Source organism: Lissotriton vulgaris, chromosome 7 (assembly GCF_964263255.1).
Source record: "Lissotriton vulgaris chromosome 7, aLisVul1.2, whole genome shotgun sequence".
NCBI classification, from domain to species: domain Eukaryota; kingdom Metazoa; phylum Chordata; class Amphibia; order Caudata; family Salamandridae; genus Lissotriton; species Lissotriton vulgaris.
The window spans coordinates 1,478,304,927-1,478,449,105 of NC_141695.1; the positions used below are offsets into that span (position 1 = coordinate 1,478,304,927).

At 45.9% G+C, this 144,179-nt stretch overlaps 1 protein-coding gene across 3 annotated transcripts; it reads right to left on the minus strand.

Moving 5' to 3' along the window:
• Positions 1–21,903: 21,903 nt before the first annotated feature.
• Positions 21,904–111,661, minus strand: TP53INP2 (tumor protein p53 inducible nuclear protein 2). 3 transcript variants are annotated; one of them, XM_086932285.1, is made up of 4 exons: positions 111,451–111,661; positions 73,026–73,373; positions 57,700–57,844; positions 21,904–33,723 (listed from the first exon to the last, which is right to left on the minus strand). In XM_086932285.1, the coding sequence occupies exons 2-4, from the start codon at positions 73,144–73,146 to the stop codon at positions 33,474–33,476; spliced, it is 516 nt and encodes a 171-aa protein (XP_086788411.1). In that variant the 5' UTR covers positions 73,147–73,373; positions 111,451–111,661; the 3' UTR covers positions 21,904–33,473. The 3 variants fall into 3 exon arrangements, with proteins under 3 accessions (XP_086788411.1, XP_086788410.1, XP_086788409.1); XM_086932284.1 differs by having other exon boundaries at positions 57,700–57,847; XM_086932283.1 differs by having other exon boundaries at positions 57,700–58,057.
• Between the last annotated feature and the right edge of the window lie 32,518 nt (positions 111,662–144,179).

Consider the following 144,179-nt stretch of genomic DNA (forward strand, 5'->3'; position numbering starts at 1 on the left):
CCACTTTTTTAGGAATAGGAGCTGTACCTAAGTCTAGAGGTCACCACTCTGCAGACCAGAGTGTTTGGGCATTGCCAAAAAGCAAAATCTCCGTCTTACCAGAATTCGGCCTTGAACCCAGGACCACCAGAGGGGCTAGTTGTCTGGCCTCTTGGTTCGAGTTACAGGGACACTACAGACTCCTCTGCGCCAACGCATCTCGATGCAGGACCACACATCGATTCTTCTGTTTGACGTCTCCGCAAGAACAGTCCCAACGTGATGCATCTTGAAACCAACAACCGGCCCAGCTCGAAGCATCTCGATTCAGCTTGATGCATTTCAATGCAAGTCGTTGCAGCACCATTGGTTTCATAGGCCTCGACGCAGCACGATGCACCTCGATGTCCGCATTGCAGCTCCTCATTGGTGGGTTCACGGTCACAGCGAAACGCATCTCAATGCAGGGCCTGGCACCGCAAGCTCCCATCAAAGGCTCCTCAACGGCAGGCTAATCAAGGACTTCGCATCTCGATGGCCAGGACCCATGGTACTGCAGACTGAACTAATCATCTATCTGGGCTGCTCCCCATCTTGGCTGGCCTGGCTTTGACCCATTCAGCTGGAATCAAATAACCAATATTTGTGCTTTTAAGCCCTTCTTTTCTTAAAACCTTTAAAATGGCATATCCCTGGTTCTAATATTCAGATTGTTGTTGTTTTGGTCTTAAATCATTTTTTAAAGTTGAATCTATTTTTCTAAATTGGTGTAGAATTGTTCTTGTGTCGTGTTTTCACTTTATTATTGTTTGAAGGGCTTCATAACTAAGAATTGTGTTTGTTGCTTGAGTAGGATTTCACACCCCTCAATTAATAACCCAATTTCTAACACTTGTCTTAAGAGATGGGATTCAGTACTTGTGTATGTGCAGTGCCATACAGTGATTTTGTGTAGCACTAAAATCCAAGATAAATAATTTGATACCAATTCGAATTTGTGTAACTCTCCTGGATTAGCTCTTTTGCTTTTTTCCAAATTCACTCTTATTCTGCCTGTGCCCATACATGCAAATATGGAATTTGAGGTCATAGTGTGGAGAGCTATAGTTTGACTGAGCTCAAGGAGTTCTTTATGGAAAGGGGGCTTTTCCACAAAGAGAAGGGGAACAGGAAGCTACCTAAATCTGAGGTTTACAGGGGATTCTGGGTAGGAAAACACTGGGGATCCATGCAAGCCACACCTCCCTGGATTCCGTCAGGTGTCTAGTTTTCAGAAATGTCTGGGTTTGGTAGGATTCACTAGATGGCCGTCAAGCCCAAGACCAAAAACGCAGGTTACTCCCTTGCAAAACCAGGTTGTTTTGTAATACATAATTTGATTTTTCCACAATAAGTTTTAGCCCATTTCCTGTTCCAGGCACTAGGCCTACCCACACAAGTGAGACACCATTTTTATTGGCAGACTTTGGGGAATGCTGGGTGTGTGTAAGTTTGTGGCTCCCCGCAGATTCCACAACTTTCCATCACAGAAATTTGAGGAATGTAATTTTTTTTTTACTAAGTTTGAAGTTTGCAAGGGATTCTGAGTAACAGAACCTGGTGAGAGCCACACACATCATCCCATCCTGGATTTCCCTGGGTGTCTAGTTTTCAAAGATGTACAGGTTTGCTAGGTTTCCCTAGGGGCCGGCAGAGCTAGGGCCCAAACTCCACAACTTGGCACATTGCAAAAAAAGGGTCAGTTTTCAGTGGAAAAATTTGATATGTCCATGTTCCGTATTGAGCCGTTTCCTGTCATGGGCACTAAGTCTGCCCACGCAAGTGAGATACCATTTTTATTCGGAGACTTAGGGTAACTCAGAATAGTAGAACAAGCGTTATTACCATTTGTCTGTGTATGCATTTCTGCCTTCCAAATGTAAGACAGTGTGTAAAAAAGAAGTCCATTTGAAAAATACTTTCTAATTCATATGCTAATATGGGTAGCCAAATATCAGGAGACTTGGGGGAATGCTGGGTGGAAGGAAGTGTGTGACTTCCCACAGATTCCAGAACTTTCAATCACAGAAGTGTGAGGAAAGTGTGTGTGTTTGTTTTTTAACAACGTTTGAGGTTTGCAAGGGATTCTGGGTAACCAAACCTAGTGAGAGCGACACACGTGTCACCTCATCCTGGATTCCCCTGGGTATCTAGTTTCCACTAATGTACAGGTTTGCTAGGTTTCCCTATGTGCCGGCTGTGCTAGGGCCCAAATTCCACATCTAGGCACATTGCAAAAAAGGGTACATTTTCACTGGAACAATTTGATGTGTTCATGTTGCGTTTTGGGCTGTTTCCTGTTGCAGGCACTAGGCCTGCCCACACAAGTGAGGTACCATTTGTATCGAGAGACGTGGATCACCACAGATTCCAGAACTTTTCATCACAGAAATGGGAGGAAAATGTGTTTATTTTGACAAAGTTTGAGGGCCCAAAATCCACAGCTAGACACATTGCAAAAAACATGGTCCGTTTTCAGTGGAAAAATGTGAGGCGTCGTTTCCTGTCGCGGTCACTAGGCAAACCCACACAAGTGAGATACCATTTTAATTCAGAGACTTAGGGTAGCACAGAATGGTAGAACAAGTGTTATTACCATTTGTCTTTGTATGCATTTCTGCCTTCCAAATGTAAGGCAGTGTGTAAAAAAGAAGTCCTTTTGAAAAATACTCTCTTAATTCATATGCTAATATAGGTGCCCATAAATTCAAAGATGCACAAATAACTCCTGCTTCTAAACTCCATATCTTGTTCCTATTTCAGAAATACATAGGTTTTCTTGATAACTATATTTCACTCTTTATATGTTACCAAATTAATTGCTGTATACCCGGTATACAATGAAAAACCATGGCAAGGTGCAACTCAGTTATTGGCTCTGGGTACTTCGGGTTCTTGGTGAACCTACAAGCCCAAATATACCCACAACCAGAAGGATCGTGCAGATGTAATGGTATATTGCTTTTAAAACTCTACCTTGGTTAGAAGAAGTTACAGGTGAAAATGTAGGCACAAATGGCTGTTTTTTTCAACTCAATTTCAATATTGTTTTATTTAAACTGTTACTTTCTGTAGGTAAGCCTTGAAGGATCTACATAAATGACCCCTTGCTGAATTCAGCATTTTGTCTACGTTTTAGAAATGTATAGCTTTCCGGGATCTATTATTGGTTTCACACCCCTTTTCTACCACTAACTGGAAGGAGAAGCACAACAAAATAGGAAAAATAGGCAATGCACGATAAAATGCCAATACTGACAAATGTCTGCCTGCTCCTGAAAGCTTGGAATATGGTAATTTTAGCACCACAAATCCTTTGTTGATACCGTTTGCAGGGAAAAAAACAGACGCTTACTTCTGCAGCACCTTTTTCTGCAAAAAAAACAAAATTCTGCTGGATGTTGGCTAACTTCTTGATCCCCTCCAGGGGAATCCACAAACCCAGGGTACCTTTTGAATCCTCAGGATGTTGGAAAAGGAGGACACAAATTTGGTGCGGATACTTTATGTGGCCAAAAAGTTATGAAGGCCTAAGTGTAAGCTACCCCAAATAGTCACAAAAGGTCTTGGCATTTGGGGGGGGGGGTATGGAGGCCTGGAAGCGTAAGGGTTAAGATTATTTCACTACCAGGACATGTAAAACTTAAAAGTATATCCCCTACTTTTTAAATGCATTGCACCCTGCCCTCTGGGCTGTCCAAGGCCTACCCTAGGGGTGACTTTTATGCATTCTAAAGGAAGGTTTGGGCCTGGCAAAAGGTTTACTTTGCCAGGTCAAAATGGCAGTTTAAGATGCACACGCTGGCTCTGCAATGGCATACCTGACAGATGTTTAAGGTGCTACGCTAGTGGGTGGCACAACAAGTGCTGCAGGCCCACTAGCTGCACTGAATGTACTGGCCCTGTAAACAGGTAGTGAAACTTTACTAGGGACTTAAAGGGAAATTAAATATGCCAATTGGGTATGAGCCAATGTAACTATGTTTTTGCGTAAGAGCACAAGCACTTCAACACTGGCTAGCGGTGGTATAGAGTGCAAAGTCCTAAGGCCAGCAAAAACGAAGTCAGCAAAAAAAGGAGGGCTGAAGTCAAAAAGCTAGGGGAAAACCATGCCAATGATGCCACTCCTAACATTAATGAGGTATTAAAATATAACCCTGGTTTTTACCAAAAACAACACACTTCAAAGAGCTCCATGTTCGACAATAGAGCTAATGACCCCTTTTGTCTTTGCCATTTGCTGTGTAGGCCTACTTCTAATTTGTGGTAGCTGTCCCTTCCACTTTTGGCACATAGCCAACATGTTATCATGTTTAGTTTATTCTTATTTGCATTATTTGATATTAAGTTCTTGCATGGTTTTATTTACTTGTCCAAGTTTCACATTCCCCTATCATATGGTACAGAAGAGACAGCGTGGTTATCCAGAGATCTACTTACATCTGGAACAGAAATACGCAACCTTGCCTCTTATGGATTATAGCTCCATAGGTATGAACAACTACAAACTCACAAAGTGTGCTAACTGTATAATGGCCTAGGAATAATCTTATGACTTAATGTGCAAGGCCTTAAGTCCTCATTGAAATGCAAGACCCTTCTAAAATGGCTAGATGCACACAAAAAAATATTGGGCTTCTACAAGAAACCCATTTGTTGAAATGCAACATCTGTAGTTTGTGGTCACCCTTAAATCCTCTTCAACTTTATTTCTCTGCTCCACTAAGAGGAGTGTTCATGATATATAGGAAGGGCACTCTATTTAGTCTTAATGGAATCTACCGCATGGCAGCTATCTTTTCATACAGAACAAATTCGAAACAAAGAAATAACCTTTATATGTATATAAGCCCTAATGAGAAGGGGTCTTATTCCTGGAACTGTTCTCACATATGAAACTTTTGCTCAAGGATTATTGATAGTGGGGGTGAGTTCAATGTGTGCACCAGTCTTTATTTTGGATGGAGAACTGCTTGGGGGGTTTAATGTCAGTGACTGGGGATTTTGTGTGGGCAAGAAAGTATATCATTTGGTAGGGAGGCAGAAATTAATATTTTCGGGTGAGGGTTACTTCTGGGTGGCAAGAAAAAGAACACAAAATAGATAGCACTACAAGGAAAGAAGATTATGTCATGATATTTTTTTAGCAAATGAGAGCAGTACAGTACCAAGGCATAGGCAGGCTGGTGAACTAAAATGGGAGCACTTGGGAGTCAGGATAATGCTGAACATACTATTGGATGGATGAGATGAGGATTAGATCGACCTTACCCAAAATAGATTTCAATTGTTAACTTAAATTGATTTAGGCAAATGTTGCAAGATAAATGTTACCCACTTTGAGTAAAAGCGACCTTTACACACTACTAATACCGTCCAAAATCACAATCACAGTCCTACCTAATGAGCAGCCAGCGCTCCTAGGGACATGGCGCACGTTTTGAGAGTGCTGTAGTGTATTGGCACCAAAGGTTTTTTCCTTCCTGTTCAACAACTTTTGCGAAGACACAAGGAAGCAGAATGTCCCTTAATGACCTGGTGCAGAAGACCTGGTAGGAACAAGAGAGCTTGTCCCGCAGCTTGAAGGCTGTGGATGCCATCCTGTCAGGATGATAAATCAGTCGCGGCAGGCATTAATCGCGGGTAAGGGGGCGGGGGGTCGCACCGGGAGAAGGGGGGTGTAAATTTAATAATAAAGAAAAACCGTACCTGTCTGCCGGCCGGGGCCCGCGTTTTCTCAGCGCTTGCTCCTGCTCTCCTGCCTCCAGCAGGAACAGGAAGCAGGCAGCTTCCCTCCCCTAAGCCAATCAAAACACTGCAATGGCAGCGTTGTGATTGATGAGGACACTGCCCAGCCAGGGGCTTACAAGGAGCCCATTTTCTCCATGTAGGCAGCAATGCGCACTACTGGTTTGGGCAGCCCCAGAGCGGCGACCAAAAAGTAATTGCGCCCTCAGGAGTGGGCACACCACTCCTCCCCTGCTTGCAGAGCAGCCCCGCCCCCGCAACTAAACATAAAATTGTAATAACGGAAAGTTCTTACCATTTTATGTTTCTGCTTCTTGCACTGTGAGAAAGCAGTGGGCAACGCTTCTCCGCCCTAGTGGAGGAGCCACCCCTGAAGAGTATGTATGCCTTGGGGTGCTCTCATGTTACATATTCCCAGCTGTGCAGAACACTGCCTGAACTTCTGAATGATGCTGCCAAATGAACAAAGGACTGAGTGTAAGACGTCGGACTTTACTGCTCCCAGGTCCGGCGCTTCTGTAGGTGACTCCATCTCAGCTCATGTTACTGAGGAACGGTCTTAAGAGGCTCTGTCAGGTGGAAAATCTTTACTGATGGTGACTACAAAGGAACTTCGAAATACCTCAAAATAGCGAAGAAAATGTGGAAATTATACATGGAAGGCTGGAGGCTACCACGGATTGTGTGGCTGAATTTGTTTTTTTGCATGAGTTAGTATGCATTTGTATACTGACATGGTTTTTCACCATGGTTTTGATACTACCCAGACGTTTTTGACCAGTGTGATATACGTTCGGTCTCACATTACTCAACTGGTTACAAGGATTATCTGCTTGTATATACTATCCGAGTGTTTAGTTTATGTGACACTTTTCAGCATGATCATGACAAGAGGTATTGTTACAATATAGAGAGTTTGGCATGATTTAGTCACTATTTTCATCACCGTTTTGACTTGGAGCGATCAGTACATTGGCAGTATGGAGTAGGCCCTTATGCTTATTCAAGGTCTGCAATCACAAACTGCGTTAGCCCAGAATCATCGTTCACCACACCAGTGTATGCGGGATGACCACGGATTGTTTTCTCTTTTTTTTTAACATATGTATTCCTCTAGAACTATCCTCTGACGAAGGGCCTGTTGCCGAAATGCAACAGGAGGGATGGAGAAAAAGAAAATTGTGTCTAACAATGTTATGGATGTACAATATTGCGGATACTAAGCAATGAATGAAAATTTAATCCAATAAGAAATAAACGGTTGGTTGATAGCTTTATTTCGATATGCAAATATCATAAAAGCATTACAAAGAAATATATAAAATAGCACATCGAGGAAAGAAACTGTACAAGTTAAAAACCAAGTCGAATAAAAATTCTGTAAACTGTACAACAATAAATTATTTAAAAAAGAATTAAATTGATATAGACAGTCTTTTTGAGCGAATCAACCATGCCCATTTTAAGAATTTAGATACGCCACAAACTATGGGGGAGGATGTATCGGTTAGTAAAATCCGTAAGGCCACCATATACTGGCGAGTTCCCAATTGTCTACAGAGAGGTTTAAGCCAGTGTCTTCTTGGGCGGGTGTAATCAGGGCATTCAAAAAAGAAATGAGCCACAGTTTCAGGCCTAGTTGTGCATAATGCGCAGTGCGGTGACATCTGCGCGGGCATATTCCATCGTGAGAGCAGGTCTCCTAGAGGTAAGGTGCCTACTCTAAATTTAATGTAAAGTGCCCGGTCAGCAGAAATTGTAATTAGATCCAGATATGGCTCATAAGCAACGACGTCTTTTATTTTCAAGTAGGCTGCGGTGGTATTGCAGTGATGTGGGTTGCTGATGAGCTGGGCAGAGACCCACTCCCAATATATTTTTTCAGAGTCGCTTTCGACGGGGCAGATTGTGTAGTCCAACAAGACCCCAGACCTAGGTCTCCCAGGAGGTTTTTAACGTCCCTGAGCCACTTGATCTTATGCCAGCCACCCATTCCCATCACCTCTGACAGCCCGTCCGCATATGATTTCAGTTCGGGGACCCTCCACAGACGAGCCCATAGGAGGGGCCGGAGGCGAGCTTGGTCCTTAATTGATTTGCAGCCCGCATCCAGGAGCACCGGAACTGTTGGAGTGCTCAGCGGAATGGCCAGAAGGTCCTTCAGAAATTTGTTCTCAGCCTTGGATAGGGCTTCCAATTTACCAAGGCCCCATAACTCAGCCCCGTAGAGAGATGCCGTGACAGCTCTAGCTTTGTAGATGTCGATTACTGGAGCCACGCATTGCTTCGAAGAGTTACGGTACTCACTCAACAAAGCACCCCCCACCCTTTTGTGGCTAAGGGTCATTTTGTCAATGTGGGGTGACCAGCTCATGACATCACTCACGCGGATCCCTAGATAGTCAAATTCTGAAACTCTCTCCAGGGGAACAGAGTTCAGTACTGGAGGACGACCAAGCCTGCGTGGAGGGTGCATGATCAAGTATTTAGTTTTGTCCACATTGATGACAAGCCCTCTTTTTGAGCAAAAGTCCTGAAAACGGTTCAAAAAATTCTGGAGGCCCTAGGGAGTCTTTGAAATGAGGAGGGTGTCGTCCGCAAACAGTAGGGTTGGGATCCTCACTCCCCCCATGGAGGGGGTGTCTGCTGGTTCTTCAAGCAGGTGCTCCACCACACCATTCACGTACAGAGAAAATAGTGTGGGAGCTAGTACGCAGCCCTGTCGGACGCCCCTTTTTACTGGGATCCTATCGGTCTTTTCCCCATTCTGTCCCCATCGCACCTGGGCATAGTTGTCTTTATGTAGTTCGATGAGAAGCAGTAGAATATAAGGGGGCAGCCCGAGACCCTGCAAAACCCTCCAGAGTTTCTCCCTAGGAACCAGGTCAAAGGCAGTCTTTAGATCTATAAAGGCCAGGTATAGACTACCTTTGCCCAGTTCCACCACCTTCCAGTGTAGAAGCAATAGTCTGAACACTTGCTCAATAGTTCCTGTACCGGAACGAAAGCCTGCCTGCAAATCGGACAAAATGTGGTTTTTATCCACCCAATGGAGAATCCTCCCCAAAATCGCTTTTCCCGCCACCTTCTGGGTTGAGTCGATGAGGCTTATTGGCCTGTAGTTCCCCGGTTGGTCCCGACAGCCCTTTTTGAAAATTGGAACTACCTCTGCCCCTTTCCACGACTCAGGGACAGGACATCCCTCTTGGATGGAATTCAAGAGGGCAGAAATCAAAATGCCCCATTCGCCCGGATAGGCTCGGAGAAGATCCCCTGGCAACCCATCAGGACCAGCTGCTTTCAGGGGTATCAGGGATTTAATCAAGTTCGAAACCTCCCGTGCAGTGAAGGGGTCAGTGGCTCTGTCCAGTACAAATGGTGATGGATGAAGCCCTGATCTTTGGACTGGGTAAGAGTGGTCTGCTTAATTCAGACACTCTGTTCATCACCACCCCCTTTTCTGAATCGATTTTGGCCACTATAGGTGTGGCAGGGTATACTCAGACATGAGTCCCTTTCTCACTGCTCCATCAGGATTCAAGCAAGCCGGGCCGAAGACGGCTGAAATGCCAGAAACCGGCCCCCGGTAGCTTGTCTCCTTTCTGGTGAAGAATTGGCTTGGTAGTTTAGTCTGCCCTGTTCCCATGATGCACTGGGCCAGGGACAGACTGATTTGCATATAGCCAGGTTCTGAGCTGGGATAGGGCAGTGAGATAAATAACGGTGATGGATGAAGCCCTGATCTTTGGACTGGGTAAGAGTGGTCTGCTTAATTCAGACACTCTGTTCATCACCACCCCCTTTTCTGAATCGATTTTGGCCACTATAGGTGTGGCAGGGTATACTCAGACATGAGTCCCTTTCTCACTGCTCCATCAGGATTCAAGCAAGCCGGGCCGAAGACGGCTGAAATGCCAGAAACCGGTCCCCGGTAGCTTGTCTCCTTTCTGGTGAAGAATTGGCTTGGTAGTTTAGTCTGCCCTGTTCCCATGATGCACTGGGCCAGGGACAGACTGATTTGCATATAGCCAGGTTCTGAGCTGGGATGGGGCAGTGAGATAAATAACGGTGATGGATGAAGCCCTGATCTTTGGACTGGGTAAGAGTGGTCTGCTTAATTCAGACACTCTGTTCATCACCACCCCCTTTTCTGAATCGATTTTGGCCACTATAGGTGTGGCAGGGTATACTCAGACATGAGTCCCTTTCTCACTGCTCCATCAGGATTCAAGCAAGCCGGGCCGAAGACGGCTGAAATGCCAGAAACCGGTCCCCGGTAGCTTGTCTCCTTTCTGGTGAAGAATTGGCTTGGTAGTTTAGTCTGCCCTGTTCCCATGATGCACTGGGCCAGGGACAGACTGATTTGCATATAGCCAGGTTCTGAGCTGGGATGGGGCAGGGAGATAAATAACGGTGATGGATGAAGCCCTGATCTTTGGACTGGGTAAGAGTGGTCTGCTTAATTCAGACACTCTGTTCATCACCACCCCCTTTTCTGAATCGATTTTGGCCACTATAGGTGTGGCAGGGTATACTCAGACATGAGTCCCTTTCTCACTGCTCCATCAGGATTCAAGCAAGCCGGGCCGAAGACGGCTGAAATGCCAGAAACCGGTCCCCGGTAGCTTGTCTCCTTTCTGGTGAAGAATTGGCTTGGTAGTTTAGTCTGCCCTGTTCCCATGATGCACTGGGCCAGGGACAGACTGATTTGCATATAGCCAGGTTCTGAGCTGGGATGGGGCAGTGAGATAAATAACGGTGATGGATGAAGCCCTGATCTTTGGACTGGGTAAGAGTGGTCTGCTTAATTCAGACACTCTGTTCATCACCACCCCCTTTTCTGAATCGATTTTGGCCACTATAGGTGTGGCAGGGTATACTCAGACATGAGTCCCTTTCTCACTGCTCCATCAGGATTCAAGCAAGCCGGGCCGAAGACGGCTGAAATGCCAGAAACCGGTCCCCGGTAGCTTGTCTCCTTTCTGGTGAAGAATTGGCTTGGTAGTTTAGTCTGCCCTGTTCCCATGATGCACTGGGCCAGGGACAGACTGATTTGCATATAGCCAGGTTCTGAGCTGGGATGGGGCAGTGAGATAAATAACGGTGATGGATGAAGCCCTGATCTTTGGACTGGGTAAGAGTGGTCTGCTTAATTCAGACACTCTGTTCATCACCACCCCCTTTTCTGAATCGATTTTGGCCACTATAGGTGTGGCAGGGTATACTCAGACATGAGTCCCTTTCTCACTGCTCCATCAGGATTCAAGCAAGCCGGGCCGAAGACGGCTGAAATGCCAGAAACCGGTCCCCGGTAGTTTGTCTCCTTTCTGGTGAAGAATTGGCTTGGTAGTTTAGTCTGCCCTGTTCCCATGATGCACTGGGCCAGGGACAGACTGATTTGCATATAGCCAGGTTCTGAGCTGGGATGGGGCAGTGAGATAAATAACGGTGATGGATGAAGCCCTGATCTTTGGACTGGGTAAGAGTGGTCTGCTTAATTCAGACACTCTGTTCATCACCACCCCCTTTTCTGAATCGATTTTGGCCACTATAGGTGTGGCAGGGTATACTCAGACATGAGTCCCTTTCTCACTGCTCCATCAGGATTCAAGCAAGCCGGGCCGAAGACGGCTGAAATGCCAGAAACCGGTCCCCGGTAGCTTGTCTCCTTTCTGGTGAAGAATTGGCTTGGTAGTTTAGTCTGCCCTGTTCCCATGATGCACTGGGCCAGGGACAGACTGATTTGCATATAGCCAGGTTCTGAGCTGGGATGGGGCAGTGAGATAAATAACGGTGATGGATGAAGCCCTGATCTTTGGACTGGGTAAGAGTGGTCTGCTTAATTCAGACACTCTGTTCATCACCACCCCCTTTTCTGAATCGACCTTCTGGGTTGAGTCGATGAGGCTTATTGGCCTGTAGTTCCCCGGTTGGTCCCGACAGCCCTTTTTGAAAATTGGAACTACCTCTGCCCCTTTCCACGACTCAGGGACAGGACATCCCTCTTGGATGGAATTCAAGAGGGCAGAAATCAAAATGCCCCATTCGCCCGGATAGGCTCGGAGAAGATCCCCTGGCAACCCATCAGGACCAGCTGCTTTCAGGGGTATCAGGGATTTAATCAAGTTCGAAACCTCCCGTGCAGTGAAGGGGTCAGTGGCTCTGTCCAGTACAAATGGAGGAAGGGAGAATGGGTCATCAAGTGGGCCTTCTACAGCTGTATATAGGGCCTTAAAGTGGTTAAACCACGACTGTGCCGGAATCGTACAAGTCCTCAAGGTGTCATCAGGGCGATTCCTACTGCCCACCATGTTCCAAAAGCCTTTGGCGTCTCTCCCTCGACTAGCAGTCAGGAGATCCTGCCAAAAGTTATCCTCCCATTCCTTTTTGGCAAGTTTCAAACATTGTGAATATAACCTTCTGGCCTCCCTTGTCCTAGTTTGGGACTTTGATTTCACTGCTTCAACAAGCAGTGTCTTAGTTACCCTACACTCGTGGTTAAACCAACCCTGTCTTTTCCGGGGACCTATCTTCCTCCCATTACGACTGGATGGGACAATAGACAAGTTGTTTATGGCCTGAGTTAGATTACAGAACCGGTCGAACAATTCCACCGGCCCTCCCTTAAGGGAATCCAAGTTGTCTGAGGCTGTGGCTAGGAGCTGCGATATGGTGGACATCTTCTCAGCCGAGAGCGTGAGCTTAGCCCACTTCAGCCGCCTGCCACAGTTCGAGACAACTGATTCTCCGGAAACAGTAGCATAAACGGGCAAGCCCCCTATGCCCTAAAACCACCCAGGAGACAAGGCGAGAGAGAGCAAGTTGTGATCGCTCTCAACGGAGGATATAATCTCCATATCTTCCACCGAGCTCCATAGGTGGACGTCAAGCAGAATGTAGTCAATTCTTGACGTATGGTTAGGCCTGTTATACGTATGGGCTCCCGCTTTGTCCGATCTAGTCCTTCCATTAAGGGCCCTCAGATCGACATCCATGGTAAGGGAGTTAATCTGGAGTGCCACTTACGTCCATCTCTTTATAGGGCTAAGCTCTAGAACCGGTATCCCCCTCCTGTAATCATCCTCCTCCTGGTCTTGAGTGACTTCTGATCCGAGAGGCTCAAATGTTCAGTTAAAGTCACCCGCGACCAGGGTACATGACTTGTAGGGGGAGGATCTAAGCAAACCTTCTAAAAGAGCTATGGTGGGTGATTGTTTGCCTCCCTTTGTGCCCCGTGCATAGATATTGAAGATGTTAAGGATGACTCGGCCCCTGGAATTTTTTTAAGTAATATTTAGAAGGTCCGGACTGTTTGTTTGGTGCTCCTCCACCCTGCAATTAAGGGAGGAAGATACCCAGATAAGGAGTCCTCCCGAAGGACGTCCCCTGCCTGATTCCGGGTAGACAGCAGGTATATAATGAGAAGAGTAGCCCGCCTTATGTAGGGGCTCCCTACTCCATGTCTCCTGGAACACACAAATGGAGTAGTCCTCCACCAGAGCGTTCCAGCCAGGCAAGGTCAACTTTCTGTCCAGTCCAGCTACGTTCCAGCTGAAAACCCTGAAAAGTGGGTCTGTCACAGCTGCAGCGCTACTGGACGCGACAGCACCACCCAAACCCACCTCTGTTAAAGTAGTGTGGTCACTGGCAGCTTCATTTGGGTCCCGCCCCTCACCTGATTCTCGACTAGCCATTATGGCTACCTGCGTCCCAATTACGGTACGTAAACCCGTCAGCTTTGGGGATGGGTAGAGAACTTCAGCAGTTTTTGAGACCCCCCAAGCCTCCCCAAGGGAGTCAGCAAGTCAGTACCCCCTAGGACCCCAGTTCGGCCTCGGCCACACCGCATGCGGCTGGAACAGAGGTATGGCAGGATGCCATTGACTTCCAAAGTTGTTATGGTAGGTAGCCACAGGGGGTTGGCCAGGGCATTTCATAGGCGGTCGTGGGTAAAAGTATGTTAAATCAACCGCATCGATACCTGGTCCGCCCGTGACCTGCTCGGAATTGCATATTGCGTGAGCAACTCTCACATCTTGGAAGTTGACTACCACACAATCGCCCTCAAACGGTTTCTTTCCCTGTCCAATCCATCCGACCCTGCGCACTCCAAGAATCAACCCATCCACGCACCTGGGAAGGGGTCTATTGGCTTTTAGCCAGTGTATGGTTTTATTCTTCAGTGCCTGGTGGTTTTCTGGCTGAGCATCCTTCAGGACGGGGACATTAATAAGGACTGCAAAATATGGATGGCACTGTGGGGGGAGATTTACTGGAGGACATTTTCGAACCCGCTTCTGCGGTACGGCTGCAGGAGGAGGGGCTTCTAAATGGCTCGTTGCTGCGTTAGCCTTTAAGACCGGGGCAGCTACCCTGGCATCAACAGTTTGGTGAGCCAACTTTTATAGTAGGGGCCCCTCCCACTTGCGACTTCTTTTGGTCAGGCTTATGTTTTGCATTCCTTGCTATCGGGGTGGTACTGGCATGGACCTGGGCAGTGTGAATTATAGTTCCCGGTTTAATAGTAGCAGGGGTCTCGGGAACAATTGCCGAGTCCTTCCCGGCTGCTATGCCCGATAGTGACGTTGAAGGTGGTATTGCCTGGATTGGACCCCCTAGATCCCCCTTCCCGACATTCCCACCCGCATTGTCCTCCCTAGATTTAAATTGTAATTTTATAAGAGATTTCAGGGAAAAGAAGTTGTCCCGGGTGGACTGTTCAAAGCTATCAAGCCTATCCCCAGGCTCTTGACTTGGTCGATGAGCGGGACCAATAGCGACTTGACCAGATCCTCAATGAGCTTGGGGGAAGTTGTTGGTGGTGCAGGAGCGGTGGACTTAGCCTGTACGGTTTCAGCTACAGTTGCCATGGGAATATTTCCTCTAATTGGATCAGTGGTCGGTGTGGCGGGCCCACGGGTGTTGGGTAGGGCAGGGCCTCTTGGGGCATATTTCCTCAGACACTTATGAAGTGAAATAAAGCTACCCTTCTGTGTACTGGTAACCCTTTTCCTCTTAGCACGAACCAGGGAGGCACGTGCTGAACACAACGGGTTAGGAGCCAGGGAAGGGTCCTGAGGGGGCGGTTAACGCTCCTGGCTGATGGAGGTGCTTGGGAGTGTAGTAGGTCGGGATCCTATAACCACTGGACTAGAGCTAATGGGCAAGGATTGTGCAACCATGCTTTCCAGCCTGTCAATACTTGCCCCTATTGCAGCAATCCGTGGCTGTTCGGACAGAATCTCAGGAAGAGGGGAGGCAGGATGGGAAGTAGTTGGAGACAGGTCATGAGCCACTGCTCCTAATGAGGAGCGTCTGGCCGGAAAAGAATCTTGTGAGAGGCGACGTTCCGTCATCACAATCTCCTTTTCAATGACCGCAGCTACTCTTGTAATAAATTTATCCATCGTGCCTATCATGGAGCTCCCTGCAGCGCCCTCTCCCCCACCCCGAGAGGGCGCTGAACGAGTAGACATGTTAGCCTCTGAATCCCCAAAGGAACTGCTAGTTCTTGCCCAAGGAATGGTAGATGAAAGGGAGGTGGCCCAGCCCAGCCTCTGTCAGCCCCTGACTGCCACAGACTGCCCGCCCTTTGCTCGGGCTTCGCTCGGCGTCCCGCTGAGCGTCTGGTGTGTTGTTAAGTGAGGGGCGTTGCAGGCGCGGTGGGCGTGTCTCGCTGGGGGCGCGGCCGTGCACACCTGTGCAGCGCAGGGACTCCTGGTCTTTCGAGTCCCTGCAGCGCGCTCCCTCAGCAGCCTCCGATGATTTTCCCCTTCTTCTGTCGGCCCAGGCGTCCGGTCAGCTTCTCCTGCCCCTCGCGGAGCGGGTGCGGCGAGCTGCTGCGGGAAGCGGGAACCCTCACGGGCAAGGGCAGGCTGGTTCAAGCGAGGTGTAGCGATTAAACATGGTCTACCTGTTGAAAAACATTTTATGTTTCACTTCATGTTCAACATTGAATAACTAATCAACCCCGGACTGCGGGGATCCAGTAGTGCCAAGGGGGATGGACCCTATCAGGGCACGCTATTTCTACAACTTTGGCAAGGAACCACATCTGGAGGAGAAGGCTAATTCAGAGGGAGTGGGGCGGGTTTCAATGCGCATATCTTTAAAAACAAGGTTAAAAGGTGAGAAGTATAGGAAAGTTTTGCTAAGTCATGGGTGGGAACTGTCAGCGGCTACTAGGTTATGTTAATTTACTGGAATTGCATTTTTATGGATAATGAAGTGGGGCCAGTAGTACTGGAACAATTTCCTGACTGGTTGTTGGCCAGGGTCATCAGCTCACTAAAATTATCAAAATCCTGATCATGCGAGTGCAGCAAATGAACGAAAACTTTAAGTGGGTAGTGAAGAAGGTATATAAGATGGTATTCTGAGGCATTATTTTGCGAAAATGTGGTTCAATGGTACATTATGATGTAAAATTCTCAAATAGATAGATATATTGTGTCAATTTCCATTTCAAAAATAGTTTTTTTAAGAAGAGACAAATAATAATCAAGACTGGTGTTCGCAATGTGTGCACACATTTACTGATTATTTTTCGCACTCTACTTTAAAACTTGTCTGGCACTAAATTCCAGAATTAAAGCGCCCAGATGACTTTCATTTGTGCTGGCGGGGGAGGGGGTGGGGCAGCAGGAAAGGACTATACATTGCAGAACTCATTGCTGCAATAGAAGGGGTTTGAGGAGGAACAATAGCGGCTTGTGCTGTGGAAGGACAAAATAAAGAACCGGGAGCGTTGCGTTGTTCTGCTCCTCTTTTTGCGGTCACAGGCTCCTAGACTTCACTGTGGCCAATCCTGATGCTGCTCTCATGTCATGAGAGCAGCGTCAGTATTGGCCTAAGCGCCGAGGATTTGCGCTCCCAGGGAGACTGTGCCTGTTGTCTCCAACCCAGCAATACAGCTGGTTTGGAGAAAGCGTCAGTGCACATGACGGTTTGGCAAACCTTCATGCGCACTGATCACAGTGCACTACCACTCTTCCTGCAACTGTCGTCCGCCATGGCCCGCACCAAACACTTGGCAAGAAAGGAAAAATAAAAAACGTGTTTATTATCATTTTATTTTTCCTTTCCTGACGTTTTGAGGCAACTGGCGGGCCGACAGTCCTCCACCAAAGCGGAGGAGCCAGGGCTGAAGGAATGCCCTCAGTGCTATGTAACACATTCACTACTCCCACAGAGTGGGTCATCAGACGGTTCTGTGTGCTTGGAAGGGGGGGGTCATACATCTCCCAGATTTCACTGCTTCCAGACAAGCAGCTGAGGAGGAGTGCCCTTGGTGCTGTATAGCACATTCACCACACCCGAACCGCGGGACCCCTGACTGTTCTCTTTTAACTGGGGACAAACTACAGCTCGCAGGGTTTATTGCTGACCGAGAAAAGAGCTGAGGCCATGGAGCACAATTACAACAATCGCAGCACTGGACACATGTGGGCTGCCCTGGGTGAAAAGTTGCCATTTATGCACCTTTCATGCTGCTAGACTTGCAAACATGGCTGCCGCTCCTTGAATGTATTAGGCCCTAAGCAGTAAAAATCCCTGGCCCCCAAATCGGAGCTGAACCAAACAACCTCAGATACCATAAACTTGTTAAGACTGAGTTCCTCAAGAAATCATTTATCCGAGTCACGTTTGGGTTTGAACGTGGGTTGAGTCATGATCTTATCCCACTGGACCCCAACATCCCACTGTAACGTTGGCCTGCTTATAATACATCGGAATCTGTACAATAGCGCTTCAAATGTTATTGCAAGGTTGTAAAAAAAAAAGGTGCTACATTACTACAGAAAGCTTGTGTGGTATCCTGCTCTTATTGCTATGTATTTCCTTCTTTGTATTCTTTGCGCTGCTGCTCAACCAGTGTGTGTGATGTCATAGAATGTTTGTGTGTGCCTGGTTGAGTGAATGTCAGTTAGAGTGTGTGAGCTGAGCAGCTGGGATGCTGCTTCCGGTGGGGCTGCTACGTTATAACTTACAATTCCTGTAAACTATGGCTCCTACTTGAAACTGAGGAATACATCTTCATTTTGTTTCATCATCTACTCTGGCTACCCTCATTCTTAGAATTCGACACTGGCGACGAAGATGGGATACATATGTATGCATTCCGAACAAATCTTTATTTGTACTGGTGATGGAGCAAGTACCCTATTACCCAAACCTTATTTGCTGGGTGTACATATGTTGTTGGGACATGTTTTTGAGCTCAAACCATTTTGAGGGGGTATGTTGCTGCCCCAAACTTTACTTGCATTTCCTATTGATGGGCATGTTGTTTCGCTCAAACCATTTTACATTTTTATTACAGGTGAGGGTGCATATCTGTTAGAATCGGGGGTCTCTGGTTGGCACAGGTATGCACTTGTGACAAACAGGGACCCTCTCCTCTAGTCAGGGTAAGAGAACTACGGCCTGATTCATCAAAGACCCGTTTTGCGAGTCTATAATAGCGATTCATAAGGAATCGCTATTACAGACTCGCAAAACTGGATTCATGTAGGAATCGCAAAAAGAATTGCGATTCCTACACATTCCTTATTTGCGATTAGCAAATTGCTAATCGCAAATAAGGAATGACTCCCCATTCATTCCTATGGGCCTTTTGGGGAGAATTCCTTATTTGCGATTAGCAATTAGCTAATTGCAAATAAGATAGCGATTTTAAGGGTGCCAGGGGTGTCCAAAGGACACCCTGTAGCACCCCTTAAATGCAAATTGAAACAGGTGTTGCGCACACACATGTCCAAAAGACATGTGTGTGTGCAACATGCAACTTAGAAAAATGCTTTTAAAAGCATTTTTCTAAGTTTTCGCTATTTACCACGAGGTTTGACCTCGCGGTAAATAGCGGGCCGAAATTGCGAATTCGCAATTTGTAAATGGATGATGAATTGCATTTAAGGAATCTCAAATAGAGATTCCTTAAATGTAATTCCTCGCAAAATAGCGAAATCGCTATTACCGATTTTTGCTTTTGGGATGATGAATCCCAAATGTAAAAATAGCGCTCGCAAAGGGCCAGATTCTCAGAATCTGGCCTTTTGCGAGCCGATTTCGGCTTGATGAATCAGGCTGCTACTCCTTTAGAAATAACCCTTGCTCACCCTCTAGGTAGTGTGGCGCGAGCAGACAAGGCTAATCTTCAGGGCGATAGTTAGTTAAGCATTTATGATCACATACAGGAAACCCACTGACCCATCACAAACGGACACCAGTCGTAGGATTGTATCAAAAATATGTAGACTTTATGTAAAAATATATGCAGAATTATCACAAGACCATATAACGTTTAGCGAACGAAGGCCACCAGATTTAAATAGGCAATTGTTCTTAAGTGTTCTTGGTTAGCAAGGTACGATGACAGGGAAAACAAACGTTGCGGACCCTGGATCCGATGCGAACTCGGGATAGAGTTCCAATGTACCTTGCGATGAGGGTCCGAGGCGTTTCAGACGCGGCTACTGGTGAGGGCGGACCCTGGACGAGGCCAACGGTTCTTCAAAGGATCTATCCGGCTCGGAGCCCCCTCGAGGTGCGAGGTGGGACGGTGTGGAGGGTTGTGGCAATCCAGGATCTAATGCAGCTCACGGGGCGAGGCGCCGTTCAGGCCTGAGGGGCGTGCTACTTCTTAGCACACCAGTTTGTACCTGTGGATCTGTGTGGGGCGTCGCGTTCTCGGGCAGACGGGTGCAGCACCGGGCCTCCGGTACCACAGTACGGAAGGCCTTCTTGAGGTGCGGCACGGCCTTGGTATGCAGGAGGGCAAAGCGAGATAGTCGGGTACGTTATGACGTACGGACCGTCCGAGGCTACCAGATGCGCTCCGTGCAGATTCCGGCGAGAGAAGATGAGAGGCGCACAGCGTGCTCCGTAGCAGGCGAGGTGACAGGACAGCAGGCGGCCCGGCACTGAAGCGGAGAGCGACTCAAGCTTGAGCGGGGCTCTCTGCGGCGGGGCGACCAGGCTCCGAGCTGTCACGACCTTGGAGGGCGAAGGCACCAGAGTCACAACTCTGGCGAGGAAATAAGAACTAAAGGCCCAACAGCAAACGGGCACAGGCAGAATAGAACCCAATGGTCCTGGGTTCCGTTCAGGGGGCAAGCTCGTGATCAAGCCCTTGGAGATAGTTTCAGGCACAAGTCTTCAAAGCCCTATCTGGTTTTTTCTTCTCCGTCCTCAGCAAGGCACCACTGCAGGATTCCTTCTCCTCAGCTTCTCTTGGTCCTTCTAGTAGGGCAGAGGTTCGTCGTGGTCAAAACTGGATCGAATTTCTTAGGAGCAGGGCTCCTACCTTTATACTCGGTTTTCTTTTGTCTTGGCAGGCCAGGGGGCCTGAGCCGGGTTCAACCCGGTTTTGGAGTACTCTGTTGACAGGACGCTGCCGTCTTCTTTCAGGGTGCAGGGCAGGGACATCAGACACTCCGCAGGAGGTGGAGCCAGCTTTGTGGTGGTGGAGCACAACCCTACTCAAAGTCAAGGACTACTCCGCCCACCCATCCTGGTGTAAGCATTCTATTCACCACCTGGTAACCCTGACTGTCCCCGGGAATTCCCCAGCCCTGTCACTCACACACACCCAGACAGCAGATACACATCCTGGCAGAGGCGGGCTGAAATAGTCAGGCGAGCAAATGCTAACTTTCTAAAAGTAGCAGTTGCAAACACAGGATATTAAAATAAACCTTGATAAAGGAAGTATTTTATTATTCTGAGTTTAGGCATACCAAACTCGACATGCCACCGTGTTCCCTGAGCCGGCCGGGACTATAGCGTGTAATAGTTCCAGCCGCTCACCTTGGCCTAAGAGAACAGGCAGCCCTTCAATAGTGAAGAACGAAAAAGGGCGGTAATTCACTACTAGGACGTGCCACACACATCAGGTCTTGTCCTACCTTACGCTTACAATGCACCCGGCCCTTGGGCCTACCATAGGGGTGACTGATATGAAGGTTAGGGAAGGTTTAGGGACTGGCAAGTGTGGGCACTTGCACAGTCAGTGTGACAGTACCAGCTTGTACGCAGGGTCTGCAATGGCGGACCCGAGACATCTTTTACGAGGCCGCTTTGGTGGGTAGCACTGCAGGCCCACTAGCGGCATTTGTATCTACAAGCCCCGGCACTCCTGGTGCACATTACTGGGGACTGACAGTAAACCAAATAAGCCAATCATGGAAATCAATTACGGATACACTTTATATAGGGAGCACTTGCACTGCGGCATGGGTTGGCTGTGGCACAGTGCCCTGAGCATCGAAAACCAGCAAAAACATCTGAGGCACATCAGCAAAAAAGTGGAAGGGAGACTCACGCCAAGGTGCCAGGTCTAACAATATCAGTTGTGACTTTTACTGGTGATGGGCATTTGTCTTATGCTTAAACATTTATATTACATGTGATGGGACATATTAGTTTGACTCCACACAGTGCTTGCGTTTTACTGGTGTTGGGCATCTGCATTAATCTCAAACCTTTCTAGCATTTACAGTTTACTTCAGCATTCTTCAGCATCACATGTGTTGGGGTATATTGGATATAACCTCAAGTACTGCTTACGTTTACTGGTCTTGGGCCTTAGATCCCAAACCATAATACAGTTAAATTGTATGGGGTGCATGTCTTGCACCCTGGTTCGCCCACTACGATCCCAGGTGCTGGGGCATTTACATTGCTCCACCTATTCATAGGGCATATGTGTTGCACCCGTTGGGGTACATGTAACCCGCCCACTTGCTGAAGGATAGAGTGTGTGAGATTTCTCTCTGCATTTCTTTTCTTTATATGGCTGCTCTCATGATGATGAGTGTCTCCATCTTATTTGAAGTGTTTGTTATTGTCTCCTTAACGGAGGGAGGTGTGTGGTATCCTGCTCTCATTGCTATGTATTTCCTCCTTTGTATTCTTTGTCCTACAGCTCAGCCGGTGTGTGTGTGTGTGTGATGTCATGGAATGCTGCTAACGGTGGGGCTACTACCTTATAACTTACATTTCCTGTAACCTATGACTTCTACTTGAAACTGAGTAATAAACCTTCATTTTGTTTCATCATCTACGCTGGCTATCTTACATCTACAGCTTGCTTGTGAAAAGAAGGTAGGAGTTCCTGAAAATCAATATACAACACAATTTTATGCTTTAAATATATTTTTTTATTTCATGTGTTTTTCCATTATATTATATACTTTTTTTTCAGTCAAGGACAACATTACAGTCTAACAATCGAAAAAAATCTCATGTTACATACACACAGGCACACTACATAACATTTTTTCGAGGCATATTGTGTCTGTCACACCAATCTATCCATTGCAAGTTTAACCGTGTCTCACAAGTAGTGTTCCTCCCATTCCAGCAGACATTGCTTTAACACTCTACAACACTCAAGAACATTTTAGACATCTCTTTGTTTTAAGTCAAGGTAAAAAAAACATATCACCACTGAGCAGATTTTCAGTTCTACAGTGTGTAGGTGAAGTCAGAAAGATTTCTGTAGGCTTCCGAACCCTTAGCATTGCTATTATAAGATGTATGGCCACCGAAGGCTTAGTTTCAAAGGCCCCAAAGTCACCACTCAGTGAAGATAATAAATAAATACTGAACTTGGTTTTGCTTTATTGTTCTGAATATTTTACACCATACTTCAAATAGTGATATCGTACACGCTCACACACACTTACAAGTAGCACATTTTCTTTCCCTCCTAGGCAGGTGGTAGCAGTCACTCAAATAGGATAGGGACATTTGATGACATTGTAAGCAAAAGGGATCTAGTGAAGGGTAGGTGCTAGCCTCAGAGGTGGCCTCGATAGAGAACAGTAGAGTACCTCTGAAAGACCTGTAGCACTAGGGCACAAACTGATTTTGCCCCACTCTTATCGGCCTGTCAGGGTAAAATAGCCCGATTCTCCAGCTGAGCTCATTGTGAGGTATGAAGCTGCAGTTCCAAACAAAAAAGTCTGCCTGTCCAAAGTGTGCCATTTGCACTGTCTGGGCAGAGGCTTTTTTCTTGCATTAGTTAAGGTTTGGAATTAATCTCCCCTGCGTTTATAAAACCTTTTCTCCTTGTATCAAGGTGAGGGTATTTAATAAGGAAAAGGGCCAATTAGAGTAATTATTGACCAGTCACACTTGAATGCTATCTCAATTAGCACCCTTCTATGCCAATGTCTCATCCTACAAGAGAACAATCAAACTGACTTTCCAAGTCTACTTCAGACTTGCACTGGTTCTTGCCTAGTGTCTGATTGGAAACTCCTCAGCCCTGAAAACCATTGACAAGAGGGTGTACTACAATATGGAAACCATGATCCCTACATGTGCAGAAATGGTTTTCACCTCCGATTGAAACTAGAAATCAAATGGACACTGCCCTATGTTTGTTTCCTCCCTAAGCACACTACTTTCACGTCTCTCGCACTAACAGGACGACTAAGTCTAGCAAATATGCTTATTCATCAAGGTACCAATTTTCTTTTCTATGGGTATGGGCAACACAACGGAACACATGCCAAATAAACCTGTTTTATTTCTATACCATCATGTTGAAAAGAAGTCATATGGTTGGTTAGTCTTGTGTGACCATACATAAAAATGCCTTGTGATTTGTTTCCCTTTCTGTTGTTAAAAGTATATTTCTTCAGAAGGCTGTGCTGTACAGTATTTTGCTGACCGACTCAGTTACTTCAGGTCATGGAGCTCATTTCAGATCCTTTAACATGCTCCACGGCATACACCCGCCTGCGAGAGATGAATTGCCTCATCCCAACACCTGATTTCTACCTTAGTCAACTGAATGAAAATTGTGGTGGAAACCCAAAGTAGACATAGCAAATGCGGGCAAGAGAGAAGTTGCTAAGTGTAAAAGCACCATACCAGAGTCCTTTCGCACTTGACTAATCTGACAAATAAGTCCTCCCTTCTTCACACTATCTGGAAACACACAAAGTGACTAATAACACGATACTTGATACTGCTTAATTTTTAACTGGGGTAACCTCCAAATAAAAAATGTGTATTTAAATTCCTAATGAACAGCAGAAAGCCACTAAGAAATGGAATCCACCCTTTAGGGAACTGCAGCTTCAGAGTAAAACTCACAAGTGGGGGCAAAGGTTTGTGCCCCATTACCATGCATTCCTTGCACACTTGCACAGACAGATGTCTTAACACAGGTTTTGGCAAAGTGCTGGTGTCATTCGTACAACCAGTGGTCGTCTTTCATAAACTGGCAGTAGTTAATGTTGCAGCTTTTCAAATGGAACAGAAATTTACCCCATTCCATCCCTTCCCCCAAACGCTCATTCAGATTTTGCATAGGACTTCCCCAAGTGTTTCTTAACATATTCAAGTTCCTCAGATGTTACAAGATTCACAAAGCAAGCAGTGAAAGGCACATACACAGTGAATACAGTATGAAAAGGTATTTTGTACGTAGCTGGGACTAGCTAAAACAGGTTTAGATTAGGGTTGGGACAGTCGACCCACTGAATAGGAATAGTAGCCTGTTTTCCAGATATCTGCAATGAAAATGTATAATATTTTGTTACTGGCATCCCTATAGGGCACTTCTGCCATTTCTGCAGTACGTTAGGAGACTGTGTCTTTTATGGAATCCGGGATTACCTCCTCATATCGATTCCTCATTGTAACCCATACCAAATGAGGCCCTGCCTCCGCCCACTTTTAAGCGTTATACTGTAAATTTAATTGATAGCCCCATGAGTCGATTCTACTTCAGATGAAGCCAAGCATAGCACCGACCGTCTTCTTTGCTGTGCAGGTCCTGCAAGACACCAGCTCTATCTCGGGGGCAAACTTGCAAAATGATCTGTTGTTGATGAGTTTGGATAGCATGGGATATGTTTGTTTGTAATACATTTTACTGGTCATTCTTAAAACAGACTCTGTTTTTCTATGCTGTGGGTCGACGTGCCCAGCCATAGCCTTGATTTCAAACCTTCTTAGTTTCAAAAGAAATATATTGCTTTCATGCTACAACCTTCAGCTGAGGCATCAGTTAGAGTTTGGTTGTGATGGTGCGAGGCATTAGAAATTTGAACCCAAAGGAAGCAAAACCTCGAATTGAATGAAATAATTGCATTTCTGTGTTTTGATTATTCAGGAATGGGTAAAGGCAGCACTGCAGTGCTCCACTTGGCAAGCAGGTCAGCAAGTACAGCTCTGTGGCACCCTAAGGTATCAATCTAAAACAGGATTTATCTTTGCACTTCAAGAATACTAACTGTTGATAATGCAGGGCAGGCCTAAGAAAATTGAGCTCTTAAAGTAGAGTACTGTTCAAGGTAGGGGGACAGTAGTAGACACTCTCTGCAGGGTACAATGCTACGTCAACTGTGTGTACATCTGATCATTGCCCCTTTTCAGCTCGTTTCAGCTATTATTTTCAGCTCAAAAATGTTTTCTTTACATTTGGTCACACAGTTCCCTTTTGCCAATGCAGATATCTGTCATACACTGTCAGATCTCATACCTAGGGATTGTCCAACATTGACTACTAAGTGTTGAGGCCAGCATGGTAAGCATCAGCTGATTTGTCTTGACTGTGTTCTGCATGAGTCACTAGCTGGAGATGAATCTCATACACTGAAGTGATTACAAGAGTAGTTGCTAGGTAGGAGTGGGATTCCCCGCCCTCCCCGTCCTCAGTAAACATGCCACAGGGAAACACGGAGATGGGGAAGTCATCAGCCATCCCTCTTGGCAGACAGCAAACTTCTGGCAAGTGGATTGTAGGTCTATCACAGAGTCCTAGAAGCTCTGTGAAAGAACTGCATCCTTGATCTGGTATTTGATGGATCCAGGTCTGGTACAATATTCAGTAGGACGAAGGGGTAACCGAAAGACTCTACAGTCAAGGTCAAGAATTTGGCCAAATCTAAGCGAAGCTTGAAAGACTGGGTACTAAGGGATATGGGTAAGTGCAGGAAGAACCCCTTTTGAGATGTGTTGGTTGTCTTTTACACAGACCTAAATATGATTGAATATATTTTTAATTATCATGCTCTGCACATGCAGAAACTGGTCACAGAGAAGGAATTTAACGAAAATGTCAGAAGTATACTAATATGTTACATGAATAGTCATGTCATTTCCCAGACAGGACAGAGAGCCTCCCCCAGTTGACCCCGCCATGTCCTTCCCATCCAGAGTACGTCATAGAACCAAACCAAGCTCAAACTGGGTGGCGTACTAATACCCAGTGCTGACCACACTGGTGTTGCGGGACAACCAAGATATCTTACATTTTAGACATACAATCTGTTTTTCACTGTTTTTGAAGATTCAATGTACTGAGGAACCCTGAATAATTACTATTTGAAATGTAACATTCTTTTCGTAAGAGCCAACTGCTCACTCGTGTCAGTGTACTCAGAGGACTGGGTCTAGTGAACACAAGATGAGACAATCCTAGCGTTATTAACGATGTCTCAGGAAAACTAAGACTTCTCTGGAAACAGGAGGGGACTGGAATTATAAATATTATCATTCAAGCTGCACAACTTCATCACCCATGTTTCATCACATCCCACATCACATGCTAAGAACATTATGACATGACTTCCTGTGTTTCCCATTTTCTCTTGTGGAGCAAGGAAGTCTCACAGTTGTGTTTCCTTGAAAGGCAGTAGTAACATGTAAACAGTGGCAAGCTATTTCTGGTCATGCTATAAAAAATATCGAGCACACAAAATGTTTACAAGGTCACACTTGTAATTTAGGATATGCACTCTAGTATCCTAAGCGTCATACAGAGTCTCAGAATACCAGGCAATCCTGATATGTGCACCCTATCCTACAATACAGAAACACTTTACGTCCCTGAGTCCATGCGGTTGTTTCTCCTATCAGGTGGGGTCGTGAGATAATCCCAAACTAATAACTATAGCGAAAGATGCCATCAAAATATTCCTAAAGACTTTGTCTTTCAGTTTTTTGACACTGTTCGTCACAAACACATCACACACCAAATTACGTCGTTAAAACAGAATGCAAACTCACATCCACTCTTAAAATATTTACACATTTTTGTTGTTTGAGCACCTTTGCTTGGGTGTGATTTTAGAGTTTTAGGGTCGGGTGCAACCTGGGTTGTGGTTGTACTGTTCTGGCAAAAATTGTGCTAGGACGTCTGCTGCTGTTATCTGCTCATTTTATGTCAGACAGGTTGCACTGTCCCTCCTTACGGGTATACTGTTTGATTAAATTTTTTCTTGAACTTAGGGTTGTAAAGATTAATCAGAGCCTAGGACAATATAGAGTACTCGGAGATCAGTAGAACATTAGTCAATTCCCCATGTTTTGAGCACTAATGGGGAGTGCTCAAAACATGGGGAATAGACTAATGTTCTACTGATCTCCGAGTCCCTTTTGTAAGGAGCTTAGGTGTGTAAAGGAATTGTTTGAGTGAAAATCACAAGTAAGTATTCAATAAACCCTTTGGGGTTACCAGGGTGTCTAAATTCGAAGTGTATCTCTCCTTGGAGTCTGTGGTTTGGAGGCTTCCGTCAACCAATTCAAAAGCACACATTCAGGTTTAGCAGTACAAACACCAACACTGAAGTCCTGAAATAAGCGTGAAACAGAACCTATATTTTCCTGATTGGCGACATGAGTCTAACCATAGGACTGCTTAGGCAATAGCAGAGGTCAGGTTCCTGCAATGCAAGAAAAATCCACAAAACGGGTGTTCTTTGGCATGATCTAACTGGCCATGGGGTAGATACTGCTCCACAAATAAATATGTCTACAAAAGAATCTGCATAGACATCACAATCTATCCGACACAGAAAAATACAGCGTGAATTAATCAATTCAACTATTCAATAATAACTTTTTACTAGAAGGGCCAGGTTATGCTCTTTCTATTCCAATCGGTTTCTGGGTCGGATACAGAGAAATCTATTCTTATCCGATTTCCTGTTAAGAGCAACTCTGACCGACCAGTCCATCGCCTCCACTGCCCTTCCAAAATGATTGCAGAGAGATGCTTCCAAAGCTTGCTGTCTCCGTCAGTACTGCAAACAATCTTGCTTCTGCATGCCTCATCGTTGGAGACCGGTGCAACCTAAAGCGCCTTTAGATTGCACCACAGGGGGCAGAAAAATGCTTCAGATCTTCTGGTAACTTTCACGTGCAAAACGGGTTTAGTTAAGGGAGTCGAGCAACCATACTCCACAGGTTTTCACCAGGAGTACTGCGAGATTGAATTTCAATTTAATGAAAACTATAATCAAGGCTGAGACAATGTGATGGTAACTCATGCTAAAGTCTCTGAAACCCATTAGTCGCCTTGTCCTGCGTGGACCTAATGGCAAGGAAAGGACTCTTCATCTGGTAACCCCCAGTGAAACCACATTTTTGTATTTTTGAATCGTGCCCAAGGTTCATAATGGCAAACATTTATTTTGCTGCAATTGGTTGGGCCCTACAATTCTTAGGACGTTTAAGAGCCCCCCTTTGTCAAATATTTTGGGCACCTGGTCATTACTTGACCAGAAAATGCCCTAACCCGCTAGGCATTATTGCAAAAAAAGTTATGCATCTCAGGACAAATAACAACCACACATGAAGAGGGCAGGCTGGAACGATGAGATTTCCGAAGAATATCCTACCTCCTCATTCATGTGTGCAGTGTTACAAAGGCCTGTGTCACCAGGACACCTCTAGCCTCAAGAAACCATGTTGTTAGTTTAAGGTTTGTCAAACGGAACGGTAATCTGATCAGCTTCGCGTTCAAGGTCTGAATTCAAAATTAAAACGAGGTCACTCTGACAAGGGCTGCATCTTCAGGTCTTTGGTGGAGCCCCACCTCAGTTTGAAGGGAGGAAACGGTCCTTTTGTGGGAGACAGTGAAATGGATGATTACCCACATAACAACCACTTTTAAAATACACACCCATTTCTAGATTCACTTCTTGTAGTGACGGCAGTGCTTAGTGCCAGCCTCCAAGATCGTTATCTCTACCTCGACAGGACAGACAGAGGTGGTGCTATGCTTGGTATCTACTGAACTATTACCACGAACAGGCCTGGCAATCTTTTAAACTTACAGAAATGTGTGATAACAGTTAATGGCCTACTAAACCTCACTAGCAAATCCCTGCCACCAAGGGTGACGCAATCAGAATACCAGAAGAGGATGGACATATTTTGCCCGGTAACATGGGCGGGCAGGTGTTAATGAAAGTCAATGACAATCAGGGCTGATCCACCCATAGTACTACAAAATGATTAACCAATTTTATACAGCAATATTTAGAACTCAATAATAATGGGTACTCATAAGCATGGCTGTGTTTGGGGAACATTCCGCTCCACACATTTATTCAAATCCAGTAGGATCTGGTTGTCGTTTGATGAATCCATGCTACCCAGTAACCAGTAGACAACCTTTAAAGATGGCAGAACTGTCTCACCTATCACATTTACGTACACTAAACAACAACCAGATCATCTGGAAGTTTGTTGAGTTTGCAATGTTGTGCCTTGAGAAAAAGACTTATAGGAAGTTTGTCTCAGAGGGACTATCGGCTGAGGGAGCCACAAATGTGTGTTGGGTTCGTAATATCATGGTTCTTGATGGTCGCTTGGCTCATCTCACCTGTCACCCCTCCTTTCTGTAACACCTCAAACTCTGTAAGGCCTCTGCTTACTTCTCAAATGGTATTGCTTGCATGCCTCTGCTTTTCAGGTTTGTTCTGAATTACATGTGATGCTCCGGGGCCATACGTTTGAGTGCTGCAAGACCAACAAGAGCATTGTCCACTCCGAAAATATCAAAGACCGTTTAGTAATCTACAAGACACACAAAATGTGGGACCTATCATGGATTATTAGCAGTAGAAGAAAGATCCCTATGTTTTTGAATGTTTTGTTTCAAGAATGTTGAAGGGGATGTCTTTGGAGATGGGCAATAGGCTACAGAGAGTGTGAACATTTACTGCTAACTTCTAATGCAGGCCAGAGCTTTCCAGGGTAAGTGCAAGTGCCGCGCAATTTCCTGTCTGTAACACCTCCTTGTGCACATTGTGTTTTGAATTCTCTTCCTTTTCAGCCATCTCTGGTTCCCACCTTTCCTCCAACATCGTTCCACCTTCTACACGTTCGTCTCCCACCATCTCCCACATACATATGCCTTCTGCTGTATCAGCACTCCTCCTTCAAAGCACGTTGGGACGTTTTAATGGTCCCCTATCACTGCACTTAAGTCAAAAGCTGAGGAAAATAACTTCCTGGGACAATTAAAGCTCAGCAATATCAAACTAAAAATACTGCCCAATTAAACAACACAGATGGATTGGGTTGCAAGAGTGAAAACTGTGGAGTTGATGAGGAGACGGATTTCAGTCTTCAAGTGGGATGGATGCAGCAGAAGAAATGAAGGAAAGAAACAAAGATTGCCATGAAGAGTCAGAAGAGAGACTATCCTCAGCCTGAAGGACCCTGTGAGAACCGAGTGTGAAAAACGACCCCAGAGCAGCTATAGCTACCTATTCCCAATTATTGTAATTGAATGGTGTCAGTCTGGGGCCGTAGGTCAAGATAATTATATCATATCTGGCAAAGGGCCAACACGTAACTCGATCCTACGGGCCACCTGTACTTGTGGGATAGGACAGGTCATTTATTTTAGACCAACTAGGCTCCGTGTGCTCTTTCAGTCACTTCCAGCAACACCTGTATGATGATACACACTCCCATCATGCACTCTTCCTTGCAGGTAGTCACCCTCGCTACTGAATGAGGGCATCGGTCAGTATTACTGAATATTCATTTTGGGTAGCTTTGAAATGCTAGGCAAGTGCTTGTTACTTCTTGGTCAGCCAGCCTCCACTCACAACCCTTTCCCTCACATTACTGCTTTCCGACATTTAACCCGTACGTCACGTAAATTATTTTTGGCAATAAATATACTTTATTACATATAAATAAATAAAAACAGCTGAGGTTGATTAATCTCTAGAAAATAAATTAAATGAACCAAGCTGATAATGTTGGTGTGGGAGGTCACAACAGAGGCAAGAGCGCGTACGTGTGCCTGTGGCGGTGGTAGGGTACTCGGGCCGGGTTTTGGCTTGACTGCCAAGTGACAGGCGCTCTTTGTTACTTGTCAGCGACGTCTCCACGGGATTTCTTCAACTCGGAAATTAACGTGGTACTCTCACTGTACGAGTGGGTAGTGAGTGTGGGGTGTATGCCCTCTATGGGACTTCTGAAAAGAATTACGCCATTAGCCTGTTCTTGCTGCAGCAGTACTACCCACTTCAGAAAGGAGCCCCCCTCCCAACCAAATGTGAAACAGGCACCCCATTGATTTTTCTACAGTTACCTCTTGAACTCCAGATGTGAAGCAAGTGTGCATCTAGAAGGCCCTACTTATCCTGCCTACTGACTGCTGGATACTACGCAGGGCTTAGCTTTCTCCTTCGGTAGGGAGGGTGACCGCTATTTGTAGACTACTAAGGGCTGGCCTCGGAGGAGGGCATAACAACTAATCAGGAGTTTGACTGAAGACTGCTTGTAGTTATTCCTTGAACCACATCAAACAAGCATTTGCAATGCAATAGGTCTCGCATTTATGAGAGTTTGAGCTATTGGCATTGTAAATGACAATGCCTTTTATTAATATGTTGTGTTTAAAACAAATAAATTAGCGGCATTGTCATTTACAATGCCAATAGCTTAAACTTTCGCAAATGCGAGACCTATTGCATTGCAAATGCGTGCTATAAAAATAAAAAAAGGGTTAGGAGAGAGCGTGTCCTCCCTACCACAACAGGCAGGACAAAGCTACTTGAGAAAATAGTGCTTGGAGACTGTAATTAAAGCCTACTGAGCAACAACACACGCAACAGGGGGTGTCATTATGAGAGGTTACAAAATTAGACAAGGCGGTACTAAGGAGGGACTACTAAGCCTATTGATCAATGAACAGCCACAGTTTAAAGTGGGCAATGACACAAACCAATGAAAAATGTGGCGGAGCTTAAAGTCCCTACCTCAATACAGAATGCCTCACAGAGCAGCGCATGAGCTGCCCCAGCTCGACCTAAAAAGGAACAACTAGTTCAGGCCCTGAAGCCAAGAAAGCCAGGGGGGATACCAGACACTAAAAATAGGGAAAGTCGGTCAGAGGTATCCCAGGGTGCTACATCTGGTGTGAACAGTCCTGGATTCTGGTAATCGTATTCAGCATTTATAGTGTGGGTAAGAAATATTCTAACTATAAAAATACAAAATAACATCTGGGTGGACAGCTCATACTGGGAATCACTGTGCCCTTTCAACAGTTCCAGTGAGTACTGCTGCTTCCCTGGAAGCCTCCCTATCTGCAGCCAGATGTTTCCACCCTCCAACTATGTATGGATGGATATCTACTGCTCATATAATACACCAAGATAAACCTCCCACCACTACATAACTGAAGATTTATATAAAGCAAGTGATCTGCCTATGCTAGAAGACACTCTCAAATTTTGTCAAGACACCAGTTTAGGGCATAAAATGGGCAGCATGAACTAGCCACCTCATTCTACAAGTCTTTCAACAGGACAGGTGTTGGCTATCCATATGCCTGAAAGAAACTGGGTAAAAGCAAAGACCCACACCTTGTTTGTCTGACTGTAGAATGACCAGATGGAATATCCTATTTTGAGTTCAGGGTTGGACAGGACTTATGGTCCTACCTGTTGGATAGCTTAATTTGTTAATGGACCTGTTGGAAACTCTGTGTGTGACCTGTTGACCAAAGGTCAGAATCTCATTAGGCCTGACTCAACATTTCATCCTTCTGAGGTTGATAAAATGAGAACTGGTAGTGAATAATAATTCGGTTATAAACTTCGTATATAAATCAGACATCTTGGAAGGGATTATTCATTAAAAGATTCACCACTATTATTAGTATTTAAAGAGTCACTCTGGGGGGATCTCTGATCTAAATAAGTGTTTCTTCACCAGAGACCGAACCTCTCTGTAGTGTTACCGTGGCATCACAGATGTACTTCCCATGATGTTCCATAACGCAGTTCCGAGTAGCAAACTGCTCTCACTTTCGATGCTAGTTTATATGGAAGATAACCAATGAGGTGTTGTTTTGTGAGCAGATCTTGCCACAAAGTCGGCCATCTCGCCATACTGCTCAGCATGCCACACTACAAGCCACCTCTGGTGATCAAATCCACCCGAATGGATCATGGGGCTTGAAATTAGAACAACAGTTAACAGAATGGACGGGAAGGTGGATTTTAAGAACCAGTAGTAGACTGAGATGGTGAACACACTACATTCCGCACTGCAGCTGGGGCGTAACCTGTTTTGGAGTTCCGAACAAAGCACATCATACAGCAGGTTGCGAGTTCAGTTTCTACATTTACCAATGAACTCCGACTGCAAACCTGAGCCAGGGTGTTACAAACAAAAGTGAAAAGTTAGAAAGAGTTAAAACAGGGAGGCATAGTGTTGATGGGCCGCCATCTGAGACCAGAAAAGCACCATTTTCTGCGGCCCAGCACAGCTGTTTTTTACAAATACATCAAAACAAAAAAGGGGTGTTCTCAGAGAGGGAAATGACTAGTGGGAGGGGAAAAGACTAAAGAACCACTACCCCAAAGAGGGGCGGGTAGTGGTGCTCCAAATGCGGTTAATGCCCCTTTTGTAAACTCCCTAAAGCAGGGCTAGTAGTTGTAGACGCGCTGGCTGGGCTGGTAGACAAAGTTGCTGAAGTGCTTAGCCCGCCGCGGATGCACTTCCCTGGTGAGATTCTGTCGCTGCATGGCCTTGCGTGACAGCTTGTGTCGTTCCACTCGTTCCTTCGCCCTCTGGATCCGACAGACCTGGCTCACCTTCTCAAGGATGGCAGCTTTGGTGGCTATAGATGTGGGGTGGTGGGTAGCACGGCGCTCCACCCTGCTCCTGGAGGCAGGCCTGGAAAAATCACAAAGCAAAACAAGACAACTAGTTAGTTAAGGCTATAATATAAGGAGGCTAAGAGAATAAGACTTGGACCGTGACTTCGGGGGTGAATATGTACTATGCATGCAGCGTCGTCAGACTGTGCTTCGGTTAGCAGATGAGGAGGGCAATACTTAAATTGTACAGGTGGGAAACACTGGCACTTATTTAAGGGGATATGATCTAGATTATTGTGGTCCCTCAAACTGCAGGCAGCCTTATTTAAAATTCTGAAGACTGCCTGTCTCTCTGAGCCCAGGCATTCATGAAACTCATCACGCCTTCATGCTGCTCCAACTAGATTCATAGGCCAGCCTACTGTGCTGTCTGCTGCACTCATAGCCATGTCAAACTATTTGTTTTGAGATTAACTATCTACCAACGAGGCACCAGGGAGTCTTCATGCAAACAAGCATTGGCAAAGCCAATAGGTCTCGCCTGTGTGATCTATTGGGGTTGCCAAAAGTTTTTTTAGCCACGATGCCCAGTATCCGCAATGCTGTGCAGCCATTAAAGTTTAAAAGAAAAACACACACAAAAGCCTTTGCCGCTGCACCTGTGTCATTTTGTAGGCGTGCACACCACACATGCCTGTGCCTGCATAATGACACGTGTGCGTCCACCCCACCCCTTTTAGTTGCAGATCTGATTTGGATTGGTATCTAAAAAGAAAATAAACAGTGGAAACGTTTTTTTTAAGTCAGCGTGGAGAGGGGAAACAACACAGGGGTGGTGGAGTACTCAGCAAAGCAACATGGAGGAGGGTGAGAGTGAACAGCAAAGCAACGCAGGGAGGTAGGGAGAGTGGAATAAACACAGAAAGGGTGGGGGCCCAACAGCAAAACAACTGGTGGGGGGGGCGGGCTAGAAGGGACAAGAAAGCAACAAGGGAATTTGGGGAAATAAACACTGAAGGCATGAATGGCAGGTAGCAATGGGGAGAAGCACACGGGTGAGTGCAAGATGGAAGACCGCAGGGAGAACTAGTCAGGCAAATGAGAGCAACATGGAATGCAGGGAGAGAGATGTACACAAGGGAGATGGCACAAATAAATGCGCTCTAGTAGAGTGCTTCACATACACAAAATAGTGCTTGCTAAAGTAAGCAGTGGAAGCAGCGATGAAAGTCAATCAAAGAGACTGTAAAGAGGCGATGTACCATGGTAGGGACAAACACAAGATTGACAAGCTGGCACAAGAATAAGAAGCAGGCAAGTGAGAGTGACAAGGCAATCCAACCAATGGTAAGCAATGGGTGGACTCCAAGCCCCGCTGTGTTCTTGGTAAGACACAATAAGCCTTGCAACAGACAGTGCATGCGCTGTCTAGCAGGCTCGACCTAAAAAGGAGGTGTCTTCACCACCTTCCTTTGAATACCTGCTTGACGTGGACTATGGCTGCCTGCCCCCAAATGCTGCACAGCTCTGTATTATACCAGTTTCTTTAAAACACAAAAGCAGCACAAAAACATCCAGTCACCCTCAGATCAGTGGTAGCCAGGAAGACAAGCGCCACAGAAGCTGAAGTGATCTCTACCGTTGTAGGGGGAGACTGTGACAATGCATGTTGTGTACAGTGTACAGACAACCCCGAACAGGCACATGCTTTATTTCACTGAGCCGCCTTTTTATTCATTATCACACTGCAAGCATCTTCAAATAATGGAGTTGACGATGTGCAATGTACAAAATTCCACGTGTTGGGTTTAAAAAAACAGAATGCTACTCCATGTATAATTAGTCTAGTCCACATATGCAGTACAGAGACAGCTGACTTACCTCCTAGTTCACTAATGGCATTAAGCCTCTGCATGTTAAACAAATATGTTTTTTTCATTTTAAAGAGATTTTTTTTTCAAATGTGTTAGTTGCATGATTTCTATGGCAACTGTTTCCAGGGTGTGGCTTGTGCGCTGGCTCTTCGAGTCAATCTAAACCCTTGGCTCGCCTCTGGCTCTCCCAGTGCATTTGTTGGGGTGCCCACTCCGAGGCTCCGCAGTCTGCTCAGTAGTCACTGCACATTGCTCACCACCCAGTACACACTGCTTATAAGTCATTGTGCAACACATTCTGCTTGCTGAGCCTCATGCATCACTCATTGATCAGTGTACATTACTTTGAAAGCACCCACTGGAGCAGCATGCTCAATGTACATTATAAGTTGCGTAGTGTAAACTCACACCACCACATGCTCAGTGATCACTGTGCACTGTTTACGGCATATTACTAACTTCTCACTTTGCACCCTAACTACTTTCTGTGCATTGTTCATTGGGCACTTTAAGATGCTTATTGTACACCACTAATTACTGCACACCAATACAGAAGAATAGAACCAATTGCCACACCCCACAGCAGGCGGAATGGGGTACTCTGCCAAGTCCCTTATGTGAAGTGCTACTTATAAGGTCTGAGGGGGCACAACCCTCAGAAATCTGCATTAGATCTTGTGTCCCCTCTGTAGGTCTCTAGGTACTGCATTCTATCGTCTGCAGGAATAACCAGTTGCGCCATCCCAGCAGCTGCCTACAAATCCCAGTACTCTTTGGCACTCCGGCAATCCTGCTCCACCGGTGGCACTAAGCCTGCCTGGCAGGCCATGCTGCATCTGCCATTCCTGCTGTGTAGTATGCCCCCTAGTGCCTGCACCAGTTGCTTTCCTGCACCTGAACCTTCAACCTAGCCATGGAAGCGTCAATGTTGCAAGCAAAGAGTGTCTAGCCCAGGAGTGGCCAAATCACACAGTGTAGCTCTGCTCTACCCATACGATGCATCTCTGTTCTGCCCACCTGAGGTGTCTCTGCTCTGTCCCCAACCGATCTCTGTCCTATCTGTATTCTACGTCTCAGACCACACTGGTGTGACCCCCACCTTCTGCATGAACTGTCTTGTCCCCGCATCTGCCAATGTCAGTCATTTGTCTGAAGGCGAGAAAACCATCTATTCTACAGCTAGACTACCACTGCCGGTCCCATAGGAGGAACATCACGAGGCGACAGGGAAATCCTGGATATAACTGGGCTGGCTTGTACATGGTCAATCAATGTGTTCCCTTCCAGCACTCACTGTGACAGAAGAGCGCAGTGAGTGCTCTCACAGCAGAGTAGAGTGAGTGACACCACAGCAAAGCGACTGCTGACACACCCTAGTTGTCAGAGTAAAAACGGTGGCAGCATATGATGATACACCACTTTTTTTTGTTAGTTTAAAATAAAACAAATTAAGTGCTGGCTACCACAACGTTTAAAGTAATCCTCACCAGTGGTGATAGCAGATGTCCGCCTCCTAAAAAAAAGTTTTGGGCACTGGCATTCTTTATTTATTTGCTTGCACTTATTAAGCACTGGTACAGAAACATTAGCGCTGTCGTGAATGAGCTGCTTTCCTTTAACAGGAGTTCTGCTGCTTGGGAGCATTCATAGCTTCATATGCTTGCATATCCCGCCACCAAGTGGCCAGAAACTGAATTGTTACTATAAAGAAAATTGATAATATCCTGTGGATCTTTTACTGGGTACCATTCGCCCCTAATTGATAGACACAAATCCCGAAAATCCCTTCAAGTATCGCCGGTTATTTACTACGATTCAGGAAATATTGTGGTACTTACGTAAGAAAATGAAGGCTAGCTACACTGAAAATGCCTGTCCTTTGCTTTCATAATGCAATCACCTAACTGCACTTTGTCAGAGAAAATGAAGGCTAGCTACACTGAAAATGCCTGTCCTTTGCTTTCATAATGCAATCTCCTAACTGCACTTTGTCAGAGAAGTATGCATTTTTAGGTGTATGCAGGTACTATAATATGTTTTTGATATTTCCGAGTCTATTTTTCTTACGGTTTGTATGGGTGTAAATTAACCTTCATAACATCGACCCATTTATTTAGATTACCACTATATTTTACAGGTACGTTATTCTACCATTATATTATTATCCTTCATATCATTCCTTTCTCTTACATTAAGGGGCCGATTCCGATTTGGTAAAATCGAGTCCGAATCGCTGTACGGGGTGTTTTTTCCATACAATTCGTACGCAGAACAGTACCCGTACGTACAATGTAGTACGAAGTGTACTCAATGCAGTTCTCTGTACGAATCGTACAAAAGACCGTACGATTCAAGAAACCGTACGGATCGCACTCGGAACACGCAGTACGCGATGTTCGTATGGATCGAGGCAGCTTTTTACAAACCAGCAAGTACGATTCGTCAGTACGACACTCCATACGACTCTTTCTCTACGGGACTTTAAAACATCCGTAAAAGCACATTTCCACTCTAACACGTGTGGAACGGACTCCCCGGGGTACGCAAGTGCACCCCATGATCACAGGGTACTGTGCAAACTGGTACGGTGCGTCGAGGTACGGTACAATCGGGGTACGGTACATCGGGGTACGTCACATCGGGGTACGGTACATGGGTGTACGTAGTGTAGGTGTACGGTGTGTAGGTGTACGGTGCGTAGGGGTGCAGAGCATAGGGGTACGGTGTGTACCCCCATGATCGCAGGGGTACGGTGCATATGTGTATGTGTGGTTCTCCGTACGAATTGCTCATTTGCCGCTTTCTGCACGAATCGCGTACTCGATGCCCGGTCCGGATCGTATTTGGCGGGCTGTACGGCATGTTTACAAATCGTACGGTTCACACCCCGAGTCCGTATCGTACGGAGCTTCGCTTGTTTTTTCGTACGGTTCGTAAACATTCAGACGTATTGTTTGGAAACGGATCGTACTACGCAATTCGGACGGCTTTGTATGATTCGTACGGAAACGGCTACAAATACGAATCGTAGGACGGTTTTCTTACCAGAATCGAAATTGACCCCTAAGGTAGCTTTTACTTCATAATCTTTCATCTTATTTATAATACTTTTAATATCGCACCCTTATCATTATTTTCTTAAGTAACCTATTATTATATATTTATAAAACATATCCCTGTAAGTTTATATGCCCTCTACTTTAAATTATAGGAAATTTGTTATTACATATTTTACTTTACAATTTGTTAAATACCCTTGCTCTCCTATTTCTGTATGAATATATTTATTGGCCCAGTTCTAGTATCATAACTACATATTAACCTACATTTAACTGACCCTCTCCTGCTATGGTGATATTGGGGTATCCTATGTAGTGGCAAAGTTGATATAGTACTGGCAATATTACTGCATATCGTACTAGTTATGCAATATAAGTCTGAAATACCCCTATGACTTCCAGAGTGCAACGTCCGTTATGGGCAGGGCGAGTAAGCAGCAAATAGCATGTGCTAAATACAATAGAGCCACCGAATAATCCCCTCGGGACTGGGTATAATCAATCACAAAATCATATTGTCCCTAGAGGAAACATTTCACAACAATTGTTATTTAAATTGACGTCACAATAGTGATCATTAATATGTTCATACAGGGAGTTCCTTCAAAAATACCAAAGTTTATATAAAGGGTTATTTTATTCAACACAGCTTTTCGGTGTAAATTATAGCCTGGCAACGGACATACTACTGGAATTCTCTAGTCAATTATCCGTAGTATACAAAACACCTTTTGCTCAGAATACATATGGAAAATCAAAACACCATATTAGTAGAAATTAAACAAAACATTTCATACAATTTGCGTACTGTACAATCAACATATAAGCAAAACGGTGTTAAGCGTCGACGTTTCGGTCCCCCGTTGGTCTAAAAGATCCTCGGGACCATCGTCAGGACGGTATTGTTGCACATCTAAATCTAATACAATAAAAATATGTACTTATCATTCCTGTATTTACAAGAGGAATCGTCTGCTCAACACATAAAGCAACAATAGTGATCCACACCCATAGTGTCAGCCCAAACACTAAAAGACTAAAAAACATGCCACCACACACATATGTGCAACGTCTGTGTGATACTAAAACCTAAATCACCAACACTGAACTGATAAGCCAGAAGGTGCAAGACAAACTCACTTCTCAAAGTACTTCCAAAGAAAGTCACAAGGGAGACTTCTCCTCTATGGATAAACACAAAATAGAGAAGTCTCCCTTGTGACTTTTTTTGGAAGTACTTTGAGAAGTGAGTTTGTCTTGCACCTTCTGGCTTCTTAGTTCAGTGTTGGTGATTTAGGGCTGGACTGTTCCCATGAGGCACAGGGTCAAGACTGATTTGCATATGGCCATGTCTGAACTGGGGTGGTGTGGTGAGCAAAATAACGATGTATTAAACCCAGATCTGTGACTGGGGTGAATGTTTTGCCATTGTGCAACATTCCGTCCATCAATTGTTGTTTTTGCATTTGTCACCCCAAATGGGACGGGTATGCTCAGACGTGAGTCCCGTGCTCTCCATGCCACTGGAATCAAGCTACCCTGGCTGATGACGGCTGATAGCTAGAAACCAGTCCTAGGATGCTTGATTCTGGTCCAAGGAAGACATGGCTTGGCAGTTCGGGCTGGACTGTTCCCATGAGGCACAGGGTCAAGACTGATATGCATATGGCCATGTCTGAACTGGGGTGGTGTGGTGAACAAAATAACGATGGATTAAACCCAGATCTGTGACTGGGGGTGAATGTTTTGCCATTGTGCAACATTCCGTCCATCAGTTGTTGTTTTTGCACCAATACAAGAATGACACAAGTTGAAAAGCCCTCCTTGAAAATGATCTATGAATCTATCAAGCAACTGCAAGAGAAGACTCAAATGGATGGGAAGAAGAATCGAATGGCAACAAAGAAACTTCAGGGTGCCACTAGAAAAATGGCTAAAGCCTGTACGGATATAAACTCGAGACTGACACTGTTGGAAGAGCGAACCAGTACTCTAGAGGATGGCTTGACTAGAACTCAGGCACAGACTGAATCACAGGCAGCCCAGTTTTCAGACCTTCAATGGAAGAGAAGATTTCGAGAACAAGCAAAGGCGGAATAACATGGTTACTTGGCATAGAAGAAGGAATAGATGGAAACAATATATGGGCCTATGTACTGAAGCTAATGAAGGGCGCCTTCCTGGAACTCCAGCACTGGAACTGGGAGGTAGTGTTACAGCAGGTTAATCGCTTCCCTTTGATTTAATAGAGACCAATGTAGCCTAGTAGAGAAGGTAATGCAACGCCGAGGGTAATATTAATCTACTTCTGGAATTTGCTGCTTCGGGAGGAAGTGTATGCAAAGGCCCGCCAGAATGCCAGATGGACTTTAAAAAATCAGTCCTTCTTTGCAAAACCACATTTTTGCCATGTTACATTAGAATGGCGATGGAAGTTAAGACAATTGATTCAGCCTTGTCAAGCCTTAGGGGCACAAGCTTTTTTGACCCCCAGCTCGATTTAAGATTATACACAAGAACACTACAAGAGTCTTCACTTCAGAAATCCAAGCTCAAGAGTATATTGAAAAACTAAAATCTTAATGGCAAGGACCGATTTTCATTGCTTTGTCCAGATAGGTTGAAGTAACTAAGAAGACGTTTTTTTACTCATCTTTTTCTTTGTTCTTCTTTTTGGGGGCTTTCTTTTTTTCTCTGTTTCAAATGGTGGCTGATGTGGAAGGAACTTTGTGATGCATTATATTGTTGGTAGAGTCTAACCAGGGATAGCACTTTTAGGGGTTAAAATAGCATCTAAGCGGGGGGAAAACAAAGGCGGAAGTTTGCGGGCTGGCAGGAAGGGGGTGATTCTCAGACTCCATTACAGAGACCATTGGTCTGCTTGTCTCACCATGTAGGTGGAGGGTGGGGGGAAGGGGTGGGCCTCGAGGGCAGGGAGGGGCAGGAGGTGGCAGGGGGAAATTCACCAGGGGGGTCAGGCTGGGGTAAAAAAATTAAGAGCACCATTGGGTAATGAAATCAGGGAGAGGTGTCAAAAAAAATAAAAAGTAGTAATGTGGGAACAGGATGGCAATATATACTTTATATGTGGGTAGCAAAGATAAATATTTGTGGGTTGAATAATGCTGTAAAACAATAGATAGTTAAGGAACAACTTAAGATGTTGCATGCAGATATAATTTGTTTGCAGGAAACACACATAGAGGGGACACGGAAATACATCCTAGAGCAGCTGGGATTTCAACTGATTGCATATACTAAGGACCAGAACGCGAGGGATGGCGATATTGGCACAGAAGGGGAGGATTGTGTTTAAAGCTTGTTCAACTGATAAACTAGGTCGATGGGCAATTGTTGAAGGCCAAGTGCAGGGATTTAATTTTACATTATGCTCAATATATGGGTCGACAGGGGATGATCCCGAAGTATATGAGTACCTTAATTCTGAATTGACCAAGTGGCCTCTACCAATCATTGTTTGTGGCGATCTTAATATAAATGGCATGGGTGGCTATGGAAGGGGAACCCCCGTAATTATAATGGTCAGATAAAAAAGTACATACGGCCCCCATTCAAATGATCGAACATAATGGGCTTATTGATGCCTGGGAGCAACTTAAACCACAGGATGGGGGTAGTACATATTATTCGGAACCGTACAGGGCTGTAGCACGAGTAGATTACTTCCTGGTCTCATCCTGTATGATTCAGAAATCTCCCCGGGCCATGTCTGTCCACAGTCCCTTGGTTCTGGAGGTTCAAAACATTGTGTGTGTGTGTGGGGGGGGGGGAATCTGAGTGCATTTGGGCGGGCCTTGCTGCAAGATCCGAATTATGTTCAACATATGAATAAGTGGCTTGGGGTTTCCTAGAGGACAACAGGGGTAGTGCTAGTTATGGGATAGTATGGGATTCCCTTAAGGCCGGGATCAGAGGGGAAACCCTGAGTTACTCTCTGAACCGGAATAAAAAAATCAAGCAAGATCTAAAGAAGTTGTATAGTACAATGTCAGATATAGAAGAAGAATTGGTTAGAGCCGTTGCCAATGGCTTGAACACAGAAGAGATGCTCCAGAAATTGGCAAAAGCAAAGGCGGCATAAGGAGAAATCATGGCAGCAAGAGCAGTGGAAATATTTCTGGCCTGGAGACAATCTTGTTATGAATATAGTGAACAAGTGGGGCACATGCTTGCAACTAGAACAAGACAGAACACTACTGGGGAGATATTTTGGAGATTTAAAATCAAATGGGGGAAGTAGTTGCAGCACCTAGGGAAATACGCTTGGCATTTCAAAGGGACTACGAGAATCTATACGGGGAAGAATAGGCATACGGAGATGAAGAACATAAAGGAATATTTAGCATCAATCGCTGCTGAGGCATTCTCACATGAATATTCATAAGTTCTGGAGGGCATATTATCAGATGAGGAAATTCAAAAAGCCATCAGTGAACTCCCATCTGGCAAAGCTGTAGGCCCTGACCAAATCCCGTTAGAATTTTATAAAGTGTTTTTTCCAATTTTGGGGGATGATTTAAGATTTGTAATGCGTCAAGCACAGAGAGGTGAAGCACCTCCAGAGTCATGGGCAGAAGCTAATATGGTTATCTTTCTAAAGAAGGCAAAGCCCCCTAATGAGCCCGGATCTTATAGACCAATTAGTCTAATGAATAGTGATGTAAAACATTTTTCAAAAATCCTAGCCAATCGCTTTAGCACCATGATAGGGAAGGTGATTTCACCCCGTTAGCACGGATTCATCCCAGGTAGAGGTGCAACCGAACATATTCGCAGAGTTATCACTATGTTTGATGGCACCTCTGCCTCACAGAGAAGGTGTTCGATAGGGTTTCGTGGGGGTATCTCTGGCTGTACTGGAGAATGTGGGGGTTGGAAAAGGGTGTATTAAAACCATACAGACGTTATATAGAACCCCTAAAATTCGACTCTGGCTAATGGGTGGGCAGAGCGATCCGATTTCATTCACAGTGGGATGAGACGGGGTGCTCATGCACTCCCCTCCTATTTGCATTCTATATTGATCCTTTAATTGGGAAAATTGAAGCAAATAAGGGAATCCTTCCCATATGATTAAATGGATTTGAAACTAAAATTTTAGGATACGCAGACGATTTAGCAGTAACTGCTGCAAATCCAAGGGTGGCCTTAATGGAACTGGAGCATGAGGTTGAACGCTTTGAGGGGATCTCAGGGTATTGGATTACCCGAGAAAAAACACAAATAGTAGTTAATAGTAGGTTGTCTCTGTCGGATCCACTGGTGACGGAGTCCGCCACATACTTTGGGATCATCATAACCTCAGATCTAGGTAAAGTAGTAGAAAAAAATCTTGTCCCTGTGATCCAAAAGTCCAAAAGAGATTTTGACAGATTTGAAAATCTGCATCTTTCAATCGTGGGACGATGTAATATCAGTAAAATTATATTTCTTCCAAAAATACTGAATTTATTCAGGACAATACCCTTAAAATTTTAGAACCATTGGTATAAGGAATGGGAGAGGTTGATTAATCGATTTGTATGGGCACAGGGTAAGACCAGAAGAGCTTTTAGATATATGTCCCTGCCTAGGGAAAGGGGAGGTTGGGCGGTCCCGGATTTAAAAATGTATTATTGGGCCATGGCAATTCAATACTTCCGAGGGTTACTGGGCAGGAAGGTTATGGATCAGTGGAGGAATTATGCTCCTCCAGATGTATATGAACTATTGCTAGAGATAGAGGCTCCCAAATGGCTTCTGAGATTTATCGAAGCTAGCTACTACAAAAAAATGAAATTTAAAACCCTTGGTGCAGCAGCAGCAGCTGTTTGGACTGGTGTTAGAAATAAATTGGGGCTAGGGAGAATGAATTTCTACACTGCTTTATTCGGAAATCCGTCGCTCCCCGAGGTATTTCATGATGGGGTTATGCTGGGCTGGGACGCTCTGGAGATAAAGAAGATGGTATTATCTCATTTGAGAAAGCTCAAATCCTCTTCAAGCTAGATCGCAGGGAATTTTTCAAATACCTCCAGATTCGCTCCTCCATCACAGAGAAGAAAGGGGGAGGGAAAGCTTTTCTAAAGATCCAGTTATGGAAGCTGTTAGGAACCCTGATGGGTGTACTATCACCCAGATTTATGCCGGACTGAGCCAACTATTGGCTAACCACCTAGACAAGCATTGTGAGAAATGGCAGCGGAAACTGAATATTGAAGGGGATGAATTTATACTGTCACTCAAGCTCGGTTACACTGTTATGAGGGTGGCTAACCTTCAAGCACAACACTTTAAAACAATCTTCTCACTCTATTATTCACCAGCTTAGATTGCTCAATGGGGAGGGACGGATGGTATTCGTTGCCCCGCCGTAAGGGTGATGATGCAGATATAGTTCATGTTTGCCTTCTGTCCGATGTTGGACCCACTAAAGGGAACTGTAGAAGAATTTCTGGGGCAAACTTTGATGATCCAAGTAAAGCTTACAGCTAAGTTGATGGTATTAGGTATGGCTCGGAATGGAACACCGTTTTGGTTTAGCCTGAATTTGTATTTCTACCCATGGCTGTGGTTATAATTTTATAGCAACCGCTTGGGTGGATCCTAAACCCCCCACATTTCAACAATGGCCTACACGACTCTTAGCTATGTACAATCTGGAAAAGGGTCTATATGAGAGGAAAGGGTGGAAGGCTTGGAAACTAGGAAATCTTATTTGGGCTCATAATCGATTGGAAAACTAGAATCAAACTCACTCAGGCACAACTTAATGATCTAAGGCCTTTGAGGTAAAAAAAAATGTTTTCTTCTTTTTTCATTATGTCCTGTTATACTATATAAGCTATCCATACGGTTCTGTACTTATCTGTCAATTATTGTTTCTGTTTAAGAACGCTTCCTTTTTTGTATTTATCTATTTATGGATACTTTTGTATAAATGTACCCTACGATGGTGAAATAAAAAATAAAACAAGCACTGGCGTTGCCAATAGGTCTCGCAGTAGGAAAGTTGGAGCTATTACAATTGCAAATAACAATGCCTTTTATTTTTGTTTTCATTTTAAAAACATAAAGGGCTTTGTCATTTACAAAACCAATAGCTCCAACTTTCCTACTGCGAGACCTATTGTGCACTGCACAGTGTGGGTGAAAGTGGCACTGCGTGTGTGTGAGTGGCTTTGAGTGAGTTGCGTTGCGTGGGTGAGTGGCGTTGCATGTGTGAGTGTTGTTGCGTGGGTGAGTGGCGTTGCGTGGGTGAGTGGCATTGCGTGTGTGAGTTGCGTTGCGCGGGTGAGTGGCATTGCATGGGTGAGAGTGGCGTTGCGTGTGTGAGAGTGGCGTTGCGTGTGTGAGAGTGGGCTTGCGTGGGTGTGAGTGGCGTTGTGTGTCTGAAAGTGGTGCTGTGTGGGTAAAAGTGGCACTGCGTGGGTGTGAGTGGATTTGCGTGTGTGAGTGGCGTTGCGTGTGTGAGTGGCGTTGCGTGTGTGAGTGGCGTTGCATGTGTGAGTGGCGTTGCATGTGTGAGTGGCGTTGCATGTGTGAGTGGCGTTGCATGTGTGAGTGGCGTTGCATGTGTGAGTGGCGTTGCATGTGTGAGTGGCGTTGCATGTGTGAGTGGCGTTGCATGTGTGAGTGGCATTGCATGGGTGAGTGGCATTGCATGGGTGAGAGTGGCGTTGCGTGTGTGAGAGTGGGCTTGCGTGGGTGTGAGTGGCGTTGTGTGTCTGAAAGTGGTGCTGTGTGGGTAAAAGTGGCACTGCGTGGGTGTGAGTGGATTTGCGTGTGTGAGTGGCGTTGCGTGTGTGAGCGGCGTTGCGTGGGTGAGTGGCGTTGCGTGGGTGAGTGGCGTTGCGTGGGTGAGTGGCGTTGCGTGGGTGAGTGGTGTTGCGTGGGTGAGTGGCGTTGCGTGGGTGAGTGGCGTTGCGTGTGTGAGTGGCGTTGCGTGTGTGAGTGGCGTTGCGTGTGTGAGTGGCGTTGCGTGGGTGAGTGGCGTTGCGTGGGTGAGTGGCGTTGCGTGGGTGAGTGGCGTAGCGTGGGTGAGTGGCGTTGCGTGGGTGAGTGGCGTTGTGTGGGTGAGTGGCGTTGCGTGGATGAGTGGCGTTGCGTGGATGAGTGGCGTTGCGTGGGTGAGTTGTGTTGCGTGTGTGAGTGGTGTTGCTTGGGTGAGTGGCGTTGCTTGGGTGAGTGTGGCATTGCGTGGGTGATAGTGGGCTTGCGTGGGTGTGAGTGGCGTTGCGTGTCTGAAAGTGGTGCTGTGTGGGTGAAAGTGGCACTGCGTGGGTGTGAGTGGCTTTGCGTGAGTGAGTGAGTGGCGTTGCGTGGGTGAGTGTGGTGTTGCGTGGATGATAGTGGGCTTGCGTGGGTGTGAGTGGCGTTGCGTGTCTGTAAGTGTTGCTGTGTGGGTGAAAGTGGCACAGAGCCTTTGATGTGGCCTGGCGCAGGAGAAATGCTGCTGCTGCTAATTAAATATAAAAAGTGTTTAGGGACTCACGGCTGCCGAGAGTAACAAGGCAGTGCTGGGAGGGGGGCTGCACACCAACTGAAGTGCTCTGGTTGCACGGCCTGCGGCCGGCCGTGTGAAGTGATAAGCCTTTGAAGTACACAGGCATGCTGTGACGGAGGTGTGAGAGGTCTGGCAGGGAACAGATGGCCTGGCTGTGAAGCAGGGGGCGGGGCAGCGCTGGGGAAGCCTGTGGGAGGGTGATTGATGCATTTGATGTGGGGAGGGAGGAGAGCCTTTTGCGAGCCTGCAGGAGAAATGCTGCCGATGCGCGTGCATGTTTAATCACGTGATTCACGTGAACTTAAAGAAAACCGCGGCTGAAAGCCCGTGGTTTGAAGAGGATTTTGCCGACTTGAATTCTCCCCATTTCCCATTCCTGCGGAATGGTAAAGGCGAGACCTAAAAAAGAACATTTCCTTCGTGATTTTTCTCAATAATAGCAGGAAGGAGTCGTTTCTTATCTGTAACTCCAGTTCTGTAGTAGGGGAATCTCTGTTATAGTCATAATCCAGTGAATAGTCCCGCCTATGTGCGTGGACCCCGGAGCAATCAAAAATAATCTCTTAAGCTGTCTTCTTTGCAGTCCTGCATAGACACTTAAGAGAAAATCAAGACAAATAATGCAGCCTAACACTTACAAGGCTACAATGGCCACCACTTCATCTAAACAGTGATTAGGATAGCCAACAATGTCAAATTTTACACAATTTACCAAGTTTCCCTCATAGAGAAAAACTCCCCTTCACCAAAATCCTTGAAATGATAGAGAGGAAGGGTTGGACAGACAAGCCCTCATAGGCTGCCATTATGTGTCTGGAAAAGGGATACCGTGCCTTTAAGGAACTCTCCAGAGACCCTTGGTATCCCAGGATGCACAGCCAAAGTCCTTTTACTTTCAGTTCTTTTTGAAGGTGTATAAAGCAAGGCCTGTAGCATACATTACAGTACCATTTTCTTCACAGGAGAGGAGGGCGGGCGCTTATGACTATAACAGAGAAACCCCTACTTTAGAACTGGAGTTACAGGTAAGAAACTACTCCTTCTGTAGTAGGGGATCTCTGTGTATAGTCAAAATCCAGCGAATAGAATGGCAAGCCCATCCCAACAAACCAACCCGGTGGTGGAGAAAAAACAGACAACACCTCTACTGTGCAAACAGATTTCTCAACGAAGCCTGCCCAACCTGAGCATCTGCCCTGGCATCAGAGTCCAGACTGTAATGCTTAGCAAAGGTATGGACCGACTTCCAAGAGGCAGCCCTGCAGATCTCTGCAATGGGAACATTACGAAGCAAAGCTGTTGTCGCTGCTTTGCCTCTGGTAGAATGAGCCTTAGGCTTACCCCCTAAGGTTTTGTTAGCTTTCTGATAACACAACTGGATACAGGACACAATTCATCTAGAAATGGACTGTTTCGATGTGGCAAGACCAGTCCTGACCGACCCATAATTGACAAACAATTGGTCTGACCTACGAATGTCCTTGGTCTTATCCAAGCAAAATTTCAACACTCTTCTGACATCCAGGGAATGAAGAGACCTCTCCGCTGGAGTGGAAGGGTTTTGAAAAAATGTAGGCAAAGTTATAGTCTGATTAACATGAAAATCAGAAATCACCCTAGGAAGGAACTTAGGGTGAGTACGCATCAAAACCTTAGCAGCATGAAATACAGTATAAGGTTCCTGGCAACACAATGCCTGAATTTCACTCACCCTGCGGGCAAATGTAATGGCCACAAGGAAGGCCGCCTTCCATGACAAGTGCTGCAGAGAAGCCTTATGGATAGGTTCAAAAGGCTCCTTCATCAACCTGGACAGCACCACATTCAGCTCCCATGAAGGAGAAGGACGCCGAACTTGAGGAAACACTTTCTTCAATCCTTCCAAAAAATCTTCAATCACAGGAATCTGGAAGAACGATGTTTGTGCTGCGAGGTGAACCTTAATAGGATTAAAATTAAGGCCAGATTGATCCAAATGCAAGAGGTATGGAAGTATGACATCTTCCTTGCAGGTCGTCGGATCATAGTTCTTGGATGTGCACCAGATGCAGAGCCTCTTCCACTTGTAGGCATAGGAAGTCCTATTGGAAGGACGCTTAGCCTCCCTTAGTATGTCCATGCAATCGTCAGGCAGATTCAGGTGTCCATACTGTACTATCTCAGGAGCCATGCCGCCAAACTCAACGAGGAGAGGTTGGGATGCACCATCTGCCCCCGAACTTCGTGAGAAGGTCCGGCCGGCACGGCAGCCGCAGGTGGGGTAGGAGAGACCTGTGAAGCAGGTCCGTGAACCACCACTGTCGGGGCCATTCCGGAGCAACGAGGATCATCCGTGCTTTGGACTGAGACAGCTTGATGAGCACCACCGGAATCAGGGGAATGGGTGGAAAAGCGTACAGAAAGCTGTTCGACCAGCTGATCCATAGTGTGTTCACCAGAGTCCCCAGTTAGTAATACCTGGAGGCGAAGTCTCTGCATTTTCTGTTTTCGGCGGTGGCGAACAGATCTACGTCTGGAGTGCCCCACCTGTCAAAGATGTCTCTTAGCACCTCGTCGTTTAGAACCCACTTGTGGTTTTCTTGCACCAACCTGCTGAGTGCGTCCGCCTGAGCATTCTGCACACCTGGCAGATGGGTAGCCGTTATCATCAGTCCTCTGGCTAGCAGCCAGTGCCAGATCGCCTGCGCTTCCTGTAACAGTGTGCGCTATCTCGAGTCCCCCTGCTTGTTGAGGTAATACATTTGTCGTATTGTCCGTCCGCGCAAGCAAGGAGCTGGTCTGGAAGAACGGATGAAAGGCCTTCAGTGCCAAGTGAACAGCTTTAAGTTCCAGAAAATTGATGTGATACGTTGATTCCGCCGGGGACCACGTTCCCTGGATCTGTAGATGTTCTGAATGCGCTCCCCAGCCATGGAGAGAGGCATCTGTGACAATAGTCTGAATGGGAATGTCCTTGTGAAATGGGACCCCTTTGAGGAGATTCTCTGCTGAGCGCCACCATCTCAGGGACTGTTGAGCGTGAAGGGACAGCCGGATCCTGTCGTCCCAGCTCCCCCACTTCTGGTCCCACTGATCCTCCAGACATTCCTGCAGCGGCCTCATATGAAGGCGTGCGTGTGGCGTAAGGAAGATGCAAGAGGCCATCGACCCCCGTAGAGAAGACACCGTCCTCACTGTCGTAGATGGAACAGCTATGAGAGCCTGAGCCTTCCGAAGGATCGATAAGCGTTGCTCCTCCGAAGGAGGCACGCTTGCTGAAAGAGTATTGATGGAGACTCCCAAGTACTGTAGGCACTGGACAGGAGTCGGGACAGACTTGGACATATTGATATGCAACCCCAGCTGGGTCAACAGAACGGCCGTCCTGTTGAAGTGCATTTGCGCTTCCTGGAAGGTGGAGGCTTTGATCAACCAGTCGTCCAGGTACGGGTAGACAACACCTTGTTCTTTCTCAGGTGCGTGCCACCACTGCCATGCACTTTGAAAAGTGTACTGATAGTGATTTGTGCCGACCAAAAATCGCAGGAACTTCCGATGTTTCCGTGCAATGGGCACATGGAAGTACGCATCTTGCAGATCTATTGCGCAAAGCCAGTCTCCTCTCTGCATCTGAGGGTAAATCTGGTGCAGAGACAGCATGCAAAACTTCTCCCTGCGAATCCATTTGTTTGCTTGTCGCAAATCCAGAATGGGCATGAACTTGTTCTTGTCCTTCTTGCGCACCAGGAAGAACTGTGAGTAAAGACCCTTTCCCCTTTGAGACAAAGGGACGTCTTCTGTCGCCCCTTTTCTTAACAGGGTATCGGCCTCCGCTTGGAGCTCGAGCAGCTGGAACTGCGAGCAAACCGGTGGAATCGCGGGAGGAGGTCTGACGAAACGAAGACTGGATCCATTGCAAACAATATTCAGAACCCACTTGTCCTGAGTAATTGTTCTTCACTCTGTCAAGTAATTCTGTATGCTTCCCCCCGCCGGAACGGGTAACGGAAGAGGGGGGAAGTAGCACCTCAGGGCTTCTACCTGGCCGGGCCCTTGTTCGCCGAGGAGGACTGCTGTCCACCTCTGCCCCACTGACGCTTCTGGAATGGCTGCCGCTGGTACTGCTGCTGTTGTTGCTGTTGACCAGCTTGATGACCCTGCCCTCGTCTTCGAGAACCATACCACCTCTGGAATGGACGGAAGGACTTCCTCTGCTCTTTTGGTTTCTCCAAACCAACGGCTTTCAGTGTCTCTACCTCTGCCTTCATGCGGGCCATCTCCTTGTCCGCATGTGACCCAAAGAGAGTCAATCCAGAAAATGGTAAATTAGCAACTCTCTGTTGCACCTCCGGTTTGAGAGATGTAAGGCGCAACCAGGAGTGGCGTCGTAGATTGATGCCATGGCAGTAACCATGAGCCGCCAGGAGAGAGGCATCCACCGCAGAGCTGATGACCTGATTAGAGACCATCATGCCCTCATTCAAAATCTCCTGAAAATCTTCCCTCCTATCCCTCGGAAGCAGTTCCAGGAATTGCTTCAGGGACTCCCACAAGGAGCGGTCGTAGCGACCCAAGAGCGCCGAGACACTCGCCGCTTTCATTGAGGTGGCCGCCGTCCCGCAGACTTTCCGGCCAGCTGAGTCCATCTGACGGCTTTCTTTATCCGGAGGCATCATGGAAGACGGGGCAGTAGCATGCTGCTTCTTGGCCGCAGTTACGATAACCGAATCCGGTACCGGATCTGATCTCAGGAACGCCGGATCGGAATCCGGGTGCCTGTACTTCTTCTGCAGCCGGGACGGAGCTGACTTCACTGAGGCCGGAGTCAGAAAAAGCTCCATAGCCGGGTTCTCCAGTCCTGCCACTACAAGGGGCGAGACAAATGCCGCTTGTGCAAGGTTTCAAATATCACCGATGTAGAAGGTGTGGGTACCGTTAAAGTGATCCCCAACTTCGCTGCCCCTCTCAATAGCACCTCCTGAAATGTTACGATGTCATCCACCGGTGACACCCTCGTATGGGGGGAATCCGACAAGGTGGGAGAGTATATCCGGCCACTTGACGAGTCCGTATGACGGGACCGTGACCTATCCCTCCGGTGATGATGACGGGACCGTGTCGAAGACCGACAGTCACTCCTTGATCGATGTCCTCTGGACTGCGATCTAGACCTCCTAGGCCTCGGGTGATCCAATCCACTGGCCGTTCAGGAGGTGGGAGCTGCGGAGGCAGAACCGGAGTCCTAAGCTGTGGAGGCCTCGTAGGCGGTGACGGAAGGTCCGGCAGAGACGGAGGAGGTAGTTGCGGAGGTGGAGGAGGAGGCGGAGGCGGAGAAGTCGCAGAAGGAGGCAGGGGAGGTAGCGGAGGAGGCTTCTTTAGAGGCAATGGCGGAGGAGTAGGCGTCCTGGGCCTAGAAGGCGAATAGGTTCGAGAATATTCGGATTCTGAAGACCTAACCACTCTCCTCTTCTTTTTTGCCGGTCTTGACGAGGATGCTCTGGAGGCAGACCTCTTTTCAGCCGAGTGCCGGCGCCGCTGCGACCGGGAGCTCGTAGATGCAGAAGAAAGGCTGACTACTGAGGCAGAGGACACCATCCTGGCCCTTGAACGCCTACTCAAAGTTGACTTTTCCTTCCTCGACATCAACCTTTTCGCCTTTCTGCTTCTCAACGTCAATCGTCTAGACGTCGACGAACTCCTCGACGTCGACACTCTTCTCTTTGACTGGTCTTTCCTTGACGTCGAACGTCGAGTTGACCTCGACGGCGAACGGCGGTGTCGCCTCGACAGCGAGTGCCGATGCCTCCTGGACTCATCTCAACGTCGATGATATGTTGACGCCGGTGAAGTCCTCGACGTCGACCTCGTCCGAGGTCTCGACGTCCTCCCTCTCGATGTCGCTTCGACCCAGAGTCCTGGGTCGACGGGGAGCAGAAAGTGGTCATGCCTCTCGACGCTGACATCGAAGCTATCGACGTCGACCGGGACCGGTGCCTTTTCTGGGCCTTTTCTTGACTGGGGAGCCCCCCAGAGGCCGAAGCACGGGCAGAGGGCGATGACTGAGTCCCTCCATGCCCAGACCCACCTGGTTCTTGATGTCTCCTCTGCTTCAGGCCTTGGAGACAAATCTTCTCCCTGGCACGCAGGGTCCTCCTGGAGAAAGATTGACAAATCCCACAGGCTTCAGGGACGTGGGAGGAAGGGAGACAGAGTATGCATACTCTGTGGCGGTCAGATTTAGCCTTTTTCCTGGCACACTCAGGGCACTGGTCGAATAAAGCTGGCATATTCGACAGAAAGAGTGGGCAAAACTTGCTAAAAAAACACAGCAAAAGGAAGAGGAAGACCCCAGACGTTGAGTGAAACACTCAAAAATTGAAGAAATACTTAAAAAGGGAGAGCTCAATGCTCCAGGTTCCTGCTAGCAGGAGCCGGAAAAAAGAACTGAAAGTAAAAGGACTTTGGCTGTGCATCCTGGGATACCGAGGGACTCTGGAGAGTTCCTTAAAGGCACGGTATCCCTTTTCCAGACACATAATGGCAGCCTATGAGGGCTTGTCTGTCCAACCCTTCCTCTCTATCATATGAAGGATTTTGGTGAAGGGGAGTTTTTCTCTATGAGGGAAACTTGGTAAATTGTGTAAAATTTGACATTGTTGGCTATCCTAATCACTGTTTAGATGAAGTGGTGGCCATTGTAGCCTTGTAAGTGTTAGGCTGCATTATTTGTCTTGATTTTCTCTTGAATGTCTATGCAGGACTGCAAAGAAGACAGCTTAGGAGATTATTTTTGATTACTCTGGGGTCCACGCACATGGGCGGGACTATTCACTGGATTATGACTATACACATAGGTCCCCTACTACAGAATGTAGTCTCATCTGTACAAAATTAGTTCTTTTTTTAAAACAAAACACAAAAGATGCAATTTTCATGAGAGATGGTGCCTTTGTCAAACAAAATCATATTTCAGGATACTGGCACTCAAAGCTGCAAACGCCCCATCCTCAAGGAACCTTTGAGGAGAGGGAGTGAACATTGTTAAGTGTACGATACACAAGCTCCCGCCAAATCACACTTGAAAGTCTTGGTAAAAGAGGCTGCTTGAAATCCACTGTGTGCACATGTCAATCGCATGAAGAGAAGAGGGCTGACACACTTCAAAAACTAACAAAGGTGAGACAAATCATCAATAGTGATAAACATAGCTCAAAACCGATGGGAGGAAAGAAGTATTTAATCCACGGGAAGGCGAGAACACGGAGCAGCAGGCTGTATTATGAGTGTCGTGAATTGTATATTTTATTGTAGCATTTACATACTTCCTCATTTCATGCTTATTTCCTTGAGCTATGTATGCTACCAAAACCTCTCCTGTCGATAAAGCATGCGCCTCTCTTCTATGCCCAAAAAATATAACTTGGTATGATTGCTTTTGTCTCGAAACAAAGTGAAACACCAATAGGAGACGCCTGCTGGACAAAGCAACTGTGTAATAACGCCTATGGTATTTAATGCAAATGTGCTGGCTAGGTTTACAAAGAATGGACTCTATTCACTTCGCCACCGAGAAGGGAGCCGTAATACCACATATTGATCAACTACATATGATGGGAACCCCCACATTAAAGACACTAAGAGTCATATCTATTATTATTGCATGCAATGCAATGCAGCAAAACACCTTGCTGTGCTGCAGAAAAGGGAGAGAGCAGGAATGCGCCATATTGTCCTCGGACTCTTTTTGCTACTGTAAAGAAACTCGCAGGAGCAAATACTACTCCCCCCTTGCCGGCTCTGAATGGCACACAATGTAATGCCATTGCGGACTACTTTATATCTAAGGTTGAAGGCATCTATCAATCTTTGGCCTCCCTTCCACCGCCAACTGATTCCCTCCAACCTAGTTTTTCTTGTAATGTTTCTTTTACTCCCACTGTGTTTATCCACAACTGGCTACCATTTGATGACTCTTCCTTCCTGTCTTGTCTAAATAGTATCAGGTCAGGTTCCCCTCGGGACCCAGTCCCCATGAAGATACTAAAACAACTAGACCTTGAACCACGGAGATTCCTAATGAGGCTATTAAACATCTCTCTTACCGAATCTCGGGTGGCACAGGAATGGAAACATGCCATGGTTGTTCCTTTGCTCAAAAAATCTGGTGCTGACATCACAAATCTTGCCAACTTTAGGCCTATATCCCTGCTGCCAGCCTGCTCCAAAATATTGGAACGCCACGTTAACACCCAGCTCAATGAGTTTGTTGAAAACGTAGGATATCTTCATCCATCCCAATCAGGCTTTCGCGCTAATTACTCCACCGAATCCGCACTCCTTGGGGTGACTGAGCGACTCCGACACGGTATCGATAGCGGTGAGACCTTTGCGCTTATTCTTCTTAATTTAAGCGCTGCTTTCGATACCGTGTCTCATTCCACTCTTTTGGAGTCCCTCCGCTCCCTTGGTGTTGATGGATCAGCGCTTGCCTGGGTGGCCTCATTTCTCAATGAGCGCACCTTTCAGGTTTTCTCAAACAAAGCTGAATCTGCGATTCATTCTTCAGCCTACGGTGTCCCTCAAGGGTCTATATTAAGCCCATTGTTGTTTAATATTTACATCAGACCTCTTGCTTCCATCGTAGAGGACGCCGGTCTGTCTATATATTCTTATGCAGACGACACGCAGATTGTGTTTTCTCTCTCTAGCAGCAGGGTTTCAGGAAGTCTCTGCCCTTAAAGTTGGCCTATCTCGCGTTGCAGCTTGGATGCAAGACCATCTGCTGAAGCTCAACGGAGATAAGACCGAGGTTATTATACTAGGCAAGCACAAAGATCTGTGGGGCTCTAGACACTGGCCCTGTGATATGGGACCTCTGCCCACCCCTGTGCCTGTTGCTCGTAACCTCGGTTTCCTGATTGACGATAAACTTTCAATGAGGCAGCAGGTAACCAAGGTCGCTGCAGTCTGTTTTAACACCTTACGTTGGCTGCAGAAGATCTTATGGATGCTGCCTGAGTCCACTCGAAGAACTGTCGTCCAGGCCCTTGTGATGTCTCGCATCGACTATGGCAATGTGCTTTATCTTGGAGCGGATAAAGCTACAATTAAAAAACTCCAAGTGGTACAGAACTCAGCTGCCCGCCTCTTGTGCAATGTTCCACGGAGAGCGTCCGCAACGCAAGCTTTGCGTGACCTGCACTGGCTGAGAATTCCAGATCGTGTGACTTTTAAAACTCTGTGTTTTCTGTTCAAGATCCGTCAGGGTTCTGCCCCTACTTACCTTCATAATCTTGCCCAGCCTTATCTACCTGGCCGTTCTTTAAGGTCATCTAACAATGGCAATCTTTTGATTCCAAGAATCCGACTGGCAAAAATGGGAGGCCGCTCATTTGCATATCTTGGACCAAAGATGTGGAATGCTCTCCCACTGGCTTTAAAAACAGAAACTAATCTTCTGGCTTTTCGTAAAAAGCTGAAGACTTTTCTGTTCTGATTTCCTTGTTCATGATCTTTTCTTCTGCACCTGCTTGTTTTTCTTTCTTCAGTCTGTCCCTGGCGCCGGGAAACCCATTGCGGGTAGCTGAGCGCAATATAAATTCAATAAAATAAAAAAATAAAATAAAAATATTAATCAAGACATGTAGCATTCCTGCTCTCTGCCTGCGCTGACGCACAAACTTCTGTCTAGCGCAAATGCAGACACCCTTGCACCATGGTGCAAGAAGGCCTGCGTTGCAGACAGGATTGTCTTTGTGCAGGAAGGGACATTTTCCTTCACAAAAACAAATCTCTGAGGCTTTTTGCTTTTTCCTTGTGTGCTGCAGAAACAAGCATACGTGCGGAAAGTACACATACAAAGAAAAAAAAAACGAGGGGAAATAAAGATACGTCTCCTCGTTACGTCTCCCTAGGGAAGGTGCAGCATTTTGATGCGTTCCCAGGTTTACCAGTCTCGGTAAATCAGGGAATGCACAAACATTCATGGACGGATGCGCCGGAAAACCAATACTTCACCCATGGAACACCTCCTTGGGGCAAAGTAATACAAGCCAGTGACTTGTGCTGCTTTGCGTTACTCCAAATTTACCAAGCCACGCAGGGCCATGCAAAGTGGCCTAGCGCGGCTTGGAAAATATAATTCTAGGTTTTGCGTCGCCTTTGCGCTACCTTGCGCGGGGCCAAGGAGGCAAAACTTTGATAAAAGTGCCCCTAAATATATGAAGTTTACATTTTATAGGATAATTACAGGTGTTCTTCATAACAGAAATATGGGTACTTGCTCAACCTGAAATGGATCACGATACTAAGAAACACAGAACATAGTATCTGGTGGAAGACACAGACTGTCCCCAATTTGCCCAGTCTCCGTCAACTGTGCCGCTAGTACTGATCCAAGATTTCTGTCCATGCTTTTTTTTATTTTATTTTTTTATCTCCATCAATTACGTGGGGGTGGAGTGTGGCCAGAGGCTCATTGCTAGTAGCATTCTTGGGCTGACACCATAGGCTGCTAAGCTTCACCCCTTCTGGTGTGTTACATTTGTATATAGAAAGGCTAAGCTCTCTTCTTTTATAATACATGCCAACACTGTGTTGAGAATTGCAAGCATGCGTACTGGAGTGCATCTTACCTCTCACTGTCGTGCTCCTCCGGGTTCTCGGTCTCCACTGCGCTTTCCACCACGAGGCTGTTGCTGGTGACGTAGACGGACATACTTGGGTGCTCGATCAGAAGGTCCTCCAGTGGGCTGCTCTCCACGTTCACTGGGCCGGGTCCTTCTGCAGTAAAACAGGGGGGAGGGGTAACAAACCAACTCTCGTCCATCGAGCAGGGGTCGGGCTGAGAGGGCATGGATCTAGCACCACAGTCATAGGGCGAGTGGGGCAAAGAAGTGGGAGGTGGAGGGGAATCGTGTGGAGGAAGAGACGTGCATGCGGACGCCCTCCCTCCCACCCTCTGTTCTTCGACTAATGTTGAAGCATAACTAACTGGAAAGGTATGTCATCATTCACATGGTAAGAGAATCTCCACGAAAAACAACAGGTTTAAGCCATGCGGGGAGTGGAGAACAAACATTATGCAGAGGAAATCACACACCCGCATACATACAGTATACAATGTGGCAGGTACAGGAGAGAGGGAGGGGGTAGATGGGGCAGGAAAAATAGGAAGAGGGAGGGGAAAAGGGGCATTATTAGTATAAGGACACCCCAAGTGGTATATTTTTAGCTTACTGAAGTCAAACAACAATAGCATGCAGAACTTCAGCAAGGTAACATTAAATAAATACCAGCAGGAACAATAGTACACCCAAGTATGACTAAAACCCTGGCCAAGCTTAACTAGGGTACCTGGAGCAAGCTTCATTAAGATACTCTGGTATAACTGAAAAACCTGAGTAATGTTTGGTAAGATCGGAAAGTAACGCAGAAACACCAAGTAATGCTGGTTAGCTCACACAAATACTACTGAAACCCTCACCTATCCTTCAAAGTAAAACAGAACTCTTTAAAGGATTATTAGGCTACTGAGAACCACAGGACCCTGAACAAAGTTTAAAGGGCCAGCTAAGCACCATACAAATCTTAAGTAACATATATATGGTTTAACAATTCACAAAGGAAGTAACACAGCACTTACAACGTTATTCTAGTCCATTGGGGTTGCTGCTACGATTTGACCCAGTCTGCCTAGTGGTGTCTTTACACAGTCATTTCTTTCCCTCCTCCTGTACGGCTTATGAGGTCATCGGGTTGTATTCTTGGGAGTCTACATGCAACAGTTGGGATCCGCTGAATGCTACCTCGGGACAGAGTATGTTCATCTAGCTCCTGGTGGGGCCAAGTCTTATGTACTTTAATCTATGTGTTTTCTTACTTAATATGTCATTTAGTGAACCCACCTGCCTCCTGCCACTTACTCACATGACAACTACAGGGCTTATTAACGAAAAACTCGCAAATAGGGACTCACTCATACAGGAAGAAATGGAAACTGGAGCATGGAGACCCAAACGCAAGGGAAAATAGACACTTTAGACAATCGGACTGACAGACACTGTCATGGTGACCTCAGGCATTTAAGACAAACAAGTCCACATTGAGGCACAAGGAGAAACAGGCACTGTTACAAAGGGCACTGGGTCAGAGTGACACAGGAATAGGGTGCTCCATCCCAGGGATTTAAGTGGACTGGGTCTCGCCGGTGCTCAGCACCAGCAGTTCTACAAAGCAGGTGCGGAGACAGGTCTCTATCAGGCTCTCAATTTTTGCCCTCAGCTCATGGTGAAAAAAAACAATTTTATCTCTGCAGCAGTACCACCCTTCACTGCCTTTGAGGTAACTGCATAGAGACTCTGTATAGTTCTTTCACAGTCTCGTTATTTCATAACTGAAGCATTTTCAATATTCTATACAACAAAGCCATAGTTGATGCTTATTTATCTTACGCCACTAACAACCATTGGGAAAGCCAGCAGCCCAGACTTGCTGTTGGTGTAATGTTACTTGTATTAAATATATGTATGCAATGACAGAAGCAGCAAAATTCCACTTAAAGCCCTGCTACCTCCTCATAAGTGGGCAGTAGTTTACTGAAAAATATCCACTGTCTCTAACTTCCCAAATGCTCCCCAACGAGTTCTTTGCAGGGAGAAAACAACAGTAGTGGGCTACCAGACATCAGGCCAGGAAGATCCAGCCACTGGAATGGGCGATGAGAGGCATACATGGACAACACAAGAGGGAAACGCAGATATGGAAACTAGGGTAAGGAGAGACCTTTTTTGGTACTGGGATAAAGAGACATAGGCAGAAAGAGATGAAGGCACACGGATGTGTTGATTTATTAATTCTATCAAATAATTTTATTCGCTTTAGGCCCTGGGCTGCGTCATAAATGCAAGGGCTTGATCTGCTACAGCATTGTACATGCCTTCAGGACAAACATTTGTCACTGCGCCAAGCAACAGAGCTGTTTATAGCACTCCTGCGTCATGCACGGAGTGAACTTGACATATCCATCAAGGATATTCCGTTGAATGCCAGGACCAGTGTGTACTATCCAACATACTTTGAACTGGATAGAAGTCTTTCAACAAGTGGCAACAATTAGTGATGTGACACTGGCTACTCGTCAGTGCTCCAGCTTGGACTCAAACACAAAGCAAATTTTCACAACCCAACGTCGTGCCTTTATTAGAGAGATAACCTTCTCTATCTGGATTGGCTCTTAAGCTTAGCTAGTGAAATGTGCCTACAGCTGGCAACAAGTGGAATGTCTGCCCCTAGAGGATGGGGTTTCAATGATGCAAGCTCTAGGTAGCATAAAGCAAGGAAACACTTTATTTCATATATCAGTATAATTACGTACATCTATACTGGCTGCTGGTAGAGCTGACATGTATGTCGCCGCAGAGTATTGACGCAAAGGCCTTGAAGTGGCCCAAGCAAGCACTGGGAGGGGTACAACTCATCGGATGCCCCCAAACTTTTTTGTTACAGTAGATCATCTTACATTACGCTCCTGAGAACCACTTGTTGAAGTGAAAGTCCTCATTTCTCCAGGACTTTGCAGATTTTGCTGCTTCTAAGCAGCTCTAAATGCAGGGTGGCACTTCTGAAATAAATGTTAAAAATATAAAAGACATTTATTGTATGAAAATGCCTCACAATACATTTTGTGTATTTTAGAAAGCCATCTTAAAATACTGGCATGCAGGGGCGGTTCTCTATTAGGGCACTGACCCACTTACATTTTGGCTCCGTTCGCCCCCGGTTCATATATTTATTTTGGAGGATTGATCTCACCCGTAGTCGTCCCGGTTGATGTATTGAGAGCTGAGGAGGGGCCTGAGGAGGGGGTGTGGCTTCACAGACAGACTGACACTGTCATCAGAGTTAGCCAGCAACGCACCTGGTGCCCAAGTGCGCTTGTCGGGGCGGACGGCTTCAGCGCTGTAGGGCCAACCCGACATGTGCACTTGAGACCGCTCAGAGCCCCTCCAGTAGCTGATACTGGAACCATGGCTGACTATAAGCCGCAGCCCCCGGGCTCAGTAAGGAGCAGTGAAGTCGCCTGCCCCAGCCAATCCAGGCACTCCTGTAACAGCAGCAGCAGTGTCTGGATTGGCTGAGAGACGCAGGGGCCTCTAGCAGCATGTCACATGTCAACACAGCGCAGGGTTGGGAGAAGGCTGTGTGTACCGAGGAGCAGAATTTCAATTTGAAGCCTGGAGGTAAGGACACTATGCTGTGCTTTTTACTCAGATCTGATTTTATATTGTTGCTTTCATAGTGGTGGTTGGGGCGAAAGGTCGCGTACGGGCCTAACTGCAGTGATATGGTGTTTCCCATTGCAGAGGAAGCTCTGGCTCTGGCGCGAGTAGAGGGGTGGAGACTGAGAGCCCATTATATGTGAAGCAGCTCGGAGCATGGTGCAGCTCGAGTGATAGGAGTCACGCCAGCACATGCCTGAGCCCCTCTCTCATGCAAGGAGGTTACCATAACCTGGAGAGCAAAAACAACGTGCTCATCAACAGCCCACAGGATCCTCGAGTTTCAGCGTCCTCCGTGCTGCTGCATTTAATGGTACATTAACTCATGGCTTGAACAGTGGGGGTGTTAATTTTCCGTATTTCATCAACAAATGTACACTTTCTACAGCTATTCGTCACTGCCAGTTTAAACCAGGCCCTTCCCAGGATACTAATAACTTGTGCGTATTATTTCACACTGCATAACTTGTGTCCTGAGGTTACTGAATATGGAAATACGCCTGCAGTGTTCACTGCTGGCTTCTTAATTGCTGCTGATTACTGGTGCGTTTGCACCAGTAAAACAAATATTGTTTGGACTTGCCAGCGCAAACCACGTATGGTTAAATGTGTCATTTATTGCTGGGTCATGCTCTGTAACACTACAAAGTGCAAACACAAGGCAGCAAAGGGTCAGTCTGATATGTGAGCTTATTTCTCCCTCAAATGTGTCCTATTGCCTCAAAAATGCAAAATAGGCTATCATTTGTCTACATAATGCCACACCTGATTAACAGAGTTCTCGACTTTTCTACTGGCACAAAGTGGTATGGGTGAAACAGACTGCCTTTCGGGCAGAAATGAGGACGGGTAGGTGCTAATGAGCGGGCACCTGAGCTAAACTTCCGGTAAGGTGCTGGCACCCCACATTTCTAGCCCTTGGAATACTTCTCCGTTGTTTATTAGGCGACGATCAGGAAGCAGTCTCAACTATTCAGTTGAAGCCCATCTGTAGGAGTCACACTTTTTGGGCCTGCCCTGATCCCCCAGAGGGTGACTGACCCGCTTTGTTTGCTATTTATTTTCTACCATGTTCACTAGACACCACACCACGTTCACTTGGTCCTGATGAACCGCCAGGGATCCCACAGGACCTTACAGGCGCGAAACATGTCGACCTTTTGGGTTACCCGGGTACATTACGCTTTGTGGGATAACACTCAACCCATGGGTTTTTTTACTTTGACAAGGGTACCGTCATATTAAAACACATTCTGCTGGTAACTCTTAGTCAGTTTTAAATGTTTTCCAGTGTGTGCCCCTTTCTCATCCTCCTCTCGCTCGCTGTTACTTCCTCTTTAAACTTCTTCTGGACTCTAAGGCATTTTAGGCTCAGATTCTGGGTCGAGTATGGCAAGCACAAAGCAGAGGAATGGAAGCATTGGAGAGGGGTAAAAAGGATCACCCTCCCTTATGCCATTCTTTAGTCGACACAAATTAAGGGGGTATCAATGACTCACCCCCCCCCGTTTGACCTCAAGATGGTCGCCTCAGTCATTAACTCTGTGAACTCTCAATCAACAGCTGAGACCCAGCCATTTTGACTGTTGCTCGGTGGAGCTATCTCGTGAGTTAAAGGGGAGATGGGCTATGGATTCCCTCCTTGGCCATCACGTATCCAGCCGGTCCTTGGGCAAACTCTCCTGCGTCTCTCCTGACCTTATCTCCCTCCTCCCCTTTACACCCTACCCCCTACTACTCTACTTTCCAGCTATTGACCCCTGCTCTCACCCGTCCTTGCTCATAGTTCCCACCCTGTTTATCCACTGGACTTTCTTATGTGAACTTTCCCTCGTCAGTTGAGACCTAGCTATTTGACTGATGCCTGATGGATCTACCCTGGGCAGCTAAACAGGAGACGGGCTGTGGATTCCCTCCTCGGACGTCACCCACCCAGTCGGTCTTTGGGCAAACTTCCCTTTGTCTCTCCTGCCATCTTTTCCCTCATCCTCCCCGTCACACTCCCCCCCTCCTCCCTACTTCTCTCACCTTTATTTCCTCTTTTAATGTGTTCTTTATTTTTGACGTAATGTGCAATTGTTATCATTTTCTGTAACATTGCATAACCGAATGTAAATACCTACAGATCTAGCCAGCGCTATATAAAACTCATTAAATAAATGAATAACTGCAATAAGAGACAATTATTCCCCACCAAGTCAGAAGGCACACATTACTTCTTAGAATGCTCTGTGCCTCTCCCAGACCCTATTTTTCAAGATCCATATTTTTACATCTGATCTCTGCCTGTATATTTCTCTCGGCGGTCTATCGAATACCTTCATTGGCACTGGGTGAGGGGGGGGGGGGGGGGGGCTGACGGGCGGGTAGAAGTGAAATGTCAGAGTCTCCGTCTCCTTCACCTCTTTCCTTATACGTCACTCTGTTCCTTAAAGGCAAACCCTACCTGCTACCTTGTTTTGGTAGGAAAGAAAATTGTAAACCACCAACGCCAGTTTAATTCATTACATCAACAGTCACTTCCCTTCGGCCTGCTGTTCTAGCTAATAATATTTAGATACCTACCGACCCCCACACCAACAGCAATACCGCTCTGAGGCTGCTATGTTTAGCACACAGTCTGAAACTGTTTGTGCCCTTGGAAATGTCGAGGGCGCCTGCATGTAGCCCAACATATGATTATCATCTTTCATGAAGCAGAGTCCCTCGCCACAAGCAATAACAAAAATAAATAAATTCGGCAGCACCACAAAAAGGTGCTGTTGTTAAAAAGCCATGACTGGCTGAGGGGGTGTTACAAAGGAAGTCTCTTTACAGTGATCTCCCCCACACTCCCCGGAACTCTACCTCTTCAACCAATAGGTAAGTTGTGGTCTAGTAGCAAAACTGCCAAATGTTATGTTGCTTGGTATTAGGTGAAGCCAAACAGCCGTTATTAGCGCCGTGTCGAGCTAACCGCTGACTGGAGAGTACGTTTATGTCTCGAGTGTGGGGCGAGGAGGCCCAAGTCCTTTTCAGGGCCTCGCTGTCAAATCACTCCTATGCCCCGCCCCGTCTGTCTCCTTATCTGCCCAAATTGTGAGCACTCAAAATGCACGAAACGCCAGCACTACGCATTATTAAAAATGTAGCTGCACTGATTAGAACGCAGCTTACCCCGGTGGAAGGAGGTCGGCGTTTTTATCGCAGCACCTGTCAGTTCATGAAGCCCAATGGTATGAAGGGACGGAGGGGTCCATGGCGTCACTGGGTATCTCCTCCCCCACGCTCCCCCCGACTGCTGCAGCCCGCCACCCCCTCCCCCCAATTGTACCCCGAGACACTTGCTTTGTGACACACGGGCCTGCTCTGCCGGAAAACATCTTCGTGGCCCGCAGCTGCAAACGCAGGTAATGAGAAAGGTTTCCCTCATTTACGGATCTAATTAGGAGATGCTTTCCTGGTCCCTGGGGAGGCTGCCAGAGCCATGTGTTTGTGGGACGATCAGTTCCCATTCCCAGCACAGGCCTCCCTCGCCTTTGTGTTTTGGTGCTGATTTATCCCTCTCTCTCCCTTCCCCCAACCCTCGGCGGTTTCCAGATGGCCTCTGCTCCTGCCTGTCCAAGGCTTTCACTTCCCTGCTAGAGACGGGCTTTGGTCCCACTGGGAGCCGCGCTGCCTTATGGGTAAGTCTCTGTCTGCTCCACACTCCTCCTCTGTGCATCTTCAGGAAGGATGTACTTGGTCAACCAGGAAAATAATGGTTGAAAACTAGGGCCACACATACACAGGCAATGCTAAAAAGGATAATACAAATATAAACAATGACGTCAATAATAACACGTATTCTACAGTCTGAGCGCTAGCACAACCGTGGGCTTTTTTGGTCCGGTTATCGAAATTCGGACTGAGGGCAGTAACTTCTCCCATCCTGACAGAAATAGGACTGAAGGTACAGCATCGGCAACCTATGTGCAAGGTATCATTTCTTCGAGCAGCTCTGAGGATTGGACTTTATTTAGATCGTTTTTTCCATGGTTATAAAAAGCTCCCGCTTTAACGGCTGTCTGGAAACTGAGTGCACATCGGCCAGGATCATTAGCCCGGATTAAGGAGCTCCGATATTTAGCTTCACTCCCCGGATAAACGAGCAAGACACATGGAATTGCCACACTGTAAACAGCACGCTTGGAGCAGGTCTCTTGTCTTATCCCATGATCTGGCGCCAAGTATGTGGTTTGGGGTCCAAGTTTGGGACAAATCTATTTTTCTCATATCCAACAAAAATTTTCTGCACAACATCATGCAGCCGCGGAATCCGTAGGACAGGCTGGCAAAGATGGTTCAGCACCTTAACATTCACGTCTTCTGTGACTTGCAGGCCATGAGTTGCACTCGGCCTTGCGAGATCGGTAAATTGGGCTCCATTAAATTGACTAAGAGTATCTACTGACCTGTTATTTAAAGCACTTAGAAACTGCAGAAGCGCTCAAATTATTATTATTATGGTTCAAGCCTTGGCACTTGGCTGGGGAAGCGATAGTTTCAAGGCACTGTTGAAAAAAATAAAGACTGGAGCGGAAGAAGGAAAAGGAAGTTCTATTGAAATGCTTTGGAGAATTCACCTTGCAACACATCAGAGCACCTGTCTACCAGTCCACCTTCTTCTTCAGAGAAGATGCATCTGCTCCTACTACGCCTTTGATGAATAAGGAGGTAGGGCCAGATGAATTAATGTGACCCACCATAACAAAATAGAAGACATTGTTAGAGGCGGCAGACCCGAGAGCAGAGGACGGCCCGGGACCAGGGTTCGATTCCCGGCGCGGCAGGTTTCTGGACCAGGGTCAGCGGACTCGATAATTCTCTCGCCTCGGTGCCCACTCCGATCAGCGATCACACTCGGCAACTCTGGGCATTAGCTTGCCTCATCTTCACTAACGGCCCCACCAGACCGCCGGGGATGCCTGGTCTCACCCTGGAGATACCCATTAAGGGACCATCTCTCAGGGAAGCCAGGAAGGGTTTCGCAGCGGTCGAAGCGCCTTGGGACCCTACGGGTAAGTAGTGCCCTATATAAATGCCTATACATACATACATACATACATACACTTTGGATCATGGGCCTAACCATTGTGAATTTGTGTACGTTTCTGGGCGTGAGGTCCACGAATCTTCGCCTGCTATAGAGAAGGAACATATCAACAGTGGCTCTGCCTCCGCATGTTTAGTAGAGGGCTCTACAATCCCTCAGATGATCTCCAGGCTCACAAAAGGGGGGTGGTGGGTGAGGGCAATACATCACCTGCCTCTTAAGATTTTTGTTTAGAGCTATATAGGTCACGCTGATGCCCATTAGCCATGTCATTCTGTGCTCCCATGGGCCGTAGTAGCATTTATGATGCCTAGGATTTGTTCATTGTAGGATATTTATTCGGGAAAAAAAACCATAAGCTGGAGACTGGGGAAACGCAAAAATATTTTCTGTGAGTGAGTCGAGCAGGAGAGGCCCAATCAGCTCTAATCCTTTTTTAGTATGCTCGCTGCTACTAAGAGACAATAAGGCGCTTTTTCTTTTTGCTACGGAGACTGCCGCTGGCAGGATTGCGCCTATACAAATCTACCACTGTCGGCAGGATTGCGCCTGAACACTGGGATGAAAAAATTGGAGGGTCTCTCAAAGGAATGCGGCTGATGTAATGAGGGCGTGGTTTAAAATACGTAAGCTAAAAATCTGTGTTTATCATAGTGTGCCGCCTGACTGGTAATTTGCTGCTTCTGCAATTGCATCAAGATATATCATATAACAAGCGATATATCATACAACAGGTAACATTACACCTGCAACAAGCCAATCCTATTGGATTTGCTAATGGTTGTTTGTTGCATAAGCTAAATAAGCAACAATTATGGCTTCATTGTATAGAATATTGAAAATGCTTCAGTTCTGAATTATGAAACTGTGAAAGAACTATTATGAGTCTCTTTGAAAATATATCAAATGCAGTGAAGGATGGTACTGCTAGAGTTTAGTTTTTTTGGTTTCATCCGAAGGGCAAAAATGGAGAGTTCAATAGCGACTAGTCTCTGCAACTGCTTTTTAGAACTGCAACTAGATACCCATGCACACAACAATAGAGTTTAAAAAGGTGTGTCGGTGTAGACACATATACACATTTTAAAACAAAGCCTAAGGAAAAAACAAGGGGTTTCTTGTGTATTGGTCGGTTGGCTTTTTTTAAAAAATGTTTTTTCAAGCAATCCAGCCGACAACACGGTGAATCATCGGGATCGGAACGCGTACTCGACTGACAATGAAAATCGTGCCAACAGCAGGAGTGATCCGCTTCCCAGTTGTTTCTTTTACCTTTTCCGGTGGAACTACACATTTCCTAGGATTTTTTATACTGCATTGTTTATGAACCACCACTTGAGCATCGATTGCGACACCATTTCTGGCTACACGAGCCCTATAGAAAGTGGGACTTACACTTATGAACCCTATTATCTGATATTCTTCTTACCTGATTGTTACACTATTACTAGAGTCTTGGGCCCTGCCGGAATTATCACCGGCGGAGGGACTACAAGATACGTCTATCCCCTTTTAGCCCTGAGGAGTCGCGGGATTACTTTCCCACATGTGACGAAACACGTGTCGGCTGGATTGCTTGAAAAAAACATTAAAAAAACCAAGTCAACCGACCAATACACAAGAAACTCCTTGGTTTTTCTTTAGGCTTTGTTTTGAAATGTGTATATGTGTCCACACCTACACACCCTTTTAAACTCTATTGTTGTGTGCATGGGTATCTAGTTGCAATTTTGTAGTGTGTTGGTTGCTTCCATCACACAATTAGGGGTTATAGGGCTTATCCCCTCACCCATTTGCACTACACCCTAACTTTTTAACCATTTGTGTCCACATTCAGCAGAGCGCCCTTTCTCTTCCCTGACTAAAAACCCTTTGCGAAGACAGTGCTTTTTAGTACTGCTGCTGTTGAGCACCGGCAGGCACCGGCCCACTTAAAGCCCTGCCTGTACAAATCTATCATGCAGTGAGATTTCCTGTCAAAGATTTTGTCCCAGGAAGAAGCAAGAGCTTCTGCTGTAGCGCAGTTAAGACTTCCTCTTGCTCCTTTTACACTTTCTAGCCTTATTTAATATTAAGGTCATCGCCTATGCCCATTAACTGAGTGGACAACTGATCGTTCTCAGGATGCAAAGTCGCTCCCACTTAATATTGAATGTTAAGCCTGTTACTACAAATTCAGAATTTTGGCAGGTAAAGAAAGTAAGGCACATAAGATAGAATGATTTACCAAGTATCATACATCCTAAGCTACACTACGAGAAGGGGATCTCAAAGGAGTTCTCTGTCTTCCTTGAGGGAGTACTTTCTCTCCATCATGCTGTGAGAGGTTGTATGGTTGGAGGAGGTGCTTTGTGGTTTCTTGGGCTAGTCCTTGTGGTTTCTTGAGCTAGTCCTTATGCCCCTCGTGGGATTACTCTATTGACCCCCGCACATAAAATCCAGAACACACCACTTAAATGGAATCTCTTTCCTTAACCTTAAGTGTACAGGTAGTTGGGGACATAACTGTGCCCTTTAGAATAGGGAAATGCCGGTTATAACTTTAGCCCCACTTCCTACAACATCCTGTCTTTTGGGCTGCTCATGTTTGGATGGGGTATGGAAAGCCTCTTAGCTTCTTGCCCAGCCATCCTGGTCACAAATGTGTAGAAAAAGACACAAAAAACTTTCCTCCCTTTCTGTGCACATATTTCTCAGGATACCTACGCTTTCTGCAACATACAAAAAGCTAATATAGAAAACAACCCTAGAGAAAGTTTCCATACCAATATTTACCAATGTTCTCACTAGGTGTATAACATTTTTAACTTAACACCCATAATCGGGCTAAGGCACAAATTTTGCCCTTGGAGTTAGTGTTTGATTTGCCCAAGGTATCTTGTTAGCTGGTGCTGGAAGTTTCTCTGAACACCAGCCATCAGTGTGGAACCCAGTGACAGCTGTCCATTCGGCTTTGTGCTTCTCCTCTGCTGCTCGATATCCCACTTTGGGACTTCTGGCATCATGGAACAGGACGAACTCGCCAGGAATAGGTTAAGCTCCTGGCTACACAGTGGCACATTTATGGTTGAGGGGCAGTGGAATATTTACATGACCCTTATCAAGTAACTGCTTTTGTGGTTATAGTTTGCCATGTTTACATTTCACAAAAGCAATGATAACTGAAATAAATATTTGAAGTTATTAAGTGCAACACCCCGGTTTTGGCAAAAACGTCATTAAATAACAGGTAATCATAGGCTTCTTAGTTCATCGGTTGGTAATCAGTGGCCTTTGGAGCTCGTTTTTTCTGTATCGCGCTGATCCACCAATGGAAAACAAAGAGGTGTTTACCAGAGGTGGGAGGATAACTGCATTTGTCTCATTCGTGAAAAATGCAAATGTAGTTTGGTGTTGTCTGCACCGTCTCTGGATCCCACAGTCAACAGGGAGGCAATGGCACGCCTGGAGAGGTTCTTGTGGATCACTTGGGGTTGGAAGGTTGGCAGTTAAACCCGATACCTTGTGATGCCTGACAATAATTTGCATTTGAGATTGGATGTAGCTCCTCCAGACTCAAATGATGACAGTAAATAGGAGATAGGTAATTCAGGACGGGAGGGGGTAAAATCGAGGCATGGTCAGAGGGGATCGGTGGTGGTGTGGCAGTATGTAAGTTTTGTGGCGAATGAAGGTATTGTATTGTTGTGTATAGTTTTCTCTTCTTACTCCAGTACTGCCTGCAATACTTTAATGGACAAGTCATTGAGGGCCGGTGAGGGTGACCTGGCACAGGAGGACCCAAACACCCCCCAACCTTACGCCAGTTTGGGACTTCTGGCCTTCTCCACGCCAAGTCTGGTTCTCCGCAGGACCTTTACCGGCCCAAGACAATTTCTAGCCTAGTGGTATGCCTGACTCCCCTGGTTACAGATTTACTCAATCTTTCCCTGACTACTGCTAAAGTGCCCGGGTACTGGAAGGGTGCTTCTGTGTCTCCGCTGCTGAAAAAGTCAACTGCTGATCCAACTAAGGACCCATTTCATTATGACCTGTACTTGCGAAAACGTTAGAAAGGTTTATTAATAATCAACGTTATGCCTTTCTTGCAGCTAACTGCATCCTGGATATCGCACAATCGGATTTTAGGCAGCTTCACAGCATTGAGAAAGTGCTATTGGCTGTGTCAGATAATATCAGGCCATTCCTCGACATGGGAACTCCAGTCAGGTTGGTACTGTTGGATTATCAGTAGCATTTGGCATGGCCTCCCACTCCAGTCTTACTCGAAGGCTCCACGAGGCAGGGCTATATGGCACGGCGCTACATGGCTCATGGACTTCCTTGCTGATTAAACACAAGTCCGCTTGGATTCTTTCAAGTCGCGACAGATGCACATGGACAAGGGGGTTCCCCATCGATCGTGCCTGAGCCTCACTTTGTTTAACATCTATATGGCGCCACTGACTCGAATCGTTAGAGCCTGTGGTGTAGAGATCGTGTCAAAGGCAGATGACACGCAACTGTTTTCCTTTGGTCCTGATTCTGACAAGGTGAAGAGTAAATTCACAAACTGCATGATGGAAGTCGCTGTATAGATGAGTAACAACTGTCTCCATTTAAACAGCGACAAGCGAGAGATCATGCTTTTTAGTAAGGCCACTGAGATATGGTCAGCCTACGCATACACCTAAGCAGGTAGTAAAAAATCTTGGCACGAGGTTGGATCAATCACTCTCCCTGAAAGATTAAGTCAGCTTCACCTGCCGCACATGTTTTGCTACCTTTGAAGCTGTTAAAAAAAGCTCTGCCCTGGCTCCCTGATAACGCTAGCAAAACTCTTGTCCAGGCTCTTGTCACCTGGGCTATGGGAACGAACGCCTTGCTGACCTCGGTAAAGGATACCCTGCTGTCAAAACTGCAGGTGGTCCAGAATACTGTAGCGCAACTAATCTGAAACCTTCTATCGCGCTCGCCTTCTTCTCTGATCCTTAGAAAGCTTCATTGGTTGCCTATTAGGAAGCGTGTCATCTTTAAACTTTGCTGTTTGAAACACAAAGCTCTCTTTAAATCCCAGCCAGCTTATCTGTCATCTCTGCTAAATCCTTATCTTCCTTTTAGATGCCTGAGATTGTCAGCAAGGTGTTTTTGGGGATTCCTCACACCTGCACCTCAAGATATGGGGAATATCGTTTTTTTTACATGGCCCCCTACCATTACAACAAACTTCCTTTTGGCCTTCGATCCTGCCTGGACTGCCCTTCTTTCAAGAAGGGGCTTAAGACTTGGCTATTTTAGATTTTCTCCTTCTCTCATTCAACGCAGCGCCGAAATGCTTCTTTGGGAGTGATTTGCATGAGATACCATGTGACTAAATAAATAAATAAAATCTTATGGATAGGTAGAGCCTTCAAAGCTCTGGATACACGCCTCCGAGTTCTTCCCATACATATAGAAATCCATGAGTCTCTCATTCTATATGCACACTCAGAGCCACTCAATGCATTATAGCTTCATTAAAAAAGTGTAGCTTGTTCCAATGCTATGCTGTTTCTAAATGTGGGAGTACAAGTACATTTTCATGATCTCCTGAGAGGTCATTGCCACATCTGTGTGTCTGCTCCCGCCCCAGAAGAGCTGGAAAAAAGTATCTCCATGCTAGCTAGGGTTAACACATGGTTTGGGTCTTGAAGCCCTCTTCATGGCCACAGAGAATGGTTTTTCCAGTTTAAAAAGGAGGTAGCAGTTCCTGCTAGTTGGATGGCTAACCAAGAGCCCTTTATGTGAAAGTTAATTGAGTCTATCTGGGTTTTATTGCCCATGTATGAGAAATTTGTAATTTTGTGCCATTTTTCTGTATCCACCAAATGATACAAGGACTTTTCGGGTTTGCATTGTTGCACTTGTCTCCGCTTATCAAATCCCTCATTTGATTGATCCAGGTTTTCTTAATAAGCTGTCCCGCATTCTCTTTATCTTTTCCATATGTGAACATTTCTAACATGACTCATTAAGGTTGTCCACCCCTCTTCAGTTTGACAGATTAGGATATAGGTGTAGGAGAACCCTTCCTCTGAAAAATAAACTCTCTCAAAGGGTATGTTTCCATCATAAATTACACAAAACTTAAATCAGTCACAATTTCAGACTGCAGCTTCTGGGCTCTCTCTAACCTGGCTTTGTCATTCTAAAGATGAATAATAGAGAACTCTACGCAATATTCCAACAACTAGAGACAGTAAAAACTATTTTTCAGGACTACAGATATTGTGGCTTCGAGAACTTGACAGTACCACTGATGTGGCTTTGAGAATATGAGATCATATTCCAGACCTCGACTTCAGAAGTAAAGGCAATGTTCCAGAGGATGCCTCATCAGTAATACATTTCAGTGGGAAATCTAACCCACCCCAGTTTACTAATGATTCTAACTCTCCCTGAGCAGTAGGACATTTCACTCTTCTCCATCACCCACCTGCCTTCAAGCATTTAGCATTTAGAATCCAAACATGGCTCTTCGACCCAGGACGAGAGAACTCAGTGCCTGGAAACCACCGGGGTGATTTGTTGCGCTCTACAAGAATCTCATGATTGACTGATTGAATTACACTGGAACATGTCAGCTCACCTGGAAGGTCGATGATCAGCCAGCCGTCATCCTCCTCCTCTAGGACGAAGGCCTTGGGCTCCTCCTCCAGTCCATCGGAGGAGCTCTCGCTGAAGAAGAGGCTAGTTATTGCCTGAAACATGGCAGGAGTGGTCTCAAGCGAACCTGGTACAAAAACACAGGAAATGGACTGAGGCCGGCCTCAGGATTGGACAGACGTGGTTAGTTTGAGTAGGACTTTATCCACCCTGTCCAATGCAGTACAGAATCACCCTTCGTTCAGAATGGTCTCAGCAAAGACCGTGTCCGTTTAGTGCAAACATGAAGGTGGTTCTCCCGGGTTTCTCTTGCTGGCTTCAGTGCAAAGGCCTGCAAATGAAAAATAAACCCAGTCAGCACTGTAAAGGATTATATTTATTTGGATGTTTCTGCATAATGTGACAAACTATTGTGCTTTAATGGTATCTATATAAAATTAAAATACATTTCAATTTGAAAAAGTAGTTTAAAAATTAAAAAATACTGTTGGAAATAAAAAAGCTAGAAATATATCGAATATAATTCAATTCCCATAATTTTGGATTAAACACACTCAAAAAAATCTTCAAGATAAAAACGTAATCAGACTCATTTCAAATAATAGAAGGCTAGCTTATCAATTCCAGTAGCAAATGGCAAATATTTTGCCAAAATACTTTAAAGAGCTCTTTTCTGGTTATAAATCAAGCAAATCAGTATGGGCACATTGTCCACCAATGATGGAGTGATGCACTGACATCTTTCGGCATGCAGAGCAACCTCAAGCCTACATGTTCAATAGTCTGACAGTGGTTTATACACTGTCGACACCGCGTTGTTATGCAGGGAGCTGATACACATGAAACAGCAAATACCAATGTATCAATTTAAGACCCCTTGCTTATTTGCAATATGAAAGTAATGAGACATCTTCATCTCATGGTATATACCCTTTGTCAGAGCTTATTTAGATGGCTCTCAATCCCTGACGAGGGGTCTCAATCCCTGATGAGTTAATTGTTGGCTAATCTTTGCCAAACGTGGAAAGGAGACGGCTTGTGTTGTGTATATACAGATTCCAGGTATAGATGAATCACTGCCTGCAGAACTCGTGCCTTTGCTGGGATTAGTGCAAACTATAATCTAAACTCTTGTATCCGATTGGCTATTCTCAGACCAATGAACTCGTTTTAAATCTATGACCTTCTGTTGCATCTATCCACTTGAATATGTTCTGAGCCCAGACTGCTGCCCTCTGAGGTACAAAATGGACTACTTAGCATTATATTCCAGAAAAATAGATTGTAAAGCTCGATTTCCAATCATGGCATTTCAGATCTCACCGTGGAGATCTGGCCAGTCGGAATAGGTTTCTACCAGGCAAGTCTTCCTGACAGCCCAGAATCGGATCCAGACAGCAGGGGGCAGTCTCAATCACAAAGGCTGCGGTCTCTGAAAAGTGGTCAGGATGTGCGGTTGAAGAGGTACCCTGTCCAGCCCTACTGCCAATTCAGACACCCCACCCTACCAAGAAGCCTCTGTATTTCTGCACACATTTCCCACCTGCCTGTAGCAGTCCGGCTGCTCGGGCTTGTACATGGGAAATCAGTGACTGTGGTTCTATTTTCTTCATTTGGTCAGAATGAGAAAATGCACCTGCAAATAGCATTTTGATGCCTGGATACATGAAATGAAAGGCTTAAGAACTTCATGAGGGTAGTTCAAATAATCCTGCGAAACTGATCTCCTGTGTTGTTAGGCTTTCTGACAAACAAACACGTTGCCCAGGGTGCTCCAGACATCTGCCTACACATGATGTAACGCTCACGAAACATACAGCATTGGGCCAAGGACACACACGCAATCTTGCTGCAAAAGAGAACGTGCCAAAATCAAACCCACAAAATGAGTATTAAGTGCAAATAAACAAACAATCCGATCCCAACTGTTCAGCCATGCAGCAACAGCACATGGATACAAAAGACGCCCCCCCCCACCCAATACCATCAGATGTCAGACATTTTTTGCCACACATTATCAGGTGATGTCACAGACATATCCCTGGTCACACACCATTAAGCAACGAAATCGAGTACCCCAGGGATTTACCGTGGAGTGATGCTACAGAGACATCCCATCCCTGGCACACACTGGGACATGATATAAGAGATCCTTGTGGTACATGCCAGGGCCGGATATCACAGGAACACTCCTGGCACAAACTGTGGAGCGATACCACAGAGCCCCCTCTGGCACACATCACAACGCAAGGTCAGAGATCACTGTATTACATACCAGGAACGGTTATCAAAAAGATTATCACACTTTATCAAGTGAAGTTACAGAGCACCCCTGACTTCCCTCGCACACATCAGAACACTATGTCAGAGATTTACTATGGAACACCATGTCCTAATGCCACAGTCCCAGAGTAGCTACAGGGTCTCAAGGGATTTGTGCAGCGCAGACCATTAAATAAAGCAATGGTTTGTCACAGGATAAGAGACCTGGCATACAGACAACTGCTCACGAAGGCCTACACCAACAAGCACCATGTTAAACAAATGTCTTGGCATTAGCACTGTTCCAATCTGCCTCGACCATACAACTATGTTTTTTGGCTCCCACTGGGTCATAAACTGCATAATGTCTTACAAGGTCCAGATACCATGAAATCAAAAAAGGTTCCCCTTTTCTGAAACTTTTGCATTTACTCCCTAATCTTCATTCAAATCACATGGTGTCAGGAACGCCCCACGCACTGTGCAGGGAATGTACCACTCGCTCAAGCTTCAAGGTCAAATGCACATACAAGGTCGCGCCTCACCAATAAATATGATCCCATCATACCTCAATTCCTTAGCAACTACTGACCAGCTAAGACTAGGTTTATTTTGATTGTGTCACACAAAAGGGCAAACAAGCATATGCAATGCAATAAGTCTCGAATTTGTAAGAGTTTAAGCTATTGGCATTGTAAATGACAATGCCTTTTATTTACCTGTTTTAATAATTAACACATAAATAAAAGGCATTGTCATTTACAATGCCAATAGCTCAAACTCTTGTAAATGGGAGACCTATTACATTTCAAAGAAGCGGACGACATTTTCCTGTGCTGCTTGGAAAGTGAAACCGCGCATGGCGTGCTGAATGTATCAGGAAAGCATGTCGTGCCTGCAGTAGGAGAAACTCATTAAAGAAAATAGTGCTTAAGACTACATAACAGGTACCCGTGTAACAACTAAAGTAAAAGGGCCAGTACTCATGGGAGGTTACAAATGAAGACAAGGCGGTACTAAGGAGGGACTAACAAGCCTATTAACAAATCAGAAGCTAGCGTTTACAAAGGACAATGACTCAAGCCATTGACAAATATGGGCGGAGAGTAAGCGGGGCTTCAAGTCCATACTCGAATACAGCTTCCTGCGCATAGCAGCGCCTGCACTGCCCAGGCTGGACCTAAAAATATGGAGTACCCAACTGCTGGAAGAAAAGAGGGGTGGGGTCATTTGCACAGAATCAATGGATGTGATGCAACGGCCCAGACAGCCATCTCTCTGCATGAGCTATTTACTGAAATCCTTAAATTATAACATAAGATTGACCGGAAGTTGAAGTCCTTCCCAGATATACACAAGAGTTTACTTGCATGTCTCAATCCTCCATGGACAGATGATACGGAAGTGCGGGTTTCAGGCTAATTCAGTCATTATCAAATCAAGGAATGCCCCCTCTGCCTCAGGGGACTGTTCCAAGCTGCAGGGATACGCTGGGTGGATGTAGCAGATAGAGATTGGTGCTGGCGGGCCTACCTACTGTATCAGAGAAGGGGAGAATGTGCTTGTCTCCCTGTGCCGAATAAGGAAAATGCTACTTACCAGTATGCATCTGTTCTTGGCATGTAGAGCTGCAGATTACTACACTTTGCATTAGATCGCCACCTGGTGTTGGGCTCGGATGATTGCATGTTGTTGTCGTCTTGGAAGAAGTCTTTTGTAGTCACGAGATAGGTGACTCCTCCCTTGGACGATTGTGCGCATGGGCATCGGCTCCATCCTTAGATTGTTTTTCGCCATGATGGGAAATTATGGAGTTAGTAGAAATAAAGAAAAAGATGTCCATGCGTGTGCATCGAAGTAAGATAAAAACTGGAACAGATACAAGTCCCGGGGAGGCGGGAGAGCGTGTAGTAATCTGCAGCTCTACATGCCAAGAACAGATGCATACTGGTAAGTAGCATTTTCCGTTTGAGGCATATGAGCTGCAGATACTACACTTTCCATCGATTGTGCAGCAGTGTCTCCCCTAGCAGTGGTCACCTGTATCTGTTGCAGTAGTTTGAAATAGAGTTTTTCATCTACAGTACAGTGGTAATGCGGGGAAGGACAGCTTGACCTACTGCAGCTTGCTGCTTGGCTTGCACATCTACACAGTAGTGTTTAGTGAAGGTGTGTGTTGTAGACCATGTTGCTGCCTTGCATATGTCTTCTAGGGGGATGTTCCCTAAGAAAGCCTTAGAGGCTCCTAGTTTGCGTGTGGAGTGCGCTCTAGGAAGAACTGTTAATGCAGATTTTGCTTTTTGATAGCATATTTGTATACATTTTACAATCCACCTTGCAATTCCACCCTTAGAGATGGGGTTGCCTTTATGAGGTGGAGAGAAAGATACAAACAATTGTTTTGTTTTTCGAAAAGATTTAGTCCTATCTATATAGTAGAGAAGAGCTCTTTAAACATCTAGTGTGTGTAGAGCTCTTTCTGCCACAGAGTCAGGGTTTTGGAAAAACACAGGTAACTCTACAGATTGGTATAAATGAAAAGAAGTAATGACTTTTGGAAGGAATTTAGGAGTAGTTCTTAGAACCGCTTTGTTACGATGTAGTTGTAATAATGGTTCTTGTATTGTGAAAGCTTGTATCTCACTTACTCTTCTAAGAGAGGTAATAGCAATAAGGAAAGCTGTTTTCCATGTGAGGAATTGCAGTACACATTTGTGTAAAGGTTCAAAAGGTGGTCCCATGAGTCTTGTAAGAACAACATTTAGGTTCCACAATGGAGAAGGTGGTAACCTGGGGGGAATAATTCTTTTTAATCCTTCCATAAATGCTTTAATAGCAGGTACTCTAAAAAGAGACACATGTTGTCTGTATTGTAAATATGCTGCAATTGCTGCAAGGTGCAGGCGTATCTTTGTAAATGTAAAAGGTAGCAAATGATATTCTGGATTGAAGCATCCAGGGGATCAATTTGGTTATTGTTGCAATATATGGCAAATCTCTTCCATTTAGCAGCATAACAAGCTCTGGTAGTAGGTCTCCTGGCCTCTTTAATGATGTTCATACAGTCTGGAGGTAGGTTAAGATAACCAAACTCTAAGACTTCAGGAGCCAGATCGCCAGATTCAGTCGATTTGGGTCTGGATGTCTGATGTCTCCATGTTTCTGCGTTAGCAGGGATGGTGTCAGGCGTAACTATTGATGTGGAACTAGAGAGAGTTCTAGCAGTGGGTTGAACCACGGTTGGCGTGCCCATGTGGGAGCTACCAGGAATAATTTGAGAGACTGTTGTCTGAGCTTGCGTACTACTAGTGGTATTAGTGGTAGTGGCGGAAAAGCATACACAAATCTGCCTGACCAGTTCATCCATATCGCATTGCCCTTGGACAGCGGGTGTGGAAACCTGGCGGCGAAGGTTGGGCATTTTGTGTTTTCGTGTGTGGCGTACAGATCTATGTCTGGATGCCCCTACTTGTGAAAGAATGGTTGAAGAACTTGCAGATGTAGTTCCCATTCGTGAATTTGTTGTGTCTGCCGACTCAACAGATCTGGTATCTGATTGTGAACTCCTGGAAGGTGCTCTGCTAACAGATATATGTTTTGTGTAATGGCCCATCTCCAAATGTTCTGTGCGAGCAGGGACAGTTGTAGAGAGTGTGTCCCCCCTGTTTTTGTATATAATACATAGCTGTCATGTTGTCCGTCCGGATTAAGACAGCTTTGTCTTGTACTTGTACCTGAAATGTTTTGAGTGCTAAGAATATTGCTAGCAGCTCTAGATGGTTGATATGGAACAATCTTTGTTGAGTGGTCCATTGGCCTTGAGTTGTATGATGTAAGAGATGGGATCCCCATCCTGTGAGAGATGCGTCTGCTGTGAGTACTATTTGTGGAACAGGTTCGAGGAACGGCCGCCCCTTTGTCAAGTTTTTGGTGTTCCACCACAGCAGAGAGCGATGTGTGCGGCTGTCTACCATCACCAGGTCTGTTAGTTGCCCTTGAGCCTGGTTCCACTGCTGTGCAAGACATTCCTGTAACGGACGCATCTGCAGTCTTGCATATGGTACTATGAAGATGCAAGATGCCATCATACCTATTAGTCTCATGAACACTCTGGTTTGCAGAGATTGTTGATGTTGGAAGACTGTAACTAAGGTTTGAAAGCTCTGTATCCTTGCTGGACTGGGATACGCTAGAGCTGTAGACGTGTTCATTGTAGCCCCTAGATACTGATGTATATGAGAGGGTTGCAGGTGCGACTTGGTGTAGTTTATTGTGAACCCTAAGTCGTGCAATGTTTGAATTGTCTGATGTTTGTGTTGAACACACTGATTGAATGACTTGGCTTTTATGAGCTAATTGTCTAGATAAGGGAAGACATGTATTTGTTGTCTCCTGAGATGTGCTGCTACTACTGCTAGGCACTTTGTGAATACTTTTGGTGCTGTTGTAACTCCGAATGGAAGGACTTTGAATTGATAATGTTGTCCTTCCAGTACAAACCTTAGATACTTCCTGTGAGCAGGATGCATAGGAATGTGAAAGTAGGCATCCTTTAGATCTAGTGTTGTGAGGAAATCGCCTTGTTGCAGCAGTGTGAGAACTTGTTGTAAAGTGATCATATGAAAATGATCTGATTGTATGTAATGATTGAGGGGCCTGAGGTCGAGAATTGGTCTTAGCGTCCCTCCCATCTTGGGTATTAGAAAATACAGCGAGTAAACCCCTGTTCCTTGGTGTTGTAAAGGAACTAATTTGATTGCGTCCTTTTGAAGAAGTGACAGGACTTCTTGTTTGAGCAGAGTAAGGTGTTCTGCAGACATTGGACGCTGCCTGGGTGGTATGTGTGGAGGGGTTGCTGTAAATTCCAGGCAGTAGCCATGCTGGATAATTTGTCCTACCCACTTGTCTGTTGTGATGGAATTCCAGACAGGTAGGAACTGTGTTAATCTGCCCCCCACAGGAGTGGAATGCTGTTGGGGGAGCAGAGGAAAGTCACTGTTTTGTGGTGGAAGAGGTTTGATTATTGTTGTTACCCCGACCTCTTCCTTTGTTGTTGTTCCCTCTACATCCTCCTAAAATATCCCTTGTTAGAGGATGTTTGTGTGTTAGATTTGAAGGATATTGTATTGTCTGCTCCAGTCTGTTTGGAGCCTCCTCTGTAGAAGGAGAGACAAAAGGATCTTTTAGCTTGTGTGGACTGTAAAGCTCCCATAGATTTGGCAGTATCTGTATCCTTCTTCATCTTTTCAAGTGCTGTGTCTACCTCTGGTCCAAACAATTGATTTTGATTAAGTGGTTGATTTAAAATGGTAGTTTGCACTTCCTGTTTAAATCCTGAAATGCGTAGCCACGCATGTTTTCTAAGTAGGACACTAGTGTTTACAGCTCTAGATGCAGTGTCTTCCACATCAAGTGCACACTTGATGAAGGCATTGGAAATTAGCTTGCCTTCTTGTATAAGGTCGTTTGCCTGCGCCTTAAATTGGTCAGGTAGATGTTCTAGTAGTTTCTCTAACTGATCACAGTGAACCCTATCATATCTTGAAAGGAGGGCTTCTGTGTTAGCTATAAGCCATATGTTAGTAGCTTGCGCAGCTATTCTTTTGCCTGAAGCATCTATTACCCTAGATTCTTTGTCACGTGGGGGTGCCTCCCCTGACGTGTGTGAATTTGCCCTTTTTCTAGCGTTTGATACAACTAGTGAATCTAATGGTAGTTGTCTTTTAATGTAGGCTGGATCTGCAGGTGCAGGCCTATATTTTTTCTCAATTCTAGGGTTTAGGATCCTAGTACGTACAGGGTCTTTAAATATCTCTGGACCCTGTTTGATGACCCCTTTATTCATAGGAAGAATTAGAACAGACCTTTGCGATTGTTCAAATGTGTCTAACAGAAAATCTTCCTCTGCCTCATCAGAATGCATAGTAACCCCATGGTAAATGGCAGCTCTGTTCAGCAGGTGTCCAAAACTAATGTTATCTTCTGGGGAGAAGGTTTTGATGGGTATGACTGTGGGTCAGAAATATCTGGTACTTCCTGCGGTGGGTACTCCCAGTCTATATCATCTATAGGGTATGGGAAAGGCTCATCTGGATCTATCCCTCTCCCTAAACTATACTCATCATCATTTTTAGGTGAGTGTGAAGACAGAGGAGTGTGGAGGAGACATCTGTGGTGAATTGTTAAGAGGAGCAGGCGATGAAGGAGAAGGAAGTATAGGAGAAGAAGGGTGCATAGGAGATGTGGCAGGTACTACAGGTGTGGGTGTTGTATCTGCCTTCCTCTTCTTGTGTGGTATAGTGGATACCGCACCTGCTTTTAGGTCAATGTAGATCTTCTTTTGCAGAGGATCAGGTTGGAAAAGTTCTTCTCCTTGTGGAACCTTTGTCGGCGCCGATTTTTTCGGTTCCGAACGAGGTTGCTGCTTGTCTTTAGTCTTAGGAGGTGTTACAGTGTCCTTTGGCGTAGTTTTCGGCACCGAAGGTGTTGTTTTCGGTGTTGTAGGCTGTTTCGAGGGCTTGGGCGCATCGGAATCAGGCCTTGTCGGTTTCGGTACCAAAGATGATGGCTTCGGAATGGAAGCTGGCCTCGTCGGCTTCGAGGCGTCGGACGCTGGCTTCGTACCTTTGTCTTTAGAAGTCGGCGGTTTCGGAGCCGAGACTTCTTTCGGTTTCGGTGCCGATGGAGCTGGTGGGATCGGCACGTCCGGCTTGCTCGGTAAGGAGCTGCCGGAAGGCTTACTTATTTTCTTCGGACCCGGGCTAGATGGCGGGGCTTTCAAAGTGGTTTTTCGGTCGCGACTGGGCCAAGGAGGCGGAGTGTTGACCTTTGCCTTCGGTTTGGGTGCTTTGTGTGGTGCAGGGGCAGTAGTACTCATGCGCTGACCCGATGGTATGGAGTCGTCTGCCTCTGATACGACGATTTTGAGATCGGAATCTTCTTCGGGAACGAGCGGAACCTCCTCGTCGAAGATATCCACCGGTTCCGGAGCTGATCTCTGCAAGTCGTGCTGACGGGCCCTCCGATCTCGGATGGTTTTCTTGGATCGAAAGGACGCGCAGGCTGTACAGCTGGATTTGTCGTGTTCTGGCGATAAGCACAGGTTACAGACCTCGTGGTGGTCACTGCGTGGAAACTTTGCTCCACACACGGGGCATTTTTTATCCATAAAGTGTAGGCCTCACGGCGTGGATAGGCCCAACGGCCCGCGTAGACGACCGGAATCGAGCTGATGGAGTCGAAACGATGTTAGTCGATATCAAAGGTAGTTAGGTGAAGTTTTAATACGTTTTTGTGCTTCGAAGTACTTGAAAAGTAGATCTCGAGCCGGAGCTGAAAAAGTTCATCCGAACCCAGTGGCGGAAAAACACAATCTAAGGATGGAGCCGATGCCCATGCGCACTATCGTCCAAGGGAGGAGTCACCTATCTCGTGACTACAAAAGACTTCTTCCAAGACGACAACAACATGCAATCATCCAAGCCCAACACCAGGGGGCGATCTAATGCAAAATGTAGCATCTGCAGCTCATATGCCTCGAACATATATTTTTTAGGCAGCATGGGTAATGAGAATTACAAACCGTTTCTTAAAAAGCATTTGTCGTATAAACAGTTTGACTGACTCTCACAGCAGATTAAAACTCCTGTTTAATGTGTGCATTGCAGAGCCCCGATACACTGGCAGGCGAGTACTAGGTATGTAGATTTCTTAGAGAGGCTGCCATTGAAATATTCCTGCTACTGAATACAAGTTTAGTTAAGAAGGAATGAAAATGCACGAAAATGGCATCAAAATGCTTCAAGGATGCAAGCCCTACCCAAAAAACTAAAAGGTTCAGATCTCAGTAGACCAAAATGACATCACAATTGGCCTTTGAATAATGTGACGCTCAGGAAACAGACAGCATTAAGGCAAAGGACACAAACGCAATCTTGCTGCAAAAGAGAACGTTCCAAAATCAATACATGGTGAAAGTTTTAAAAAAAACGCTGTCGTCTGTTATAAAAAGTATACCCCCACTGCCCTATAAACTATATATTTGGTACCATCAGAGATAATGCATGTTTCTTTGGTTAATTGATTGAAAAAATGTTTCCTTCCTAGAAGGTTCTTAATAAGCTGCAAAAATAGATGCATCCTGTGACACGTGGACACCAATTTTTTATGATTAATTCCCTTTGCAAATCCTATAATTATAGGCATTAGGGCATTGCCTCTCTTTTAATTAAAAGGGGCCCATCTTTCTTGAGAAGAGTGTGGAGCACCCACTGATGAAGAGAGCTGGGGGCGTGCAGGCCAGGCTAGAAGGCAGATCGGCGGCATTCAGGTTATACTTTGGCCCCGTTACTGGCGTTTAAACCATATATAAAAATAGCTTCTTTTTTTATCATCATGTCAGTCACGCCTATACATGTTTTATTCTTTTGGTGCACGACAGAATTAATATTTAAAGAAGCCGTGTCTGCATTATTGACGGGTTTAGGCAGGGGTCCCAGTACATCAATTTGAACGGTGCCACTATGTTGACCCAGCCCTGTATATTTCACTCTTTATATAACATGTTTTCAACCAAGGGTGTCGCTCTGCCGTACTGTATGAAATCGGACACACTCAACACGTAAGAGAATCATTTTGCCATGGCGCAGGTTATGAATGGAATCCCCTAAAGATGCTCGGACGTCAGAGCACTTGGGAAGGTGGGTATCATCCACTTTTGCTTTGAATACCTTATGCACACACTTCCCAAGGCTGTGCCCCTTTCACACAACACCTGCCTAATCCTGCTCCGTCACCTTCTGTGGGGAGTATATGCTCTTCTCTGTACAATGGTAATAAGGATAGGACACAGGCTCTCTGGAAGAATGGCTCATCAAGTCGAATGTTTGCCCTTGAAACATGTGATTATCTGCAACTCACAGGCTGACTCGTCCTTCCGAGTTTGGTAGAGAGGCTACCATTACATTGGGTAACAGTAACACCAGCTATATAGAGCGCTTAGAAACAGAAGATGGATGGTATAAACTTCTATATATAAAGGAGTTACGGTGGATATTATTATCATCATGCTCTGGGACTACAGTACTTTCTCACTGGATAAATGCCCTGTAGCCAGGTTGTGGTGGGAGGTGGCGGGAAGGGCACCAGTCCTTGGCAGCTTGCTGTAAGCACCTTCTAATATTCTGGAATTAAGTAGGCGGAGGTCTCCGCTCCCACTAAGCTCCCCCACCACTTAGCCCCCCACTGTGTTTCCAACACACTTACCACATGACCCACAAGTCTGGTCAGACTGGAGCAGATTGAGTTCCTTCATCGCAACACCCCAGTATCCTGCAGTTAGCCCTAACCCCCAAGAACTTAGGGTGGAGCTGCCCTGGGATCATCGTGTGTATTAGACTGTCTGTTAGCCCCTTTGGGAGGGTGTCCCGTTTGACTTTGTGTTTTGTAGCTCACTGTTGCTTGCTTTCTATTTGCTGGCTAAATTTGTTTTAGATTGTTCACTAGGTCTTTATCCCTCCTGTGGAGCATCGCCTGTTTACTGTATTGTTCCAGAAGTGCTCGCTTTCTATATACAGGCCTTTCAAGTTCATTTTTATTGTGTCACATTTGCTGTGTACTCAAAGAAAAAGGTCAAATGTTAGGCTCTGTCTTCAGAGGGATCTTGGTTTTTACTTTTTTTTTAGGACTTCAAAGTGAGAGCTTTTTTGGGACTATCACGCTGTGTACTTGGGGTGTGCTGGAGGTAGGCTGTCAATGTTATTTTTTCTAGCATACAACTACTTTTAAATGTTTGTCACTGAACTGAGCAAATATTTCAGATTTTATCAAAATTGTGGAAGCAATAATGAAGCACTTTTTTTGCAATTCTGAAATGTGGTTTTAACTAATATTTTGATACAATCAAAACAAATCAATACACTAGGTGATGCCATTTCCACACATTAACAAGTAAGTAGGAGAACATCGGCTCTCTGAGGGCCAAGGTCAGGAAACATCACCCCACCAAAGACACACACCATCCCCCCAGAAAGAATCAGTCCAGTCATGAAAACACTGTAACTACTCGAACACTTACCCACATAGGTCACTGCAACAGCATAAGAAGCACAAGGATTGGCCGAGACTCCCAGAGCAGAGATTCACTGCTGCAAGTTCCCCCACTGCACCCAGCACCGCAGAGTACCACTTAAGACAGGTTAGAATGGAAGGCTGCAAGATCCCACCCCAGCAATCTCTTCCGGAGCACCAAAGTGTAGGAGTGTGCCTACCTCCTCAAACCCCTTCACTCACAGTAGCATGGGTAAGTGAAGGATGAAAAGTCATTCAACTCCGCCTCTCCCCTCGACGCCGAGAGTCACAATGTGAATAAATGTAACAGAGCACCGACAGCACACCATTACAAAGCTAATGAGTACCACCAGAACTTTTTTTCATGGAATGGGTGGTAAAATTATAAACAGCCTCCCAGAAGGAGTGGCAGAAAAAAAAGGAGCTAAGTAAAGTACTTCAAAAAGTGTTAAACATTAAACAAGGGACCAACAGTAGAGAAAGGCAGAGGTGAAGCTTGGCACTACGAGCAGCCTGTGAGGCATACAATTCTTGGGTTGGCCTTTTTTGTACAGTACCTAGGCTCACTTCTGCGGTATCACTACATGGTTAACACGTTTCCCTGTGAATCGTGAACATGCAGGAAATACCTAGACCACACGGTATTAGTGCCATTTTAATTAAAGTACTTCATGCAATGTCTGTTTAAAGACCTGTGTTAGAAATTGGATTTTTGGTAGGCTAGGACATGTGCCAAAGCCAGGCAGAAACCACCACTCTAGTCAGGATAAGGCAGTTACACTCCTAAAATAACCCCTGCTCACCCCCCTGGTAGCTTGGCACGAGCAGTTAGGCTTATCTTAGAGGCAGTGTGTAAAGCATTTGCACCTAACCAGCAGCAATACAGTGTAGGCACTACAAAAGGGTACAACACCAGTTTAGAAAAATATCCAATATTTGTATATACTTAAGACAAGACCAAAAACGATAAAAAAAAATCCACAATACAGTACTTAAATATCTTTGGTTATCAAAATATGCTTGAAAAACAGTTCCCTGATGTCCACAGCTCAGTTCGGGGCCATCACGGCATAGTGAATAAACAGCTCCAAACAGTTCTGGCTGACCGCGGTATCGCGGGCCAGTAACGGTGTCGGGAAGACCCGTAAAGGATACCTTTTAGAAATACAAGGTATCGGCGACCTCTCGTTGAGCTTCCGAAAGCCCGGCATCCGCAGGCGTTGGTCCCGGAGGTCGCTGCTGGAGTCGTCGGGCCCTCGAAGTCACACGGGTTGCAGATCGATCTCCTCTCTGTTGGAGTCAGGAGCGATGGCGTCGGCAGGTGTCGGGGCTCCGGTACAAAGGGCAGTGGTGAGACGTGCGGTGCCCTCAGGTCGCTATGTGAGCAACGGCTCGGTGGCGGCATCAGATGGCATTGTCGGTGAGACCAGGGTAGCGGTGCGAGGTGAATGCAGTGCTCATCGCGGTGCTGGCAGGTCGCGGTGCAAGCAGCGTCATCGTTATTGCTGAAGCGCTATCGTCGGCTAACGGACTAGAGTCGATTGTGCCGGTAGGCCAAGGCTGCTGTGCGGGATGAGGGCGGTGCGTCCTGTAACCTTACGTGCGCTGCCCTCGAACCACGGCGCAAGCAGTGGCGTAGATTTCGGATTGGAGCGGCTTCGTCTGGGATACCAAGGCGTCGTTGTGAAGCGAGGTAGTGCAGAGTGCGGTGCTCACAGGTCAGGGTGCAAGCAGTGGCTCGGTAGCGGTGTCAGCAGTTGTTGTCGGTGAGACCAGGGTCGCAGTGCGGGGTTGTGGCAGTGCCCTCTGCGGTGCCTTCAGGACACAGAGTAGGCAGCGGCGTCGTAGACGTTGTCGGGTTGCTTTTTTTGCAGCACAAAACACAGTCCCCAGTGCTGAGGGCAGAAGAGCTTGAAGTCTTTGCGATTCCTGAGACTTCTTGAACAGGGGGCAGGCTCTACCTCAAGCCCTTGGACAAACTCACAAAGTAGATTGCAGAAAGTTCAGTGCAGTGCTTTCACTGCCCAAGACAGAAGCAGCCACGGCAGGCCAACACAGCAAAGCATGCAGCAAAGTGGTAGTTCCTCTTCACAGCTTCTCCGGCTCTTCTTCTTGGTCCAAAAGTGTTCTAAAGTTCAGGGGTCTGGGCCCCAATATTTATATCCCAAAATCCTTTGATCTCCTAGGCAGAGAGTGTCTGTGCCCAGCCAGAACCAGCTCTGCCTTATCTGGTGTGACTTCCTGGCAGGAGGTGGAGGCGGCATGGTCAGAGGCAGACCAGGCCCTTTGAGGTGCAAGGAAATATCCTCCCCCTTCCCCAATTGCAGCCCAGGTCTATTCAGCCCTTTCCTGGTCAACCTAGACTATCTGGAGCCACTCCTGCTCCCCAGCCTTCTATCATCCAAAACCCAGACAGGCAATCCACATTCCAGCAGAGGCGCACAGGATGACTGAGCAAGAAAATACCTACTTTCTAAAAGTGGTATTTTCAAACACAGAATTTAAAAATCACCTTCACTAAGAGATGCATCTTTAGATTCTGAGTTCAGGCATACTAAACTTTATTTTCCTACCTAATTACCCGGGCCAGTTATGTATATAAGATGTTATAAAAAAAACCTCCCCATTCTGTCATATGGGGAACCGGTAGCCTTGCAATAGCGAAAGACAAAATTGGCCATAATTCACTATCAAATTGACCAAGTCTACATGGCAGTTACAAACTATGCGCAGACTCCCCAATGGCGGGTCTGAGTTGCCTTTTCAGGGCTACTCATGTGGGTGGCACAATCAGTGCTGCAGGCCCACTAGTAGCATTTGATTCACAGGCCCTGGCACACTCAGTGCACTTTACTAGGGACTAACAAGTAAATCAAATATCCAATCATGGAAACACCAATCCATAACACAATTGAACACAGGAGCACTTGCACTTTACCATTGATCAGCAGTGAGAAAAGTGCACAGAAACACTACGCAAGCAAAAACAGAGTTAACACCGGGAGGACAGAAAGCAAAATCTCAGGGCAAACACGCCAAAAGATGCCAAGTCTAACAACCCGCATTCAATCTAACAACACCACTGTGAACATGCGAAGGTACTGGTGCGCCAGCGTGAGAAGGTGAAACCCTTAGTGCACACATATGCACGCATACACTAGCAGAACTCAGATGCACGCGCACAGAGAGACACAGTCACTGGCACTCGCGGGTATCAGCTCTGTGTAGAGCTTTCCATGTTGATACCTCACAACAGTAAGCTGGTTGTACAGGAAGGTCATGCAGGGCAACAGCGCTCAATAAGGATTAGGAACAGAGACACAGCTTTAGGCCGAGGGTCGCGCCAATTTATCCCATGTCGAAACACTCGGCATTCTGGGTCCACTCTTCACCAGGCTTCGAATATTAAGCTGGAGCCAATGAACCGACAGAAACAGTGGTCATTCTGTTATATTAAGACGGAATCACATAACAAAATATGACACCACTTCCTGCTTCGAAGGGGAGGGGTGGAAGGGGCAGAACCATTCTAGTGATACCATGCTACAAGTGCACACATGGAGGGTTTACTGCTATGTACTTTTAATACATTTAAGTTAAGCGTCATCTACGGATTATTTAAACTTTCTTTTCAAACTGTTTAACACTCTTTCAAGGTAAATATTGTTTGCCTTCCAAAGATACAGCACCGGTCTAAACTGACATACTGGCTATGCCCTAGAATTTTAAATCAGCATTTCTAAAATTAACTTAATAAAACAGGATAATAACACAGATATGCCTTATTTTACAATGTATACATGTAAAGGATATATTGAATTCGACAATCAGCTTTAGTAATAACGGCATATCGGCCTTCTTTTCTCTTATTACCTACTAAATAGGTAACAGACAATGCTGTATCTCGGTAACCGACAACGGAAGCATTGTGGTCCAACGCATAATATGCGATTGCAGAGGAGTGACCGTGAACTGATCATCAACAGGCTTGGTGCATAGGATTGACTGGTTTCGTGTGACTGGCAGTTCGCACAGACTGGCGGGGTATAGTGGACATTTACATTCCATATGATAATAGAAGATAAAAAGGCAGCCATTGTTACTTCCCGAAGAAGTGTCCACATGATCATGCGACCACGCGGAAATTCACGCGGGGGGAGTTAGACTGTAAACACATTTTCGAACAGGAATTCATAGTTATACCTAGGGCAGTGCTCAGTAGTGTTGATGGATGTTGGAAGGCCACTGCCCCTCCCTTTCAAATGTAAATGTAAATGTATAGGCATTTATATAGCGCACTACTTACCCGTAGGGTCCCAAGGCGCTTCGACCGCTGCGAAACCCTTCCTGGCTTCCCTGAGAGATGGTCCCTTAATGGGTATCTCCAGGGTGAGACCAGGCATCCCCGGCGGTCTGGTGGGGCCGTTAGTGAAGATGAGGCAAGCTAATGCCCAGAGTTGCCGAGTGTGATCGCTGATCAGAGTGGGCACCGAGGCGAGAGAATTATCGAGTCCGCTGACCCTGGTCCAGAAACCTGCCGCGCCGGGAATCGAACCCTGGTCCCGGGCCGTCCTCTGCTCTCGGGTCTGCCGCCTCTAACCAGTGAGCCACACTACTTCACTATGTCGCCTCTGTGTAACTTTAATGTATATTTATATGTGTGCGTAAACATGGTATACCTTGAGAATGTGTTGAAACACAAAATCCAGCACTTTCAGACTCTGAAAAGACCTGTTCTGGGATTTCGGCTCGGATGTCTTGTTGGAATATACTTTTTTTTTACGTTTTATTTGCCAATTGTGTATTTTTTCCCTGCGAAAAATCTCCTTCATTAAATACTAATTAATTAGTTTCGGCCCTCCTCTTCGCGGACGACACAATTCTCATTTCACAAACTCCCCGGGGTCTGCAGACTTTACTAGATAGATTCCAGCAGTATTGTGTTACAAAAGGGTTAGAAGTTAACGTAAAAAAGACTAAATATATGGCACTTAATCCTCACAAAGGTTTTAGGAAAAACTTGACATTGAATGGAGAAAAACTTGACTATGAATCAAGTTTTACTTATTTGGGGGTATTATTAGATTCTGCCCTAAGTTGGAAACCCCAACTAGAAAAGTCTAAAATTGTCTTCAAGCAAAATTGTCTACCAATACTGAAAAGACACAACAATTGTGTTAATAAAGCAGTTACCCCAGCACTAGAATTGTTTAAATGCAAGGTCCAGTCGGCGGTTCTTTATGGGGCAGAACTCTGGGGCAGAACTCTGGGGACCCGTGTGCAGAAAGACGTTTGAAATCATGGAAAATAGGTTTTTAAGGGGACTATTAAAGGTTCCTAGTAGTACTCCATTATTACCCTTACTCCTTGATATGAACATACGACGCACTGACCTACATGCAATACTAAGACCACTATTGTTATGGGTCAGGTTGTGGATTACCCCAGAGCTGTCTGAATATAAAAAAGGGTTGGTTGAAGTTCAGGAACTGGACACGTGTAACAAGATTTATTGGTTCAAACATGTTAAAAGTTGGCTAACAAAAATGGGTCTATCCCATTTCTGGACTCAACCTGAATTATTGACTGTGTCCTCAAAGAAAATAGTCAAACTCTCTTTTTGGGCTCTAGTGAGCCATGATGCTGTATATGTTGGAGCACATGGCCCCCTAACTGAAAGATTTTTATTGGTGAAAAATGTAGCCCAGTTTGAAATGTTTCTTGATGAGATTCAACCACCTTTAGCGAAAACCTTGTATATAAAGTATAGGTACGGTATACTAAGAACACGGGAAACCGAGTCTAAATGGGGGAAAACTAGTAATGACAAATGCACTTTATGTACAAATAATGCAAGAGAAGACATTTTTCATATCTTGTTTTTCTGTCCAAGTTATGTAGAAACTAGAATGAAATGGATAGTGCCATTGTGCCGTAATATTGGAACAACTTCATATAAGGAAGCAGGAAGAATATTACTTACGGACACTAGTCAAGTAATAGTGTTTGGTATCAGTAGATTCCTTTTGGCAGTAAAATTCATAAGGCAAAAATCATCACTGGCATTTTAAGTGTCTGGCTGTTATATATCAATTTAATGTTTTTTTTAACCTTGTAAATATTTTAAACATCCTTTTAACTATATATTTATTGATGACTGTTTCAAAGCTCACTCTCGTGATTTAACTAAGAAGGTTAGGGATAACATTTGGTCATGCATTAGCACTTTCTGAATTTTATATCATGTAAATCTGTTGATGATATTGTGGCCACGTATAACTATGTGTATTATGTATTTTTTATATGCATTATTATATATATTGTGTTTCTGTATATCTTTTATGATGCAATTGCAACGAAATAAAGATTATTGAATTGAATACTAATTAATTAAAAACTAATGAAATGTCCCTGCTATTTCCCCTAACCTCGCTTAATCTTGTACTCAAAGGGCAGGGTCACTGGAATTATGCAGGCAGGGGAGGCCACATTTTGTAGCAGCGTTTATTAAACCGTGCGGCAAGAAAAGACATATTATGCGGCATAATGTGGCACATTTTGTGATACTTCAGTATCAACTCTTTAATGTTGTTGTTTTACTTTTTATCATTATCTAGGCAGAGGGTACAGCTCATGAGTTCCAATCTGACACCCAAAGCCAGCAAGAAACAACAGAATGATGAGTCAACCTTTCCAAAGGGCCTTCCATTGCGCAGCAACACATGTTGCTACGCTTTTAGTAACGTTTGGTCCGTTTCAGCTAGAAACCTTTTTTATTAACATCTGTAGGAAATTAAGCAGATGATGGATTCGGTGGCAGCTGCAGCAAATCCATAATTATGCAGGAAAAAGTGTGGCTGCAAAATCGTATAATTTCAGTGGTCCTGCTCAAAGACTGCAAACATGGAACATATCCTAATGACTGATTGATGTATCATTCTGCCTCATATGAAATGCTTACACTGCAGTGTATTATGGACTATTTTACATCCCAAAAGTAATTTGAACCATCACTTATTAAGTTCTTTATCTCGTAGACTCATTGTATACAGGAATTCATTTTTGTTTTGTTCTTACAGTGCAGCAACCTTTTTTTGAGTACTCGGGACTCACTGAGACAGGCCTTTAGGCTTGGCCAGTGCTTGTTATATATAGCACACACCCTGAACTAAACTGTCTCGCGGCGCTTTGGTGGAGTCAAAGCTCATAAAAGGTTTTGGACTGAGAGCATCATCACAGAAACGGGCCACCCATAGCACCCTGTACTTTCCCAGCAAGTGGGGCTGCAAGTAGTTCTGGCTCCAAGCTCGTTCAATTCTTGGCCTCTTCGCTGCAAGTGGTCTCAAATGTGCTATTGTGAGGGGATTCAGACGGCCAAATAAGTGAAAACCATCTTCTTAATTCGGATGGTTTAGCAAAGAAATCACCAAGTAGGTCTGGAATGTTCTCAAGGTGAAAAGTTCTAGAACTTAGTGCCCAACCATAGAGTTGTACAGACCTCGTACCTGTAGCTCTGCCATCTCCACTCCCCGGAAATGGAATCATAGTGACACCTTCCTCTTTTCTTCCAAGTGACTGACCATTCAATCTTAATTGACAGATCCCATGTGATTCTCTTTTAAGGTGAGTCTTCAAAATGCAGGGAAGTTGTGAGCTACTGAGCTAGTACACCACGGGGGACGACACGATGCTGGGCTTCTTTGGGGCTTTGGTACCACCACCAGGAAGCTTGCAAGGGTCGCCCTGCAGCAGTAATCATGCTTATTCCCCCATGTCCACAGCTCCAACTCTTAGGATCCTAACCATTCGCAATTTTCACTTTTAATCGTCTGGGAAATGTTTAAATCATAGGTGTCCTCACACTTTTAAAAGTTCAGATAACACAATGACCTCCGCTTGTGTCAAAAAGAGCTGATTAAATGATATTTCCAGCAGGCTCTCCCTGTATGTCATATATGGGCAACAACAGCAAGAACCGAACAACAGCTGACTGTGCCAAAAAGTACCCATGAATTCTATGCCACACTCCTAGTGCTTGTAGGACAGTACAACCCAAAATAAGGAATACTACCGCGATTGACTGTGTGTGTTACACACCCAAGGAAATACAGACAACCCCTATATTCCTTCAGAATCATTAGGGACTCGTTTGTACTATGGTACGCTACTACCAATAATTCTATTCCAGACTACTCAGTGATGCTAGTACACCCAGCTCGAAGTTGGTAACACTGCCAAATTTCCTTGGTCATACTTCTTAAGACCGCCGGCACACCCAGACCACAGGTGGTGAGGTGACAATGCAAGAAAAGAATGAATATTCAGCACCCTCACTGCTGTGAAACCCAGAATGTATTTACATCACAGACATATGCGGTGAGTGCTTGCAGAAATATGTACATCTCCCACAGGGCTATCTGCTGCCATAGTGCATTGTTTTGAAATGACAGATGTAAAGAATTCATCCGCCTACAGAAAGCAAGCAATATCACGGAGCACTCGGGGTGAATAGAACATAATACTGATGCGTTAGACAGGAATGTGGCAGAACAGACATAACTAGCCTGGCAGATGAGGAGCAACACAAATATGAGGCTGGAGCAAGCGCCTTGGACCGGCACACCCACCAACCCGCGCGTCACTGTGGACAGACTCTTCCTGCTCTGGACGCAGCCTCCGATTTTCAATCAGATGTTTTTGTCTTTCCTGGTCTTGAAATACTTCAGTGTGTTTATCTTCACCAGATTTGAGTTTTCTTTAACATAAAAATCTCAACAACCAAAGGGCACTTTCACTCCACTTACAGTGAGAACAAGAGATTGCACTACCGGACAACATTTGAAGCAAAAACAAAACAACTGGGAAATATGCAAATGGAGATGCAAAGACATTGCTGCAGACTGAATTATAGTGAAATTCCACAATGTCCCGACACATCGTTGCTACTTAAGAGGCCGATTGACAGAAGACCAGATAATCACAGTGTAGGAAAAGCTTTGAGAAGCACTGACTGCTTCTGAACTTTACCCCAGATTCTACAATCCAACCTGTCTCGTGTCGCATAGCAGTACAACTTGCATTTGTATTGGACTAGACGTTGATTTTCATTGGTACTAGCCATTTTCTTCCAGAAACTAGCAATAAAGTAGCGACAGTGGCGTCCTGAAAGTGCTGACCAGGGTGGAGGGCGAGAGGATGTCCTCGTTTCTGTCAGAACCCATAAGGCCACATACAACGCAGCAGGAAGATTTGGCACTGTAACAAACAATTCTGTGTTAGAGTCTTAAACCACGCAGGCCACTCTGGCCTGACCTTGCCAACATGGCCACCAAATATTCAGTGGCACACAACTTAAAGGCGTAGACCCTCGCAGACTGGAGCCATCAACCTTCAGGCATTTGATCATATCCAGACACATCAATTCCCCTTGTTGACTCCAGAATAGCACAGATCACAAAATAAAAAACCCAAAAAACAACTGTATGCTGGTTAGTGTCTCGGAAACACTCAAACTATAAATCTGGAAAGCCTTTGATAAAAGAGCACACCAGGCCCGGCTTATATACACTCGGCTTTGGAGACTTACTTCAGTCCCCCACCAAACTCAACCAAAAAACCCTTAACTCTGTGTTTGTTTGGATGGTAATGCCTTCCTTAAAATTCATCACCAAAAAACTGACTTTATGGTCCCTGGCGACTTCACGGATTAAGAAGTACACTCAAGTCTCTCAACTCGGGCTACACGTGCTTTATCTATACTACAAAACCTGTCCAACTCCATTTAGGATCTCATTTTACTGATGCAAAATGCTCTCAAGCTCCTACAAGGAACGGCATGGAACTATATAAATAAACGAGGAAGGGACACTCCATCCACATTATGAACATGTGGCTTCTGTCCACACTCCTTTGGGCCATGGGCCAGGGAGAAAGATGCATTAAATCTGGGCTCATTACAAACACAAACTTTATGCCCAAAATGAATTGGGGTGTAAGAATGAAAACAATTTTGGTTAGCAAAGGACTAGTACATGCTTAAAAGGCAAGTATCTTTGGAAAAGACTTCCCCATGCGTTGGAAACGGTAGTCATAGACAACTTACTTACTTTAGTTTTACTAATATACAGCATTAGTTATTGGTATCCTGTTGATGGATGCAGCATTCTTTCTTAATGTAGTATGGAAATAAATATGGCAGTGATATTGAGCAAATGTTTGATGTTGGTTACTACAAATTAAGTTCGATAAAACAATAACAATTCTTTCCCATAAAAAGACTTCCCATGTGTGCATCTAGTCATCAATACCATCAACGTATGCACAAGGGTCTATATAACCTTTTTTCATATTCCTTCCCCACCCATGCCCTTGTCTTCCGTGTTGCCTCGCACCCTCCCTTATGCCGTGCTCCCTTAGGGGAGCAATAATAAAAAAATAAGCGGTATGATGTTAGTATGTTCTCCCTGCACTTTTTTAGCTAATGCTGTATAACATTGGCAAAACATTGGCAAAGCTAACAGGCAAGTAAGGCAACTTAGAACTATTGACTTTGACAATGCTTGTTAATGCATGGTAATACTAGTTAACTAACAAACTCAGCATTCAAATTCTGTTGAGGTGTGCCGAAAAGAAGGTGTCTTGCAATTTGCTGTTAATAAGCAGATGTACAGTGGTACTCGTTCACTTCTGCGCGGCGGTGGATATGGCTTACTACACCATTGTCTTCGACTCCACTGGTCTTTGGGGGTGGGTGGAGGTGCCAATGTTTTATTCTTAAAATAATAGCGTGCTTCTTTAGTGGCCGGTTTTGAAGGAATGCTTTTCTGGTTGCTGTGCACGTCACCCTATTTGCCTTTGGTTGTTAGGTTTATTCTCGGCCGTTACTATATGCTCAAACGGAAGAACTCTAATTAAATCAACACTATTATTCTGTGAATTGCTACCAGGAGCCTGAGTCACCTTTACAAGATAAACAGGACTGTACTCGCCTGTGTTGACAGACTTGTGGCTCTCAGGTTAATGTCCTCTTTAGTAAGCAGCGGGGAGACAAAACAAGTAAGAAAAAGCCAGAGAGCGAGAAGTTGGGCCACATAACATGGTGGGTGGATGAGTGTGTGTGTGTCTGTGTGTTCACAAAAAAGGCAAGAGCCAGACCTCTCCCACTCCCACGAGTAGGTTTAACAGCCGCAGAGGAGTTGAGCAAAGTCACGAGGAAAGTTTGTTGCTTTTCCAAGTACAATCACGACAAAGTCAGAGACCCAGCCCCCCCCAAACTCAGATTGTGCCAGCTGATATCCCATCACAGGTTGGGGGAGGGCACTAGTCCTAAAAAAAGAAGTGGGGGGACGCTGACGTCACAACAAGAAGTGACTTCACGAAAGGTGGCTTGCACCATAGGACTCATTGCCTCCCCTCGCTCACCCCTTAGATGCGATTGCATCAGAGAAGCCAGCGCGTGAGCAGCCTTCTGAATGGGCTCCGATCTCGCCCCAGAGAGGCCAAAGAGTGAATGTGTGGCTCCATGTGCTCCAGTTATCGAGCTCCCGTCAAAATAGGTGGGGGGTCGCAGTCCACCCACGTGGTACCCCGACTCGAGCCCTGGGTTGGGGTCAGTTGACCTTTCCTGTTGTCTAGAACCCTCACCGTACTGAGGCTGGAGAGGCACACACACTCCACAGCCATGACTACCAGAGATGAGTGGTGCCATGCACATTTTGTCAGGATCAGATTTCTTCGAGTATTCTGAAGGTCGCTGGTGTGAATCTTGGTAGCCCTTTGCTCCATATGAGGTCAGTAATACAAGAACAGTTGAGCTGGTGTGCTCCCATCATTTGCTATCAATGCCCTCAGAGACAGGGGCACATGAAGGCATCATCAGGGACGCCTAATGCCATCCTCACACTATGCTTTGGCTCCTGGGTACACGTTGCATAAAATGTCTTAATCTCTAGACCTCACCATTGCATCCACCGCAAGAAAAAGGTTTCAACATCTCAGGCTAAGAAGACAGGAAGCGCCTGTTTTTTTTATGAACAGAATCTTGAAAAAGGTCTTTCCTTTAAGTCCTGCCACGCTTAGGGTTGCAGTGGCCATCGCCATTATTACCACTCATCGGACGTCTGCAACTCGCTGTATTTAAATATCAATAAATCTACTCATAACAGACTTCAGTTTGCTTAGAATGGGGCGGAACGCTTGATTCTGGAGGACTCTAAACGTTCTTCGGTTAGGGAGTGCATTCGGTCTGTTCAATGGCTGCCGATCAGGAAGTGTGTGACATTTAAAGCTTTGTGTCTGGTTCACACTGCCTTGCACTTGCAGGGCCCGCTTGCCTTAAAATAACCTTTCCAATGGTATATTCCGAACAGACTGTTGAGATTGTCTTCTCTTAGGGAGGTGAATACTCCCAAGGTTCCAGAAAGCCAGATGGGGTAGAGTGTACCTTTTTGGAGGCTGCAGCTAGGTTGTGGCATGCGCTACGTCCGAACATTGGTGGATCACCTCCAGGGGCGGCTCTAGGCTCATGGTGGCCCTGGGCAGGGAGCGTAGGTAGGGTGCCCCGGAAGAGGGGGTCTGGGCGGGGCCGAGAGCGGAGGCCAGTAAAGGGGGGGGGGCGGGGGGGGTCAGGGTGTTTGGAAGTGGAACAGAGCCGGAGGCCGCCAAATCCCTTCCAGCCGCCGCCACGCAAATATGTATCCATCCTCAGAGGATTATTATATTAAGGAAATATATTGGTGTGGTGGCCCCTGGGGTTTGGTGGCCCTGTGCAGGTGCACAGCTTGCACATGCCTAAGGCCGCCCCTGACACCTCCCACACAGTATTCCGCAAGAAAATCAAAACGTGGCTCCTGTCCTTTCCATGATGACTGGTGGAAGCCTCCTACGTGTTTTTTGCTTTTTTCATTACGGCTAGCGCTTTGACACCCTCCGGAATAAGGTGCTCTACGAATTCCAAATACAAACACAACATCTCCAGTAGCTTCATGACGATCAATACACCCTGGAAAGTCACTGGCAAGTCTCCAAGGTAATGAATCTGGCTGCGCTTTGCTAATCCACAGTACAGTATGAACTCAGACGCACCACGTCACTAGACAGCGTAATCCTGCTCAAATGACAACAGCTGGCGAGGAGAGCTCGTTGACTCTAGCAGTGTGCAGACGTGCTCATGCGCAAGAAGGAACCGCCGTGTGTTCCTCCCCATCTTCATGCTTCTCTGCATCATCCGTAGCTGGCACCCTGCCATTTCAGCCAGAGGAGGAAGCACTGCTGTCACTGGAGCCCTGCTGTGGTCTATGGCCTGAACGCCTAAATTACTTCACCGCCATGAAGAAATAAGGTGCTGAAGTGAGTAAATCTATATTGCTGCACTCTGCTGCTAAAAGGATACACTGCATTTCTGAATCATTCTCAAAGAAGGGGAATGCAAGTGGTGCCTTTGAAGCGCAACTTTGCATTGAGACAGTCGTTGACATGGGTCCGGGTGTGACTGACTCCCTACCAGTCTTTTAGATAAATCAGCCTTTTACAAAAAGAAAACTTTTAAATAGAAACCCTGGCAATCTCATCCTCGATTTATGTGCCTGGACACACCTCATCTGAGTGCGCCTAGACTGGGGTCCACCTCTCCCTACAGACCTCACCTGAGTGCACCTAGACTGGGGTCCACCTCTCCCTACAGACCTCACCTGAGTGCACCTAGACTGGGGTCCACCTGTCCCTGCAGACCTCACCGAGTGCGCCTAGACCAGGGTCCACCTCTCCCTACAGACCTAACCTGAGTGCGCCTAGACTGGGGTCCACCTCTCCCTACAGACCTCACCTGAGTGCGCCTAGACTGGGGTCCACCTCTCCCTACAGACCTAACCTGAGTGCACCTAGACTGGGGTCCACCTGTCCCTACAGACCTCACCTGAGCGTGCCTACACTGGGGTCCACCTATCCCTAAAGACCTCACCTGAGTGCGCCTAGACTGGGGTCCACCTGTCCCTGCAGACCTCACCGAGTGCGCCTAGACCAGGGTCCACCTCTCCCTACAGACCTAACCTGAGTGCACCTAGACTGGGGTCCACCTGTCCCTGCAGACCTCACCGAGTGCGCCTAGACCAGGGTCCACCTCTCCCTACAGACCTAACCTGAGTGCGCCTAGACTGGGGTCCACCTCTCCCTACAGACCTCACCTGAGTGCGCCTAGACTGGGGTCCACCTCTCCCTACAGACCTCACCTGAGTGCACCTAGACTGGGGTCCACCTGTCCCTGCAGACCTCACCGGAGTGCGCCTAGACTGGGGTCCACCTGTCCCTACAGACCTCACCTGAGTGCGCCTAGACTGGGGTCCACCTCTCCCTACAGACCTCACCGGAGTGCACCTAGACTGGGGTCCACCTCTCCCTACAGACCTCACCTGAGTGTGCCTAGACTGGGGTCCATCTGTCCCTACAGACCTCACCTGAGTACGCCTAGACTGGGGTCCACCTCTCCCTACAGACCTCACCTGAGTGTGCCTAGACTGGGGTCCACCTGTCCCTGCAGACCTCACCGAGTGCGCCTAGACTGGGGTGCACCTGCCCCTACAGACCTCACCTGAGTGCACCTAGACTGGGGTCCACCTCTCCCTACAGACCTAACCTGAGTGCACCTAGACTGGGGTCCACCTGTCCCTACAGACCTCACCTGAGCGTGCCTACACTGGGGTCCACCTATCCCTAAAGACCTCACCTGAGTGCGCCTAGACTGGGGTCCACCTGTCCCTGCAGACCTCACCGACTGCGCCTAGACCAGGGTCCACCTCTCCCTCCAGACCTAACCTGAGTGCACCTAGACTAGGGTCCACCTGTCCCTGCAGACCTCACCGAGTGCGCCTAGACCAGGGTCCACCTCTCCCTACAGACCTAACCTGAGTGCGCCTAGACTGGGGTCCACCTCTCCCTACAGACCTCACCTGAGTGCGCCTAGACTGGGGTCCACCTCTCCCTACAGACCTCACCTGAGTGCGCCTAGACTGGGGTCCACCTGTTCCTACAGACCTCACCTGAGTGCACCTAGACTGGGGTCCACCTGTCCCTACAGACCTCACCTGAGCGTGCCTAGACTGGGGTCCACCTGTCCCTGCAGACCTCACCTGAGCGTGCCTAGACTGGGGTCCACCTGTCCCTGCAGACCTCACCTGAGCGTGCCTAGACTGGGGTCCACCTGTCCCTGCAGACCTCACCTGAGCGTGCCTAGACTGGGGTCCACCTGTCCCTGCAGACCTCACCTGAGCGTTCCTACACTGGGGTCCACCTATCCCTAAAGACCTCACCTGAGTGCGCCTAGACTGGGGTCCACCTGTCCCTACAGACCTCACCTGAGTGCACCTAGACTGGGGTCCACCTGTCCCTACAGACCTCACCTGAGCGTGCCTAGACTGGGGTCCACCTGTCCCTGCAGACCTCACCTGAGCGTGCCTACACTGGGGTCCACCTATCCCTAAAGACCTCACCTGAGTGCGCCTAGACTGGGGTCCACCTGTCCCTACAGACCTCACCTGAGTGCACCTAGACTGGGGTCCACCTGTCCCTACAGACCTCACCTGAGCGTGCCTACACTGGGGTCCACCTATTCCTAAAGACCTCACCTGAGTGCGCCTAGACTGGGGTCCACCTGTCCCTACAGACCTCACCTGAGCGTGCCTACACTGGGGTCCACCTATCCCTAAAGATCTCACCTGAGTGCGCCTAGACTGGGGCCCCCTTTTCCCTACAGGAAACTATTACTGTGCCGCTGTCCTCAGTTGTGGGGTCTGAGAACATGGAGAGCGTTCTCAGGGAACATAAGAAAAACACCTGCACATCATGCAAAGAGCAGAGCCTCCATTAAGGATAAAGATGGGAGCAGTACCCCTGTATCGTCCCCACCTTTAGCCTGTGCCAGCAGCTATTGAATTAATGAATGAATCTGATGCTCCTCTGGCCACTGACTGTTGCGCCCGCCATAACCTATGCACGGCAAGACCGGCTCATCCATGCTGGAACTCCATGGCAATGATTACAATAACAAAAGACCTAATGCTGGTAATCCGATGAGTACCCGCTTCGACCAGCTCCTTAATCCACGGGAGAAAGAAGCAGATGTTCAGAAAGACGGACCTTACCGGAATCCTCCAAGATAAAGCCGCCTCTGACAGCCAGGCTGCACATGCACTGCAGGTGGATACTTTAGGTCATTCAGGATGACATCGGTTTTTGTGGAATTGCAGCACGAACTATACAATACATCCACTTTGGAGTTAACACGCCAGCTTTTTCCAGTTCTCGTAAATTAGCCCCACTGAAAAGCGGATTCACCCTCATCTACCCAATCCCCCAAAAAACGACCTTGACAACAACCTCCAAAGAGCACTTCAAAGCACTACATTGTGTCATCACCGGGGGCAGCATTACAGTAAGTGCCCCGGGGGCGCAACAGTCGTTTGCGCCCGCTTTGCACTCCCCCGGGACACTCTGGTATTAAAGAAGGGGGCGCAGACACTTGTGTGTCCCCTTCTATAATACCGAAAGCACTGGTGCACTTAAAACGCCAGCGCTATCAACAGAGGGTGTTCTCTCATTTGCATAGGGCGTGCCCTATGCAAATGTGGGAATTCCTTTGACTCTGCGCCCGCGCCATAATACAGACGCGGGGGCTGAGTCAAAGCTGCCCTCAGGAGGCATACTGACAGTGCGCCATTTAAAAGGTGGAGCACTGTCAATGCGACTCCTGACAGCAGCCCTCTGCAGGGCGTAACCGGGGCCCCATGGACTCCCCAGACATCCCGTAGCAGGCGGGTGCAGTCACTGACTGCACTCACCTGCAAGGGGATCTCTAAACCCCTGTGAAATTGCAGGCGGGTGGCGCCTCTACTGTGAAAATACGGAGCATCTGCTCCATGTTTTCATATAAATGGGTAGTGGGTATAAGGAAAATGTGGATGACACAACAACAGACCATTGAATGAAGAGGGCTGGCAGAAAGCCCTTATAAAAAATAATATTTTAGAGAGCTATAGATACGCCACAGGTAAGGTGCTTCTATTCAAGGCCCAGTAATAAGTGAGTCCACGCTTGTGTATGCCTACAGAGATTCCTGAAGTGCAGCTTACTTTGCAGCACTTCATGGTCCTGGTTGATGGATGATTTTCAGAAGTCAAAATACTGTTCACCTCTGGCTAGGTCATTCTGTTACATCGGGTGCCATCTTCTATTCCCTGTGGCGTGGTTAAGCAGTGGTGTCAGGGCCTCTATCCTGTGTATCTTGAGCCATCGCCTGTGCAAGACTGTGCTCCCCAGGCAGTGCCAGGCTCACGCCATAGTCACCATTTGTCCTGTGGTTGCACCACCGGCCAGTGCCGCTGCTCTCTGTGGTGCTCTTACATTCCACCTCCGTTAGGCCTCGGGGGGTGGACAGTTACGTCTCTATCATAACTGATGTCAGAGCAAGATCCAAATAATTACACTTGAGGCATCATGTTCCTGCAGCCTACCGCCTCCACTCCAACAGGCTCACAGCAACATGGGTGGACCAGAGCGGGCGAAGGACCAGGTGTTTAACAAGGAGCACCATCTTGGGCTCCTACCAGCCTGCCCTGCTCAAATCTTTTTGCGGTGAATAAAAAAGAAGGTTATGACATTGGTAATATGTTACTGGGGATTTTTTTTGCCAGCCTCCACTCTTGATGAGGTGGCATATTCTTGAGTTAAGTTCTTCAAATGTTGCTACTTTACTGCTGACACGCAAGCTCTATTCTGACATTTTAGCTTCACAGAATCTAACCAAATCCTATTTCTACTATGGGGCTTTTGGGATATTCCAGACTTGATTATGTGACAACATTCCTGGTTACAAGGCTCTCTGGTGATGGTTGCATAGTAAGTTGATCATCATGGAAAAATTAATTTTGCTGCTATACATTGTAGGAAAATTGTTTCTTATGCACGTTGTGGTAAACTGATCAATGAGATTGCATGCAAGTTCCTAAAAAAGATCTAACATTTCATTTGGTGCTTCCTCTTAGTGACCTAACTCCCTACAGCTTGAGGAGTTTGAGGCATGACATAACGTACAGGTGTGGGGGGCTACTTATACTCATGATGGAGCCTTTTAAACGTCTTCCCTCAATTACCAACAGAAGATGCTCCTTGTGATGCTACTGGCTTCTTAACCTTCCACTTGATTAATTCATGCTATCCACCTTCAAGGGCTTTGAACCCCCCCTTTTATCCATATCCATAGTGTAAGTCAAATAGAAGGAGAAGGAATAATGTTGTGGAGGGACAGGGTTGATTAGGGGATCAGAATGAGAGGATAAGAGGAAACTGTGCACTGAAGGAGACAATGTTTAATTAGTTATTTGATTAAATCAAATGCTAAGAAGGTCGGCATGGATAATACTAACTATCCTCAATGAAATGCAGCGTAAGGTAATTGCAGACTTTAATCTGTAATGTGTAGTACAAGGGATACATTTCCAAAGGTATTACAATCGCCACACAAGACACCAACAAACCTAATGAGACTATAGGCTTTTGGGGTGTGTGAGGGTCTGTAAACTGATGGAGATTTCTAATAAGTATCTGCACATTAACTACAGGTCGCTCTTCATTACACCGGTCCTTACTTATGAGAAGCAGCAAAGCAGCATAGCTTTAGACTCACCTGCTCCAAAAAAAAGCAAATCAAACAGCCAATAAACAATGCAAACACCTCGTGTGAATTTACTGACTACAGATCAAAGGAATTTGCAAATCACTGCACTAAGGACCGAGGCACTCTTCCATCAAGTCTGGATTGCCATCCCTTCCCTGCAAGCTGGGGTCAGAGATCCTGCGCTAAAGACTAAACTTCAGGAATCGTTAATTTAATCAATACACACCGGAATGTGGTAGTGGATGCTTTCTTTCCATGACCTGGTCACGCGAGGTGAATGACTAATGTTGTGTGGATGCCCACAGAATGCAGAAAAAGAGGAAAGGAAGATCAAGAGAATCTGGCATGCCCCTGTGCCGTATTTCCACTTACTTAATCTTCAGACCATAACAGACAAATTCTAAATGGGAAATTCCCAATGATTGTCCCCTAGCACTGGAGGTGCAAGGGATCTCAATCTCTATGGAGGACTGGCTGCAATCTGAGAAAGAAGACATACCATAACGGTTTTGCCAACACTACTAGGGCTAATTTATTTTATATTATCTGCCTTATAGGAATTGGGCGGACGGGTGGAAGGCATACAACACAGAAACCAGCCACTGACTAAGCAAGCATTTACACCTTGTTTTCGAGAAACTGCATCCAAACTTGAGGCCATAGTGCACTGTGTGGGGATGCAAATAAGTCCTGCAGAAGCATCCCGTATGCACTACACAGTCCAAAGATCGCTTTCAGACAGGAGGATTGTTCTGTAAATGCTGGAAAGTTTCAGTCTGCCGCCCTTCTGATGTCCTCTGCAGAAAATAAACATAAGTGTTCAGCGTATACTCTGCCTAGGTCCTCAGAGAAAACTCCTGTAACCCCAAGTGCTTCAATATTGTTCCTCCTTACCAGAGAACATGTACTTGTCTCTCCATGATGAACATCAAGAAACTGACACACCTCCCTTGGGTCGTTGTTTTTTTTACCTTATAATACAGAGCTTATAAAACATATATTATTTTCCTCAACCAATTGTGCATGGTTTAGCAAAAGAAAGTTACGCACATAACCTACGAATCCTAAAATAGGAATCAGTAAAACTAGAACAGAAATAAAAAAGAAACCATTTAAGGGAGGAAATTGATACAGACATTTCAATATTAAAAGTGGTATAATGTTATTTATTGCAACAGTCCACAGCTTTCTATTCTGTAGTGATTGTCATATACTGCAAGAGGGCAAGTTAACATAATACATTTTGTAGTGCAATTATGGTTTATCAAATGTACACCTATGGTGATTTAAGCAAAAAAAGAGTAGAGCAGTGTTGGCCCCAGACCAGCCACACTGAAGTTAGTGTCTAATCAATCAATTGATAGTGCTCAACCCCTTGTGGTTTCACTGCCCGGACACCACAACACATATACAGGACATTTTGAGAAAAGAGGGAGCACTTGAAGTATTCGTTCTACAATCTGAATCTCAAAGTACAGATTAGTTCACCAAATAATCACACAAATTCTTCTTCTTTCAATCCATATAAGAGGAGGTAGCCAAACGATTTCCCAGCAATAACGTCTTTATTAGTATTTCATCAATATTCAGTACTTCAGCCCAGCCAACGCGTTTCATCCTGTAAAGGACTTCATCAGGGTTAGAGTCATTGTATATGATTTCTTTGTAATCTGAAAGAATATAATATTCCACGCTGCTATCCGGCAACAGAGTGCACACACAAAATGCTACACCTCTTTGCTGATCCCACTTGGGAGAGAATACTTGATAAATGTCCTAATTATACGGGTTACAAGCAGCTTCTGAAGTTTATTTCATATCCATATATCCATTTGGAATAACATTGTCCGTGGAATATTATTTTTTTGGCTCCCTCCTCTTATATGGATTGAAAGAAGAAGAATGTGTGTGATTATTTTGTGAACTAATCTGTACTTTGAGATTTAGATTGTATAAAAAATACTTTGAGTGCTCCCTCATTATCAAAATTACCTATTCTGGTGTGTAGTCCAGTTTTGATACTAGTGCTGCTATTGTAATAATCTTTAATCACATGGATACTTCTTTTAGCTCCTTCCCAGTTTAAGGACCTTTCTCAGAGAAGGACAAAGCACCTATCTAGCCCCCTTTGTAGCTTCACAACGTACTCTACTGGACACTGTGGGGAGGATTACTTTATGGTGGTGGGTCAAAAGGGTACTCCATTTAGTAGGCTGGATTGAGTCACCCACAGACTTTTCAGGAGTACCTTTGATACTGGGGTCAAGTCCTTGAAGCACACTAGTGATGGGGACCAGTGACAGTTGAGATGGACACAGAGATAACCTGGACCGTAGGACCGCAAACACTCATGCACACTTTTATCTGGAACCTCGACAATTTTTATTCCCTTGCCTCATGTTTTTCCTAATACATTTTTGTCATATTCTTTGGGGCCGTATTTACCCAAGAATAGCCACGAAAAAGGTAATATCTTGCAGAAGATCATGGTGAAATTTCTTCCAACTGAAGAGGATCCATGATTCTGGAGAGCTCCATGTTCTCTGCCATTTTTTCCACCTTCACCAGCCATGGGTGTCTGCTTGAAGGAAGATTGTCAAATTCTGGCAGTGCAAATACGCTACCACTGGAGTCAGGACTTAGTGAAAGACTCTTGGTGCAGTTTTCAGCCTGATCATGCAGAACTGAGAACAGGCTGTGCCTTTTGAGAACTGAAAACCAGAAGAATGTGACTGTAGTGCCTGATAGGGATGCATCTATTCCCCAGTCACTTAAATGGATGTCGCCTGGTGGCCATGTAGCCAATTATGGTGATGCACGAGTTTTCCTTTCTGACCACCTTTATGCAACAGGCATGCACACAAGTTGTATGCTACCCTCAGCACTTTGGCATAACAGAAGTGGGGAGAGAGACACTTGCACACCCCATTTGTAATAAGGATCGCACCAGTGCAAAATATGCACCAGTGTGGATTGTGCCAGTACAAAATATGCACCTTGGCGATCACGAGCGGTTGTTCCCTCATTTGCATGGGGGAATGGTCCTCTATGCAAATAAGAAAACCCTTTGCCATTGTGCGCATGCCATATTCCAACGGGGCTAAGAAGTTGTAAGGAGGCACATTAAGAGTGCACTGCAGATGAGGTGGTACACTCAGTGCACATCCAGAAGCGCCCTTTGTGAGGGGGACACAGCAGTCCCAGGGATCCTCAAGTTTCCACCCACCAGCCTGACAGGATACCTCGCACCCTTTTTAGAGTAAGGTTGTGCCTGCCACCTGGAGTGAAATGCATACTGGAGATTTCAAACAGTCAGCCGATCTACCTTTCACTAATGTCCTTCTCATAGCACAGACCAAGTTTGCACCTCCACTGAGAACAGTGCATTTTTTGTAATTGGGCACACTGTCCAAGTTTCCACCCAGTTAAGACGGCGCCACCAGACTCAGTGCACCAGATATGTAATCCAGGCCCTGGTCTAGTAATAATAGGTTCCCATAAAACAGTCTGCTAGTGATACTGGCCAGCAGAATCTGTCTATAGTGCACCCTCAGTGGGTAACATCCCTCTTTCTGCTAAAGCGTAGATTCAGATCCCAATAGGGAAATCATTTGTTGCCCTTTGCACTCATGCAAAATCACCTACTTCATTTTCCGCTGAATTTGGAAACCCCAGTATCCGTGGGATTTGGATAATGTTTCATCACAGGTCTGTTGGATGGTCCAGGTTCCTCGCCAGCCTGGTACTGCATGCTCAAAAAGTATGGTCCAGCACATTCTTTAATGCCTCTGTCAAGACATCTTCATCCTGGTAGACCGCTCTTTCTGGTGTGATATTACAAGTCAATAGCAATCTTGCTGCTTTGGTCTTTGGGAACCTGTCCCCTTTCCATGGCCCCCTTTATTTATTATCTCTCACCGTCTTTTCTTAGCAGGTCGGAGAGTAATTGCCTCTCTTTTAGTGGATGCCTTTGTCCCCTTTCAAATGGTAAGGAGGAAAATTACACATCTCAGACTTTAAGGACTACTATGTTTCTCCGTTTCTCGCGGTCTGACTGTGATCATGTCTGTCCTTTCCCATAAGGCTGTATACTGCCCTACACGTGTCTTCGAGCATGTTCTCGCAGCTCTGTGCCAGCAGGGGTGCAGAAACTCCTCGCATTTCAATTAAAAGTGTCTCACGCAGCATTTGTCAGCCATACCTTCTGTCAACATCCTGGTGAGCCACTGGCCACACCTCTGACTCAACCCACCAGATGACTTGTACTAGACTCCTGAACCAAGTTCAAAAGATGGCAACTTCCCAACTCACTGCCCTTGCCCCGCCTGGTTGATGGGTCAGAGGACAGGATGACTTCAAGGCACTAATTGAGATTTGCTGACATGGCAACTCCTCTAGCAGGCTAGTTGCCTTTGTTAGATGGGTAGGGTCGGAGTTGCACACAATGAGTTCACTGTATACCTTTTTTCACCCTAACCGCACTGGCAGCACGTTTCCCAAGGAGCCATTCTGCGTCTTCCAACACAAGAACATTGACACTTCTTTAAAGGTATGGTCTGGTATTGCTGTGAGTGTTGAGGGGGACGATCTCCTGTGTTTTGAACTCAAGCACCCCCCCCCGAAAAAAAGAAGTTCAAATTGTTTATGTGCTATATGAATGCAAAATACAACACAGGAGGGCAGCTTATATAACAATAAGCACATTAAATCTTACCCTCACAGGTCAAAAGAGAACTCAAAGGCATTGTAGGCATTGTAGAAAACGGCTTTACACAGTGACACACCCAAGTCATAGTCAAATGAAAGGTTCATGTCACAGCCATTCACCCAATCAGACGCAGTCAAAAGAAACCGAGCTCCGGATTTAATCTAAATCGGCTGTGAGGATGGAATAAATATTCAGGCAGATGATTGTAGAGCATTTTGGGGGAAGGGCTGTTCTGAGGCAGAAAGGAGGCCAACATAGAAAAGGAGCGACTGCATGGCATGGCTAGTCACCCATACAGCACACTGAAACACGAATCAGGGAGGTTAAATCCACACTAATGGACGCGGAGAAGAAGAAAAGGGGATTAGCCGTTACTTTCACAAACTGGCTTCAGTCCATGTACAACATCGCAGGAGACACTTGGCAGAAAAGTCCCATTTCCAAGGGAGGGCGGCCTCGGCAAGCCACATCCAGCAAGCAAAGACAGGAATCTGTCCAAATACGCATACAATCATGGGTCTGTGGTTATTTAGTGCCTTAAACATCCCGTCTCTCCTTCGAGTCTCTCCACCCCATTCCCCGCCCTCCCAGTTTTTTATCCACAGAAATTAGATACACACACTGACAGCTGTACAATGGGCCTGAAAGACCTTGTACGTTAATACAATAGAACGTTGTATGATATGCTTCAAGGAGGTCATGTTTTGGTCTGTGACAAAAGAGTCCTTGGGCTAGTGATGTGGTGAGGCGGGCCTGTGGGATGAAAGCATGAATGGACCCACCAGGAGTCGAACCTGTAACCATGAGGTCAAACACGGCCCCTACAGTGGTCCCATTACCAACTGCCGAGTTAGTGGTGGGTGGTTGTCTGGAGAACCTAGTGGATGAACAACTGTAGGAAATAAACAGCCACCGAGGGCACAGGTTCAACACCTATAAGGAAGCACTGGTAAACCAATCACAGCGGTCACCTGTTCTTTCGAGAACTTCTAGGCCTCTTCAACTGCTAACAAAGATTCAACCTGAAACATGTGTGCAAAAAAATGGTAAAATGACCCCCTATAAATGGGGAAGGAAGCATTTTTGAGGAGTATAATTTATTAAACATGTACAAGTGCCTATGTGTAATCTAACTGACACTAACACCGGAAAGGAACAATTCGTATACATGGAACATCCCAACTAAAAATACACGGGTAAATGCAGAGACTTAAAATGGGCAGCTTTGAAGGCCTTGGCCTTCTTCACTTGCAACCAAATTCCATATTTCAGGCTAATCTCGGTACACAAGTGGGCTTTCATTAGCTATTTCATAAGAATATATGCCCGAGGCCGTTTTATGAAGCGTCCTCTGCCTGTCCTCCATCCTTGCGTGAGACAGGCAGCGCGCAGACGCGCCTCCATATAATTCTATCCCCAGACCCTCCCTCCCCTCTCCTTTTCCTAAAGATAGGAGGGTCCAGGCCTGTCGAGCAGAGGTCAGCAGGGACAGGGGTGCTCGAAAACATCACCGGAGCCATCATACAGCAGCGAAGGCCTGCTCTTTGTTACAAATACGGTTCGAATGAGAGCACTAAACTCTGCCTGCTGCTACTATAGGCGCTACACATCCCCCGGGGGGTCATATTTTTCTCTGGGGCAGGTCACCCAATAAATATTGAAGAGGAGGCTGCCTTCGAAGACATCCTTTCTTCAATTCGTCACTGTGGGTCGCAGAGCCTGTCATTGCTACAGGGGAACATAAAAGGATCGGATCATATTTTCGACGGGGGTGTAGGGTGGGGGAGGGGCTATAAATCAATATTTGCATTATGGAAATCGCGGGCTCGTGTAGGGGGGCACCTGCAAAGCAGAATGCAAATATAGATGAATATTATCTGCAGCCATTTTACCTCCCCTTCCCTTTTGCATTGGCCCACTTTCATGCAACCTCCTTTATTTTAATCCAATGGATGTACGGAATTATTACAATGTTCTCAGTGCAGAGGTTGCATCTAATGTACTGCTAAGTACCCATATTGTTCACCGATGCTTTTTTTGTTACAATAACGACTGTTCCTGCAGCTCGGTCCAATGCTTTTATTGCCCCCCTATCCCGAATAAAGGATACCCCAGTGTTAAAGATACCACCTATCTAGTTTTTAGATTCTTGATAAAATCGTGAATATGACGATTTTGCATCAACATTTGCTTTATCGTTTCTAATAATACGTAGAAACAAATGAGATTAACTGTAACATCTGGTTATCATTAATCCAGGACATGTAAAAGGCCTACTCTCGAAAACAGGCATAATACATTGAACAGGAACATTGGCACCCTGTTTTAAATATATCATCTTATTAAAGTATTACTATGATTGAAATACTAAACTAAAATAACCAGGAATACGCGTGTAATAGAAATAGTTCTGTGAGCAAATCTATAGGAGTTTGAACAAAACATTTATTAACGTTCCAGAAGAAAGTAGACAGCAATACTATCTGTATACAAAATTTCAGTAAAAAATACAATCTATACCAAGAGTAATATGGGTAAAAAAAAAATTATAATAAAATGCAAACCTGATAAAATAGGCCTACAAAATTCGAATAAAATAAGCATATGCAAGTCTAACCTCACAGAAATCTGACAATACGCGTATCCCCAAATATATTAGACATATATAGGAGCAAATAAACAAGTACTGCCGTTGCCCTTTCTTACCTGCCCCTGGGTAATAAGTTATCTTGTAAACAGAAGGCCCCCCCGGTCCTTGCAGCAGAGCTTTAGGCAGGTCTTGGCTGAGGTAGTTGGCAGGTGTTGGGGTGCTTCGCCGGGATGCAGGGGTGCCTAGGTCTTGGCTTCAAGGAGCTGGCTCTGCTGTTCTTTGTTTATTGCGGCTTCACCCCGTTCTGTTCTCGGCTCAGAAATTAGAACCGCTTCAAAAACAGCTGATTGTGACGTGACAGCTACCAGATCCCTCCCTTTGCGGAGTCGCAATAATCACTTACCCAATAGGAAAGGGACACCGGTGCAGATGGCTCCGCCCCTTTCAGCTTTGGACAGCCCCCGGCCTAAGGGGTATAGTATTATGAGGGACGCAGAGGGTTAGGCGGAGCGTGCGAGGAATTGCGAGAAACAGTAAAAGGACGATTGAAAAACAAACTTTCCTTGAAAAATGCTGAAACCTGATACGGCTTTGGTGTTTACATACTGTAATATCCGTGCCGCCATATTGGATTTGAAATTAAACCGTCCCGTTTGAAAATACATTTGCATCTCCCGTTCTGTACTATATTCGTGCAAATACAAAATATTGAAGATTGATGACAGACGTATTGGGATTATCACATCATGTTTAGGTCCTACGTTTTACTAGCTCCTGAAGTCATGTTTGATCTGTATGAGCCAGGGTCCGCCCACTTTGCACTTTCCTTTGAAAGGCAATTTTTAGGATGTCTGCCCGCGCGCCAACACTCTTAACGAACGCTCTAATTTCTAAATCTGAATCGGCTTTATTTTTCCATTTCTCCCGTCCAGAAATACCTCCAATTAAATAAGAATCATAGCGTTGCCATTGGGTTAGTTTTATACTGCCATGGGCAGTAGTAGTAGTATATCTTTATTCGATTTTCATAATAAAAGCACACTGTTAACAAACATTTCGGCAATACAATTTCAGACAGATAGTGGGTAGTGGGTGGTGTGTGTGTGTGTGTGTGGGGGGGGGGGGGGGGGGGGGGTAAACATGTTCCACTGCGATAATCCCTAGTTGATTGGCATAATAGGTTATGATTGGCACATATTCTTTGTCGCTCAATCATAAAACCACATTACAATCTCCATTATCTGTTTCTTGATATTGTTGGGCCGGTGCATGGGACACAGGCTGATTAGGACAAGCACGCTCTCGGGGGACAAAGAAGGAGGTCTACACAGTAGTGTGGTGGATTGGACCAGAAGTCACGAGCGACTCCGGTCCGTTTATTTAAGCTCTCTGGCCACGCCTGGCCAGAGAGTACTACAGTGTTTGGGGGTGCTTCCTGTTCCAGCCCCGGGGGCAGAAACACTAGAGCTTTACATCCCATCCCAAATCTTTTATTAACAAATAAAACTTTAACCGATTAACACACAAAGTCTGCAAGTCTCTGGCTGGGCCGAGGATTCTGCCTGAGATGACTTGGTCGGTGGCGGACCTCACCCTGCCGTCCGGGGGTGCCTTCAGTGCTTGAAATGGTCGTCTGCACAGGACTGCTTGTCGAAGGTTCATGGATGCTATCATTCAGCACAGTCCCATCGCAATCATGGTTCACCAGCATAGCTCCCGGCTCCCAGTTGGTGGCACTTGCTTGAACCATGATACATTCCGGGTAATTACCTCGCCACTCTTCTCGGCAGTGACAGATGTGCCTTTCGTTGATTTCACAACCCATGGTCCTGGTTCATAAGGGGTGCGGAATTTCCCACCGGGTCTTCTGGCCCGTATTAATACAGCGTCCCCGGGGACCAGCATCCGAGGACGAGCTTTGCGTCGGTGGCTAGCTTTGTCATTGTTGTGGCGTCTTCTGTCTTGTGTTGCCTGCGGGTCGTACGGTTCAGCGACCCAGGTGTCTGCCATGGGAAGTAGGTCTCGCCATGGGCCGGCCAGCATGAGTGACCACGGAGATCGCTGAGTGGTGCAGTGCAGGGTGCTTCGGTATTCACGGAGGAAGCTTTGGAGAGCATTTTCTGGGTCCTTGTTCTCCGCCATTGCGATATGTAGCACTTTATTGATGGTCCTCATAAATCGTTCGGCTTCCCCATTTGCTTGGGGCCATTGGGGTGTAATCCGGTGATGCTTGATTCCGAGGTTTCCCATGAAGTCTCTGAACTCACTGCCTTGGAACGGGGGCTCATTGTCCGTTTTGATCACCTGCGGAATGCCAAACAGTGCAAATGACTTGTCCAGAATGGGCTGCACGTTGGTGAAACTCGTGGAAGGTGCTATTTCCACAATTGGGTACTTGGTGTAGCTGTCAATCAGGACAACAGTGATTCTCCCATCCGGGAAGCTCCCAAAATCGAGGCTCAGCCACGACCAAGGTGACGGTGCCGGGTCTTCAATGATGACCAGTGCTGGCGTTTCTGGGTTACTGTTGAGTTGACAGGATCGGCAGTTGGGAACCACGGAGTCGACCTTCTCTTCAAGGTTGGGAAACCAGACTTTCTCTCTCATTCTGGATTTCATCCATTTTGTGCCTTGGTGGCCTTCGTGCGCGAGCAGTGTGTCTTGGTCTTGCAGCTCAAAGGGAATGACGATTTGCGATCCCCTCAGGATAATGCCATTTTCAGCTAGACTGAGTTCGTCATGAACTTTCCAGAACTGTGCCAGACGGTCCCTTTTGGCTATGCTCCACCCTTGGACATTTTTGAGGAAACCTTCCCACGAGCCGTTGGCTAGCGCTTGAGCAACTCTTGCGAGGATGGGATCAGTGTCGAGGTGTGCTTTGATCGTTTCGACCGACATAGCCTTGGGACATGCCCATTGCGACACCATGTTAACAAATTCCTCTGTCTTGGTTTCCTGCTCTGCGTCCGGCTCACTTGTCCGGGCAGGGTGAAGTGACAGAAAATCAGCAGGGTTCTTCGCCCCTGGGCGATATACTAAGTCCATTTGATACTGTTGTACCTGTATCGCCCACCGCTCTATGCGGGGAGGTGGATGTGGCGCTGTTCCCTTGAATAGCGGGAGTAGTGGTTGATGGTCCGTCACCACTTGGAAGGGGTGTCCACTCATGTAGAAGTGAAAATGGTTGCACGCCCACTTCACGGCCAGGGCTTCTCTCTCGATCTGCGAGTATCTTGATTCTGTTGCAGTCAGAGCCTTGCTTGCGAACGCCAGTGGGGCCCAGGTGCCTGGCTCCGTCTCTTGGGTAAGTAGTGCCCCTAGACCAACAGGGCTGGCATCAACAAGTATTTTGGTGGATCTAGAGGTATCAAAGTACGCCATTGTAGTGCTGTCCAGTAGCGCCGACTTGACATGTTCAAATACTTCGCTTTCAGCCCGAGTCCACCTCCACGGGGTTTCCTTCTTGGTTAGGTTGCGCAGCGGCTCGGCAACGGTTGCTAGATTTGGAATAAATCTTGCGCAATAGGTCGCCATACCCAGGAAGCCTCTGACTTCAGATGCGGTTGTCGGGGCCGGGGCACCTCTGATGGCTTGTGATTTCCTGGGGTCTACCTGGACTCCGTCAGCGCTGAATACGTCTCCAAAGAAGTCGATAGTTCTCTGGAAGAACTGGCACTTTTCTTTGTGGAGTGTCACGCCATGTTCCACTAGCCTCTGCAACGTGGCTCTGAGTCGTCGATGGTGCTCTTCGACTGTTTGTGAATGGATTAAAATGTCGTCACTCACGTTAAGCACGCCGGGAAGGCCCAACAGTATCTCTTTCACAGTGTTCTGGAATATTTCGGCGGCGGATAAGATGCCGAAATTGAGTCTCTTATACCGGCGGAGTCCGAGATGCTTCAAGAATGTTTTGATGTATCTACTCTCCTCCGCTAGTCTCAACTGATGATAGCCGGCATTGAGATCTAACTTGGAAAACAACTGCGAGCCATTCAGATCAGTTAGTATGTCGTCTACAGTCGGCGTGAGGTGTCTCTCCCGTTTGATTGCCCTGTTAGGCATTCGCATGTCAATGCAGATTCTGATCTTGCCTGGCTGTCTCGGTTCCCAGCAATCACCATTGGCGACACCCAGGGGGTGGGGCCCTACACCTTCTCAATCACGCCTTGCTGCTCCAGTTTTAGTAGCTCCTGCTCAACTATTGGCCTCAGGTGGAATAGAATCCTCCGGTGTCGTAGTGCCAGGGGTTGTACAGCTTTATCTATGTGGATCTTCACTGGTTGCTTCTTGATGGTCCCAAGTCCTTGGAACAGCTGTGGGAATAGTTCTAGCACATCTTCTGTCTGGAGCATCTTTACTGCGTTGGCGAATGCTATCAGTTGGAGATCTTCCGCTGTATGGCTCCCCACCAGTAGATCTGCTTCCCGGTCGACAACATGAAATGTTGTCGTTACTTCCTTGTCTTCTGCTTTTACCTGGACTACCATCTCCCCTCGGAGGGGTAGCGGCTTCTGGCTGCCGTATGTCAGGATTCGGATTTTGGACGGCGTCAGCTGTGGTCGGGGCTTCAGGCTCTTATAATTTTGCAGGCCCATTACGTTTACTGTGGCTCCGCTGTCAATTAAGCCTGTTACTGATGAGCCATCAATTTCGATGCTGCATTTCGGTTGTGGTCGCCTCCGCAGCTTGAGGTCACTCACGAAGGACACAAAATAGCATTCTCCCTCTTCATCTGTCGAGGAGTCGTCTAGGCATTGGTAGCTTCGGGACGGTGCTCTCGTTGGTCATGAGGACGTTGGTTCTTCCAGCGATTGGTGCCTGACTGCGCCGGCTACAGACTTCTTCCCTGCGTTATTCCTGCCACGGAATCCTCCTCGGCATACACTAGCGAAGTGGTTGGGGGTTCCACATTTGGAATATGTCTTGCCTTTTGCTGGGCATCCGCCTGGAGTATGCTCCTCTCTGCCACAGTATCCACATGGAGCGCGTTGTGACCCTCTGTTGGGCCATCGCCCTCGTCCGGTCCGACTTGGTGTGCGAATGGCGTCCACTCGTTCTGTTTTTACCTGGGCACTAGTCTCTGCTTGTGGATTGAGCGCAGCTTCCATCGCTGTTGCGCGAACATCAGATAGCTCGTGCGATCGTGCGAGTAGCAGGATCTCATCTAGGGTGATGCGCGGTTGCTTGAGAATGAGTGTTCTCAGAGTCTTGTTCCGGCAACCTTGAATTAGCTACGCTGTCACTTCCTTCGCTTGGTCGTCTTCCGGGCATGTGCTCGCTAGCTCTCTGAGCCGGGCTTGAAATGCATCCATAGTTTCTCCCTCTCTTTGCCTGGACTGGCAAAACTTGAACCTTTCGTAGTGAGGGTTAAGTTGTGGATCGAAGTGAGCATTAAGGGCTCTTACGGCTGCGGTGTAATCGTTTGCTGCGCCAGTATTTGGGAGGTGTGCTAACAACTTGTAAATCTCGTCTCCTCCAAAGTGCAGGAGTAGTGATCTCTTCACTGTGCCGTCCGTTTCCCTGGTCGCAATGAAATAGTTATCCAGGCGTCCAACCCAGTGTTTCCACCGTGCCGCGGCGGTCGATGGCTCGATGAGTTCGCTGAAGGGCGGCATCGCTTGGATCTGCGCGTGCGCTGGTGGCGGCGGCGGTTGAGCAGGGGCTGCTGCTTGTGCCTGCGCGGCATTCGATGCTGGCTGGACAGACATGGTGTGCTTGGTATGGTGGTGACTCCCTTGTGGGTGATTCACTGTCTTGCACGATCTCCTCGTCTGATTGCTTTTGCCACTCATTCTTTAGCCCAGATGTTGGATGACCTGTGCTTTGATATGTCCTCCCTCAGGCTTTCTGAGCTTAATTCCTGCCTTTGCCGATGCCCTTGCTGGTGTTTATTGTTCCACACCCCGGATTTCCATTTGCATTTGCCACTGCTTGTTTATGTGGATGGGATCTCTTTCCAGGCGAGCGTTAAGCTGCTTGCCGAGCGTCTGGGGACAGTCTTTCCTGCTTCGCTCCTTTTCCCTGCACACACTGGTGCGGGCCGCTGGGGCACTCAAATCTCTCACGCTTGAGGAGAGCTTGCCAGTGACTCGTTTTGCGCTTCTGTGCATGCGCGCAGCCTCTGCTGGGCCGCCTCGGCATGTGGGCAGGCCTCCGCATGCGATGAACACTCGCTGCTGCCACGGAGCCCAGATTGCTTTTGCTGCTGTCCTTTCGCGGGTGTCCTGCTTACCGGCTTCGCTGTTGTTCACGCGAGGCGCCGGTTCTTTCTTCCCACGGCCGCCGACCAGGTAGGACGCGGCTCGCTTCTCTGTAGTGCTTTGTACAGCGCTTCTTCACAGGGCAGTTTTAGGTGGCGTGGGTTGCTGGATCCCACCCTCGTCGCCAGTGTGGGGCCGGTGCACGGGACACATGCTGATTAGGACACGCACGCTCTCGGGGGACAAAGAAGGAGGTCTACACAGTAGTGTGGTAGATTGGACCGGAAGTTACGAGCGACTCCGGTCCGTTTATTTAAGCTCTCTGGCCACGCCTGACCAGAGAGTGCTACAGTGTTTGGGGGTGCTTCCTGTTCCAGCCCTGGGGGCAGAAACACTAGAGCGCTACAGATATGTAGTTATGAGCCATACTGTAACTCTATGTTTGCTGTAAAACTTGGCGAATTATCAAAAGGGAGCCTAGCGCCTTTGCGATCAGACAACACTAAGCAGTCTCTAAAAAATTGAGTATAAACATTAAAGTCATAGTTAAATTGGTGTTTCCTACACAAAACATAAAACCTAGTTACAATTATTTATAAAGTGCCTGGTGCCTTGTGCTCATAAAACTCTTGCCATCGTTTAAAAGTTAACTATGTACAATAATATCAAAGATAAAATTAATATTTCCTTCACAAGTACATAAGCCATCAAACATCAAGGTAGTCATTACGATCAGGATAGGAAGCCTGGGTCCTTTGCGATCAGACAACTCTAAACAGTCTTTATAAAATTAAATATATACAGTAAATTCATAGTTAAAAATTGTCGTTTCCTACACACAACATAAAACACCCAATTAAAATTATTTAGAAAGTGCCTGGTGCCTTGCATTCACAGAACTCTGCGTATTGCTTGACAGTTAATTATGGATAAAATGAATATTCCTTCACAAGTATATGAGCCATCAAACATCAAGGTAGTCATCACGAACAGGATAGCAGCATAATTGTTTGAGCCGTCACATGTGGCATATCTGAAGTGGATGTACTGAGTGGTGCAGCCTAGTATATTTCACAATAAGAGACACTACCCTGGCCCTAATCGTTCGGTGTTTTTTAATGCTCTACTTCGGGCCGTCCATGCGCAGAATAAATATCTGGACATGCCAAAAACGAAATATTCAGTACTATCACTTTTCAAGATTCTAGCAATCGCTACTCAGCGACTGGCTGCCAGAATGCGACAGATCAGGATTAGCCAAGCCCTTCTTGTTTGCTTATATATGGGGCAGAAAAACAAGAAGTGGACTTCTGATTCGAGAACACCTTGGCACCCAGGACAACTGGTTGAGAAATCGACACCCTTCCAGCAACCAACAAAGCTGTTAACTGGAAGGATGCCATATCTAAATTTTAAATCAAGTGATCTTGCAAATGGTGGCTCTATTCTGTCCAAGAATTCTTCTTGCTGCGTCTTGTCTTTAATATTTAAAAATGAAATTGTTAGTGCCCCTGCATTGTTCCCTTTTAGTCAGGTGTCTTCTACTTGTCTCCAGTATTTCTGGAATTCACAAATAGAAACCCGCTTTAATTGAATACCCCGTAATACGTACTAATGTTAAGTAGATAGAATACTAATGTGCCCCTGTACATCACATGAGGGTAAACCACTTCGCAAAATGCATGAAATTAATCTTAACAAAAGGTAAATAACCGAAGATGTAATAATATGGTGAGCAGAATGTTTTGTGAATGGCTTGCACTGCAAATTATGCGCATAGTGTAATAAAAGGCATGACCAGTGATGCTTAAGAATTGCTAAGTAACGTTGCTTTTTATTTATGCTATGTTAGAATAACTGCTAACTTAGATCTGAGTAGAGGAGCGTGGTTAACAGTGAGCTTTTCATTACCACATTATTATTAAATGTCTGTTTTCAGTTCTTTCAGTAAATGAACAAATTGCCATGTTCTTAAATTGACCAAACTGTCATGAGTGAAACTTGCAGCACGCACAAACCACATGATTCTGTGGATAAACTTGCTGAACCAGCTGAAATAGTGTGACGCGGTGAAGGACATGACACTTGACCAGCGGCCAACTTCTGTGCTTCCGTGTGAAAGTCTGCAAATTTGTAAAATGTATAAACTTTGTCCTTAACATGATACTTTTTCCTAATGAAAGAGTAGGGATATATATTAAATAGGTGGGAAAGAAGGCAAACAATGGGGCAGTGAAAGAAAGCATGATCTAATGTAGGATGACCATCCGCCCCTCGTTTTTAACCAATCCTGTAGCTAGAATAGGTGACATTAGCAACTTTAGTGGGATGGACATGTACGGGCAGTTCTCAGAGTTCATTGGCCAGTGCCAGTATTCTCCTCAAACGTATCCCTAGACATGTGTTTCTAGATTCCTCTTTCATCAGTAGGTAAAGTATTCATAGGTCGCTAGACGTGCTGCCGCAGTTTTATCAGGAATAGTGCCACTCTCAGCAAGCAAGTGCCCCTGAGCTCGTCAGATCGCGGCTCACGAGAGCCATTTTAAACAGTCAACAAAGGGGGTTGGAGCACATCGCTAGACACGTCACAGCTGAATTACCTCTTTGCATCATGGTTGATGTTGTTCAGTGTTATTCGCTCAAAACACAGTTCTCGTAGTTCATTGGCCAGTGCCAGTATTCTCCTCAAGCGAATCCCTAGACACGTGTTTCTAGATTCCTCTTTCATCAGTAGGGAAAGTATTAATAGGTCGCTAGACGTGCTGCCTCAGTTTTCTCAGGAATAGTGCCACTCTCAGCAAGCAAGTGCCCCTGAGCTCGTCAGCTCGCGGCTCACGAGAGCCATTTTTTTCCCTACTGATGAAAGAGAATCTAGAAACACGTGTCTAGGGATACGCTTGAGGAGAATACTGGCACTGGCCAATGAACTACGAGAACTGTGTATTGAGCGAATAACACTGAACCACATCAACCATGATGCAAAGAGGTAATTCAGCTGTGACGTGTCTAGCGATGTGCTCCAACCTCCTTTGTTGACTATCTAAATTATTGCTGGTAGGTTTATAATACGTCATTGACAGGGGCTGGACAGCCCAAATCAGGCTAGTAGACGGTGAGAGGCTTCTCTCTTCAGGGCAGCAGTGGGTGGTCCTCTTGCTTGTGGCAGGCATGATGCAGAAACAGTGTGGTGGGTAAGCAGCAGGTAGAAGGCCACATCACTCCTCCACGCTACAGTGGCAGGATGGTTATAACTCCCTTGTTTTAAGTGTCAGCTACTCACTTTCTTATAGGGTCCAAGACGCCTGTGAGGCCGGCAGAGTCTTGTAAGCCACTGCTCCATGCTGCCCTCCAAGGGTATTGTGGCAGGGAGCAAAAAGTAGAACACTTAGCTTTCTGTAGCAGCTGGGTGAGAGTCACAGAGCAAACCCCTCTCGTCCCAAAAATTGTCCAATCCTGATTGTCGGCTTCCCTAACATAATAGGTCAATTGGACGACGGTAAACTTTCTGCAAGGGTGCGGGGGAGGCGAAGATAAGCTGAAAACCTCCTATGGAGTGTTTCTTTCTAGATTTGTTAGACTAGGGTTAGCGTTGACTGAATATGTTCCGAATGTTCCCTCCTGCCCAGGACATGAGGGCCTTATCCAAATGGAAAGTGTTTTAGGCAGTTCATGAAACAGCTCAATGGCTTAATATATGCCTAGGCCCAGGGAAGGAATGATGCATCTCTTTCAACACATGCTGTAATCCCAGTGGTGGGTCATTTCAGTGAGGAGTAGTGCTTAGCTGACTGCCACTCCGTATCGGTAACTTCCCTCTGTTAACACCAAATAACCATCTTTCTCCTCAGGGTATTGTCTCATGCGGATGTATGACGTTAGCACGCATACTATTAACATGCATACCTTTACAACCCGGTATTTACAACAAATACCGTTACAACGCATAGCGCTTTGAGGTGCTGGATAGTGGTAAGTATAATTTTATATTCCAACTCCAGTCCCCGTGGACACTAGGGAAGGTGTTGGATATAAAATTAAACTTATTCCCTATTCTAGAGCGCCCCCCAGCGCAATGCGTTGTAATGGTATGCGTGGTAATGCCTGCGTTGTAATGGTAGTGCGTTGTAAAAAATGCGTGCTAAACGTTGTATACCGTCTCATGCACTGCTTTCATTCCTATGCCCCACCATACTGTACAATGTTCCATCACTTGCAATACACTGCTGTGCCCCAGAAATCTGATAGGATTGCATGGAAGAAATGTTTCCAATGTTTGCAGGTCTACTGTGGGCCATTCAAGTGAAAGCTTCCCCTGCTAACAGTGACATTGCATGCCAGAGATGGCAACTCTAACATCTGAGCAACAACAGACCAAACTGTGCTTGTCCCAGACAGTCCAGAGTTGACTAAACGTGTGAGTGTACCTCATTGCTGTAGCATTGCATGACTCCTTATCTGCTCTGCTGTCATTTTCCAGAGAGTCATAAACCCAACCAGGTGGGTCCGGTTATGTGACATGTGACAGACAGGAAACGTCCTTTGGGACAAAGCCGGAATCACGCGGTGCCTTTACAGCTCCGGCAACAGAACAAATGTGTCTTTAGAAGGCAATCGTTCTGCACGCAAGTCTTTACAACGACTTGCTTTTGTTGAGGGCAATGGTGGCGTGCTATTGGAATTAAAGTCCAACATTTTCCCTACTGTTACGCAGACTGGAGTTGGAACAGTAAATTAAACTATTCCAGTATCCAGCGCCCCCTAAGGCAAGTCGTTATAACAACTTGCATGCAGAACAAATGCCTGTTAAGGACCCACTCATTCAAATGACAAAGTTACAAAGGCATGCGTAAAAAACACGTGCGGAATTCCATCATACATTCGTGGCAGGCACCACTGCATCAAGGTATTTGCACGTGACATCGTACAACGCACTCCTGCCATTCATTCCATATTGTCTGACTGACTGTGCCTCATTTTGAAAAAATCCAAAATTGAGTACACCAGTCAGAGAAATTACATTTACATGTCAATTTAGCATAAAAATATATATATATAATAATTAAAACAAGATCAAAAGGTAAACAATTGGGAAAGGGTATTAGGAGTTCTGAATTTGTAATGAATACGCTTACATAATCTTGTTGTTTTCTGTTTATGCACACCCATTGCATTTCATATCTTTCATATATTCATTTATTTGAGGGCATGTTTTTTATTTATAAATGCATGCTACTGTTGGCGCATGTATGACGTGTAATATTTACTTTATGATGGTTTGATGCATCAACTATTTATATATATGTATTAACATATTGGCCTTTGGCGTGCTTGGTACTCCATACCATGCTGAACGCACGGACAGAGAACAACCTTCTCAATACAGAACAAAGCCACCTGTTGTTCTGCTAAGGTATGTGGGTGAGAGGCCACCTTAGAAATCGTACAGATGCTTTTGGTGCAAAGACCGCATTGCTAGTGGGAAGAAGGGAGGGATTGAAAAACAGAAACTGGTTCCATCTGTCCATGCATAAAAATTCTGAAACACTGTAACAATGTTGCAGCAATTCATTTTAATATTTTATTTATTAATCACTTTCCTTGCGCTATATTGTTTACCTTTGTAGTTACGATACACATTATTTGTGCTAGAATAGGACAATGATTTTAATAACATCCAAAAATATATTCCTAGTATGTATTCATGATAAAAAGAGATTTGTAACCCACTAAAAACAAATAGTCCTGTGAGTCTCACAGGACTAATTGTTTTCCAGAATGCACCATCCTCACATGAAGGACATGTGACTTATTGGTTACACTGCACCAGGTTTCCTTTCTGAAGTTGGTAAGTTGACATTGAACCTGCACTTTCACCAGTGGAAAACCTCAAACCAGTCAAATCCCTCTTGTATCCTCTTTGAGGAAGTCGCTATTATGTCCAAGATACCTTTTATGCCCTTGAATTTCAAATGGAACAGCCGCTTCAGCCTGTGCAGGAAGTACCACTGTTTAATTCTTGTCGCCCACATATTTGGCAAGCCTCATTTCTGCAAACTATGCACCTAGGCCTTTTGAGCATCAAAATAAATTTATTTTATGACTTAATTATTAGCAGAACTAGGTTTTTAAACACATGAAAGAGATTTTTTTCTGACACATGCTTGTTACAGTTTGGTCTACAGCTGTAAAGGGCAAAGGGGGCCGCCCTGATTCCATGTTTTAACGTTTCGTTGTTCGTTGATGGGCAGCGCAAAGCATACTGCTGTACATTTGTGGCATTTAACTTTCATGTTATTTGTACTGTATTTATGCTATTTTACTGTGAGTTTACTCAACGGTCAAAGGAGCCAATTGGGATTAGCCAATTTACTTACCATGTTTTAGGGACTGAGCAATCCCACAGTGTAAAAAGTCAAATTATGCTCATAAATCCATTCACAAATTAAAAAAAAGACTTAGGGAGCTCATACAAAAAAGTCAGATTCCTGAAGTAAGGTTGGAAGTAGTAGGGTGAAGACAGAGGGAGAGGCACTAGGGTTTGGGTATAGGGGGTAGGATTGGTAGGTTAGTAGTTCCAGGGTATAAGTAGAGATAGAGGTAGAAAAGTCTTGACAGGGATTGTACTAAGGTGTTGGGGTGAGTAGAGGGCGGTGTAAAATGTTGAGAGAGAAGGGGGAACTGACTTGAGAATCGGAGGAGAGATGACCTAAAACATGATAAAGAGAGGAAAGTCTTGAAGTTTTTTGCACTTTTGCAAATGCATTTATACAGTACTTCATTTCGCTGAAGAGATGCCAAATGTCTTTCGGTTTATGGTTAGCATTCTTCTTCATGTTTTTTGGACCAAAAAAGTGATGTGAATGAAACAAATATGGATTTTGTTTCAGATAAAAAAATACCACTGCAGCCACCTCTTGGTCAACATTTTTTAGTACAGAGTTTCTAACCCTGTTAATTTAAAACAACGGATTTTAGAATTAAATACAGCAGTGAATAGCATTCATTCTGAAAATTATAATCGAACACCTAGGCCCTCGTTATGAGTAGTCAGAAAAACATGAAAGGGGGGTTCCCAATCGTAAAGAGGAATAATTCCAAATTAAGCAGGAAAAGCCCAGAGAAAAGGGGAATATGAAAATATTTCTTTTTATTAGCATAGAAAAATATTTTAGTTCTAGAAAATTAATACATCATCAAATTCTTTTTCATAATTTTTTTCCTCTCGGATTTATCTTTAAAAAGCACATACAGGGAAATTTATTGTAACAGCCTAAGGACACAAAGGGGCATTAAAAAATTGACACACACTTCATTCACTCTTCCAGTCAAGCCCAAACCAATCCACACAATCACATTCATGCAACAACCAAAGAAAGCGCCGACGCGCGTTTCGGAAAAATGCCAGTACAAGTTTCCTTCATCAGGGCGCAAAAATACAGATTATATGGATTTGCGAGGTCTTTCAGGATCCAACAACCCAATCCTGGGAAGGTGTCCTAGTGACAATCGTGGCTGGAACAAATAATCATAAAGCCTGTCTGCAGGAGGGTCCCTTAAAGATGAAAAAGGGAACAAAGACGAATCAAATTCGCCCTCTGTAAAGATATGGGAGATCGTCACACAAGTCAGATAAGGCAGGAACGAGACAAGCTCAGTTATTCCGCCCAAGAACACATGTGTGTTAGGTATCACAGAACACTGCTTTCAGGTGGAATAAAAAAGTCGGGAACAATACAGCATCTCAGGAGAACAACAAGCGGACCTCCGAGCGTTCGATGGACGGCTTGAACGGAAGATAATTAGGAGCTTGAATTCAAGGCGGCATGTCGGAGTCAGCAGCCTTGAAACGGACGATCGTCCTCCTAAGAAGATGGAAGGGCAGCACGGCCCCTCGGCTACGCAAGCTGGATGTTGTGATGGCAAGCGAGTAATGCTGTGGCGTTCAGTGATGCTGTGGTAGCGCATAGTGATGTTGTGGTGCCCCTGAGTGATGCTGTGGCGGTGCGGAGTGATGCTGTATGCTATGCTATGTTTTGTTTTGCTATCCTATGTTTTGTTTTGTTATGCTATGTTTTGCTATCCTATGCTTTAATTTGTTATGCTATGCTATGCTGTGTTTTGTTATGCTATGCTATGTTATGATATGCTATGCTTTGTTATGCTATGCTATGCTTTGTTATGCTATGCTATGTTTTGTTATGCTATACTATGTTTTGTTGTGTTTTATTATGCTATGCTTTGTTTTGCTATGCTATGTTTTGTTATGCTATGCTATGTTTTGTTGTATCTGGTATGCTATGTTTTGCTATGCTATTATATGTTTTGTTTTGCTATGTTTTGTTGTGTTTTATTAAGCTTTGCTATGTTTTATTCTGCTATGTGTTTGTGTGTTTTGTTATGCTATGTTTTGTTATGCTATGCTTAGTTTTGCTATCCTATGCTTTGTTTTGTTATGCTTTGTTTTGTTATGCTATGCTATGTTTTGTTGTGTTTTATTATGCTATGGTTTGTTTTGCTATGCTATGTTTTGTTATGCTATGCTATGCTATGCTTTATTATGCTATGTTTTGTTATGCTATGCTAAGCTTTGTTTTTTATGCTATGCTATGTTGTGTTTTGTTAGGTTATGCTATGTTTTGTTGTGTTTTGTTATGCTATGCTATGTTTTGCTATGCTCTGCAATGCTATGTTTTGTTATGTATGCTATGCTTTGTTGTGTTTTGTTATGCTATGCTATGTTTTGTTGTGTTTTGCTATGTTTTGTTATGCTATGTTTTGTTATGCTTGGCTTTGTTTTATGTTATGTTATGCTACGTTTTGTTATGTTATGCTTTGTTTTGTTCTGCTATGTTTTGTTGTGTTTTGTTATACTATGCTATGTTTTGTTTTGCTATGCTTTGTTATGTTATGCTATGCTTTGTTTTGTTATGCTATGTTTTGTTGTGCTATGCTATGTTTTGTTGTGTTTTGTTATGCTATGCTATGTTTTGTTTTGGTATGCTAGGTTTTGTTTTGCTATCCTATACATTGTTTTGTTATGCTATGCTATGTTTTGCTATCCTATGCTTTTTTTTGTTAAGCTATGCTGTGTTTTGTTATGCTATGCTGGTGAGGGTGTGTGAGTGTGTGTGAGGGTGAGTGAGGGGGGTGAGGGGGTGTGAGGGTGAGGGGGGTGTGAGGGTGTGTGAGGGGGAGGGTGTGTGAGGGTGAGAGGGTGTGAGTAAGGGTGTGGGAGGGTGTGAGTGAGGGTGAGGGTGTGAGGGTGAGGGGTGTGAGGGTAAGGGGGGGTGAGGGGGTGTGAGGGTGTGTGAGGGTGATGGTGTGAGGGTGAGTAAGGGTGAGAGGGGGTGAGGGGGTGTGAGGGTTTGTCGGGGTGAGGTGGTGTGAGGGTGAGGGGGTGTGAGGGCGAATGAGGGTGTGTGAGGGTGAGAGGGTGAAGGGGGGTGAGGGTGAGTGAGGGGGAGTGAGGGTGTGTGAGGGCAAGGGGGTGTGAGGTTGAGGGGGTGTGAGGTTGTGTGAGGGTGAGGGGGTGTGAGGGGGTGTGAGGGTGTGTGAGGGTGTGTGGGTGTGAGGGTGAGGGGTGTGATGGTGAGGGGGTGTGAGGGTGAGGGGGAGTGAGGGTGAGGGGGTGTGTGAGGGTGAGGGTGTGTGTGAGGGTGAGGGGTGCGAGGGTGATGGGTGCGGGGGTATGGGGGTGTGAGGGGGTGTTAGGGTGTGGGGTTGTGAGGGGGTGTGAGGGTGAGGGTGAAAGGGTGTGAGGGTGTGAGGGTGAGAGGGTGTGAGGGTGAGGGGGTGTGAGGGTGAGGGAGGGTGACATGGGGTGAGGGTGACGGGGTGAGGGTGTGTGAGGGTGAGGGTGTGTGAGGGTGAGGGGGGTGAGAGGGTGAGTGAGAGTGATTGAGGGTGTGACGGTGAGATGGTGTTTGAGGGTGAGAGGGTGTGTGAGTGAGGTGAGAGGGTGAGGGTGTGTGAGGGTGAGGGTGTGTGAGGGTGAGGGTTTGTGAGGGTGAGGATGAGGGTGTGTGAGGGGGTGAGGGTGAGGGGGTGTGAGGGTGAGGGTGAGAGAGTGTGTGAGGGTGAGTGGTGAGTGAGGGTGGGTGAGAGGGAGGGTGAGGGTGAAAGGGTGTGTGAGGGTGAGAGGGTGGGTGAGGGTGAGAGGATGGGTGAGAGGGTGGGTGAGGGTGGGTGAGAGGGTGAGTGAGGGTGAGGGTGTGTGTGAGGGTGAGGGTTTGTGTGAGGGTCAGGGGGTGTGAGGGTGAGGGAGGGTGAGGGGATGTGAGGTTGAGGGGGTGTGAGGGTGAGAGGGTGTGTAAAGGTGAGAGGGTGTGTGAGGGTGAGAGGGTGTGTAAGGGTGAGACAGTGAGTGAGGGTGCGTGAGGGTGAGGATGTGTGAGACTGAGGGGGTGTGAGGGTGAGGAGGTGTGTGAGGGTGTGAGGGTGAGGGTGTGTGGGGGTCTGAGGGGGTGAGGGTGAGTGAGGGTGAGAGGGTTGTGAGGGTGAGGGTATGAGGGTGACTGAGGGTGGGTGAGGATGTGAGGGTGAGTGAGGGTGTGTGAGGGTGGGTGAGGGTGAGATGGTGTGTGAGGGTGAGGATAAAGGGGTGGGATGGTGAGGGTGTGTGAGGGTGAGGCGCTGTGTGAGGTGAGGGGGTGAGGGTGATGGGGTGTGAGGGTGAGGGGGTGTGGGGGTGTTAGGGGGTGGGGGTGAGTGAGGTTGAGAGGGTTGTGAGGGTGAAGGTGTGTGAGGGTGGGTGGGGGTGAGAGGGTGAGTGAGGGTGTGTGAGGGTGAGAGGGTGTGAGGGTGTGTGAGGGTGAGGAGGTGTGAGGGTCCAAAGTAAATGGTGGCAGGGCAGACATCATAAGACAGAGAAGAGAGTGCATGGTGACTGCGTTGGTCAGTTTCAGAATCAGGAGTGGCAGAGTCAGCACAGTCTGCGAGGGATCGACGTGTCTAGAGGCAAAGCATAGCGGATGTAGCATTGCAGCTAGCAAGGTGAGTGTTTTCAAGCTATGTCCCTAGAGAGATGGCAACACAGCAACAGCATTTGCGGAGCAAGACTACTGTGAACAGGCACGGTAGGCTTTCATTTTCGTCCAGAAAAAAAAATGAGAAAGGTGCAGAGAACGCCGAACAAAACACGGCTTCCCCGCAAAATGGATGCAAAAAAACCCAAGCTCTTGGCATTGCTGGGGCGGGGCGGGGCGGGAGCGCATTCCTTTGAAGTCTGATACCAAGGCTCAGACAAATGGCATTCCTTTCAAGTGTTAAGCGGGGGCTGGGGAGCAAATTGTGAGCACGCGCCCGGCGCACATGCACTGGCCATAATCCGCATTCCAAAGCCCTCTAGCAGCATTTCCTGGAGCCCCTACATAAGTCTCACCGGAGCAATGCGCAAGCGCATTAGCTCAGGCGAGACCTAAAAAGGGAGAGTGCACATGGCTGCTTTGGTCGGCTCCAGAGGGCCGACCAAATAGTCAGAGCCCACAACAGTGGGCAAGCCACTCACCCCCGCCCTCGAGCAGGACCGCTCACTCGCCCGCCCCCAATCAGGGACTTCCGCTTTCTCGCAGTGCGAGAAGCGGAAACATAAAATGGTAGTTTTAACATTTTATATTACTGTTTCTCGCACTGCAAGAAAGCAGTGGGGCCACACCCCTCCGCCCTAATGGAGGAGCCAAGTCTGGAGATCGCTATGTGAAAAACTAGTATAGAACACTCAGAAATTTGAAAAAGTTTCCCTAGAGACCCTTACCAGTGGGGCTGCCACATCTAGCTGGCAATGTAGAGATTGGAGTCTCTAGAGAAACTTTCTCTATTAAGTCCTCAATTACGAATTCCCCAGAATAATTCCTGTTATTTCCCTTTCAGGGCCTACCCCGAAATTACTATAACAGTCGGTTGCAGTATCTCTGGGGGTGGGGAATTACTGGGAACCAATTTCTGAGTGCTCTGTACCAGTATTTCACAGATATCTCAGCTACTTTGAGCATTCATGTAAAAATAAAAATTCGGACTTCCGAAGGGCCTAGTAAAGAGAGTTACCAGGCCCATCTGAATTGGTGAAAAGAGTTATCAGGCAGTTATTGCACAGGGTGCACCTGCAGCAGCACAGATGAAATCCTGTGGGCCTTCGTCCAAAGCTCTCCCACCGTTCAAGTTCAAATAACTATGTTCGATTCATGTGAATCATAAAAGTATGTCATTCATACATAAAAAAAATTAAACAAGACTTAAAACTTTCAGTACAGCAATTGGGATGAGTACATATATTAATTCGCAGTTTAAAATGTTAAGACAGATTTTTATAGTATTCAACATTTTCTCAATCTATCACAGGTTTACAAAACAAATGTAAAACCTAAAATCACTCCAGGTCCAGTTTCCCTATCACAATTCATATTGTTTCCTAATTAATAAAGCAGTTCTAATGAAGTTGAGCACAGTGCTGCAAATAGCAGCAGTGGATAAAGATCGTAAATAATTAAAACCTTCTTGATAAGAACAAGGCCGAATTTCCTTCAAGATAGGCTTAATAAAGCGTGCCCGTATGTCTTTATATAGCCTGCAAATCAGCATAAAATGCATTGTGCTTTGTTGGGCTGAATTATTGCAGGGACAGGAAGTCAGTCTCTCACACCAACTTGCCTGTTTAGGAAAAGCCACAAGAAAGTGCAATGTGCAAAGACGAAACCTGGTCAAGAGGAAACGTGAATGTGTATGAATAGTAAAAGACAAATAAAATTGCTGATAGCATGACGGCCCGTAAGTTAGTATCTCATCGTCCCGATTGGACATTATTAATTCATTATAATATGCATTTTTTATAGTTAATTTCATGTTAGATTGTATGCCATCAGGGTTATTATAGTTGTTTCCCAAGCGCAACCTTACTAAAAGTATCTTTGACATAACAGAGCCAGGGAATAGACAGGGCCTTTTCCAGAGTAATACAGTCTCTTATAATCACCCTGGTGAATGATAACTCCTCCGAAGTCCACACTTTCCCCCATAGAATCAGTGTGGCAAAGTTTACTCTATCCTTAACATAGTCCAATACCACTTCAGAGTGACAGAATTTTGTGGGAGAACTAATGGGAACCATCAGCAATCTTTTTAAGAATTTATTTTCCAGAATTTGTATCTGGCTGCTTTTTTTGATTGCCCCATACTCCTGCCCCATAGGTTGCTACTAACAGGTATTTTGATTTATATAGAGTTAGCATTTCTGCCACCGGCTTATGTCCCAGCTTGTACGCAAAGTGGAACAGACCATCTATGATTTTACTGGTGTGTTGAACCCTGGCTGCAATCAAATGGTCCCAATTCAGTTTGTTGTTAAAAACGTTCCCCAGAAATGTGAAATTGGGTACCTTATCAATAATCTTTTCTTTTACCAAAACATTTCTAATTTTTGTCTGTTTTGGGCCACAAACCATGATAAAAGACTTACTAAAATTTACTTTTAGGTATAGTGGCACCATAACATCAGTAAAAGTTATCAAAGCTTTTTGAAGGCTATTGGCTATTAGAGCCATCAAAATCGTGTCATCAGCATATGACAATAAGGGAACCGGCTTACCTCCTATGTTTGGATAATCCAACTGCTGTTCTAGTAAAAATTTATCCATCCCATTTGTTTATAAAAAAAAATAAAAAAGGGGCCGAAATACATCCCTGTCGTACGCCCTCTGTAGACGCAATAGGCCTGGTCTTCTCTCCTCCTGATCCATAACGTATAGAGACAGTAGTTGACGCATGCAACCTATGTAACAGGGTAATAAGGGCTCCCACAAAGCCCATTTTTTCCATAAGGGTCCACAGCTTCCCCCTGTTTACTGTGTCGAAAGCACTGAAAAAGTCCATGAAGGCCAGGTGGATTAATCCACCCTTGGCCTTCATGTACTTACCCATTACTAGGGACCGATTAAGACATCGTTCGTCCGTTCCCATTCCCCTCCTGAAAACGTATTGTGTGTGGAATATAAGACCAGAGTCTTTGGCCCACGATTGCAGGTGAGCAAGAATTGCCCTCCCAAGGACTTTGCACATAGTATCACTTAGGAAAATAGGCCTGTAGCATACAGGATCATTCCTGTTACCTTTCTTACATATCTGGACCACCACTGACTCGTTCCATGAACTGGGGATGTGGCCCACTATTATTGCTTTAAAAACATTTACCATCAATGGTTCCCATAATTGTGGGTTGCCTTTGAACATATCCAGGGGCACCCCATCTGGCCCTGAGGCTTTTGCAGGAATACCCCTTGTCAATGCGTCTTCAACCTCACCAAGGGAAATAGATAAACTGAGTTGGTTCACAGTTTCTGAATTAATATCTGTTTTATCTCTTTGATCTTGCGGTGATACACCTTTTGGGTTGAATACATTCGAAAAATTAGCTACCCAAGCTTCCCCTGTTATTGTCGATTCCATGTTCCTTACATCATTTGTGAAAAGGGGACGATTTATGACTTCCCAGAAGCCTTAGAATCCTTGAGAGCTCTAGCTCTCTCCAGATCTTCCCAGGCAAGTCTTCTTAAGTCGTCCTTCCTGTGCCCAATTGCTTGTTTATAAGTTTGTCTCGCAATCCTAATTAAATTCTTATCACGGGGGACCATGTGCAAGGCTTTTTTAAGATCTTTTTGAGCCCTGGAGCATTCAGCATCAAACCATCTTGTTTCCTGTGGTTCAATTCTTCTTACTGATCTTGTCAAATTATTGGCCATATCTTTACAGATTTCTTCAAAACACTGTATGACCGCCGCCGGGGTAGAGTCATCGGATAAGCATGTCATATCTTGACCAAAATTAAATGTCACAATGTTCCCCTCAAATTGTACAGCATTTATTTTGCACCATTTTAGTCTCATCCCCTGGTTGGGATTATATTTCAATGGATATTCATCACTGTTACCCTTTAATGCCGTTATGTGCAAGCTAGGAACAAGAGGATAGTGTTCAGTAGTGGGGTTAGGTTCTACCACAAAGCTGTCTACCAGGTGGGAGAATTTTCTAGATATCAGCATAAGGTCGATGGTACTTGCCCTGCAACCACCCAGGAATGTTGGATACTGTATGGGTGTGGTACAGACCAAAGTATCAACAATGCATAGGTCGTTAACTACAATGATGTTATTTAACGCTTCACCCTGCGGAGTATTTTTACAGTGAGAAAGTGGTTGGTTTTCAGTGTCTAGAACACCACATACCATATGCATGCTATACTGACATAAAGTACAATTAAAATCACCCACCCAGATTATACACACAGGAAAACATTTACCCGGAGCCTTATCAATTTCCTTTTTGAGAGTATTAATGACCCCACAAACATTTTGATCAAAAATAGTGTAGCACTAGTTAATCAGCAGTATTGAGACATCAATCAAGTTAGAGATCAGAATGATCTGGTACCAGGGGGAATCCACTAAGTTCTCGATCTTTATTGATCCATATTTAACAGAGATCAGGGTCACTAAACCTCCTTTTTCCCTCCCTGCAGTGGATGGAATTGCCTGAACGTTAAATGAACAGAAACCGTCAATAACAACATCATCCCTGCTCCATGTTTCCTGGGTGCAAATGATATCAAATGTCTCAACATATTGTAGCCAGGCCTCATCTGATATTTTAGATCTAATGCCCGCAATGTTCCATCAAATCAATCTCAGTAAGTGAGCATTTTGATGTTGTGCAGCTACCCCTACCCTACCAGTGCAAACAGTGGGCTGCACTACTGGTGAAATGTTTGTATCCCTATTAGCCCTCCATTCACATTCTAAGTGCAGGAATAGTGGGTGTTTTAGGCTGTCCTCTAGATCAGATGAGTGAGAAAAGTCCACCGTACCGTTTTATAGATTGGGGACTATCTCTGATTCATTATTTGGGATATCCATTTTCCCTCAACCTCTCAAATTTGGGGCCAGTCAATCTATGTCACAGAGACTACGTAATGCCTCTTAACGGTTTGGGTGATACCAAGGAGGGTACATGGAATGCTGGTTGTCTTGTCTCGAACTCTCCCTTTCTGCACCAAATCACGGGGGTCTGGAAGGCTGGTAAAAGAAGCCCAGCGGTAGAATAGGAACCCCCCCTTGAACACACGGACCAAGTGTTTGTCCTTTCTAGGATTGTCTTAACTAGGCCTGGGGATCTAAAAGTGAATACTATGCAGTCACATGAAAATTTCTTTGTGCACTTCCCCATCCACCCAATTCGGCATGCCATTTTGAATTCCGCAAACAACAAGTCATCAACCCCCGTCCTATCACCCAGAAAATGTAGTGACTTTTTCCTCAACGACGACCAGTGCTCCGGAGCACCGGGCACCAATAGGGGAACATTAGCTAATATTACGGTATAGGGGGTCACTTCTGATGGTAAATGAAGGTTAGTGTGTGGGCCCCCTGGGGTTCTTTGATCAGGCAACATACCTTTCATTATCCTTGGGATCTGGTGTCTCTCATTTTCTGTGTGATTACCACTTGGAATAATTGCAATCTGGGCATACGTAAGGGTTGGATCCTTTACCTGAAAAAAGTCTTTAGCTCTATTCAGTATTTATCCTGCCACCCTTGCACATGATAGGTCATTCTGATTACCAGTTGTATTAGGAGGTTTGTTTCTGCCCATAATCCCATTCTTAACATCACTCTCCACCCCGTTACTTTTTGCCATATTGTGGCTACTGCTTATCACTGGTTTTTCAAGATTTGATAACCTGATCTCAATGTCAGTCAGTCTTTGCATCAGTGGGTCTAAAAGAGCTGCAACCGTGATTTCTAGCTTTTTCCCAAAATCAACCTCAATTTGAGATTGCCCCCTAGAGACCATTTCAACATTTGCTAGTGTAGGCTCAAGAATATACTCTATATTGGCAGGTTTGTTCCTGCGCCCTAGAGGCTTAGGCACAATAACATTTTGTTTGTTCACGGATTGTCCCTTTCTTTCCTTTGAAGGTGGTACAAGACTATTCACATGATTAGTTTTAGCTTTAGCTTTTTGACCCCATGTAACAACATTTAACCTGGTCGATTTTCCAGAATTATCATATATGTCAGGGACATCTATGATTTCAGAGTCCGAGGAAGTTGAGTGTAGTCTGCTATTTTGGGATGCATTGACTTCCAGATTTATATGTGAAGCAGGGGCAGTAGCAGTAGAAACAATAGGAGCAATTCTGTTATTAGTATTTTGGGGTTCAAGGGAAAGTCTCTGCTCGGTAAGTTCGATTTCATGAACGAGTGCTGACACAGCCCTTAATAGAAAAGCGTCCAATGTTCCCACTACACCCTGCCCATTTCCAAATTTAGGCTCACTCATGTTACCCTCACCCTAGGCAAGGCTACAGGGAGGCGTATTAGTATCACAGTACCTTTGTAGTTCAGCGTTTGTTAAATCCAATACCGTTGGTGGATGTTAATAATGTCGCCCAGCTCGGCCTCCTACGGCCTCTGATGGGCGCAGACAGGCCCGCCCTTGGCCGGTGCTTTGCCCAGGCAGGGCCCGGGCATGCAAGTGCGCGTCCCTCACTGCGGAAGCCCGCGCCTGGTTTTCAAACCCCTCCTGGCGCTCTGATAGGCTGGATTGGGCCTGGCAGCAAGTTCAGCGGCTCCGGCCGCAGGAAACACCAAACACCAAGCAGGGAGCAAGTATCAGCGGGACCCGCGCTGCGGGAACCAGCACCCGGTTTTCAAACCCCTCCTGGCGCTCTGATTGGCTGGATTGTGGCTGGCAGCAAGTTGGCGGCTCCGGCCGCAGGAAACACCAAGCAGGGAGCAAGTATCAGCAGACCCACCGTTCATACTCAATATATCTCAGGCAGTGGTGGAGCCTATGGGTGGGTTGTATATAATTTTGTTTTGTCGCAATGAAAGAGACTGAAGAAGCGCGAGGCCTCTCTTCTGCCTCAATAAGCAAGAGGACAAGAGGGCCACAAAATCTTTTTCACCCTACTGGACAAATGCCACATGGTACCTATGCTGGAGCAGTGATCCTGCTCAATCTGCACTTCACTTCCTGAATGAATATCAATTATGACTTTTCCTATTCCTATGCAGCGAAGCATGAAAAGGGTATTACAATAATTCTTTCTGTACACGATGAAAAACAGCTGGTGAGCATGTGCATCACCCTTATCAAGAAGAGGAGACCATTGCACAGATCACACTTGCATGTCGAGTCTCCATGTTCCACCTGAAAATCCTAAGGAAATCCAGTATGTCACTTGCCTTTGTTCTTGAGCTTGGGGGTTTCCTTGAACTGTAAAGGTTTAGGTCAGCTCAGGTGGATTCCATATTTACCATTGACAACATCAAGGACGAGTCATGGGAGAGAGTAGAGGACATGATCGCCAGCAGAAGCAAGGGTCACCCCAGACACAACAAAGGAATCAAATGGGAAAATGCCTATGTGGCTATTCCATTTGCAGTATGAACCAGGAGAAAAGTGCTCAGCAAAGAAGCCATGCATATTCTATCTGCAGAAAATAGAAAATGGAATTACTTAGCAATAATTACTTTGCAAAGGCATACTGTGCAGTAAGACCCAAGCGACTCCTGCAGTGGCATGCTTGCTGTGGAATGCTTCATTGAGAGGATCAAGAAATGGACAGGATCTGAGAGTGTAAAATTCGAAGAGAAGGAGGAGGTGCATCATTTATTGAGGAAAAGCAAGAGAATACAAGAAATCCATACCCCAAGAGAAAACACTGATCTGTAGCATGTAAATGTACTTGTAAAGCGCACTGCTGCCTCATCTCAGGCATCCTAGCGCTGTATACCGCTGGGGAACCCTTCCTGGCTTTCCCTGTGAGATGCTCCCTACTGGGCACCCCCAAGGTGAAGCCAGGCATCCCCAGTGCTATTGGGGCCGTTGTGGAGATTAAGCAAGCTATTGCCCAGAGTTGCAGAGTGGGACCCATGATTAGAGTAGGCACCGAGGCGAGAATTATCGAGTCCGCGGACATTGAGCCAAGACCCTGCTGCGTCGGGAATTGAACCCTGGTCCCGGGCCAGACCTCTGCATCAGGGTCTGCCGCTCTAACCATTGAGCCACACTTCTCATTAGCATGGAAGTGATTTCCCTAATTAATGCTCCTGGAAACAAATGAACGCTTTATGCTGCTAATAGTTTGATGCTAATTTCCTTATAAGTTCAATTCTTTGCTCGGTTTTGCATGGTATATATATAGCAGGCAAGATATTTGGCTTGGAAGTGGGTGCTGCTGAGCTGATGCACCACAGTTGAACTTCACCTCCAACAAATTCAATTTGCACTCCGTCAGTCCTCAAAAGCAAAAATGTTCCAGATGAGTACCACTTGCTGTTGTGGATTCTGTGGGGCCTATGAAATAAAAAGATAAAGTCACACATAACTACATATTAGGAACCATGAATACTTTGCTGTCAATCCATTACATTACACATGTGCTAGAAGTGGAAGAGGTGAACAAGCTAGTGTGGGCAGTCATCATAGAGAGGTTGCAAACTGAGGGTGCAAAGCCAGGGGGGGCGCTACATGTGCCCCCCGCATGCACCCCCTGGGCCCAGAGGCAGCAGGGGACCCTATTAGGACCCCCTTAGTTGCTTCACCACCATCCTTTTCATGGTGGGCTCACAGCCATGGAATGGGTGGTTGTTTGGACACTCGGAATATGCTTTGTGGTGCCACTGCCGCATCACCAGCATATTCCTGCCTCAGACCGCCACCAGCATGCCCTAGGATCCTGGATCCCGCGAAGGTGGCAGTACTGTGGTGGTACGACCACCACACTCACAATGTGGTGCACGGTGCCGCAGTGTGGTGGTTGTTGGACTGCCACCGCGAGTACAGTGGCCCTATGGACCGCTGTCCTTGTAATCAGACCCTTAGGGCCTCCTATCGGAAAACAGGACTGCCCGCCTTAAGGGCGGGGGTCCCGGGGGTGCCATTAGGATGTGTCCACCACAGTGGCGGGCACATCCTGTATTCTCAGCATTGTGGCGGGCGGTGCTCTCTGCACCGCCCGCCACAATGCTGACAATACATCACAGCATTTTCATTTGCAAAGCGGCAGGCACCGTGCGGTGCCAGCCGCTTTGGAAATGAAAATGAAGGGGGGTACCACAGGTACCCCCCTTCACCCCCCCTCACCATCACTCTGGGTGCCCGCAGGGGGCCCCCAGAGTGAAGACCGCCTCCCTTTCCGTGGCGGCATTGCCGCCACAGAAAGGCATTGCACTCTTGCCATCGTAATATGGCTGGCGGTGTCTAATAGACACCGCCACCATATTAAACATTTTCCGCCCCGGCCGCAAGGCGACCGCGGCGGAATAGTGGTGGGCGGTGTTTTCTTCCGCCGTGGTCCCCCGCCATACTAATATGGCGGGGGGGGGAATACAGGGAAGGATGGCGGGCGGATTGCCCCCGCCAGGCTGGCGGTGGCTACCGCCAGCCTGGCGGGGGCAATCCACCCACCATCCTAATGGACCCCTTAGTCTTTTCATGTGACCCTCCAGTAGAGGCATCAAGAGGAGGAATCTTATCAGCCCCACAATTAATGATATTGTGGTGTATTGATGTTCACCACCAATCATCTCCATTTGCGCAAGTCAAGTCGAGCACATGCAGTGGTCAATGACTTTACACGTTAGTAACCCCTGTGGGTGCAGGACTGCAAGCCCTATCCTGCACCAGCATTCCTGGGGCCAGGAGGCAGAGCCTTTTATTCTCTGCCAGTCGAGCTCTTAAATCGCAGAACTCTTGCCAACGCGCGGGATGTGCTATTGACTACAATGGGGGCAGAACAGCAAGCCCCATAATGTGCCAGCTTCCCAGAGAGTAGGAGGAGGGGACTTGGTATCTTACCAATCAGTCGCTTAAATAGCAGAACACTTGCCTGCGGCTACGGGATGCATTAGTGACCACTGTGGGGGCAGGACTTCAAGCTCCATCCTGCACCGGTTCCATGAGGCCAGGAGACAGGGCCTTGTACTCTCGCAATCAGGGGCTAGAATAGCAGAACTCTTGCCCAGGTTGCCGAAACCCGCTAGCGATCACTGTGGGGTAGAACTGCAAGCCCCATCCTGCACCAGATTCCCTGAGCCCAAGAGGGGGGGACCTTGGTTTCGTGCCAGTTGGGAACTTAAATAGCTAAACTCTTGTCTGCAATGGGGGACTCGCTAGTGACCACTGTGGGGTATATTGAAAGGGCAGTGGGCACAATTAACAGACAAATTCTCATCGCTGAAAGTCAGTTGTCGAATGTCTTTTTACCCATTGATAGTGGGCACCCCACATTTTGCAATCTGCACCAACAAGCCAGATAGCTGACAAGCCTGACCTGGGTGAGGGAACCATGCCTCATCGTACGCCAACCCAGGTTTTTGGGGGTGGGGGTACTGCTGCCAATTGCTCTTCTTCCCCTAATGAGCATGCTGTTAAATCAGTTACATCGCCTAGCACCAAACAGAAACTCGTGGTTAATAGTAAACATACAGCAATTTAAGTAAATACAGTCCTGCAGGGCGTTAATTGCTTGACACTCTTTGCCCAAATAAAGAGGTCATTGGGGGTATGTTTGTCCAGTTTAGTAAATGGCCTTTTTGGGCTCAAAGCTACAGGGACTTCATGACCATATGGGGAGCATTGAGAAGAAATTAGTTTAACTGGACTTAAGGCTGGCTCAATGTACCGCAGGGTTAGACATTTTGACAACAGGAAAGATATCATCGAGCTCCATTCAGGAGCTACGGCCTCCAGAGATGGAGAGAAGGCATTTGCTTGCTTGTATGTCAGATGGAGCCCGGCATGGTCGGTTTAGTCACATCTAGCGTCCCCAGCGATCCTAAGGTCCGCGGACCGCAAGCTAGGGACTCTAGGGGCCGGGGAAACTCCCAAACATCCTTTAAGAAGGTGGGACTGGGTTTAGGTTTTGCTTCTAGGGTGACCTTCCACAGGCAGCTAGTCCTTATGTCATTGTTATGGCCAATGTCCCAACGCTACCCCCGACAGCAACTGAGACCACAGTGGAGGCAAGTATTAAAAACATCCACAGGATTCATGGGAACACCAGCTGCCCGTGTAAGATATTCAATGAAGTTCTCATGGGAAGGAGAGTGGAATGGGATGGTAATATGCATAAAGAATTGGTGGGATATCGTGTCATTGTCACCTTTAGAAACCCTAGGACTTCAGGTGATCTTTTTAGGGCCTTCTACCAAGGTAATTCAGAGCTATTTTTATACAGACCTTGTTAACCATCCTAAAACACGGGAGTGCCCTCAGTGCTTTAAGCTAGCCCAGTCACTTCTTTATAACATTCCTGTTCAGAACTGCTTTGTGTCTCTGGGTGACCTGTCTGATAATGATTAACTTAGTGTTTGTCAGGCGTCTGATCCAGCCCATCCCCTGATATGGCCAACAGTGGTTGCTTCATTACGAATGACCCCAAGGCCCGTACTTTAGTGATAGGCAAAGGGAATTCAGTTAAACCAGCCGACACTTCTCAAGAGGTGAATATACTTTTCTGATATATTGCTGGCCTTGCTAGCAAAGTAGGCAGTGAGAATTGGGCCGCTTTTATACACCAATATGATATCATCTTTTCCAAAGAGACCTGGTGCTGCTGAAGTCATTAGCCTGGACGGTTGTAGTTCTCACATGGTCCCCCGGATTCCATCTTCATCCGGCAGAGCAAGGGCGGGATCAACGGCCTGGTTTAAAGTTAACCTAGAGTGTCAATAAGCCCAGCTGCACTAACAACGTTTAAACCCAAGCCTTTTTATTTATTTGGCCCAATGGCTTGAACATTGTTTTTATCATTTTCTAGGACGGATATACCAAGTCTGAATTCAATGTTAATTTTAAGATGTTATCAAACCTTATTTTAGGCATTGAATTTAAATTTGCTTCTTTGCACAAAGGGTATCAGATTATCCTGAGTAGGGACTTTAATTCAAAATTCAAAATTCAAATTCAAATTCAAAAATACTTTATTCGGTTAAAAAGCAAGATAACCATAAAAGTAGCATGAAAGGTGCAATTTACAAGAGGTGGAGTAAACTTTTAAAAATCACGAAAAAGAAAAGCAACAAAATTAAATTCATGTATACAAAAAATGATCAATCCATGTGAATTGATTAACGACACTTAAAAACTAATTTTAAAAATTCTGCAATTGAGGCAACCATAAAAACAGTATCCATTTTCTGACACTCTATGAACGCTAGGCGGCATCTATATATATTTAAATCTTTAAGGATAGGGATGATAAGTTTCTTTCGTGGAAGAGTATAAAATTTACAAAAGAATAAAATATGTATATCGGATTGTTGGGATACATCATCACATGGACAAAGACATAGATCCTTCGACCAACAATTCATCACGGGGAACGATAATGTCCTAAAAACAATATTCAATCTAAATCGGGTCAGAAGGTACCGTTCATGATTGGGCATATACAATGAGAGATATGGCTGCAATTTCTCACCACAAAGGATGTCCTGGTGGGCAGAAACAGTCTTTTTTCTCGCCTCCTCTATATATCTCTTTTCCTTGAGGTGTGCCATACACAGATTTTTCAAATCTCTTCTGGATATATATTCCATTGATTGTGGGTCCTCAAAGTATTGGGGGCAACTTATTTTTTCAAGAAAGTTTCTGACGTAGCCTATCCATTTAAAATCACTGATATTGTCCAATGCCATAATGTCCTTTAAAATAGCCCGATTGACAACACATTCATCATTTGTCCAAACCCTATGCCAAAGAAGGACTGGCTGAATTCTAATAGTATCTATTACATAAGTTATTCCCAATTCAGCATGGCATATCATCGTTGCAGTACTTTGGGGTACGGACAGAATGTGACATAAAAACTTATTTTCCATGATTTGGATCGAACTGATGTTTGAATAACCCCATAATCCTGCACCATAGGTGGCTACAGATATACAGGTCGCATTATAAACAGTTAAAATCTCTTTTATGGGTTTTTTACCTAATTTTTTCATAAAGCATTTCAGGGCCATAATGGTCTTAGAAAATAACAAAGATCTTGCATGAATTGCTGTAGTCCATGAGCCACTTTCATGGAACAATATCCCCAGATAAGGGAAGGTGGGGGTCCTTTCTAGGGGATTGGAATTTATGAAAATTGGCTACGAATGCTTGCTTGTTCTGGACCCACAGTACATAGATAAAGTTTTAGAACAATTGATTTGCAAATCTAAACCAAGCATAAAAGTGTTAAAGGTTGTAACCAAAGTTTGTAAAGCCATTGGGGTGCGTGCCATCAGAACAGCATCATCAGCGTACATCAGTGCAGGGACCGGCCTACCTCTCACCATAGGCATGTCCCTGCCCTCCTGCACGAGATGCTTCTCCATTCCGTTTATGTATAACAAAAATAGAAAGGGGGCTAAAACGCACCCTTGGCGCACACCCCGACCAATCCCGAATTGTCTGCTGCAGTCACCATTATTCCCATATCTGACACTAGCAGTGGCCCCAGAATATAGCTCTCTCAGAAAACATATAATGGCTTTGTCTACCCCCAATTCGGCCATAATTGACCATAATTTAGTATGTGACACACAGTCAAAAGCTGATGATAAATCAACAAATGTGAGGTATAGACGTTGTTTTTTGACCTTTATATACTTCTGTTGCAAGGTGAAAAGATTCAAACCTTGTTCTATGGTCCCTAAACCCTTTTGGAACCCAAATTGGAAATCGCTTAACACCCCATTATCCTCGGCCCAGCTTTGCAGTTTAGCTAAAATCACTCTCCCCAAGATTTTTATAGAAGAGTCCAATAAGGAAATTGGCCTATAGCAAGTACAACTTTGCCTGTCCCCTTTCTTGAAGATTGGGACTATTACCGATGTAAACCAGGTAGGAATTGGGCTATTTGCCAGAGCGGCATTAAAGAGCTGAACTAACAGTGGCCCCCATAATTCGATGTTAGCCTTATAGAGGTCGGCTGGTATACCGTCAGGTCCTGCTGCTTTGCCCCCCTTAGTCGCCTTCAAGCTTGCTATAACTTCAGGAAGGGTTACAATCAAAGTTCTGGATGTGTCTAAATTTAGCAACCCCACATCCTGGCCTATTTCAGGGGTTAGTTCCACGGCCTTATAAAGGGAGGAAAAATGAACCACCCACTCATCTTCTGAGATGGCAATTTCCATGCGTGCTTTTTGTTCATGTAAGAGGGGGGTGTTAATGACCCTCCAAAAAGCAGCCGGATCCTTTGATTTTGAGGCAGCGCATAGGTTGTCCCAAGCCTCCCTTTTTATCGAGGCCTTCCTATCCTTCAATGCTAAATTATAGTCCTTCCTTGCAATTCTAATTTGGTTTACGTCCCGTGGTCTATTATGAATTGCGTGTCTAAGCTTTGTTAAGGCTCTAGTGCACTTCCTATCAAACCATTTCTTATTGGACTTTAGGGAATTTTTCCTATCAACCCACAATGCTTCCTTGATTGTGCTAGAAATGATATTAAAATGGGTTATTATTTCACAATTCTCTGCGTATTCATCTAAACAGATCGAAAAACTACTCATGCATTTACTCAATATTTTATACAGGAAATCATCCGGGACCAGTCTGCTCCATTTAAGGTTGTAACCATTTTGGGCACCCAACCTCACGTCCTGAACCATTTGGTTCGGACATTCTTTAGTATCGACTACAGCAAATAGGTTCTCCATTTGTAATACCTGTGGCAGATGATCACTCAGTGGTAGATCCATGATGTTTGCTCTAATCAATCTGTTCGCAGAGCTAAATGTACATAAACTAAAATCAATAATGGATGAGGCACCCCGCCCGACAAAAGTTGGGACAAATGTCGTTGTATGGTGTGCTAATTCATTTACAAACCCAAGGTTAAAGTTAAAAATCATTTCATTTAATGAGTCGCCTAATAGGGTATGTTCAAAATGCGTCAAATTGACATCTTGTTCCAGCATTAAACCACAAATACCCTTTTGGCCCTTTTTGCAGAGAGTGCAATTAAAATCACCCCCCCATAATAACATAACTTCAGCCCTCTTGCTCTTATCAAGTTCGTCTTGCATTTCTACGGTTAATGTATCAAGTACATCCTTAATCATGCTACCTGGACAGTTATTATAGAAATTAAAAAGAACCATCTTTGGACCCTTCCTTGCGTATATCACTATTTTTTGATAGTAGCTGGATCCAGGGGAAAAATAAATTTTATCGTACACTAGAAGGTTAGATATGTATACAGTCAACCCCCCCTTGGGTCTACCATGTGCTCCACCCACCGCAGGGGTAAAGTAAGTTTTGTAGCCATTAAGATGTATCGGCGTGGTGGCCCAAGTTTCTTGAAGGGCTAGTATTCCCACGTCGGTAATGGCCTCGTCCCAAGTTGGATTGGTAATCTTTTGTTTTAACCCAGCCACGTTCCAAAAGAGCACCGTACAGTAATCTTTTTCTACAGGTAAAATAACTACAGAATCCCCTAGTCTTCTGACCTGGCTCCCTTGTATAGACTCATCACCCTCCTGTATTTCTGGGGTTTCCTCAGACCCCAGGCAACTTGTGAAACCCAAGGCCACGGGATTGATAGACAGCCGGTCATCTTCCTTTATCTTGGGGAGTCAATCTACTGCTTCCAAGCAATCAAACCG

Excerpts from the sequence above, each read along its gene's own strand:
- TP53INP2 (XM_086932283.1), bottom strand. The coding sequence starts at position 73,146 with ATGTTTCAGGCAATAACTAGCCTCTTCTTCAGCGAGAGCTCCTCCGAT. Across the intron at positions 58,058-73,025 it reads GCTGATCATCGACCTTCCAG|TTAGTTATGCTTCAACATTA; the intron begins GTGAGCTGACAT and ends ATACCTTTCCAG. Across the intron at positions 33,724-57,699 it reads GAGGAGCACGACAGTGAGAG|GCCTGCCTCCAGGAGCAGGG; the intron begins GTAAGATGCACT and ends TGATTTTTCCAG.